General features: G+C 48.9%; 4 protein-coding genes across 9 annotated transcripts in view; 1 reads left to right on the top strand and 3 right to left on the bottom strand.

The window, feature by feature from the left end:
- The window catches only part of PARS2 (prolyl-tRNA synthetase 2, mitochondrial), an 8,949-nt gene extending 7,218 nt beyond the window's left edge, over window positions 1–1,731 (bottom strand). For 2 of the 3 annotated variants that reach the window (XR_001884971.1, XM_017869394.1), the window contains exon 1: window positions 1,305–1,731. The gene's annotated coding sequence lies outside the window, so the exon portion shown is untranslated. The other variant, XM_017869395.1, reaches the window with a different exon arrangement.
- Window positions 1,732–17,317: 15,586 nt separating this feature from the next.
- On the bottom strand, window positions 17,318–40,224 carry TTC22 (tetratricopeptide repeat domain 22). Of its 3 annotated transcripts, XM_017869390.1 has the most exons (8): window positions 39,058–40,224; window positions 24,948–25,003; window positions 24,617–24,732; window positions 23,860–23,978; window positions 22,889–23,050; window positions 21,167–21,211; window positions 19,164–19,316; window positions 17,318–18,647 (listed from the first exon to the last, which is right to left on the bottom strand). In XM_017869390.1, exons 1-8 carry the CDS (start codon window positions 39,622–39,624, stop codon window positions 18,111–18,113), a joined length of 1,755 nt encoding a protein of 584 aa, XP_017724879.1. In that variant the 5' UTR covers window positions 39,625–40,224; the 3' UTR covers window positions 17,318–18,110. The 3 variants fall into 3 exon arrangements, with proteins under 3 accessions (XP_017724879.1, XP_017724881.1, XP_017724880.1); XM_017869391.1 differs by lacking the exon at window positions 21,167–21,211 and having other exon boundaries at window positions 17,947–18,647; window positions 39,058–39,723; XM_017869392.1 differs by lacking the exons at window positions 21,167–21,211; window positions 22,889–23,050.
- A 4,673-nt stretch (window positions 40,225–44,897) lies between these two features.
- Window positions 44,898–78,142, top strand: CIMAP2 (ciliary microtubule associated protein 2). Of its 2 annotated transcripts, XR_001884972.1 has the most exons (11): window positions 44,898–45,049; window positions 45,819–45,906; window positions 46,350–46,514; window positions 46,713–46,835; window positions 50,673–50,810; window positions 50,925–51,068; window positions 52,725–52,886; window positions 53,854–53,979; window positions 55,933–56,066; window positions 76,916–77,052; window positions 77,206–78,142. XR_001884972.1 is itself a non-coding variant. In XM_017869397.1 (10 exons), the coding sequence occupies exons 1-10, from the start codon at window positions 44,946–44,948 to the stop codon at window positions 76,986–76,988; spliced, it is 1,257 nt and encodes a 418-aa protein (XP_017724886.1). In that variant the 5' UTR covers window positions 44,898–44,945; the 3' UTR covers window positions 76,989–77,377. The 2 variants fall into 2 exon arrangements, 1 of the variants encoding a protein (XP_017724886.1); XM_017869397.1 differs by having other exon boundaries at window positions 76,916–77,377.
- Window positions 78,143–84,252: 6,110 nt separating this feature from the next.
- Window positions 84,253–102,599, bottom strand: part of DHCR24 (24-dehydrocholesterol reductase) — a 38,369-nt gene continuing 20,022 nt past the window's right edge. Inside the window, exons 6-9 of the mRNA XM_017869398.1 lie at window positions 99,260–99,403; window positions 88,670–88,867; window positions 88,067–88,245; window positions 84,253–87,031 (exon numbers count right to left, since the gene is read on the bottom strand). Coding sequence (XP_017724887.1) covers window positions 86,878–87,031; window positions 88,067–88,245; window positions 88,670–88,867; window positions 99,260–99,403 — 675 coding nt within the window. The 3' untranslated portion in view covers window positions 84,253–86,877. The remainder of the gene's footprint in view (window positions 87,032–88,066; window positions 88,246–88,669; window positions 88,868–99,259; window positions 99,404–102,599) is intronic.

Raw genomic sequence — 102,599 nt, forward strand, 5'->3', positions numbered from 1 at the left:
TTGTATTTTTTTTTAGTAGAGACGGGGTTTCACCGTGTTAACCAGGATGGTCTCGATCGCCTGACCTCGTGATCCGCCCGTCTCGGCCTCCCAAAGTGCTGGGATTACAGGCTTGAGCCACCAAGCCCGGCCACATTTTTTTTTTTCTTTCTAGGGGTGTGTACAGGGGCCAGGAGGGGAGGTCAGTGTCGATGTTTAACATTCTATTCCTTGATGAAATTACAAGTTCATAAAGTTTTATACATCTTTAGATTTCAGAGTCTAGCATAACACCTACTATTTAGACTATTACTATTTGTTGATCAATATGTTGATAAATTAAGAGCAAAGTAAAGGGGTGCAATGATATAATTCTCTGGATAATTCAAACGAGAGCTTTGAGCCCTCCTCCTCCACGTTCACCATGTCTGTCCTCAGACCCCTCAGCTTATACAAACAGAAGAATAAGTAGAATTATCTCAATTTTTCAGTTACCTACAGGGAATATCTAGAAAGCAATATAGTAACTAACGTACGCAACACTTTAGGCTCCGGCAAACAGCCTCTGAGTCATTCAGTCGATTTTTCTGAGTACCTGCTCTGTGCGGGACACTGTCAGCCCTTCCAGGCCAGGCCTTTTCAAAGATTCTTTGACTCACTATTGCCCCCTAATCCGAAAAGTTGTACATAAAGCGTTTACAACGGTACCTGATACATAATATTAAGTGCCACAAAGTGCTATTATTATGATGATGATGCCCAACTCAGAAAAGGGAGGCTCTGAGATATAAAGTCGTTTGTGTCAAGCCACACAGCAAATAAGCGCAGGGTCAAGACCTGGAAGGCAAGGTCCCCGCCTCCAAATCCTACAGTTTCCATCACGAACTGTTCTACATTAAACAGTAATGGAACCTTAGGCCTAGTTCTAAGAACCGGCTCGGCCTTCACTCGCTCGGGGTCCCTGGTCCAATCACTTCCCTCCGGACCTCCGTTTTCTCCAACATATAACGGGAAGGCTGGCTCAGGCAGCAGATGGTCCCAGGGCCTTTCCAGAGCTGGCACTTCGAGAACACCGTGTGACTCTCACGACGACCGAGGGACAGACCAGGAAGTGCTGCCCTCATTTTACAACGGAGGACACGGAGACCAGGAGACGAGAAGTATTAAAAGTTTACGTGATTCTCAGCCCGCCCCAACTCAAGGACGGGATGCAAGTGGGAAAATGGACAGCAGGGTCCTAGGTCTCCGCGCCCAGACCGCGTGCCCGCTTCACTTCGCTGCCCGCGCCCGTCCCTCAGGTCTGGCAGTCACCCACGTTCACCTACCGCAATCGCCAGCCCACGCCGCCCGTAAGACTACCGCCGCAACCGGGCCAGCGCGCTTGCGCCTCGAGCAAGCCCGCCCTTAAGTCCTGCCTCCTGCCCTTCTCCCCAATCCCAAAGCCGCGCTCACGGGGGCGGGGCCGAGTGCAGGGGCGCTCTAGCCCCGCCCCACGCTAGGCGCGCGTGAGAGATTTTCCGGAAGTGTAGTCAAAGAGAGAGAACCCGGCTTTCCTCAAGATCGTTGATTGGCCAGGGCAGCCAAGAGTAAATCACCGTTCCGGAAGTACTTTCTAGGAACTTGGGAAGTGTAACTCTATGATGATTTGAGAGTGATGTTCCCGCCCACTGCCAGGCCCCGCCCACTCCCCCAATAGGAGAACTGCTGGCGACCGTGCAACCATGACGACACACTGGGCAACGTAGTTTCTAATCTATCCTATGATTTTTATGGGCTTTCCATTTAAATAATATAAAATTGTGAAACAGTTGGAGAAAGACTCCTTTATTACAGTGCCCGAGACAGTCTTTAAGACACGAAATCAAACTTCCATTCACCAAATATTTTTTGAGCAGCTACCACGTAGATGCCACTGTGGTAGACACTGGGGACAGTGAAGTGAACCAGACAGACAAAATTGGCTGCATTCAGTGTAGCTTGTGTTCTGGAGAGGACACAGGCGATAAACCAATACAGTGAAATTTAAGCAGGGCAGGGAATGGGAGCGAAGAACTCAGCAACCAAGATAAACAGTATTTTAATACAAGTGTTTTGTTTTGTTTTGTTTTGTTTTTTTTGAGACGGAGTCTCGCTCAGTCGCCCAGGCTGGAGTGCACTGGTGCGATCTCGGCTCACTGCAAGCTCCGCCTCCCGGGTTCACGCCATTCTCCTGCCTCAGCCTCCCAAGTAGCTGGGACTACAGGCGCCCGCCACACCACGCCCAGCTAATTTTTTGCATTTTTAGTAGAGACAGGGTTTCACCGTGTTTGCCAGGATGGTCTCGATCTCCTGACCTCGTGATCCACCCGCCTCGGCCTCCCAAAATGCTGGGATTACAGATGTGAGCCACCGTGCCTGGCTACAAGTGTTTTTTTTAAAAACAAAATTAATGCAAAAAATCCATGGCAAACAAAATATCAAAATTTAAAAGACAGAATCTGTCAGTCAGATGGTGCTAAAGGCTATAAAGAAAAAATTAACTAGGGAAGGAGAATGGAGTAGGGGGGTTCAGTGTTTGCAATTTTTTCGTTGTTCTTTTGAGACAGAGTTTTGCTCTTGTCGCCAGGCTGGAGTGCAATGGCATGATCTCGGCTCACTGCAATCTCATTCTCCCGGGTTCAAGCAATTCTCCTGCCTCAACCTCCCGAGTAGCTGGGATTACAGGCTCCCACCACCGTGCCCGACTAATTTTTGTATTTTTAATAGAGGCGAGGTTTCACCATGTTGGCCAGGCTGGTCTCGAACTCCTGACCTTGGGTGATCCACCCACCTCGGCCTCCCAAAGTGTTGGGATTACAGGTGTGAGCCACCACGCCTAGCCAAGTGTTTGCAATTTAAAATAGGAGGATCAGGAAAAGCCTCATCAAGTAGGTGGCATTTTAGCAAAGACCGGAAGGGGGTGAGAGACAGAGCCTTGCAGGGGAAGAATTTTCCAGACACAGGAAAAAGAAATGCAAATGTCCTGAAGTGGGAACTGCATGTTATATGACTCTACCTAATAACAACTACAGTTATTGAACGCCTAAAACGTACCAGACCCAATACAAGACACTGGTGATTCTGATACTGGCGCCAAGAAGATCTCAGCTCACCAGGATCTTCCAGGAACAACTCCCTGTGATCACTGGTGTGATAGGGGCTGAGCAAACCCCTGTGGGAGCGTGGGGAAGGAAGGCTTCACTGAAGAGGTGACCTTTGAGCTGGACCTGAAGGATGAATGGGGTCTACCCAGACAAGAATGGCAGTGGGAGTGGAGTGCAATGTTCAGGCAGAGGGACCAGGACATTCAAAGGCACAGCTCAGGAAATGATGAGCTCAGGAAATGATGAGAGAAGCACAGGGTGTGATGTGGTTTACATCTTTATTTCTCCCAGCTCCTCACACAGAGTTTGGCACACAGGCCAGAGCAGTGATTCTCAACCTTGACTGCATTAGAGTCAGTATATGCACCCACTCTCAACCCCTGTCCCGAGATGCAGGTTGTAGATATGGGGTGGGCCCAGACATTATTATTTTATAGTTCCCTGGGAAATTCTAACGTGCAGCCGGGGTTAGATCTGAAGGCCTAGAGAAAAGGCATTGGATGACCTGGTGATGGAGGGGGCAGGGGGTAGATGCCATGTTATTATCCTGGTCTTACAGTTGAAGAAAACACAGCTCGGGTGGAGCACACGACTACATCTGCCCAGCAGCTAGGAGGCCAGGCAGGGCTGGGGTGGACCTGAGCTCTTTTGTCTCTAAGAGCCTTGCTCAGCCTCTACAGCCCAGTGCTGTGGTAGGGGCTTTCCCCAAGGAGTGCAGTCCCAGAGGTTTCACTGGACTGATATTCCTCATTCCTCCTCTTTGGGAGTAGGGGGCAAATAAACTTCAGAATATCTTGGATCTACATATCCAAAGTACCCTTTAATTTCTCCCTGCTCCTGTGCACGTTATTACATTCCTTCCAATCCTGGAAAAGCCAGGCAGCTGTCCTCAGCACCCTGAGGTGTTAATTATTTCTCAATTAAGAGTCCCCAGGCTGTAGAGCATAGTGGTGTGGAGAGGCCTAATGACTTGCCGTGTTTATACACCCCCACATCTTCAGAGCACTTTACCAGTGGTAACTAATTAATGCTCACAACCCCCTTGGGAGGCAGGCCAAGAATGCTGTATTTTACTGTGAGATTGCAGGAGGCTCTGCAGCTCCAGGCTGCAGAGTCCTGTCAAGATGGCCATGGAGTAGATTTGCTCCCCATTGAGAAAGTCTAGGGTGGTGGAGATCCCAAGGTCATGGAAACCCAGAATCTAGCCCTGTTGCTGCTAGAGACTTCCTGTGTGACATTTCAATCAATCAATTGATCAGAGTTTATTGAATGACTTGATTTACAGGGCTTATTCATGGTTAAAGCCCCATGATGCACCACCCCACCCCTGCAAAAAAAAAAAAAAAAAAAAAAAAAAAAAAACCCACACAGAAAAAATTTATTCATTCTCTCATTTATTAATTGGTTATCAAAAAGAAATAAAGCAAGAAAAGGACTCCACACCTGCCTTGGTGCCCCACAGCTCTGGGGACACACCACACACTTAGCGATCTCCCCTGGCCAGACTAGGATCTCCTGGAGGGCAAGAACAGGTTTTGCTTTTTTCTCTATTCTCATCCCTGAGCAGAGGGCCTGGCCCAGTGTTGAGGCTCAGTGCAGGGTTTTGCTTTTCAGTTTATTTGTTGTTTTAATATAGCAATCAATAAATGAATGGATGACTTGTCTTCCCTCAGATCATGGGCTCCTCTGAGGACACACTGAATCATCCTTGTGTCCAGAGCCCCTTGCCTGGAATCGGGGGGAGCTCCAAATGTATGTTGAATAAGCAAATGTAGGCAGAGTTAATGATGAGCTCCCCAGCCTCATGAGTTCACAGCCTCCTGGAGAGGCTGCCTCTGAAAGCGGTGACACAGTGCCCTATGGTAAGAAGCTGTGAGGAGGGAAGTGCTAGGTGCTGAGGGAACACACTGCAGATTGGGGGGTTGGGAAAGGATGTGACATTCAGCCATGAGGTGGGATCAGGGAGGACTTCTCAGAGGAGGACTACTTGGAATTGACCTTAAGGAATACATAGGAGATTCCCAAGCCAAAAATGGGATGGAAAGACAATTCTGGTCAGAGAGGCAATAAATTGCTTCTGATAAGGAAGATGGCTAGAGATAGTTCTAGCTGGAGCACAGAGCACCCCCAGGTGTCATGGACACACAGCTGGAGAGCCATCAGAAGCCAGGGGCAGCAGGGCCTGCTGGACCAAGCTCTGAGTTTATCTTCATCTTTGTGGCCATGGAAACCTTTCTGATGAGGAACGATACTCCTCCCTGCCCCTCTCTTCCCCTCAACGCACACAAACTCCTGCTCTGAGCACAATCCCTGGACACTTTGAGTCCTACTCTGTAGCACGGACTTGTCATAACTTGAAAGTATAATTGGCACCACAGGAAGGCAGCCTCCTTCTCTGCTGCATGCCCCTAGGCAGACACTGCTCATGTGAGAAGCAGGCCTGTGGGCAAAAGAGTGTTGTACACCAGGAGAGGACTGGTCCACTGTGTTTCTTTGTCTGAAGTGAGAGCTCATATTGGAGGAGGAGGATGGCAAGAGAGGCCGAAAAGGAGACTCCTATAATAGTCCAGACTAGGGCAGTGGGTGGAAGGGGAGGAGACAGATTCCAGAGACAACTGTCCAGAGACAGTCCACCTGATGGACTCCTGAGCCCACCCCTGCACCCTTAGTCCAGCTCAGCCCAGACAGGCTGGACTGTGAGGGTGGCTTTGCAGTCAGGAAGGCCTTGACTAGGAATCTGCCCAGGCTCTTCTCAGTTGCGTGACCTTGGTGAGTTACTTACTCATTTCTTTATCCATAAGACAGAAATCATAATAGCATCCCATGGGGGTGTTATGAAGGGACACTGAGCAATGTCATTGGAAGCATCCAGCCCATCCCTCAACGCTTGTTTACTCACTTTCTCTCCCATGTTGACTCTGGGGACCTTATTGCTCCCTCGTCCACTGTAAGGAAAGAATCCTTATCCTACTGCTGCTGCCTCTGGTTCTGAAGGACTCCCCACTCTCGCCACTGTGGAGGAGGCAAATCTTTGGTCTTTGAGGGCCCTTTCTCCTTGGGTCCAGAGCATACCACTTGTTCATTTGTTCAGTGCCTAAGCCTAGAGGAGTGGAGGCCAGCAGGGATCAGGAAGGTGGGACTCTTGTTTTTATGAAGATTCCTCAGAATTAGAATGTGGCTACTACTATCATCACCATCCTCATCATCAGTAACATTTATGGAGCTCTTGCTATGTGCCAGGGACAATACTGACTACTTTATGTCTTTTTCTTTTTCTTTCTTTCTTTCTTTTTTTTTTTTTAAGACAGAGTCTTGCTCTGTCGACCAGGCTGGAGTGCAGTGGAGTGATCTCGGCTCAGTGCAACCTCTGCCTCCCAGGTTCAAGCAATTCTCATGCCTCAGCCTCCTGAGTAGCTGGAACTACAGGTGTACACCACCATGCCAGCTAATTTTTGTTTGTTTGTTTGTTTTTTTGTTTGTTTGCTTGTTTGTTTGTATTTTAGTAGAGAGAGGGTTTCACATGTTGTCTAGGCTGGTCTGGAACTCTGAGCTCAAGTAATCTGCCACCTCAGCCTCCCAAAGTGTTGGGATTACAGGTATGAGCCACCACCCCTGGCCCACTTTACACCTATGTCTGATTAAATCCTTACAACATCTCCATGAGGCATTAATATCACAATTACATCCATTTTACAGATGAGGCAACCAAGGCTCAGAAAAGTTGGTTGGCTTCTCCATGGTCAACACAATTAGTAAAAGCAGAAGAAGGGAGTCATACCCGGGTTTGTTGGATGCATAGCCTGATGTCTGCACTCACAGCTTCCAATAGCAACTTATTTGTATCAAGCATGTCTTGACCCAGCACCAAAATTGCAGAAGCAATCACCCAAACAGACCCTGTCTGACTTGGTCCCTCTGTCTGGAGGCCTGCTCTTCAGCTCAGTGGCACCCCCATCAGGAGCCCTTCCTTGAAGCCCCCATGGGCAGAGACTCTCCCTCTCCTGGCACCCCTTGTAATTTTGTCTTTGTATCCCATGTGACCGGCTCACTCTCTGAGATGGGTCACAATTGTGTGTGTAAGTGTGACAGGGCAAACAGACCTGAGTGCAAATCCTCATTTTGTTACTTACTTACCATATGGTCATTGGTGAGATATTCAACCTCCTCAAGCCTCAGATACCTTATCCTTAAAATAGTAGTGACGTCTCCCTCATGAAGCTGTAATGAAGATAAAATGAGTTTGCCCATGTAAAGGGCTTAGTACAGTGCCTGGTGCATAACCAGGGTTCAATAATGTTTGCTATTATTATTATTGTTGATGTTGATGACATTGCCCATGGCGGGCATGATGCCTGGCACACAGCAGGTTATATAGCACACACAAGAAGTTCGTCTCTCTATCCCACTAGACTGCAAGCTCCCAGACGGGAAGGCCCATGTTTATCTCTGGCCCTACTAGGTGTCATAATGAATCTCAATACATATGTGACAAATTAATGTATTTCTAAATAATTCCATCAATTCATAATAATGCCTGCTAAAAATACAACAGAGCAAAACCAGTAATAGTTAATCTGCCAACCAACAACTTCTTTTGCTTTCTTTTTTTTTTTTTTTCCAGAGTCTCTCTCTGTCACCCAGGCTGGAGTGCAATAGCACGATCTCGGCTCACTGCAACCTCCGCCTCCTGGGTTCAAGAGATTCTCCTGCCTTAGCTTCCTGAGTAGCTGGGATTACAGGCACCTGCCACCATGCCCAGCTAATTTTTTGTATTTTTAGTAGAGATGGGATTTCACCATGTTGGTCAGGCTGGCCTTGAACTCCTGACCTCAGGTGATCCACCTGCCTCAGCCTCCCAAAGTGCTGGGATTACAGGCATGAGCCACCGCACCTGGCCACCAACAACTTATTCTGGATCACCTCTTTAGGTTAGCTCTGCAGAGCACTGGGCACAGACAGAAGTCTGGGGCACAGTGTGAGTACTCCAGGACAAAGGCAAAAATCAAATGTCTGTGTGTCTGGGTGTGATTCCAGCAGTTTATCTGGTGTCCCTCATCTGGAACAATGATGGGAATTCAGTTCCTTTTGACAAAACCCGCTTTTCACTTTGGTCCAGGCTTTTGGTTTAGGTGTGTGGGGTTGACGAACACAATGTTAAACACGGTAGAGTCCATGCCCTCCAAAGCTGGTGGCTTAGAGAGGGGAGTGCAACATCTGGATCTAGACATACCTGGTTTTCTTCCTGGCTTCAGTACTCACTGGCTGTGTGACCCAGGGCAAGTGATTAGACCTATCTGGCCTTCAGTTACTCTATGATGGGGTTGGTAACCATCTTGAAATGTTTTGGGGATCAAGCAAACAACAGCACAAAACTTTGTAAACTGAAAGTACTGTATTAGTGATACAAATATATTAGTGATAGACATATATTCAGATCATCTGTTTGTAAGATTAAGGGTATAATAAGATAATGACTCTTAAGTAATTAAATGTGATTATGTACATAAAGCACTCAAAGGGCCCCTGCCACACAGTGCTCAATACAGCATTAACCATTGTTAATACTCCCTTGCATCTGCTGCTCCTCTACCTGGTGGCTGTCCCCACAACCCCTATTTCCACAGAGCTCACTCCTTCACCTCCTTTGGGTCTTTGCTGGAATGTCATCTTTGAAGCCAGAACTTCCTGACACCCTGTTTTTCGCTACGATCTACTCTTACTCCCAGCACCTCCAGCACTCCTGATACTCTCTCTCTTGCTTTATTTTTCTTCATAGCATTTATTGCCATTTAATATAGTAAATATCTTTCCCATCTTCTGGTTTACTTGTATTCTGTTCCCCACCCCACTCCTAGCCCCAGTAGAATGTAAGCTCCATGAGGGTAGGGATTTTTGTTTTTCTTCACTGCAGCATCCCAGTGCCTAGATTGAGGACACCAAAAATTTTCTGTAAATGGCCAGAGCATATTTTAGGCTTTGCAGGCCATATGGTTTCTGTCCTAACTACCCAACTCTGTCACTGTAGCACGAAAGCAGCCATAGAACATGGAAACAGATAAGCATGGCTGTGTTCCAGTGAAACTTGGCTTAATTAGCCAGGCACTGTGGTGCCTGCCTGTAGACCCAGCTACTCCGGAGAGTGAGGCAGAAGGATTGCTTGAGCCCAGGAGTTCAAGGTTGTAGTGAGCTAGATCTCACCACTGCATTCCAGCCTGGGCGACAGAGCAAGACCATGTCTCAAACAAACAAACAAAACAACAACAAAAAAGAAACTTTTTTTTTTTTTTTTTTTTTTAAGCAGCAGGCAGCAGTGAGAATTTGGCCTGTGGGTCGCAGTTTGCCAATTCCTGGCCTAGATCAACGCATGGCACATTGTATTAGCTTGGTGGAAAGTAATGGCAAAAACCGTGATTACTTTTGCACCAACCTAATAGCTGCTCAATAAATATTTATTGACTGAATTAATTGTGAACAAATGAGCACAGGACTCCCAGAGACACCTGGTACAGTCTCTGGTACACAGCTGCACTCAATAAATACATATTCCTTCCTATTTTGTGCTTAATAAATATGACAAATAGGCTATGATAAATTGTACTAGAGGTATGAAGAAAGTGCTGTGGGAGAATTGAGGGGGTGGCTCTGCCCCTTGGGATGAGGGAGGCCTTCAATAGTGTCTGTATAAGAGTTCTCCAGAGAAACAGAACCAAAAGACCAATAGGATATGTGTGCGTGTGTGAGAGAGAGAGAGAGAAGGAGCAAGAGACATATTTTTAAGCAATTGGCTCACATGATTATGGAGGCTCGCAAGCACAAAATTTGCAGAGTGGGCCAGCAGGCTGGAGACCCAGGGAAGGGTCAATGTTGCAGTTCAAGTCCAAATTCCCTCTTGCTTGAGGGAGGTCAGTCTGTTCTAGTTGGGCCTTCAACTGATTGGATGAGGCCCACCCACATGAGGGAGGCCAATCTGCTTTACTTGAAGTTCACAGATTAAAATGTTAGTCTCATCCAAAATATGCTCTCCAGGACCAACCTGGCTAACATAGTGAAACCCCGACTGCACTAAAAATACAAAAATCAGCCAGGCATGGTGGCGCACGCCTATAATTCCGCTATTCGGGAGGCTGAGGCAGGAGAATCACTTGAACCTGGGAGGCAGAGGTTGCCATGAGCAGAGATCATGCCCCTGCACTCCAGCCTGGGTGACAGAGCGAGACTCTGTCTCAAAAAAAAAAAAAAAAAAAAAATCAAAAACTAAAACACCCCAAAATATACTCTCACAGAAACATCCAGAATAATATATAATATTTAACCAAATATCTGGGCACTGGTTGCCTTAGTGTATATGTGCTGACAAAATATCTGAGACTGGGTAGTTTATAAAGAACAAAAATGTCTTTTTTTTTTTTTGAGACGTGGTCTCACTTTGTCACCCAGACTGCAGAGCAGTGGCACAATCTTGACTCACCAGCAATCTCCGCCTTCCAGGCTCAAGCAATTCTCCTGCCTCAGCCTCTTGAGTAGCTGGGATTACATGTGCACACCACTACCGCCCAGCTAATTTTTGTATTTTTAGCATAGATGGGGTTTCACTATGTTGGCCAGGCTGGTCTCGAACGCCTGACCTCAGTTGATCCTCCTGTCTTGGCCTCCCAAAGTGCTGGGATTACAGGCATAAACCACCACATCATTCAGCCCAGAAATTTGTTTCTTACAGTTCTGGATACTGGAAAGTCCAAGACCAAGTCACTTGCTTTCAGTTACTGGTGAGGGCTGCTTTCTGCTTCCAAGATGGCACTTTTCTGCTGCATGCAAACATGGTGGAAGGGGACAAAAAGGGATAAATGTTGTGTCCTCATATGGCAGCAGAAATGGAAGGCTAATAAGGGTCAGGCAGCTCTCTGAAGACTCTTTTATTGATTGATTGATTGATTGATTGAGATGGAGTCTCACTCTGTTGCCCAGGCTGGAGTGCAGTGGCTTGATCTTGGCTCACTGCAACCTCCACCTCCTGGCTTCCAGTGATTCTCCTGCCTCAGCCTCCCAGGTAGCTGGGACTACAGGTGCACGCCACCTTGCCCAGCTGATTTTGTATTTTTAGTAGAGACAGGGTTTCACAATGTAGGCCAGTGGTCTCAAACTCCTGACCTCAGGAGATTCACCCGCCTCTGCCTCCCAAAGTGCTGGGATTACAGGCATGAGGCACTGCTCCCAGCCCTGAAGCCTCTTTTATAAGGGCACGAATCCATTCCTGAGGTCAGAACCCTCATGACTTAATCACTTCCTCCAAAGCCCCATCTCTCAATACCATCACATTGGGGTTTAAGTTCCAACCTATGAATTTCAGAGGGACTGATGCATTCAAACCATAGCAGCAGTCCAACTATGTTGACCCATAAAATTATCACAGTGTGCAAAACTGCTTCCCCTAGAAGCAGACCCTAAGTCAAGGATTCAAGGGCAAGTAGTTTATTTCATAGTGATCCCAGGAAGCACTGTTGGGGAGTGGAGAAATAAGAGACGAGGGAAATGAACACAAAGTGTGATTATGAGCAGGTTTTGCTGCAGACAACTGAGCCTCAATCCCTCTGGGGACCTCAGTCCCTCTAGGAGACAATGCCAGACTGCTTCAGAATTATCCTACTCTCAGGGCTTAAGAGGCTGGGGTATTTATCCTCCAATGTCCATTCACCATTATTAGTGGAAGACTGCTCCTGGGGCCACCGACCACCCGCTGCTTCCCATCTGCTTGGGCTAAGAGAGAGCCCTCGGTTGAGAGTGACAGATGCTTGCGGTAGGATGAAGGGCACGCACCTGGTGCATGAGGGCAGAGGGAATGCGGGCAGGGCACTTTAGTGATACTTGGGCTGACCTTGTAGGATAAGCCCCCATCTTGTTTAAGATACTGTTTTTCAAGTCTTTGACGCTCAGCGCTAAGACTACTCCTAAGTGGGGCGGTCACTAACGGCTGTGCCAGCAGAAAGGCAGAGAGTATTTTCTTTCTCTTGAGCCCAGTTGGAAAAACTCTCTGGGAAGGACTCTGATTGGCCCAGCTTGGGTCACGTGCTGCTCTTGAGGTCAGGGGGCGGGGTATTATTATTGGCAACCTCCACCGCCACTCATAGTGAGGGGAGGAATAGTAGCCCACGAAGATGAGGTATGCCACTCCCAGCAGGGAGGGGGCTGGGCAGGTGAAACCATGGATCTCCTGTACAAGAAGAGTTTTTTCGTTTGTTTATTTTGTTTTGTGGGTGACAAATAAAACTCACAGAGGAGCTGCAAGTTTAATGAAACAATTTACATGCCAAAATAGAACAAGTCTCACCACAGAGCTATTGACTGGTTTGGAAACACAAACACAAAACATCCATCCTAATTTTATGTATTCAGTGTATAGCGCAACATATGTGATAGAAGAGAAAATAATCTAAACCCCAAGTAATTAAAAAACCATTCATTAGTACTCTTTAGCCTGCCAGCCATTCAATGCTGTATAAAGGGACCTCAGGAGAGTTACTTAACCTCTTTGAGCCTCAGTTTTCTTGCCTGTAAAATGGGAATGATGCTAATCCCAGCACTTTGGGAGGCCGAGGTGGGTGAATCACAAGGTCAGGAGATCGAGACCAGCCTCGCCAACATGATGAAACTCTGTCTCTCCTAAAAATACAAAAATTAGCCAGGCATGGTGGCATGCACCTGTAGTCCCAGCTGCTTGGGAGGCTGAGGCAGGAGAATCACTTGAATCCAGGAGGTGGAGGTTGCAGTGAGCCGAGATTGTGCTACTGCACTCCAGCCTGGGCAACAGAGTGAGACTCAACCAAACAAAACAAAAAACAAAACACTACAGAGGTTGTATTCCAATGAGACCTGGGAGGCAGGAAAGATGCCTTAGGTAGTGGAGCAGGGGGAGCAGAGGCAAGGAAGTGGGAAGTGAGAGCAGGTGTACAGCTGGCTGTGCAGCCTGGGGTGCTGTGCGGGAGGAGGAACTGGGGAGAAGTAGGGAAGCCGCTGTGTCTCTAACCCCATCAGCAAGCCCCCACCAGAGACTCCGGCCCCAGGAGCCGGGGAGGGTTTCTCACTGGAAGCATGCCCGCAATGCTGGGGATCTGTTTCCATCTGCTCGTTTTACTGCTGAGTTGTAACGTGCTAAATGTCATTATCCTCCCCTTCCTTAAACAAGAAAAAAAGTTAACAGCCTGAGAAAAGGAGATATTTCACTTCATTTGGCATCCAGCCACCATCATCCACACAGGGTGCTCCCTTGGGGTCTGGCTAGGGATGGAGAGGAGCTCTATTCTGTTCTGCTTTCAGCTTCTAGCACCCACTCTGTGCAGGCTCCAGGCTGGGTGGCCAGGTCAGAGCTCAGCCTAGCTGCGGGCAGAGTAGCCAGCCACCCTCTGAACAGCTCAAACACTGCAATAGGTGCCAAAACAGAGGGAAAGTAACTTGTTCAAGGTCACTCTGTTATTAGGGACTGTTCTATATGGCTTGAGAAGGTGAACTTGAATCAAGGAAAATTACGGATTTCAAGTCAATAGAAGGACAAACTCAGAAGACTTAGACCTGTTGAAAAATCATTCCTTCATGAGGTAGTGAGCGGTTTGTCTGCCAGAGGCATGCAAGTGTTGACTAGACCCTCCTTTCAGAAGACTCACTATAGAGAGGAGTCTGCTCCAGATGGGGGGTGGGGAGTGCAAAAAAGCTTATGATTAAGGTTCTTTCCAACTCTGAGACTCTAGAAACCTGTAACTGAGAAATCTCATCCATTTTCACAATCTTTAACATGCCTTGCCCCTGCTGTCTGAACAGGAGTTTCTGGCTGCCTGATGATGGCATGACATAGAGGGAGTGAGCAGGCAGAACAAGGTGTGATTCATCTTCATTATTCTGATTATGGGGTCACTAAGGCTTTCACTCTGTAGGGCTCCCTCGAGGACTTCCTGCTGCTTCCGCTGTTTGACAGTTGATCCTCCCAGCGGCCCAGTGGGCAGGGGTGTCCCACAGGGCTCAAAGCTGTACTTAAACATCACTCATCCATTGAAGCTGCAGTCCTGGGGACTGCAAAGCCTGGCCTTAGCGGTGATTGTTGAAGGCAGCAGCCATAGGCCAAATCCCAAGGTCTGGGAACAGCCATGCCCTCTTCTCCATTGGGCTGTGGGAAGGCCACTAACCCAGGATGAGTATGGCTAGTGTGGAGGGACTGGGATTGCCAGCTAAAACCCTCAGTAGCTTCTCTTAGGTTTCCCACTGGTCCCTAGAGCCCAGTATAACTTGCTCACCATGGTCTAGACTGTGAGCTCCTGAAGGCAAGGACAGGGTCTGTTTTGTTCCCCAGTGTGGCTCCAGAGCTTGGCAGTATGCTTGGCACTTGATCAGCGCTTGGTAAATATCTGTTGAGTAAGCGAACGGAAAACCTGTAGTCTTTCTGAATGTGACAGAAGTGAACTTGGGAAGCAGGCACCCCTAAAAGGGCAGACAGCGCTGTACCATGAGTGATATGGTTTGGCTCTGTGTCCTCACCCAAATCTCATGTGGAATTGTAACCCCCAATGTTGGAGGTGGGGCCTGGTGGGAGGTGATTGAATCGTGGGGGAGGTTTCTCATGAATGGTTTAGCACCATCCCCCTTGTGCTGTTGATATGATAGAGTTCTCACCAGATTTTGTTGTTTAAAAGTATGTAGCATCCCCGCCCCTCTCTCTTGCTCCTGCTCTGGCCATGTAAGACGTGCCTGCTTCCCTTTCACCTTCTGCCATGATTTGAAAGTTTCCTAAGGCCCCCCATGAAACTGAGCAGATGCCAGCATCATGCTTCCTGTACAGCCTGAGGAAAATGAGTCAATTAAGCCTCTTTTCTTTATAAATCACCCAGTCTCAAATGTTTGTAGCCATGCGAGAAGGGACTAAGGCAATGAGTCTGGCGGTTTGGACAAGTCCCTGCTCTTTGGGCCTCAGTTTCCCAATCACAGAATTGGGGAACTGGTGTGAGGCTGGATAGGAGGTAGGAAGTAAGGTCATGTTCCTTGGCTGAGCTCCAGACTGCAAGGGTCCTTGGGCTGCAGAGCTGGCCCCAGCCTCGGTCATGTGGACCTGGTAATGGAACCACATCTTTGGGACTGACGTGCCACATCACTGCTGGGCGTTTACTCAGTTCAACATCCAAAACTAAACCTGTTTTATATGCCAAGTGCACTGCGGGCCATGGGGCCAAATGGGTTGTGGTTCCTGCTATGAAGAACCCAGAGTTGAATGGGGGCAATGGACATGCAAAGAGAAGGAAAGAAATGCAACACGGTGGGACAAAATGCCCAAGAGGTCTCCATGCGTGAAAGGGAGTGATTAATGAGAGCTGGAAGGATGTGCGAGACTTCCTGGAGGAGGTGCCTTTGAGCTGACCATTTGGGGTAGAAATGACAGGAAAAAAGCCAGTTGAGGAAGAGGGTGGACAAAGGCACCAAGGTAAGGCAGTGTGGGAGCAGTAATCAGGGGTAAAGTAACAGGTAGGGTTGGTGCTCACAGGGCACGGAAGAGGCCCAACTCCAGACCAAAGATGACACAGCTCTTGCACAGGGCCGTGTTCCAGGAGGGAGCACTGAACGAGGCTGGTCTGGTTCACATCTTGGTCCTTCACATACTTACCCGTGACCTTGTTCTGTGTCTCAGTTTTCTCATCTGTAAAACAAGGATTCTAACACCTAACCTTCAGAGCTGTTGAGAGCATTAAGTGAGATTACAACATGAGATTACATTGAGATTACATGAGATTAGCACAGAGTAGGCAGTCTGGGAAATGGGGTTTCCTATCTCTCTTTGCCTTTTTGTTAATATGCAGATACTCCTGAGATAAGCTATAGTGGGCGTGTGTTAACCATTTATATAATTAGGATGAATGAGATGATCAGAAAGTTTACTGAAAAAGTTATGAAAGGACAGGGAGGCAATAGAGGGAGAAATGCATACCTTTGGGGACAGGAAAGACAAGAAAGGAAATAAACAAACTGGGGACCCTGGGGGAAAATACAAACTCCATCAGCCTCTAAGTTCTGCCAGTAGACTGCCTTAAATTCAGTTTGTTTGTTTAAGGAAGGAGAAGAAAGAAATGGGTTCCCATCCTAGGGACAGTCATGGGTCACAGTCTTGGGCAGAAGAGGGATGGGGGTGGTTGGGGGGTAGAAGTGGACAGGGGTGTGTGTGGTCTGCTGTGGAGTCACCTTCTGGCCTCTGCTGCAATGGTGGTGAGAGGAGAAAGAGGGTGAGAGAGAATGTCACCATTCAAAGTGGTGAGCCATGGTGAGACATGAGGTAGAATTCAGGAGCCTTAGGGTGGCCTCACTGCCAGATTTCACAGGTACCTGGAATGCCACCATTAGTGTTGAAACACTGTCCCAGTGGATATCAGAGTGACCCATGTAACAAGTGACACACAAACCTTTAACATATAAACACTGAATACTTTAGAGTTGATTAGTTTATTAGTATTTTTCCAAACCTGAAGAATGGTGAAAGTAAGTTTGTGGTAAAAAGTGTGAAAGTAAGTGTGGGGAAAACAGTAAGTATGGCTTTGGGCAAGCCATTTCCCTTCTATGGCTCTCAGTTTTCCCATCTGCACAATGAGGGGGTTGCACTGTGCGATCTCTAAGACACTGAATTTCAGTCTGTTCTCTACCCATCAGTGGATATGTGAGATGCAATGCAGGGGTGCTGGCCTGTCCCTGGTAATGAGTGAGGATATGAGCAAAGCAGTGAGTAGAGCCTGGCATTTCAGCTACTCGGGGGGCCGAGGTATGAGAATCGCTTGAACTTAGGAGGCTGAGGTTTCAGTGAGCTGAGATCTGGCCACTGCACTCCAGCCTGGGCGACGACAGAGTGAGACTCTGTCTCAAAAAAAGAAAAAAAAAAAAAAAAAAAATTCTATGACTATGATTCTAAGAGTGTAAAATTCCAAGATTTTCTTTAGAATTAGTAGAATAGTCAAGACTGGGGGCAGGGCCAGGCATGGTGGCTCACACTGTAATCCCACCACTTTAGGAGGCTGAGGCAGGTGGATCCCTTGAGGTCAGGAGTTCGAGACTAGCCTGACCAACATGGTGAAACCCCGTCTCTACTAAAAATACAAAATTAGCCAGGCGTGGTGGTGCACGCCTGTCATCCCAGTTACTTGGGAGGCTGAGGCAGAAGAATCACTTGAACCCGGGAGGCGGAGGTTGCAGTGAGCAGAGATCGTGCCATTGCACTCCAGCCTGGGCAACAAGAGCGAAACTCTGTCTCAACAACAACAACAACAAAAAGATTGGGGACAGGTTGCACCTCCTAAAGGTGTGGCCCCTAGTTCCCCCAAGAGCAGGGAAGTCAAGTGAATGTTCTGTTGATGGACTCTATTCAGAGCGTCTGGGAGGCCTTTCAGGCCAAACTGACCAAGGAGGAGGCCTGCTGGAAAAGTGGCAGAGAGGTAGGAATGAGCCCGGAGCACCAGGCTTAGTAGGGTGCTGTTCCGTAACTCACTAGCGGTGCAGTCTTGCCCTCTGCTTTAGCCAGGGCTTTTCTGGCTGCAGGAGCTGAGACCCCACTCCAGTCAACTAAAGTAAAGGGGACTTTCACATAAGGATAGAGTGAAGCCCATGGGAGTCCAAAGACAGGCACTCAGGCCTGAGGGACTGGGCCCCTGGACTAGAAAACTGCCACACTGAGGTAACTGTCTTCCGTTTCTCTCAGGAGCCTCACAACCATCTTATTTACCTGTATGTCTAGAAAATTCTGTCCCTCGATTGGCAGCTTCCCAGTGTTTTCTCACCTCTGCTCCCAGACTCTTCTGCTCTCAGGCCCTCCAGTCTGGGTGGGCATTTCAAACCGCCAGGGTGTCGCAACATTCCCATTCACAATTCCTGACAGAGAATCGAACTGGCTCCGCTCCCAGGCCAGCCTAAGGCAGGGGGTCAGCCCAGACCTGGTCCCACCAGCTGGGCGGGGCCTGGGCGGGGTCCCCAGCAGCCTCCGGCCTGGGCACCCGCATCCTAGAAGGAGACCGCCCGACGGTCCCGCAGCGCACTGGCGCCCTCGCCCTCGCGCTCCATAGTCTCGAAGAGCAGCCGCACCAGCGCCAGCCGTCCCTGGGCCACCAGGGCCCGGGCCAGACCCAGCACCTCGTCCGTGTGCCCGCGCCACACGCGCTGCAGCTCCTGGCACAGGCGCGCCGCAGGGTACTTGTCCTGGGCGCGGCGTAGCCAGGCGTCCACCTCGCGGCCCAGCTCGCCATCGCTCAGCTGTGCCTGGCTCCACTGCGCCAGCAGCGCCTCGAGCAGGCAGCCGAAGCCCTCGGTGTGGCTGGAGCCCGCGTCGTCCAGCTCCACCGCGCGCTTGAAGCAGGCCGCCGCGTTGGCGTCCTCGCCCTTGATGCGCAGGCACTTGCCGCGCAGCAGCTGCAGCTCGGGCAGCGTGGCACCCAGCTCCGACTCGCCCGCCTTGGCCAGGAACACCAGCGCCTGGTTCAGCGCCGCCTCATCCACCGCCAGCAGCTCCTGCACTGCGTCCACACCCATGTAGTAGTAGACCTGGGGTGGGGGACGCGCCCTTCACTGCAGGTGCGGCTCCATGCTCATTCCCGCCCCACGCTTGCTTAAAAATAAATTCCATTCCTTCACTCATTCCCACCCTCTCTCCATCGACCATTATTAATCACACGTTTTATTACTGCTCCTCTAGGAAAAGAGTACCCCAATTCCAGTTCCAGCCCCTTCACACCTAGCCATGTAACCTTGAGTGAGTCAATCTCTGGATCTCGGTTTTCTTGTATCTAAAATTATGATATTGTCACTTCTTGGTAAACACTCCCTGAACACAGAGAATAGATATCTTCTAGATAAAGAATAATGCCCACACTTCCTGAGTGCTTAGGAAGAGCCAGGCCTTGTTCTAAATGCTGTACACACATTCAATCCTCACCATGGCTGGAGGAGATAGGTACTGTTATGAGGGAGTGAAACTTTTTCCTCTGCATCTTGGCCTAGCCTGGCAAGGAGTAAACAGATTCTTGCTCAGCTATTGGCTAAGCCAAGAGACTGCCTTACCTGGCCGATGTCCAGGTACGCCTTGAAGCCTGGGCACACCCTGACCACTTCCTCTAGGTCAGCCTTGGCACAGGCCAGGTGGTTCCTGTCAGGCATGCCCCCGAGACCCATCTTGGCCCGCTCCAGGTCGTGCAGATAGGCTCTGATGTGGATCTGCCAACAGAGAGCCAGCTTAGGAAAGATGATCCAGGCAAGGGCCTCTGCCCTCCTCTCTGTTCTAAATGAACCCAGTCTCTTTTTTTAACAGCAGCCAGGGAGGTTCTGTGTTGCAGTAGAAAGACCCTGAGGCTGGGACCCAGGAGTCCTAGGTCCTAGTGTTGGACCAACTTGGGCTAGCCACACCCTCTTTCTGGTCCTTAGTTTCCCTGTCTGTGCAATGAGTGAGTGGGATGAAGTAAGAGTCCCTTACTCATTCAACAGATATGTATTGAGAGCCCACCATGTGCCAGTTCCTATGTTGGGTACAGGAGGTACCGTGGTAAAAAGATAGATGAGGTCCCTGCTCTGGCGGAACTTAACATTCCAGTAGGGGAGGCGGTCAATTGTAAACAGTACTATTTCAAGCAGTAAGTGCTATGACAAAATAAACATGACAATAGGATAGAGATGATTGGGGAGGATTATTTTAGGTAGGATGGCAGCACCAATTTGGGGAGAGTCTATGTCAACAAGCAGTGTGGGAAGAATGGCAGGTAGCCCCAACTGACAAGCATCACATTACAAATGATCTCAGACCCTTGCTTTCCTTAATTCCTCCATTTTCCTCACACTTAGAGCATTTACAAAGTTTGGAGGTTTAGGAGGGGTGGGTTTGGGTTGGGTAGGAGGAAGCGAGGGAAAGGGGGCTATTGTTGTTGAAGGTATTAATGCTTTATAGTCATCAGAAGGGCTTTGGTTATAAGACAGCATCATGGAGGCAGGGGGAGATGAATCTCTGGCTTTCGGGTCAGTTGGACTAGGGTTTGAATTTCAGTCCTTCCCTCAACCCCTAGCTATTAGCCATGTCATCTGGAGGGAATTCTACAACTCTATGAACCTGAATCTCATTTCTATATCTGAAAAATTAGTACATGAATATCTTCCTGGGGGAATTACCATGATGTCTGAAAGAACATATTCTAGTCAGGAGATAGCATATGGAAGGTGCTCAGTTCATTCATTCGTTCAGCAAATATTCATTAAGAGCCTCCTCTGTGCCAGACACTGTTCCAGGCATTGAGAATGCAGTAGACAACAAAACCACAAAAATCCCTGCCCTCAAGTAGCTTATATGTTTTGGGGGGGAGAGAAAATAAACATGATAAAGATGTAAATAGTGTGTAGGGGAGTGATTAATGCTAAGGAAACTAAACCAGGAAAGGAAAACATAGAACGTTGGTGGTGGCGAGGTGTGGTGGCTCACACCTATAATCCCAGCACTTTGGGAGGCTGTGGCTGGAGGATTGCTTGAGCCCAGGAATTTGAAACCACCTTGGGCAACATAGGCAGAACCCTGTGTCTACAACAAATAATTTTTTAAAAATTAGCTGGGCGGGTGTGGTGGTGCACATCTGTGGTCCCAGCTACTTGGGAGGCTGAGGTGGGAGGATCACTTGATCCCAGGAGTTCAAGGCTGTAGTGAGCCGTGATCATGCCACTCCACTCCAGCCTGGGTGACAGAGTGAGATCCTATCTCTAAAAGAATTTTTAAAATAAATAAATTAATTTATTTATATACATATATAAATAATATAAATATATATAAAAAATTAAATGTTGGCATGGCTTTGATATTTTCAATTAGATGGCCACTAGAAGACCTGTAGGAAGTGAGGGAGGAAGCCAATCAGATATCTGGGAGAAGAGCATTCCAGGCAGAGGCCCCGGCCAGTAGGGTTGGAAGACTGAGAGAGGCATGAGCAGAGGGAGGTGGGGTAGAGAGCTCATGGGGCCAGGGCCATGCTTGTGGGCCGCAGCATGGACTGAGGCTTTTACACAGATAATGTGAGTTCCCTCCTTCTCACCATCTCTTCTCCACCATCCTGTGCTCCTCTGGTCATCTGAGTGATCTTCGGCACCACAGAGAGGCCAGGATCATAAGACACCAGATGGTGATGGAGGGAGGAGAGTAAAATTGGAGTTTCTGATTATTGAATGCAGTTCTTTGGGGAAGTTCCCTGCCTCCCTGGTTCTATGTGGCCTCATATGTAGGATGGCACATGTCTGGCCTCTCTCACAGGATTCTTATGAGCATTAAATCAGATCACGAATATGAAAGTGCTTGATGAAATGCAGAATTTTATAGAAATATTTTATTATTTACTATTATGGTTAATATTATTATCTATAATAATAACCACATCCATGACAGTGAAGGAATTTCACTCCTGCCTCGTACCTGCTGGCAAAGTAATTAAGCCACTGAGACCAAGACTGGGAGAGGATTTGCCACTAGGTCATGTGGATGGTAGTGGAGAAGATGAGGGGACGGGGGACTCTTCGGCTTGCAGTGAAGTAAACTTGGAGCTCCGAGTCTGCTTCCTCAAGCACACGGGGTTTGTGTGGGCTCTAGGGGGCGGGTCTGGGACCAGTGCGGGAAGCTAGCGGGAGAGAGCGCTCACCTAAGTGTGTAACTTGCAGAGCTAAATGATTATGCAGTGGACTGCCTCAAGAGACAGTGAGATAATTCAAAAATATGCCTAATATTAAATTAGTAGCAGTCAGTCTCTTATGAAATCTTACTGTGTGCTTGATGCTGAGTTTTACATACAAAATCTAATGTAATTCTCATAACAACTCTATGAGACGTATTATCATCTACAGATAAAGAAACTAATAAAGAAAGTCTACAGATACAGAAACTGAGGCTCAGAATCTGGGCAAGAGTATTTTGCCAAAGGTCCTACAGCACGTGGTGTTGTGGGATTTGAACCAAGACTGTCTGTGTTCAGAGCCAGAGCTCTGATCCACTATATTAAATGACCTCTACTGGCTTTCAGAAAAGCACCTCCTACGTCCAAGGCACTGTGCTTTGGATGCTACCTCACTGCGTCTGTTGACAACATTTTAAGGAGTGTTCTTATTTATATCTTACAGATTTGGGAACTGAGGTTTGGCGGGGTAAGTGGCTTGCCACAAGTTCCACAAGGTGAAGAAGTCAGATTTCAACTCTGGTCAGTCGGATTCCACCTGTGCCAACCCAGAAGAGGCTGGGGGCTCACTGACAAGGCATTGTAGAAGGGATTCCTGCAGTGAGTGGAGGCTTCTACATTCTTTCACTCAAAAACCTTATAGGGCTGGGTGTAGTGGCTCACACCTGGAATCCCAGCACTTTGGGAGGTCAAGGAGGGAGGACTGCTTGAGCCCAGGAGTTTGAGACCAGCCTGGGCAACATATGAGGCCTCATCTCTACGAAACAAAACAAAAATTAGCTGGGTGCAGTGGTGTGCACCTGTAGTCCCAGCTACTTGGGAGGCTGAGGTGGGAGGATTGCTTGAGCTTAGGAGGTCTAGGCTGCAGTGAGCCATGGTGGCACCACCATACTCCAATTGGGTGACAGAGTGAGACCCTGTCTCAAAACAAACAAAAGGCTGTATAGAACCCAACTGTGTTTTTTGATGGCTCCTAAGCTCCCTTCCACCATGAGGACTCCCTGACCCTTGGGCCCTGGCAACAGGGTCTTGGCCCATGGCCCTTGTTCTCTGATTCCCAGTGGCAGGGTGAGGTGGTGCAGGAAGTTGACCCACCTTAGCCCTTGTGCAGTATGCCTGCCAGTTGAGCTCTGGATCTTGTAGGACATCCAGGGCCATGTTACAGGTTCCAGTGGCCATATCCTGCTTTCCTAGGAAGTAGAAGATTTTGGCCAGGCGATTTAGGATGGGGGGCTGGTTCTTGGCGATCTCGATGGCCTAGGTAAGGGAGGAGTGCAAAAGCAAACCACTTGCTTGGTCGTTAGCCAGAGCTGGCTAAACAGTGCTAAACCACAGGAACCCCATCTCTGGATACATCCATATCAACATGGTGCCCTTTACCCATATCCACCCTTATCCACCTGCCAGTAAGTTGTCATATCATAGAACCCAACACCTTGGGACACAACCCATTGGCACCCAACTCCTGAGAGCCCAGCCCATGACCACATCACCTGTCACATCCAATAAAGCCTTCTAGACCCCAGTCAGACCCGTCCTTCCCAGTGTATGCTCCCCCATCTTCCCGGGGCAGGTGAGAGGAAGGGCCAGGGGCAACCCTCGTCCCCAACCTGACAAAGTACAGGGTTTTTACCTGGGTGATAGCACTTACCCCCACTATTGTCATGACTGCTTCCTATTGTAAGTGACTTGCCTTAGGGTCACACAGCCTATGGGCAGGTCTGGCAGGGAGACCCCAGCTAAACTCGTCATTCTACTATGCCACTGGGGGTGGGGAGGTAGAGAACTCCTGGCAGAGGGAGTACTGTGAATGGAGGCCTCAAGGGAAAAAGTCTAAGGGTCTGTTTCAAGGCTGGAGAAACGGGATGGGGCCAGATTCAGTATGGGGAGGGTCTCTTTTGTTGTGAATGAAGAGAGGATGGAGAGCAAGGTCTGGAGTAAATGTACTTCCTGGGTGGGCCACGCAGTGGGGATTGATACCCAGAGAAGCCCGGGTTCTGGGTGGAGAGGCTGGGGTGCCAGGCTCCTTCTCAGTTTAGAGGGTGGGTGTGGCTGGGGGCATGTACCTTGCCGAAGCAGTCCAGAGGGTCGGTCCCCGAGTACCCGCAGTCATGGACGCCCATGGGGGTGGTGGAGAAGGTGTCCTTCCGCTCCAGCAGCATCCCGAGGTAGCACCAGGCCAGGGCTGGGGGTGAAGGGTGGGAGAGGGTCTCTAGGAAGCAGCAGGGTGGAAAGAGGGAAAGGGCCATCTCCATCCTAGGTGTTGTCCATGAAGACAAAGCAACGGACAGTAGCGTGAGATCACTGAGGGCAACTTGCCAGGGACAGAGAGAAGCAAAGGTGGAGAGAAGGGCCGTGTGAGGGGTTAGTGAACCCGTTTTAGTGCTTGTTCTGTGTTCAGTGTGTCATTGGGGGGGAACTCATTTCAGGTACGTAGGTCTCTTCTGACTTCAGCTCTCACCAGCTCTGGTGGTTCTAGTCCCTGTTCTTACTCTCTAGCCCTGCAAAAAAATGACTCGACTCCTCTTCAACGGAGGCTTCAATCTTCTGACAATAAATAAGTGGAAACAGGGGAAACTACCTCTCACCCTCCAGGTCACTAGCTGCAGACGGGGAAGCCTGCAGTCACAGTGACTTGTGTTGGCACGTTCACTTGGGCAAGGTATGTGGGCTCCTTGAGGTGCACAGATGAGTGTAGGGGACAGAGCAAAGGAGGAAGAAATAGGAGCCAAGAGGTGGAGGTAGTGCCAGAGGTGGGTGCAATGCCAGTGGGCTGGTGGCGGGGGACAGAGGCTGCTGTCCCACCCATCCCTGGGCCCCTACCTTGGTGGCGGAGGTCCTCGGACTTGAGCACTTGCCGGAGCAGAGCCAACGTGCGGTTGAAGGCGGGCAGCCTCTTCTGCTCCTCACTGCCCAGCTCCAGGAAGATACCATCTAGCCTGTGGCCGAGAAGGAGATGTGGTTGGGTGGCACCCCCTCCCAGCTGTCCTGTGTGCTGCCAGCCCTGCCCAGGCCCATGGTGGTGGTGGTGGGGTTTGGGAAGCCCTTTCCAGCAGGATGGACCCAAGCCACCTTTGCCCTTACCCTGTTGGCTGGGTACCAGGCCACACCTCTCCCTCCACCATCCCGTACCCCTGCCACCTTCTTGCCTGACCTGATGTAGAGTGTTGCCATGGTGAAATACCAGCCCCTTTTCTCCTCCATCGGGATCTAGGAAAAGAGAGAACAGCCCATGCTGCCATTACTGAGGTACTCTCGCCGTTGTTCATAAACTCCCACACTTGCTGAACCCCAAGAAGCAGCAGGCACAGTGAGAAGGGCTTTGACCTTAAACACCCTTGATTACAGTCCTGGCTCTGCCCGTGACTGGCTGGGTGGCCTTGGGCAAGTCACTTCACTTCTCTGACTACAGAGGCTTTGTGAGGGCCCCCAGTGAGGTGCTTATCCTAGAGCAGGTATGGCGAGCATTTCCTCCCGCACCCTCCACAGGCTCCCCAACCCCAGGGCGCACACCCCACTGCCCACCCTCTCCTCCACGCCCACCTGCCTCCCCCTTTGGTGCCATCCCTGCAGTCTTCACCTTCCTGAGAAAGCCCCTTTGGGCATGTTAAGTGAGCCCAGCTCAGCTGAAGCCCAAGACCCCCCTGAACTGTTTTGCCATTATTATTCCTGCCAACCTTGCTGTGCGACTTGGGCACCAGATAAAATATTTATGCTGTTATTTATGGGAGTAGCTGCTCCGACTTCAGGAAGGAATTTTAATGAAAACCAATAAAACCCCCAGTGCATATCAGCAGCTCTCCCTCAGGCTCCAGCCCCTCCCTCCACATTCATCTCCCGTCCCTGATCTGGAGGCTTCACTCTGCACTCCCCACCCCCACTGTGGCCTCCTCAGCTGTGGGGGAGGGGGGCCCATCATCTCTCTACCCCCATCCCCAGCAGCTGGGGTGAATGCATTTGTCAGCACCTATGGCATAAGGCCCTGCGTTGGGTGCTCTGGGAACGTGGCACTGAATGGGACCTGCACCCTGACCCGAACGCACTCACAACCTGGCAGGGGAAGCAGACCCAGGCTTCAGTAATAGGATGCAGCTCAGTGCCTGAATGTGCCAGGATCCTGACACCCATCTTCTCCATCTCACAACAAACCTATCAAGTAGCTGTTATCCCCATTTTATAGAGGAGCATATTGAAGCTCAGAGAGATAAAGTGATTTGCCTGAGGTCACACAGCTTTTGAGTGCCAGAGCTGGGATCCGGTCCCCGTTTGTCAGCTTCCAAAGCCCATGCTTGCTTCCCCACACCGGGTTGCCAATAGCTGTGGTATGAAGCCAGGTCTGATCGAGGCCATGAGAGTGGTACAGAGGGAGTGTGGGGGATGGGCGGGCCACTCCCAGTCGGGGGATGAGGGCTTAAGGAGGGTCTTGGGTCACATTGGCACTTCAGAGGGTGGGTTCCAGATGGAGAGCTCCCATGAACAGAGGCCTGGAGATGTTAAGGATGGGGAGCTGATGGGTGTGCAGCACAGAGTATGTGAATGGGGACCTGGGGGAGCCAATGCTAGCAGGTTAGGCTGTGGCTGCTCCCGGGACACCTTGGATGAATTTGGAGGAAGAAAGGGAGGGGTCCTTACGAGTCAGATCCCACTAACTGGTATGACTGCCCTTCAGGACAGGGTCTGGAACCCAGGTCCCAGTCAGACCACCCAGAAGGGGTCCCACTAATTGCATTTCTCAGTCAGTATTCCCTGAGTAGCTTCTCTGTGTGACTCTCGGCTGGGCAATCAAGACAGGAGAGAGAAGGCAGGTCCCACATTTAGGGACTCTGGGTCCTGCAGGAAAACCAGACCCAAAGACACAATTAGAGTAGAAGGAACACGAGGGCTATGGGAGTCCGGGGAGGTATCCTATACAATCCAGGGACTTCCCCATGGTTTTCCAGAGGAAGAGGTACCAGGGCAGGGTCCTCAAGGACAAGTAGGACTCACTCAGGTGGATACGGTGAGAAAAGGCAATCTAGGAGGATGGGACATCAAGTGCAAAAGCACAGAGAAGAGCGAGCAAGGTGCGCTGGGGTCTGCCTGCAGCCCAAGGACTGGAACTCTGATAGTAAGGGGTGAAGAGAAGAGCCGGCAGGGGCATAATCAGGAGGGGCTTCTGAGTGCCAGGGTCAGGACTTGGAGCTCATCTGCAGGTTAGTGGGGAGCTATAGAAGGAGAGAGAGCTGGGGGGTTGGGCACAGTAGCTCGTGCCTATAATCGCAGCACTTTGGGAAGCTGAGGCAGGAGGATCTCTGGAGCCCAGCAGCAGTTCAAGACCAGCCTGGGCAACATAGTGAGACCCTGTCTCCTCAAAAATCAAAATCAAAATAGCCAGGCACAGTGGTGCACATTTATAGTCACAGCTGCTCTAAAGCCTGAGATGGGAGGATTGCTTGAGCCCAGTAGTTTAAGGCTGCAGTGAGCTATGATAGCATTCCAGCCTGGGCAACAAAGTGAGACCTTGCCTCAAAAAAAAAAAAAAAAAAAAGAGGCTAGAGCTCAGGAATGCCAAAACCTGATTGATGTGTGCTTTTACATTTGCATCACCTTGAAAGGTAATCCTGTTACTTAGGTGGGAATAAAGCAAAAAGGCAGGGACAAGACTCTGGATACCCTTATCTGCTTTACTTACACTGGACCTGGGAAGGAAGGAGGAGACTGGGATTTATGGAGCACCTAGCGTGGGCCAAACTGGCATGATGTGTCAAAACCTGACCATGCAAAGGATCAGGGGCACGTGGTGCCTCAGGCTTCCCGGCTCCGGCTCCTTCTCCTTCTTTTGAGATGGAGTCTTGCTCTGTCACCCAGGCTGGAGTGCAGTGACGTGATCTCGGCTCACTGCAACATCCGCCTCCTGGGTTCAAGCTATTCTGCCTCAGCCTCCCGAGTAGCTGGGATTACAGGTGTCTGCCACCACACCCGACTAGTTTTTGTATTTTTAGTAGAGATGGGGTTTCGCTATGTTGGCCAGGCTGGTCTCGAATTCCTGACCTCAAGTGATCTGCCTGCCTTGGCCTCCCAAAGTGTTGGGATTACAGGCGTGAACCACCGTGCCCGGCCCCCGGCTGCTTCTATGTGAGTGATCCCATGACCTCTGGTCCCTCACCTGCTTTGTGGTTGGCTAACTGAGTCATGGTGGGGAGAAAGAGAACCCACTCTCCCTTCCTTGCTCCTGGCGAGGGAGCCTAGCATTCAGCAAGAACAGGTGTAGTAGACTTCGGGGGTGGGAATACGAAGAGCTGAGGCTCGTGTGCCTGGCAGGCCTGGTCATATGAGATGGGGGACCTTAGGGGATGAGTTACCCCTGGCAGGTTATGTCTTTATCTGCAAAGGAGGATAATCATATGGACTTCTCAGGAGTTGTGAGGGCAGTGCCTGGCCCAGAATAGATGTCTGTTCCCTTCCTCCTGGTCTGGGTAGAGCTGAGAGCTGAGTGGGGTTAGGGTTCTCTAGGAGGTTGCTTTGTCTGCTGTGGCGTGTTTCAGTGCCTGATGAGGCAGCGTGGTCTTTGGCCCTGGAATTTGGACCCATCCTGGGGCACCCTGCTGTCCTCTCCCCACTATGCTCCCAGGACCTCAGGATCTCCAGTCCCCTGTTGGGTCCCAGGCACCTTTCTTGCCTCCACAGGTCCCCAGTGTTGGAGACTAATGTGTTGTCCTCAGGGCTTTCCCAGCCACTCTCTTGTTTGGTATTCAAATGGCAAGAAATTAAATTATGTGTCCAAACCCCACTTAGTACATGATAGAGTGGGGGCTTAGACTCATGCCCCCATGATCCTATTCCTAAGCCTTGTCCACAGCACTCAGTTATCCTGATCAATCTCCTTACTAGATATCCGAGGACACCGAGAAGAGAGGCGAGGTGGCTTACCTAAGGTTCCACACTAGTTAGCATCAGAGCTTACAATCCAGTGGTTTCACCACCACTCTGCGCGCTGTTGAGTATTACTGATTAATTCAAGAGACTGGTTATGGTTTTCACTAAGCAAGCAATACCACCACCTGGTGGCAGTATGCCTGAATTGCAGGGGCAACTCCTAAGGGTCAACTCTCCTCCCCTTCAACTTGATGACTAAAATTGATTTTTAAAAAAGTAGCTAGTTGGGTGACATCTGTGTGACAAATCCCTAAGGTAGTCCCTCATCAGATCCCTCTTAAGAGCCGCATTTGCAGGAGGGCTTGTGGGGTTGCAGATGGGGTCAGTGGATATGGAACAGAGTTAATGCAATACACAGATCTAGTCAGAAGCCTCACTGTGCCTGGGCTTTACTCCTCTATCCCTGTGGTGAAGCTGGTGTTGGATGTTCACTCTGTGCTGCAATTCTGGCTCTAAAATAGGCTGTCTGTCTCTCTCTTTTTTTTTTTAGATGGAGTTTCGCTCTTGTTGCCCAGGCTAGAGGCCAATGGCGCAATCTTGGCTCACCACAACCTCTACCTCCAGGTTTAAGCAGTTCTCCTGCCTCAGCCTCCCAAGTAGCTGGGATTACAGGCATGTGCCACCATGCCCAGCTAATTTTGTATTTTTAGTAGAGATGGGGTTTCTCCATGTTGGTAAGGCCAGTCTTGAACTCCCAACCTCAGGTGATCTGCCCGCCTCGGCTTCCCAAACTGCTGGGATTACAGGCTTGAGCCACTGCATTCGGCCTTGGACTATCTCTTTAAAAATCCTTCTGGCTGTAACTTAAGCAGTAACTGAAGCAGCCGCTGAAGCTGTTACCAGGGGCAACTTGGCAAGCCATAGTGCGTTAAATTAAATTAAGCAGGCTTGTGACTGCCCCCTCCCCTCTTGCAGAAGGGAGGGGGCATTCCACCTCTATCCTGGAGAATAAAGTTGCTGTGAAACCTCTTATGGCTGCAAGGAATTCAGTTACAGAGTTTACGACTCCCAGAGGCAAGATGTTTGGAGGCAGCCTGGGAGGAGGCTCACAGGACTTCAGCCAGAAGAGGAGTATTTACGGTGAACCTACCTGGGGTAGGTGGCCTCCAGTCAGGATACCCCCCCTTTCTTTCATTTGATCCTTATCACAACCCCATGGGCTGGGGATTCCGTGGTCTATGAGAGAGGCTGGCCAGCGTGTGAGTCCAGGCTTTGTGCTGGAGGAGCTTACATTAGGCTGCTGTTCTGTGGCAGATTCGTGGGAGGGAACTAGGCGAGGCCCATGCTGACCCTAAAATGAAATTTGTAGACCCTGGTACAAGCTGAAGGTGAGAGAGACAGATCTCAGGTGAGGTGTTCTCAGCACACTTCCTAGCTCTTCTGAGGCCCTCGCTATTACTTTCCTTATATTAGGGATGGGGAAACCGAGGCAGAGACCTGCCTATTTAACCTGGTACTTCAGGCCAGGTCTCTCTGACTTCAATGCTCTTCCCACAAGATCCAGCTGCAAGGAGCTACTGTTTGTACAGTGTTTACCATTTACAAAGGGCTTTCACAGAGATTCCATGTGCTCCTCAGAACAGCCTCAGGGAATGTAAAGGGAGTATCATTACCCTCTTCATACAGCTGGGAAGACTGAGGCAAGATGCTATGTTCAGAGTCACATGTCCAGTGTGACAGCCTTGACTGAAACCTGGAGATGATGCTCTTTTGCTATACTAATAATAGCAACTTTTGAACACTTACTATGCACCAGGCACTTCATTTACATGTGTTGCCCCATTAGGCTTTCTCAAGGGTTACCTATGGGGTAGGGATTGTTATTCTCCCAAGTTTACAAATGAGGCAACTGTGGAAGAGAGTGGTTAAGGCATGCACCCAGAGTGACACAGCTAGCAGGTAGTAGGGCTGAGAACTCTGCGACTTAGCTCCAGAGTTTTTGCCTCCAAATACCTTAGACAAGTGGTTCTCAAAGTGTGGCCCTCGGTCCAGCAACATCAGCAGCATCACCTGGGAATTTGATAGAAATGCAAATTCTTGACCCACTGAATCTAAAACTCTGGGGGTGGGAGCCCAGCAACCTGTGTTTTAACAGGCCCCCTACTGCATGCTGAAGTTTGAGAACCACTGCACGAGGCTCTCACTGAACTACCCTAAGGTGGAACAAAAATGGGCTAGAAAATTTCTCTCTTTTTTAGTGAGTAAAAGGTCAGAAATTGTCATCCTCAGAGAAGCCTGAAGATCGAAGCTCTGTGGGCTGGGTGAGTAAGCAACAAAGGTTAGTGACCTGGCAGAAACTGCAGGAAATGGTAGGATTAGGATAAGCCATTACCAGAGCAGGCATGTCTTAACTCGGGTCGGGTACAAGGTTGGACCTCAGCATCCCATTTACTTCAAAAGACAGCCCCCAAAGAAGGAAATGTTGGGGAACTTGGCTATTTTAAGTTATTCTAATAGAAGATCTTTCACTACACCAACGACGTACAATATATATGCATTTGAATATGCTATACAGAGACCTTGCCGGCTCTTAAGGAAAATATTTGCCTTGTATTTTGAACTTTGCCCCTGATGACGGGCTGTTCTCTGGATTCAGAGTCAGTTCCTGAAAGCTGACTAATTTTCTCTCTGGGGAGGAGGAATGACAAACAGTAAAGAGAATGGACATTTCTCTAGTGTCACTGGGCTCCTCAGTGCATCATGGCACTGGGTTCTCACAGCAGCCTTAGAAGGTATAATGCATCTTCCTCCTTTTACAGATCAGGAAACAGAGACTACAGAAAAAGCCACCAGCCCAGCCCCATAGCCCAGGGCAGAAGTGCCAGGATTCAAGTTCAGATCTGCCTTCCTCCAACGCCCCTGTTGTTTCCAGCTCATCCTGCTGACTCCGTGAAGGCTGACACTGCAGAAATAAAAGTCACAAGGTGGCAGGCCTGTGGATATGTCCTTCCTGCACAACTGGAATGTCCTCTGTGATGACACAGAATAGCCTTTCTGCTCCTGCACACCGAGCCCCGCCCCACCTGGCCCCAGCCTGCCGCCTGTGGGCCATGTACAAGACAGGCAGGGAAGAGGGTTGCTGTTCCCCACACCCAGCTGCAGGTGGTGATGCTCTTGTGCTCCTGCCTTGTCAGGTGTGGGGAGGAAACAGGATGAGATTGGGGTCCCACCCCTGCCTCTCACTCCTCTAAGGGTCCTGGAGAGCCCACTGGCGTGGCTCAGCTTCTACATCTGCAAACAGGGGTGACCCCACGTGGCCTGCCTGCATCAACAGGCATGTTGGCTGGGGTGATATGTGCACAGGTGGAGGGAATTTGGGATTTGAGTATTATGCCATGGAAGCAAATATTCGGCCCTGTCTTGGGCTCCCTGGACAGTTCCCTGTGGATTTTAAGCTTTGAGCAGCTCCCTGTTGGTCAAAGCTCCTTTCTGGTCCTAGGTCTGTCATGCAAACACAAGCCCTGTCAGTTTTGCTCTGTGCTGGATCCCAGACTTGCTGGACTGTGTTGAGCCACTTCTCTGTTTCATTACCCCTAGTGAGACGGCCTTTCCCTGTCTGGTCCAGTGTCCAAATCCAGCTCTAGCACTGGTAGTACCTGAGTGGGTCTGCAGGAGTCTCTTACCCTCTGCAGTAACAACAGTGATGCCTGAATTTTCTCAGCTCCTCCCGTGGGTCTGTACGGTGCTGCACTCTAACTACATCATCTTTTCTCTTGTAAAAGAGGTGGTTGGGCCGGATGATGCTTAAAGCAGCTTTGGCTCTGGGCTTCTGTATCTGTGAGGAGGAGGACACCCAGTTCTCAAACTTCCCAGCCAAGTGGGGAGAGAAACCAGTAGCAAACTTAGAGGGCACTGACTTGCAAAGGTGAGCGCCCCAAGGCCACAGAAGGCTGAAGCCAGACCCTTAGGAAAGCTGTCCATCCTCCTGGGCTTTGATGTCCCATAGTCCTGAGTTTACTTCCTGCCAGCCACATGTGCCCCTGGGCAAGTCACAACACCTCTCTGAGCCTTAGTTTGCTGTCTATAGAATGGGGTTAATAACAATGTGGATTTGCCAGCATTTCTGTGAGGATCAAATGAGATAATCGATGAAAAGCACTTGTGTGCACAGTGCCTGGGATATCATCCAGCTTCATCTACCTCCTCTTGTAGCTGAACGAAATCAAACCACTCAGAATCTTGGAGTCGTGTGTGTGTGTATGTGTGTGTGTGTGTGTGCGCGTGGGTGCGCGTGTGTGAACATGCATGCGTGCCAGGGATCCTAGGCTTGCTGACCTTTGACACTTTCTTGGGCCTTCCTGCCAGGTCCCCACCCCGCTGGACGCAGTGATGGATTGGAATGCCCACACCTTTGTTTGTGAGGCTGGCCACCTCCCTCCCCAGCCGCCTCAGCTGGCTGGTGAAGTGTGGACAGCCTCGCGTGCACTGGGTCAACCTGGGCAAGTCCCTTGCCCTCCCTGAGCCTGTTATGCCCGGGGTGTGAGGGGGAATCACAGCACCTGGCAGTGTGTCTGTGAGGTTTGAATAAAACTAAAATGCGCGAAGGCAGGTAAGACCCTGAGCTCAGTGCCCAGTGCACAGACACCATTGCGGGTGTGGTTCCTGTCATCACTCAGGGCCTGCCCTGGTGTGTGTGACTGCATGTGTGTGTTAAGGCACCAGTGTTTTGGGAAAAGGAGAAGAAAATAACATAACTGAGTTGGCTTGGGACAGGGATTTTTTTTTTCTCTTAGACAGTAAGTTCAAGTTTCCTTATTTTAAAAAATAGGGATTTTAAAGACAAAATCCAGTTATTTGACTAAATTAAACAATGGCTGCAAACTCCCCTTGGGTGTTCAGCTCTACGTCAGACATTGAGGAGGGTGGAAGGGGAAGAGAGAGAAAAGCCCAAGACAGAGTGCCCACACTCTAGGGGCAAGACAGAAACCACATGGGGGTAAACCAGAGGTTGGAAGGCTCTGTTGAAGAGCAGGGGCGAAGTGTTGTGGGCCAGAGCAGGCAGGGAGAAGCCCCAGGCAGGACCTCACGTGCCCCTGCCTGGGGCTCTTCATGTTCTCTCAATCCTCACAGCAACCACGTGAGGTTCATGTTAGAACGCCATTTTATGGAGAAGGAAACTGAGGCTCAGAGGAATAAAGAATTGCCTGTAGCCAGCTAGTGATGGAGGCAGAATTCTCACCTGGTCTAACTCCAAAGCTTGTGCTCTTAATAGCTACTCAATCTAGAGATTTGCCACTGACGGTCCATCTGTGAATGTATATGTGTGTGAGAGATGGCGTGTGTATACACATGTGTGTATATTTACAGGGGTGATGGGAGGAGGAGGGGAGTGATCAAAGCCATCTGTTTTCTCATATTTTTTTGTAATTTAAGAAAGAGAAATGTGGCTGGGTGCAGTGGCTCACGCTTATAATCCCAGCACTTTGGGAGGTGGAGGCAGGCGGATCACCTGAGATCAGGAGTTCAAGACCAGCCTGGCCAACATGGTGAAAACCAGTCTCTACAAAAATACAAAAATTAGCTGGGCATGATGACAGGTGCCTGCAATCCCAGCTACTTGGGAGGCTGAGGCGGGAGAATTGCTTGAATCTGGGAGGTGGACGTTGCAGTGAGCTGAGATCATGCCATTGCACTCCAGACTCAAGAAAGAAAGAAAGAAAGAAAGAAAGAAAGAAAGAAAGAAAGAAAGAAAGAAAGAGAGAGAGAGAGAGAGAGGGAGGGAGGGAGGGAGGGAAGGAAGGAAGGAAGGAAGGAAGGAAGGAAGGAAGGAAGGAAGGAAGGAAGGAAGGACGGATAGGGAATGAAGAGCAAAGAAAGGAAGTCACAGAAACAAAGCCCCTCCTATACAAACACTGATTATTTTTGGATTACGGGCTGGATGATTAACTTTTATAACGTTTTCTTTTATAATCTGTCATTATTATTTTGTAGTTTAGGTTAGCAGATGAGCAGCTGTTCACAGTTCTTCAGCAGCTCTTTGTCCTTTGAGCTCCAGAGGCTCTTCCCCACCTGGGAGAGTCCCAGTCCCACAAAGATGGAAAATCTCTCACTGCAGGGGTCCCTCCTCCTCCTCCTCTTCTGGTCTGACTCTGACTTCACCTTCTACCTCATCCTTCCCAGTCTCTGGACACATGGCAACCCACCCACCTCCTCTCTCTCCACACTCCTCTGCCTTAGATTTCCAGGATTACACCTGTGAGGGTCTCCCCTCACCATCCTGCTAGCCATCTGCATTATACCCCACTCATCTGAACTCTCCAGAAAGAGCAAAGGCTTTGCAGGCAACCAGGGTGGCATAGATTTAACTGCCATTTACTAGCTCTGTGACCCTGGGCAAGCCTCATTCTTTGCCCCAGTTCAGCCAGCACTCAAGCCCCCGTGCTTTGCAGGCCCCACCACGGGGCCTGTGCACGCACCATGCCCCTGCTGGGTGTGTCCCCACTCATTCCTGCCTGGGAACTCCTGCTGAAGGGGAGTGCTCCCTCGCTGAGTCAGTCACTCCCACTCTATCCACAGGGCCCAGACTTTCCAGGTCCCTGTTGATACCAACCTTCGGTCCCCATATCCCCAGAGTGTACTTTCATTGTCAGCCCCTGGGGCTCTGTTTTGGGTTCAGAAAGTGTGACCTCTGGGTGTACAGCACTTAGAGATGATTGCCAATGACACAGGCCTGTGATGAATGCCTGTGTTCTCAGCCAACAGTAGATATGTCTCTGATTTGTCCCTTTGGCTCCCACTCCCAGAAGAGGGGCTCAGGTAAGCATAATGAAGAAGCAAATGTTTGCTTCTCCTTTTGTTCAAGGGCTTCTTAAAGGCAGGGACTTCTTAAAAACAGTGTCTGGCACATAGTAGGTGTTCAATAAATGTTAAAATGCTCAATAAATGCCTCTCAGACATGCCCAGAATTTTCCAGTTTATGGGCATTTTTACTCCCATCGTTTGTTGCATAATACCAATAAAACTGGAGCTGATCAATGTTTATGAAGCAGAAACTCAGGCAAGTGACAAGAGATGACAAGGGACTTGTCCACAGCCACGCAGCAAAATAATAACAGAACTAGGTGCTCAGAACCAAACCTCTGGACTCTAAAAATGATGCAACCATCATTATTGTCATCCTGCCTGCAACTATTTCTTGAGCACCTACTCTGTGCCAGGTGCTTCAGAAGCATGTCATCTAATCCTCAGATGATAAATGGAGTCTCCAAATCCCAAACTCTCTCTGGAGGTTTGTGTAAGGGGCTGACCACAGCTGCTCTATGCAGAACTGTGGGGCAGCTGCTGGGCCACGCCCCAGGACACAGCACAGAGCTGGCAGCCACACCCCCGTGAAGCAATAGGCTCCCTCCCTGGAGCGCTGGGCATCCTGCTTAGCACTCTCTCATCTGGATGTTCACTCACTGGGGAATCCCCACTGTGGCCGTGTTCCCAGAGAGGGAAGAGCCAGGCTCTGTTTGATAGCTACCCCCGAATCACTGCTTTCCTGCTCACCTCCTCCAGGAAGACTTCCCCCAGTGAATGGCCTCCTAAGAGCAGGAAAGTGCCTCAGAGACCAAGTAGCCCCTGCTTCCTGCACCCATTTTACAGATGAAGAAACCAAAGCCCGGGGAGGAGAAGGCCCCACTGTGGGTAGTGTTGCAGCTGAGACAAGAACCTAGGCCTCATGGCTCCTAGCCCAGGGCTCTTCAGGCCCTTCTCTGCTGCCATGACCTGCTGCCATGACCACACTCAACACATCAATGTTGGCTGTGCCTTCCACTGAGGGTAGCCTGGCATTCAGGGCCACAGGCTCAGGATTGAAACAAGAGACCTGGGTTCTTGTTGACCTCATGCAATCAGTGGTCATGTCTACACTCAGCTTAAGAGCAGAGGAAGCTCTCCCAGCCGGGGAGAGGGAGGGGTCATCTGTGACCCTGCTCATCCCTGTGCAGGCTCTTTCTAGGTGCTTTACAAATATTAACTGCTAATTATGACATCAACCAAGTGAAGGATGTCCCTATTTTACAGATGACAAAGCCTATGACATATGTAACATTACTATCTCCATCTTACAGATGAAGGAAAAGGAGCTTGGTGGTGCTAAGCACTGATTTGAAGTGAGTGAACATGGAGGAGCTGGAATTTGGACCCAGACCATCTGACTCAGAGTCAACTCTCTTAACCCCTACCCTGCATGCTGTACTTAAGTCAGGTCCATGCCCTCCAACCTGTACTTTCTGAGGTCTTCACTCTCACATCTTCTCTCTTTTGTTTTTTCTTTTTAATTTTATTTTTAATTTTTTTCTTTTTTGAGATGGAGTCTTGCTCTGTCGCCCAGGCTGGAGTGTGGTGGCACCATCTCAGCTCACTGCAAGCTCCGCCTCCTGGGTTCACCCCATTCTCCTGCCTTAGCCTCCCAAGCAGCTGGGACTACAGGTGCCCGCCACCACGCCCGGCTAATTTTTTTGCATTTTTAGTAGAGACCGGGGTTTCACCGTGTTAGCCAGGATGGTCTCGATCTCCTGACCTCGTGATCCACCCGCCTCGGCCTCCCAAAGTGCTGGGATTACAGGTGTGAGCCACCGCGCCCGGCCCACATCTTCTCTTATAGAAGCCATGAACATTCATGGAAAAGGCGCTGAGGGGAGTGTGCAGAGCCTTTGTGAAGGGAGCTGTGCTACCCATATGTGAAGGCTTGTTATTTACATATCACAAATCTAAAACATTATAAAACATCATTGTTATCAGCTCAACCCTGTCTGTGCTGTGCCTTCATGGAACCCCTCTGAACTGTGGTTTCCTCTTCTGTAAGAGAGAATAATGCTCTACCACATCATTTGTCTGTCATTCAGTACAGGCTGCCTCCGAGATAGCCCCAGTGATCCCCACTTCCAGGTATTCATGTCTTTGTGTAATCCTCCCCTTTGAGTGTGGGCTGAACCTGTAACTTGCTTCTAATGAGCAGAAAATAGCAAAAGTGGTGAAATGTCCATGTGGCAAGGAAAAGAGGGAAGCCATTGGCAGGAGCCAGTGAGGAACTGAATCCTGCCAACAGCATGTGAGTGAGCTTGGAAGTAGATCCCCCTAGTCAGGCAAGCCTTCAGATGAGACCACAGCCAGAGGCACTGAGTGAAGCCATGCCTGGATTCCTGACTCACAAAAACTGGGCCATAATATATACTTAATATTTTAAGTTGCTAAATTTTGGGGGTATTTGTTATGCAGCAGTAGATAATATACCTAGTATTTGCCTATTGAGTGCTAGGCCCTATGCTGCACATACATCCATTCATTTATTAGATACATTTATTGAGTGCCACTGTGTGCCAGGTGCTGTGCCAGTGTGTATTGGGTTTACAGTGGTAAACCAGACAGATATTGTCTCCACTCTCAGAGACCTCACGGTTGAGCTGGAGGCTGGGAAACAGACAGTGTGAGCCGTGCTACGGGAGCCCAGCCTGAGGAGTTAGTGGAGGCTTCCTAGAGGAGGGGATGTCTGAGACCAACCCAAGACTAAAGAGAACCTTCCAGGCAAAGGTGGAGCCAAAGGGCACCCCAGGAAGAGGCTGAGAAAAGGACAAGGTGAGCTGTAAGGAGATCTGGCCCATGGAGGAACAAGGGGAAGCAGAGTGTGGCAAAGTGAGACACAGTGGTTTGGAAGGGGGAACGTGGCAGAGGAAGAACAGAGAGATAGATCATGGAGGATGTCAAATACCCATCAAAGAGCCTAGGATTTATCTGCCAGGCAGTGGGGACATGGCCAGCAAGATGGAGCACCACCACACTGGCAGCAGACGGGAAGATGAGGCAGAAGGGTCAAGCTGGAGGGCAGGACCCCAAGGATGGGTGACAGCTGCTACACTGGTGCAGGCAGGAAGGTACTGGGCTGGCAAAGGAAGGCTGGAGAAGTGTGGAGAGAACTCACAGATAACAGGAGGTTGAAGGGACAAGATTTGGGGACCGAATGGATGGGGATGGAGGTGAGGGGGACAGAAGAGGTGGGAATGTGCCCAAGTTTCTGGCAGGATGCCTGATTCTGCCTTTTACTTAGGTGGGTGTGCACAGGAGCAGGAACAGGCACTTGCTGGGAGGAGCAAGGTAAGAAGGATGAATTGCGCAGGTTGGGCTTGTGCGGTTTCCAAAAGAGAGGCTTGGGCAGGCAGTCCCACTAGGAAGCGGTTCCACTCCCTAGACCAGGAGAGAGCTACAGGCGTGGCTGGGGCAGGCGGGAGATGCACATTGGAAAGGTATTTGGGAGACCAAAGGACCTGGGTTGAGGGAGAGTCAGGGATACCGGGGCATCTCTGCAGGCAGAAGGGACCATGGTCACAGTTCTCCCAGCGGGAGGTAGGGAGACAGGGGTCACCCACCTGCTGCCCGTAGCCCAGCGCCTTGTCGTAGAGCGCGATGCCTGCCGCCAGTCCCCGCGCACGCTCCTCCGGGCTGGCGCAGCCCACGTCGAAGCCGTGCGCGTAACCCTGCTCGGCCAGGCAGCGAGCAGCGCGGAGCTGGGGGTCCCCGGCGGCCTCGGGCTCCTCCGCCAGGCCCATGAGGCCGGCCAGCCGCGCGGCGCACGCCTCCTCCTCTTCCTCCTGGCCCAGACGCCCGTACACGTGTGCCAGATTGGCCCAGGCGTTGAGGTTGCCCGGGTGCTCACGGGTCACCTCGAGGAAGCACTCGCGGGCCTCGTCCAGCTCCTCCAGGTAGAATGCGAAAGCGCCCAGGAGGTGACGCACGGCGGGGCGCTGCGGGGCGGCCGCCAGCTCGAGCTCCTGCCGCAGACCCTCCCGCTGCAGTTTCATGTCCCGGGCGCGCTGCGGGGCCGGCGAGCGCGGCTCGAAGTTCAACTGCATCTCCAGGTGAAAGTGGCCCGGCAGGTAGTCCAGGTCGTCGATGAGGGCGTCTAGGTCATCGGCCACAGCCTCCGGCTCCGCCATGGCTGCCCCCTCTGCTTCCCTGGCCTTGCCCTTGTCCCTGAGGCTGCGGAGGGCAGTGGATGGGGGCGTCCCCCGAGCGAGCGCCGTGCGGGAGGCGAAGGGCAGCCGGCAGAAGCCCCGGGCCCGGCGGCCTCTCGGTCTCAGGGCGCCTCCCGCAGGTGGGTGGGCCCGAGGAGTGCCCAGTGGGTGTTTCCGCTTTCGCTGCTCAGCTGCTTCTAGACGCTGACATTGCACAACCAGGTGTGCCAGAAAAACAAGCGCATTGTCAAATACGAGGCGCGCAAACTTCGGTGCAAGGCAAAAGGCGTGTTTTTACTCTGCTAAGCAGGGAGGAAACTGAGGCTCAGAGGAGAAAACTGAGACTCAGAGGAGGAACAGAACTTGCCCAGGTCACAGAACTGGGCGTACCCAAGTAGGTAGGCCTGGAACCCCAGGTTGCTGAGGGCCGGGCCCTTCCTCCAGGGGCGCTCCTCCGCCCTGTCTGCTTGAGCTGCGTCAGGACTGGCCGTTCTAGCTGCGGCAGCCACCCTCCTGTCGCTGTCGCATCCTGTCCGCAGGTCCTCAGTGCTCTTCCTCTGAATGGAGCCTGCCATCTCCCTCCTCTCTTTTTTGACCATTATTTATGAGGCTTCCTACCTGGAATTTCTCTGCGCCCTCTCTGCTCCGCAGTGAACTCCTGTGCAAAGACTATGGGCTGCATGTGCTGGTTCTAATCCTGCTTCTCCAACCCTAATAAAGTATGACCTGCCACACTTTCATCACCTGTGACATGAGGATGACAATCCTTCCCCATTTATCAGGTAAGCCTGATAAATGGCCACTCTGGATAAATGTTAGCCCCCACTCCTCCAGCTTGGTTCCCATCCCATCCTGCACCCCACCTGTGGTCCCAGTTTTCTTGCTTTGGCCAGTGTTCCTCCCAGGTCTAAAGTGGTCCCCTAACCTCTAGCCTGGAGGCTGGCTGGCAGCGCTCCCTGCTGCAGGGGCCAGTTCCTCCCGCTCTTCCTTCCACCTGGGCCTGGCTCCTGCCTTCCCTGTTGTTTCATCTTGATAGACAGATGAAATATATATATAGGTGAAATATAGTCGGAGTATCTCTAAAGATATAGATGTAAATATTTATACTTCATATAGATGAAATATCTATATATTTCAAGATGAAGCAACAGAGACCAGCATTTCAAAAGAGGAAATAGAGCCAATCAGGAAACTTGAAAAAATATTTGATATTAGCCAAAAAAAAAAAAAAAAAAAAAAAGAGTTAAATTAAAACAACATCCTGGTGCCACGGTTCACCTGTTGATTTTAAATATAAAATTAATTTTAATAATTTTTAATTGAAAATTTTGCTATAAATTGCTGGTGATCCTGTGATGAAACTTGTTCTCTTACCTGCTTGAGAGTATCAGGGATGGATTCACAGAGGGTTTGGCTTTGAAAAAAAAAATTGCAGGCCGGGCGCGGTGGCTCATGCCTGTAATCCCAGGACTTTGGGAGGTCGAGGCAGGTGGATCACCTGAGGTCGGGAGTCTGAGACCAGCCTGGCTAACATGGAGAAACCCCGTCTCTACTAAAAATACAAAATTTGCCAGGTGTGGTGGCGCGTGCCTGTAATCCCAGCTACTCGGGAGGCTGAAGCAGGAGAATCGCTTGAAGCCAGGAAGTGGAGGTTGCAGTGAGTCAAGATTGTGCCACTGCACTCCAGCCTGGGCAAGAAGAGCAAAAAGCACTGTCTCAAAGGAAAAAAAAAAAATTGCGACAACGTATACTTCACAAAAAATTTATGGTGTTAACCATTTTCAAGTGTACAGTTCAGTGGCATTAAGAGTATGAATGCTCCCCTGGCCTTGTCCTTGTCCCTGAGGGTACTGTTGTACCACTGTTTCCACTTTCCATCTCCAGAATTTCTTCATCTTCCCAAATGGAAACTCCGTACCCATTAAACAATAACTCTTCATTCTGTCTCCACCCAGCACCTGCTACCCACCATTCTATTTCTGTTTCAGTGAATTCAACTACTCTAGTTACCTTACATAAGTGGAATCATATAATATTTGTTCTTTTGGGACTGGCTTATTTCCCTTAGCATAATGTCTTCAAGATTCATCCATGTGGTAGCACGTGTTAGAATTTCCTTCCTTTTAAAGGCTGAAAATATTCCATTGTATGAATAAATCACATTTTGTTTATCCATGTATCTGTCGATGCACACGTGTGTTGCTTCTACTTTTTGATTGTTGTGAACAATGCTGCTATGAATGTGGGCATACAAATACACATTTGAGTTCCTGCCTTTAATTCTTCTGAGTATATGCCGAGGAAAGAAATTGCTGGATCATATGGTAATTCTATGTTTAATTCTTTGAGAAACTGCCATACTGTTTTCCAAAGCAGCTGGACTATTTTACTTTCCCACCAGCAATGACCAAAGCTTCCAATTTCTCTATAGCCTCTCCAACATATGTTATTTTCTATTTTTTAAAGATAATAGCCATCATAATGGGTGGGTTTGGCTTTTGATTGGACTCTGAAGAAGATAAGTAAGAGTTGGGTGGGAAGGGTAGGTTGGTGGGGGGCGCATATCAACAGCAGCAAAGATATGAAAAGGCCAGAGGCTCTCCAGGAAAGGGTGTGTCCTAGGGATAGAGTAGCCTCGTGGCTGGAGGTTTCAGAGCATGGGGCAAAGATGGCAGGAGATGAGGACTGAAGGCAGGGGCCACGGCCCCATCACAGAGGCCCAAGTCCTAGCTGAGAAGCTTGACTTGATTCCACTGACATAAGAGGTGGCTCTGGAGTCTGGACGGGTTAGACAGTCTTGCAGCTAGGGAGCTCTCAAATGTCCTTATGAGTCCCGTATTCATGGTGTGACCCTATGCCTGATGAGATGTGACCAGGGCAAGTTATTCTCCCCATCTGAGCCTTAGTTTCCTCTTGTGTACAATGAGGGTGCAATGGTGCCTATAAAAGAAAATGGGTGAGGTGCTAGACAAGGAAGCTGCTGTGATGGGAAACTTTGGGCTGACCAGAGCAGGCGGCTTTGCTGCAGAGCTGACTCACTTGGCCCGTTCTGGCCTTCCTGGCAGCCAAGACTCCCAGCCCAGTGGACCTTGGCTTATAGCCTTTCGTCATTCCTCCATGGGTCCTGGAGCCATGGGGCTCAGGCCAGAAGAGAAGCAGCAATGTAGCTGTAGGCATGTCTGGACCACCCTGAGAATACCCGAGCAGACCCAGGGTTGGCTGAAGTGCACAGGACTGGAGAGTGTGTACATCCACACCTCACTGACACCTCAAAACAGCCTTTCCAGGAAGCTACAGTCATAGGTCCGTGTCACAGAAGAGGAAATTGAAGTTGGCAAGGGTAACTTGCCCAAGGTCAGCACCCAGGAAGTGGCAGAGCCAGATTTAAATGTGTCTTTGAAGATTTATGTGTTATTGGGTAGCTGGACTAGATGCATGTATTCATTCCCTTGTCATTCAACAAATATTTCCTGAACATTTACTATGTGCTAGATGCTGCACCAGGAGGAAATGAGACAAGTTTCTGTCCTCAGGCATCTGTAAAGGTCCCTAACCAAGGGCTGGGAATGACCTCCAATTGAGCTCCTGCTGTGTGCCAAGAGTATTACCTAAATCGGGTCATTCATCCTCACAGCAGCCTGGGAGATAGAGATGATAACTTTCATTTTATAGAATGAAACCGATAATGCTGTGACTCAGAGAAAGAAGTGACTTGCTCAAGTTCCCACTGGGAACTTGGGAAGGGAAGTTGGGAAGGGCAGAGTCTGCTTAGACGACCCAGGCTCTCCGTTCTGTGCATGTTCCTGAGGCCTGCCACCTCTGACCCTCAGCTCAGTGGTGCAGTGCAGACGCTCTGCCAGCGGTGGCCATGTGCCCACCAGGCCTGGAGCCCAAGAGTCCAGCTCTCAGCTGTGCTGGGGAGCCACACTTCTTATTTAAATACTAGCTTGGGATGTCAGAAGGGCATTGGGTGGGGCCTGGCAGAAGACCCACTGTGCCTCTGGTCCAGCTTCACCATGGGCTGGAAGCAGGACCTCTGGTACAACCTACACCTCTCTGGCTTCAATCCTGTCATCATGGAATGGGATATGAATCTCTGCCCCACCTTTGGGCCTAAGACCCTTGGGAAGATCACAGGCCATCGTGGGAGAAATTAGACAATCTCAGAGCATGGCTGTGGAGCACTGGTTGGGGGGTAAGGAAGGAGGGAAGAGAGAACTGACTATGCCCTATGTGGGGTCCATACCCTCAATTCCTTTCTTTACTTAGAAAGTCATCCATATGGGCCGGGCGCAGTGGCTCACGCCTGTAATCCCAGCACTTTGGGAGCCCGAGGCGGGCAGATCACGAGGTCAGGAGATTGAGACCATCCTGACTAACACTGTGAAACCCCGTCTCTACTAAAATACAAAATATTAGCCGGGCGTGGTGGCGGACGCCTGTAGTCCCAGCTACTCGGGAGGCTGAGGCAGGAGAATGGTGTGAACCTGGGAGGTGGAGCTTGCAGTGAGCCGAGATTGCACCACTGCACTCCAGCCTGGGAGGCAGAGCCAGACTCCGTCTCAAAAAAAAACAAACAAATAAAAGAAAGTCATCCATATGCTTCAATGTTAAGTTGGGAATTCTCCTTCAGGAAGTCTTCCCTGACCTACCTACCCACAGGCTGGGTCAGAGGCGTCCCTCTCTCATGGACCTGACCATAGTATGTGGTCATTGCTTCCCCATTATTTTCAGGGCAAGGACCACATCTGAGTCCCAGGCATTCTGCACGGTGTCTGCCCAGAGTGGGTGCCAGGGACGTCTAGGGGCCGATTGAATCCTGACTGCCCCTGCAGCCTTGCCCAGCCCTCCACCCTCTGGCTTTCCTTGCCCTTTCCCCCTTACTTCGGCTCCCCTGACTCCCGAAGGGGAGAAGGAGCTGGGATGTCATTTGCCCAAGTCTGCCCTCTCTGTGGGCCTGTTTCCCATCAGCACAAGGTGAACATTAAAAGGTTCTTTCTGAGCCTAGGCAGGCTCCATGCAGGGCTCTGGGATAAAGCCAAAAATCAGAAACACTTCCTCAACAAATGACTGTAAGACCCCACCCACTGGCATCCATATTAAATACAAGAAAAGGCCATTATATCTGCAGGGGCCAGGGAAGGACCCTGAAAATGTGCATGGACAAGGGAAAAATCAGCCTGCTACGTGCGCACGCCGGTGGGGGCGCCACGTGGGTGAGGGCGCGGCCCACAGCTCCGGGGCGCATCACAAGGCCCGGGTTGCCGTGGCAGCAGCGGAGGCGGTCGGCGCGCAGGCCTGCCATGAGAGAAAGCCAGAATGCCGCCGGAGCTCGTGGCTGGAACCGTGCCGGCTCCATGGCCACTAAATGGTTCACCGGGGCGCCCTTCGGGGTGCAGAGCCACAGGTGGGGCCCATTTGTGTCCTGGGCTCACGCCCATGGTCCAAGGCAGCTGCTGTCCACCCCGAAGCCACCCTTGGCCTCCGGAGAGAGGGTGTCCACCTACACACCGGACTGAGCCTGGCAGGGAGGGGACCAGGGGAGGGGGGGCCGGCAGTGAGGAGGGGCTGGGCTTTCTCTCCCCCTCATACTTACTGCTCTTTCCTGCCCAGGGTTCTTTTACCTTCTAAGTGAATTCTTTAAAACCATTTCAAGAGCACCTACTATGTGCCAGGTTTAGAGAGATCACATGGCCTGGTCCATAGTAGGCCACTCAGCTCACAAGTGGTAGGTGGGATTTCAGCCCAGGTGTCTGTCTTCCATTCATTCATATTCCACTCTGTCTCTTTCTCTCTCTAACCTACTATGTTCCAGGCACAGTTCTAGGATCTGGGGCTACAGCAGTGAACACAACAGCAAACCCCTGTACTCATGGAGTTTGCTCTTTTCTGTGAGGGGTGGGGGTGAATAAGAAACAAAAGTATGTATATCTGTAAAACGTTGGGTATTGATAAGGACTGTGGAGAAAAATGAAGCTGGGAGGAGGAGTTGACGGGTGGGGTGGGGTGGGAGCGGCCTGGAACATTCGAAGCCACTGCAACTCCACTACTTTTCTTTCATGAGCTTGCTCCAAAGTCACCTTCCGGGGCAGCCAACTCCCCCATGCTCCAGAACTGCCCATGCCAGGGCCGGGTGCCAGGCACGGGGCTCTCAGTGGGCCGCCATCCCTCCCTAGGTTTGACATCTCTGCTGTTTATCCCAACCGGAAGAAGTTCAGCACCTTCACTGAGGCCCCATACTCCATGCGTTATTCTACCCAAGTGGTGAGTTTGCACAGCTTCCCTGACTCCTCCCACAGGGCCTGAGCATGGCCCCTTAGAACTGCCTACTGTGGTGGATGAGCTGAGCTGTAGAAGGGGCGTACCTTCTACCGTCTTCTGGCACAGAGCTGGGCCCACCGTGGGGGCTTCCAGTGTGTTTGATAAACGAGGGACTGCACCACTCCCAGCTTGTGCACTGACTACCTCTGGGCTCTTGAAGGCGTTATTATACCTCCCTGCAGTGTGAGGGGGCAGTGATAGAGGATGTCATGATTGCACCTTGAGTGCCAAGCCTGTTGATGCCAGCCTTGGTGCTGAGGGTGGGAACCACAGGGGGGATTGCCTACTCCCTTCCTCCAGGTCAGGGTGGTGACTTGGTGAGGGCCTGCTATGTGGGTGGACTGGGCGGGCGTGGCTGTCACAGCTCTGACCACACTCTGACTCAGTCCCACATAGGCCCGGGGACTTACAGCTCAAAGGAGACCTGCTTCAGCAAGAGGAAGCTGATGAAGGAGGTGGACACAGGCTGGGCCAAGGCCCAGGAAGCCACGCGGCTGACCCAGCTACCCCACTTCCAGTACCAGGCCATCATGAAAGAGAAGCGGCTGCAGGTGAGGCCTCTGGGGCCATGCCTCTCCCTCTCTGGTGCCAGGTCTTCCTGTCCACTGCGGCTGCTCCGTGTGGCCTTCAGTGTCCTTCCAAGGCCAGATGGAGATTACCCTTTAAGGAACATCATCATGCCTTGGGCTTCTTCCTGCGTGGACTTTCCCAAGTTTAAGGCTTTCATTTTCTCTCTTCTCTTGGCATAGGAGCAAAAGCTGGGGCCCGGCTCCTACAATCTCAAAGACTTCTTAGAACAGCTGCGGGAGAAACCGTGTAGCACCCGGGGGCTGCTCAGCTCTGGGGAGGTTCGCTTCCGAGGACTCATTGGGGTAGGTGTTCTCATCTCTGGAGTCCCGAGCCTGGCATACATTGGGTGCTCAACAAATTCATTCACTTGTATGTCCATCCGACCAGCCAGGAATAAGGATTAAGCACCTCCTAAGTGGCATACACTGTCCTAGGCCTTGGGGATTTAGCAGTGATGAAGACAAGGTCCCTGTTCTCATTAAGTAGATGTCCTAGCAGTAGAAACAGTAGTACAAAAAAGGAAGTGTAATACATACATAAGCAGGGCTATGAGCACAAATTAGGGAAGGGACAGGCAGTGATGGGGGTGCAATTGATAGAACGTAGTCAGTGCTCTGGGAGGAGTGATATTTGAGCAAACCTACAGGTCAGAGCAATGGAGACTTGCAATGTCTGGTAGAGCATTCCAGGCATTGGGTCCAGGCCTTCGGGAGCAGACGAGAAGCTAAGGCCTAGAGGTGGGAACATGCTTGTCGAATCGGACCGGCAGGCTGGAGGCCAGTGTGGCCACAGGGCACTGGTTGAGGGAGAGAGGAGGCAAGCAAGAGGGCAGAGGAGTGAAGGGCTGGGTCATGAGGACCCTGCAGCCAAGGTGGGGCCTTGGTGTTATTCTAGGTGCTGCCAGAGGGCAGTGGAGGGCTTTGACAGGAGGAGGACCTGACTTACCTTTTTAGAGGAATACCCTTGTGAGGGCCAGGATTTGGAGGAGGCAATGGTGCTGAGAGGTGGGGGTGGCAGCGCCAGGGGATGATGATCCCATCAGGAGGACACTGAGTGAGGCTGACACTCAGTAAGGACATGAGGGAGAAGGCAGGAGTCACCCCCTACTAAGGGAGTCAGCACTGCAGTTTGTTGGCCTCGACCTCTCTGTGCTGGACACTCTGTTATCCCAGCCCCTCACATAGGCCATGCTCACATGCTTTGCCCCTGCTGTTCCCTCTGCCAGGAATGCCCTTCCTCCCTTGGCAGCCTCTTCTCCTTGGGCACACCTACTCATCCCGCAGCTCTCAGCTTCCAGAAGCTTCCCTCAGCCCCGCTAGGTGGTGTCTCCCTTCCTAGGAGTCTCCACTGTGGTTGTGTGTTTAGCATCCCTTCCCCACTGGACAGCAGCCCCTGAGGGCAGACCATGTCGGCCTGGTTCCTTCACTGCAGCATTCTGAGGTTCTAGCAGTGCCTGGCACACATAGGCACGCAATAAGTATTTGTGGACTGAATAAGTGCATGCATGCTGAGCATCAGGTGCTCCAAAACATTCTGTCTAATTCTTTGCAACCACTCCAGATGAGGCCCTGGAGGCTCAGAGAAGATAAGCAAATTGCCCCAGGATGCACAGCTGCCAAGTGGGCAAGCTGGGATGCAGGCATGGGAATGTCCAACCCAGAGCCAGGGTCTTTCTCCTACACCTTGCCACTGGGAATGCTTCTATGAAGGCTGGAAATTACTCCTGACATGGTCTGGGGATGAGCAGATGCATCTTCAGGTGCAGAAGCTATAACTGTAACTTAGGGAGAGGGGATACCTGGAGCATTTGAAAATGTCATTACCATCCAATCTAAAGTAATGATAGTGGACGTGTAGCATAGCACTTACCACGTACTAATTAATTTCATATTTATGACAACCCTATGATGATGTCCATTCTACAGATGAGAAAAATGGAGTACAGATTGATTAAGTAACCTACCGCCCAAGGTCATGAAGCTATCAACTGACAGAAGCAGGCTTTTGAATCCCAGGTGTCCAACATCTACCTTGCATTTCATCCACAGGCTTGGCCCCCATAGTTCTTGGACTTTGCTCCCTGCGTCTCTTTGGAGGCCAGGGCCTGGGTGTGGGAACTCAGCCGAACGGATGGCAGGGGAGCTAGGGGGGGATAAGCATGACTCTGTTTCCTTCCTGCCTTTGCTCTTTTTGAGTGGGAGACCTTCCCATCTTCCCTCATACCTGTCTTTTGGGGATCCTTCTCATTTTTCAAAGTCCAGCCTGAAAAACAAAACAAAACTTAAAAGTGATGATTCATTCATTTCCACACTCCCCGTCTTCAATTAATCATTCCTGTTTGAATCCCCAAAGCTCAGACAACATAACATTCTAGTTAAAACTATAGACTTTGCCATCAGCCCAAGTGTGGTGCTGAACCTCTGAACCTGAAGGTTTTAAGGAAGAAATGGGATTATCTTGACAAAGTGCCCAGCACTGGGCTTGCTTCTGGGCTCCAGGAATAGGGCCATTCTCACCCTTGGTATAACCCTCATCTTCAAAGTCTCCCAGGTCCTGTGGTGCTCACTGCCCACCCACCCCGGTGCTTTCCACAGAGCCTGGCAAACAGTAGAGGCTCAGAAAGGTTATGGATTTTGGAGCTGAAACTCGCATGCTGTCTCTTTCTGGAGGTGGGACCTGAGACATACAGTTTGCCCCTCTGAGACTCAGTTTCCCCATCTGTTAATTGTGGATGGTGCTGACTTGGTCTCCCCGAGTCACTGCCAGCACCAAGATGTTAAGGCTTGTGAAGCACCTAACACACCATGCAGGGATCCAGCTATCCTCGGGGGCTTTCTCCAGAACATACATGGGAACCCCAGAAGGAGACATGTAGTCCCATTCCTCTGGGAGCAAACAAATCTGATGCCCTTAGTGACCTGACTCCCCATGCAGAGGTCCCTGCCCTCCCTGCCCCATCCTGCTTCCCCAGGGCCAGGTTCCAGGCTCAGAGGTAGGGCACAGCCAAGCCATCTATGGAGCAGCAGTGACGCCCCGTGGCTAAAAGGTGCAGAGCAGCAGAAAGCGTTCTGCCAGGTGGACTGCCGTCTTCACTCGGCCTACAAAATCACCTTTCTGACCCTGGCAGCCCAGGTCCCAGACGGTCATTCCAAGCAGTTCCTAACTTCTCCTCCTGCCCCTCAAGACATTCAGCCACCCCACCCTATCGTGTGCCAGTGTCCACTCTGTGCCAGACACTGTTGCCTGTGAGCCTCCACTACTGCTCATACCTTCACTTCCAAGTTCAGCCTCTTCTCCAGGGCCCTACTGGCCCGTCCATGCTATGTCTCACTGCCTCTTCCCTGCATCCCACACTCTGACATGGTGGGCTCCTCGCTGCTCTCCAAGCACATGCCATTCCGCCCAACCTCTTTCCCTTGCTTGCAGACAGTATTTAACTTCATCGTCATTACCTGGAAGAAAGTATTCCTATCCCATGGTACCAGTATGGACCATGAGACTCAGAAGGCCCAAGGTCACTCAGCTAGGAGGAAGCAGACCCAGGATCTGAACCCAGAATGGGAGTCCTTCCCTGTCACAGCGCTGTTCACAGCACATTGAGAAAGCCCTCATGTCACGCAGGGCTGTGGTGCAGGGGAGTGAAGGTTGGAATTGCCGAATCCACTGAAGCAGGCAACTATCTCAGGTGGTAGTGGGAGGAAGACTTCATTCCCAGGAGAGATGACATCTGAGCTGGTTTTGCAGGAGCAGTAGAACTGTCCAAGGCAAAGAGGGCAGGAAGGGCATTCCGGGTGGTGGTTACAGCATGAGCCAATGAGGGAAGAAGGTTGGGCAGAATGGCATGTGCTTGAGAAGCAGCAAGAAGCTCACTATGTTGGCCAAAGTGTGCAATGTAAGGAGGAAGCAGTGAGATATAACTTGGTCAGGCCAGTGGAGCCCTGGGGAAGAGGCTGAACTTGGAGGTGAAGGTGTGAGCAGTGGTGGATGCTCACGGGAAACTGCTGTGTGTCAGAGGGTGGGTAGCAAGTGGGCACCCTGAAAATCCCATTCCCTTCTTGGGGATGGCAATCTCAGGTGTTTGTTCCTCAGGCACAAGGAGTGGTTCTGACAGCCTCTATGCCCCCACCCCTGCCCCACAGAACTACTATCCAGGCCCTGGAAATTATGGGGAGAAGGGCAACCCATACACCAAGCTGGAGGAGAATGCCTGGAACCGGTCCCATTCCGAGGGCCTCATGTGCAGGATGAGCAACAAGCCAGACCCCCGGCCTCATCAGGTACCCCCTTGGCTGGCCAGGCCTTCCCTGCCTTCCCGTCCTGCAGGGGCACTCCCAGGGCAGAGGGGGAAGCTGAGCTCTCCTGCAGGCCTCATCACCTCTGCTCTGCTCTAGGGGAGTGGTCTGGGACCTGGCACCTACTCCTTCAAAAGTGGCCTTGAGACATACGTGGCACGATCCGTCGGCACCCGCGGCCCCTATGACACTTTCTCTGGTGATCGGAGCAAGCCATTGCCTTATGGGCACTACTCCATGCAGGTGTGTACATGGGGTGGTGGAGGGTGTTAGTCCATGCCCCTGCAGGATGACAGGCCTCATTAGTCAGCACCAGGAACACCAGCTTGTGCACCAGGCTCTACATAGGGCCGTTCCCGTACCCCCTCACTTCAGCCTCTTGGCCAGGACCAGATCTGGCTTCCCATGTTAGGCAGGGAAAACAGGCTGGCCACCCAGCTGGAAGGAGCAGAGCTGGGATTTGAACCCAAGGACATCTGTCTGACTTCACGGCCAGCTCTCTCCTCTGCACTGGCATGAAGTGCCCAGGAGGTGAAGATGGCCCACAGTGCCAGGGGAGCTTGGTCATGAGGAACCTTGATGGCGCAAGATGGGGGCGTCCTCCTATTTTGGAAACAGCAGGCATTATAGACCAAGCTGGCTGGGTTAGTGCCAGTGCTGTTAACAAAGCAGAGAACAGGAGGCCCAGGAGGGGAAATTGAGGTAGAATTTTATCTTGATGGCCTCCTTTCCCATCCCCGTCAAGTCCCTGTGATGTGATCTCACAGTGCGCTTGCTTTGTGCTCGTGGCCACTGGAATTAAGTTTTGTCTAATTGCCTGTTTATCTTGTCTCCATTACATATTCTCGCAGTGGGTATGATTAAGTCAGGTAGTAGGCGAGGTGCAGGGGAAAGCAGCCCTTGTGGAACTTACATTCTAGTGGAGAAAGAAACTCAGTCATCAATGAATAAGAAAAAAATTCTCGAGTGTGAGCAGGCAATGAGTGCTATGGCAGAGCTCAGGAGTGCTTAGGAGGGTGGAGGTTAACGCAGAAGGACCTCAGGACCAGCTGGCAGGTAGCCACTGAGCTCTCAACCTTTGACCTGGCGGCTCCCTGGAGCCCTCCAGACCTCCCCATGACCAGCTATGGTAGGGGTCAAGGGACTCTCCTCAGGCACTGTGGCCAGTGCCCATTCTGACTGGCCAGTGCCCAGGCCACACTGTTTGCTTTTGTTTGTTAGAATTTTTTTTTTTTTTTTTTTTTTTTAAAGATCAGCTTCAGGTTCACAGTAAAATTGAGTGGAAAGTATAAGGAGTTCCCATGTACCCACTGCCCTCCCCATACCACACACAGCCTCCCCCACCATCAACATCCCACGGCAGCCTGGTCTGTTTGCTGCAGTTGAAGAACCTACACTGATACATCATTATCGCTGCAAGTCCGTGGCATACCTTAGGATTCACTCACGTGGTGGACATCCTGTGGGTTTCGCCAAATGCGTGACATGCAGCTACCGTTTTAGTATCATACAGAATAGTTTCACTGCCCCCCAAATCCTCTGTGCTCCTCCAGTCACTCTGGTTTTAAATATTTAAGACATCGTTCCTGCTTAGAACGGTGCCAGACTCAATACATGTCCAACAAATGAAAGAAAGAAATGGATGAAAAGGAGCTGGGCAGTAGGGTGTGGCAGGTGCATGGTGCAAGAGACTAACACCGCCCCAACCCGCTGGTTGGGGGAAGACTATTTCCACCAGCCCAGGTCAGGGGGGCCTCGAGGCTGGCCTGACCTCCGGGATGTCTGCACAGCAGGATAGTAAGTGATGCCCCAATGCTTTTCTCTGGTTGCGGGGGAGGGTTGAGAAAGGAGCTCTGATTTTCCTGGCATAACAGATTCCTTTTCCTCTCCTTTTCTCAGAAAAAAAAGCCCAGGGAACTGATGAATTTCACGAGCTTCATAGAGGAACTTAACTCACGTCACAATAAGAAGCATGGGGTTTTTTCTAAACTTCCCCGCAACCCGAAAATCCCTACAGAGAGGATTTACTGGGCCAGCCTCAGCCAGTGCCCCCGCACACTGGTGAGTTCACTCCTGTGGCTGGCCTTCCTCTCTCGGAGGGCAGCTCTCCTTCCGGGGCTGGGCATAGGGTAGTGTGCCTTACTTCATGGGGAATAACTCAGTCTTGGGATCAGACTGACTTGGTTTCCAATCCTGGTCCTGCACGTTGGGACACTTTAGGTGGGACCTTGTTTGGGCCTCGGTTTACACCCCTGTCCTCTGAAGATAGTGAAGTGGTTGTGAGAATTAGCTGGGGCCCTGTACTCGGAGCCTACAGCATGGTGCCTCGTACCCAGGAAGCACCCAGCCAGTGCCAACTTTCCCCCTGCGCCTCCCTCTTCTGACCTCAGAGCGTTGGAGGATGGGCAGGGGAAACTGGAGCAGGGCAGAGTACAGTCTACCCACTGGAGGGCCTGCCCACCTGCTCCACCCAAGGGAGTGGTGTGCTGGGCCCTGGTGTCAAAGCAGTCCTCTGGGGGTCTGAGCAGGCCCCCAAAGCAGGGTCTGCCCCTGCTAGGCATTTTACAGCCCCTCTGAGGTAGGAATTATCATTTGCATTTCACTAAAGGAAACTGAAGCCCAGATCTGGAAAGGGATTTGCCAAGTTCCCCCAGCAAGGGTGAGAAGGGGCTGGGATTGGAACCCAGCTCATCTGGCTTCAAGTCTGCTTGGAACTTGGAGTGGTGTGGTGTGGTGTGGTCTCCTTCCTCAGAAATGGGGTCTTCAGCTCTCTGGGCCTCACCAGACAATGAAGACCCTTGGGCACCTAAAAAGAGGTATCAGGCTGTGATGGGTATTTGTTAGAGTGGGTGGCATGGGTCATGAGAGCCCTTTTGCTCAGAGGTAGCTGGGTACCTCCACCATCCTTGGCTCAAGACCCAGGCTGCTGGATGGATGGAGTCAGCTGGCCAGAGTCCTCACCTGCCCTGGGCCCAGGCGGACACTGCCAGAGCCTCTTCAGATTTCAGCCTTCCTTCCTTCCTTGTAGGCCACATCTGGCCCCAGTTTCTGGCTTCCACAAGAGAAGAAATGCAAACCCATCAACCAGCCCCCGTTCCTGTTGACCTCCAAGGGGTCAGGCGCAAAGGCCTCTCAGATGATTATGGGAAGCTGGGTGAGTGGGTCTGGGGTGAGGGATACATGGGAACTGTCTCCTGCCTCTACAGCCAACACAAAAGCCTCTTTGTCCCCAGGTAACCGATGCTTTGAGTGAGCCATATGCCTCCCCTTTCTTTTCCCCAAGGGACCTGAGGTCCACTCCCACTGTCTTATTTTCCTAAGGCATTTGTTCTCAAACTTGAACTGATAGTAGCCTCACCTGCAGAACTTGTTACAACACAGATGGCTGGGCCCATGCCAGAGCTTCTGGTACAGTAGGCCTGGGTTGGGACATGGGAATTTGCATTTCCAACAAGTTCAGGTGATGGGGATGATGCTAGTCCAAGGACCACACTTTGAGAACGAATGAGCTAAGAAACATCCCACTGCAGCCATGCCATTCTCTTATTTTCCCAGAGAAACGCTCCTTCCATTCTCTGTGTTTTTCTTGGGCCTCAGGGGCAGCTGGTGAAGCTGGTGCATTTCCTGTCCCTCGCTGAGCAAGGCCCCCTTCTGTCCCCTTCCCTTTCCCACTCTCTTCCTCATCTCCAGAGGCAGCCATCCCCAAGTGTGCAATGTAATCTTTAGTTAGTGTTCTTGTAAACCAGCTAAATTCTTGGCCTTGGGCTTTGACCTCATTCTGTTTCTTACTCCACCCCTCTTCAGTTTGTAAATGCACCTTTTATTGGAGTCTAATAATCATAGAGAAAGGCGCTGAGTCCTAAGTGCACAGCTCCATGAATTGTCACATCATGGCCGTAACTACCTCCCGGAACATTTAACAGCTCTCATTTCCAGCACCCCAAGAATCCCTGCTGTTCCCACCCCTACCCCTAATTAGATAGCCTGTTGTCCTGACTGACTTCCAGTAGCACAGGTCAGCCACCTCACCTCCTTACCTTCCCCACACGGTAGCAAGGTCCTCAGCGTACCCAGACCCCAGTGACTAATTCTTGTGAGGACCGGCTGGTTGTCCCTGAATCCTTCCTTTTTTCACCTCTAGCCTGCACCCCCTGCAGGGGAGAAAGTCTTTACCTGAGATCCCCCAAGTGAAATGTTTAGACCAGAGCCAGATGACCCTGCTGCTACCACAGAGCCAGCCACTGTGAAGTGGGAAGGGCTGATGTGAGGTCTGGGTTCTGGTGGCTCAGTTGGCCACACCCCACAGGGTGGGAGAGCCCCTCTACTTGTACCCCCGAAACCTGGGTGCCTCATGAAACAGGCTTCTCCCTTGTAGGAGGCAACTTCTGTTTAGCACAGGACTAGCTCCTGGGTTCTAACATCTCCCCAGCCCACCCCTCAGGACTGCTCCGCAGATGGCTGGGTTCTTGTCCTGCCTTTATTCTGCCCTTGCCGTGTTACCTTGGGCAAGTTGCATCTCCTTTCCCAACCTCTCTGTTGATGCCTCTAAGATCTGTGACCCCGATATCTGGGTGGGATTCTGTATTCGCTTCCTAGAGCTGCCACAAACTAGGTGGCTTAAAGCAACAGAAATATTCTCTGACAGTTCTGGAGGCGAGAAGTCTGAAATCAAGGCGTCTGCAGGTCTGTGTTCCCTCTGAAACCTATTGAGAAGAATCCTTCTTTGCTTCTTTGTAGCTTCTGGTGGTGGCCAGCAATCCTTGATGTTCCTTGGCTTGTAGTCATCACTCCAATCTGTATCCTGGCATGGCTGTCTTCCTGTGTGTCTCTTCTTAAAAGGACACCAGTCACATTGGATGAAGGGCCTACCTTACTGCAGTACGACTTAATCTTAACTAATTATGTCTGTAGCAACCTTATTTCCAAATAAGGTCACATTCTGAGGTTCTATGGTTGCTCGGGGTTGGGACCTCAACATATCTTTTTGGGGGACACAATTCAGTTCATAACAGATGGAGTAGGGAAGCGTCCAAGGGGAGGAGAGGAAGCCGAGACACAGTCTCCAAGCCAGGCTTGCTAATGTCCTGCCATCCTCTCCCTGTTGTAGAACCCAGTAGGTGTGGGCCGCTACCTCAACACCTGGCTGATGGAGACAAAGGACAGGCAGCAGCGATACCGGTCCCTATTCCTGGGTGGATCCAAACGCTACCTCTCAGACCTGGCCCGGGACATGCTTATGCAGTGAGTGCAGCTGGAGCTGCAGTTGAAGGGGTGAGGGTGGTGGTGGGTTCTTACTCTTTGGTGTGTTGGTAGCTCCCCATGTTTGGTTCCCATGGGAACACAGCTTCTGCCCCTAATGCCAGCCAAATAGCAGAGGCAGTGGAGGGATGTTCACGTTCAGATCCTGGCTCTGCCACTTACTGGACGTATGAGGTTGGGCATGCTGCATAAGTTCGCTAAGCCTCATTTCCTTCAGCTGTCAAAAGAGCAGATATTTGAGGAGACCCAAATGAAATGATCTGCTGAAAACCCTTGGTAAGGAAAACGTACTCAATCAACCCTAAATCCGCCACTTGGAGCCCACACAGTCCGGTCTTGGCTCTCAATGGCTTCACCACGTGGAATCTGTTTCTTGGTGTTCATAATGGGGTTGCTAAAATCATTTCAGGAGGTTGCAAAGCCTAAGAAGGGAACAGTACATTAAATACTGTGGCAAACTATACAACAACTTGTAAATGTTAGCTGCTGCCATATTTTATTGACCTAAGAGGCCATCAATTGCAATATAATAACAATTTCAGAAATGTTACAATGTTGACAAACATGCCCTTTAGAATCCAGTATTTTTTTTTTTTTTTTGAAATTATGGTGAGGACATGAGGACATGAGGACCAGATTCTGAGGACCAGATTTCTCAGGAGAAATCAGCTTTTAAATGTAATTTCAAAAAATATTTTATTTTTTATCAAAGTAGTGCTGTGTCTTCCTCCTTCTCAACTTACCCCCTTGTTTTGGTGGGTTCCTGAGAAAGGGCTGAGGAAGGTAAGATTTTGATACAATGTATGCCTGAAAAGTTTATTTTCCTTCTGCATATCTGATCAATAGTTTGGTTGGAAATAAAATTCTAGGTTGGATATAATTTTCCCTCTGAATTTTGCAGGCCTTTCGTAGCCTCCTAGCTTCAAATATGGCTGTTGAGAAGTCTTAAGTCATTCCGGTTTTCCGTGCTGTGTATGTGACCTGCATTTTCCTTCCTGGAAGCTTTCAGGATCTTCTCTTTGTACTTCCTGTTCTGATGCATCTTGGCATGGGTCTGTTTCATCCTTTGTGCTGGGTGCTTAGTGGGTTCCCTCCGTCTGGAGACTCAGCACCTTCTATTCTGAGAGAATCTTTTGAGTTTTGTCTCTGACGATTTCCTTTCCTCTGTGTTCTCTCTCCTGCTTTTCAGATATCTCTTTTAGATGAATGTTAGATGCCCTGGTTTGGCACCCTAGTTTTCTTACCTTTTTTTTCCCTCTCCTTTCTTATTTTCCATCTTACCTTTCTGTTCTACTTTCTGGTAAAATTTTCTTGTCCTTATCTACCCTACTATTACTTTTAAAATTTTGGCTATCATATTTTTTAGTTTCCAAGAGTTCTTTTGTTGTGGATTGCTCTTTTCTTTCTTCTTTTAATAGCACCCAGTTCTGTGTCATGTATGCAGTGTGCAGTATGTTCTTTTTTTTTTCTTTTAAGATGAGGTCTCACTCTGACTCCCAGCCTGGGGCACAGTGATGCAATCTTGGCTCACTGCAACCTCTGCCTCTCAGGCTCAAGCGATTCTCCTGCCTCAGCCTCCCAAGTAGCTGGGATTACAGGCATGCACCATCATGTCCGGCTAATTTTTGTATTTTTTGTAGAGGCCAGGCTTCGTCATGTTGCCCAGGCTGGTCTGGAACTCCTGAGCTCAAGTAATCTGCCCGTCTCAGCCTCCCAAAGTGCTGGGATTACAGGTGTGAGCCACTGTGCCTGGCTGCAGTATGTTCTTTTATCTAAGGATGTTAATTAAGTTTTCCTGAAGTTCTTTTGTCCCCTGTGTTGTCTCCAGTTCTTCCAAGTTTCTTTTTTCTTTTGCTTGTTTGTTCATATTGAAGAGGAAAGCACTAAATAATACTGTGAGTCTGGGCGGGGCCTGTCAGTTGCTGTGAGCGATTGGCAGTGGATCTGGTCTTTCTGCTGAGACCCTCAAATGCCAGTGTCTCTAGGTGTTTTCTGTGGGACTATTCAGCTTCTCTAGAAAATAATCCTCTGTCCTGGGTGGGGGTAACTGTGGTTGCTGGTGATTAGAGGAAGGAGACAGGGCTGTCTCATTCAGCGTATGGACTGCCTCCTACCCCCTCTCTTCTCATTGTGGGACCTGTCTGCCTACATTCCACTGTGCGCCTCCTCCTAGCCCCCTGGAATCTATCCACAAACCAAACCTCCAGTCTACTGCTGGCTGGGTGAGGAGTCAGCAGGAGGTCATGTCTAGATGGGATCTTACTCTGTTACCCAGGCGGGAGTGTAGTAGCACAATCATAGCTCACAGCAGCCTAGAACTCCTGAGCCAAAGCAATCCTCACCTTGGTCTCCCATGTAGCTGCAACTATAGGTGTGTGCCACCATGCCTGGCTACTTTTTTATTTTTATTTTTGTAGAGACAGAGTCTCACTATGTTGCCCAGGCTTGTCTTGGGCTCAGGCTATCCTACCACTGTGACCTCCCAAAGTACTGAGATTCTTGACATGATCCTCTATGTCTGGCCTCACCTGTTTTTTAAGATACCTGTGCGTCCCATTCCTAGATCTTTCTGAGGTTTTTGTGGCAGGAGTTGGCAAGTGTCTCCCCAGTTTTCCTATCCTTCCTTCCTTCCTTCCCTTTTCTCCTTTCTTTTTCTCTCTTCTTTTCCTTTTTTACAGTGCAGTGGTATGAACACAGTTCACTGCAGCCTTGACTTCTCAGGCTCAAGCGATTCCCCAGCCTCACTCTCCCTAGTAGCTGGAACCACAGGTGTGCACCAGTGTGCCTGGCTAATTTTAAAAGTTTTTTTTTTTTTTTTTTGGTAGAGACAGGGTCTCACTATGTTGCTAAGGCTGGTCTCAAACTCCTGGCTTCAAGTGGTCCCCGCACCTTGGCCTCCCAAAGTGCTGGGATTACAGATGTGAGCCACCATGCCTGGCCTATTTTTAGTTTTTAAAAGAAACTTCCATACTGTTTTCCATAATGGGTGTTATAATTTACATTCCCACCAAAAGCATGTAAGAGCTCCCTTTTCTCCACATCCTTGCCAGCACTTGTTACTTTTTGTCTTTTGATAGTAGCTATCTTAACTGGGGTGAGATGATATCCCTCAATTGGGGTTTTGATTTGCATTTCCCTGATGATTTGTGATGTCAAGCATTTTTTCATATACCTGTTGAGCATTTGTATGTTTTCTTTTGAGAAACGCCTACTCATGTCCTTTGCCTACTTTTTTTGTTTGTTTGTTTGAGATGGAGTCTCGCTCTGTCACCCAGGCTGAAGTGCAGCGGTGTGATCTTGGCTCACTGCAACCTCCACCTCCTGGGTTCAAGTGATTCTCTTGCCTCTGCCTCCTGAGTAGCTGGGATTACAGGTGTACACCATCACCCCTGGCTAATTTTTGTATTTTTAGTAGAGACGGGGTTTCACCATGTTGGCCAGGCTGGTCTCGAACTCCTGATCTCAGGTGATCCGCCCGCCTTGGCCTCCCAAAGTGCTCGGATTATAGGCATGAGCCACCACACCCACCCTGCCCACTTTTTAAACGGGATTATTATTATTATTGCTGTTGAGTTCCTTGAATATTCTGGATATAAGTTTCTTGTCTGATGAGTAGTTTGCAAACATTTTCTCCTCTTCTACACGTTGTCTCTTCACGCTATTGTTCCTTTTGCTGTGCAGAAGCTTTTTAGTTTAATATAGTCCCATTTGTGTATTTTTGCTTTTGTTGCTTGTGCTTTTGAAGTCTTAGTCATAAAGTTGTTGCCTAGAACAATGTCCTAAAGTTTTTCCCTTATGTTTTATTCTAGTGGTTTTACAATTTTGGGTCTGGCATTTAAGTCTTTAATCAATTTTGAGTTGGTTTTTGTATATAGTAAGGGGTCTAGTTTCATTCCTATGGATATTCAGTTTTTCTAACATCATTTATTGAATGGTGTCAGAATAATACCATTCTATGTAAGGTCATTTTAACAATATTAATTCTTCCAGTTCATGAACATTGGATATCTTTCCATTTGTTTGTGTTCTCTTCAATTTCTTTCATCAGTGTTTTGCAGATTCCATTACAGAGGTCTTTCACTTCCTTGGTACATTTATTTCTAGGTGTATTTTTTGGCAGCTGTTGTAAATGGGATTGTTTTCTTGATTTCTTTTTCAGCTAGTTACTGGTATATAGAAATGCCACTAATTATTGTATGTTGATTTTGTATTCTGACAACTTTACAGAATTCATTTCTCAGTTCTTAGAGTTTTTTGGCGGAGTCTTTAGGTTTTTCTCTATATAAGATCATGTTGCCTGCAAGGAGGGACAATTTATAATAACTTCCTCATTTCTAATTTAGATGCCTCTTATTTCTTTCTTTTGTCTGAGCTCTGGCTAGGACTTCCAGTACTGTGTTAAATAGGAATGGTGATAGTGGGCATCCTTGTCTTGTTCCACTCTTATTTAATATAGTACTAGAAGTCCTAGATGTTTATTGATTTTATGTTTTCAAAACATCAACTTTTCGTTTTGTTGATCCTTTGTATTTTTTTTTAAGTCTCTATTTTGTTTAGTTCTGCTCTAATCTTTCTTTCTTTCCTTCAACTAATTTTGGGTTTGATTTGTTCTTGATGTTCTAGTTCCCTGAGGTTCCTTGTTGTTTATTTGAAATCTTTCTACTTTTTTTGACGTAGGCATTTATTGCTATAATCTTCTTCCCTCTTAGCACTGCTTTTGCTGTATGTTATGTTTCCATGGCTCACTACAGCCTTAACTTCCTGGTCTCAGGTGATTCTCCCACCTCAGTCTCCCGAGTAGCTGGAACTATAGGTGCGCATCACCATGCCCAAGTAATTTTTTGTATTTTTAGTAGAGACAGGATTTCATCATGTTTCCCAGGCTGATCTTGAACTCCTGGGCTCAAGTGATCCACCCACTTCAGTCTTCCAAAGTGCTGGGATTCCAGGTATGAGACACTATGCCTGGCCTCTTTCTTAATTTATTCCTTGACCAAGTGGTCTTTCAGGAACACGTTGTTTAATTCCCATTTATTTGTACAATTTCCAAAGTTCCTCTTGTTATTGATTTCTAGTTTTATTTTATTGTGGTCTGAGGAGATACTTGGTATGATTTTGATTTTTAAAAATTTGTTGTGACTTGTTTCATGGCCTAACATATGGTCTATCCTAGAGAATGTTCCATGTGTTGATGAGAAGACTGTGTATTCTGTAGCTGTTAGATGAAATGTTCTGCAAATGTCTGTTAGGTCCATTTGGTCTATAGTGTAGATTAAGTCTCATATTTTTTGATTGACTCTCTGTTGGATAATCTTTCCAGTGCTGAAAGTGGGGTCTTGTCTACAGCTATTATTGTATTGAAGTCTATCTCTCTCTTTAGTTCTAATATTATTTGCCTTATATATCTAAGTGCTCTGGTGTTGGTACATATATATTTACTATTGTTATATTCTTTTGATAAATTGATCACTTCATCATTATGTAATGACTTTCTTTGTCTCTTTTTATTTATTTATTTTTTTACTTAAGGTCTATTTTGCCTGATACAAGTACAGCTACTCCTGCACTATTTTGCTTTCCATTTTTGTGGAATATTTTTTCCATCCCTCCACTCCAATCTATGTGTGTCTTATCAGGTGAAGTGAATTTCTTGTAGGCAGCAGATAGTTGTCTTCTAGACAGCAGTCAGTCTATATCTTTTAATTGGGAAATCTAAACCACTTACATTCAAAGTTGTTATTGATAAGCAAGAACTTACACCTGTCATTTTGTTGTTTTCTGATTGTTTTACATATCTTTTGTTCCTTTCTTCCTCTTTTATTGTTTACTTTTACAATTTGGTGGGTTTTTGTAATGATAACGTTAGACTACTTTCTCTTTCTCATTTGTGTATTTGCTCTACCAGAGAGTTTAATACTTTTGTATGTTTTCATGATTGTAGATGTTGTTCTTTCCCTTCCAGATGTGGGACTCTCTTAAATTTTTCTTGTAGGACCGGTCTAGTGGTGAATAATTCCCTGTTTTTGCTTGTGCTGCAAATAATTTATTTTGCCTTCATTTTTGAATGATAGCTTTGCTGGGTATAGTGTTTGTGGTTGGTAGTTTTTTTGTTTGTTTCTTTTGTTTTTTTCCTTTCAGTACTTTGAATAATCATTCTATGCTCTCCTGGCTTGTAAGATTTCTGCTGTTTTGGATTTTTTTTTTTTTTTTTTTTTTTTAAGACAAGGTCTCACTCTGTCACTCAGGCTGGAGTGTAGTCATGCAATCATGGCTTAGTGCAGCCTCGACCTCCCAGGCTCAAGCAATCCTCCCACCTCAGCCTCCCAAGTAGCTGGGAGCATAGGCATGTGCCACTATGCCTAGATATATATTTTTTTACTTTTTAGTTTTTGTAGAGATGGGGTCTGACTGTGTTGCCTAGGCAGGTCTTGAACTCCCGAGCTCGAACAATCCTCCTGCCTTGGCCTCCCAAAGTGCTGGGATTACAGGTGTGAGCCACCATGCCTGACCAGTCTTTGATTTTGACAGTTGGACTGTAATGTATCTTGGAGAAGTCCCTTTTGATTGTATCTATTTGGGGTTCTGTGGGCTTCCTGTGTCTGGATGTCTATATCTTTTGCAAGACTTGGGATATTTTCAGCTATTATTTCATTAAATAGGTTTTCTATGTCTTTTCCAATCTCTTTTCCTTCTGGAACTCTCAAAATTAGAATATTTTATTCCATTGTGGTGTTCTGTTAATATACTTTCTTTATCTTGTAAATTTTTTCTTCTTTTTTCTGTCTGACTAGATTATTTCAAGATGCCTGTCTTCAAGTTCAAAAATTCTTTCTTCTGCTTGATGTAGTGTATTGTTGAAGTTCTTGATTGTATTTTTAATTTCCTGTATTGAATTGTTCAGTTCTAGGATTTCTGTTTGGTTCCTTTTAGTGATATCTTTTGTTGAATCTCATTCAGATCATCAATTATTTTCCTGACTTCTTTGTATTTTTTATCTGTTTTCTCTTATATCTCATTGATTTTTAAAATATCATTATTTTGAATTATTTTTTAGGCATTTCATAGATTTCCTTTTGTTTGGGATCTGTTACTGGAGAAATATTGTATTCCTTGGAGGTATGATGTTTCCTTGCTTGTTCATGTTTCTTGTGTCCCTGTGTTCATATGTGTGCATCTAGTATAACAGTCACTTTTTCCAATTTTATGACTGTCTTTCATAGGGAATTACTTTTACCTGTAGATGTATATATAGTGTTGGTTGGGTACAGTACTTTGGCTTTGATTCTGTGTGGATGCAGTAATGTAGTTTCTGTATGATTTCTTCAGCTATAATCAGCATCAGTGGTGTCTTTGGGTTTCTTAGTGGCTTAGGCTGTGGTTGTTAGGAGAGGCTATGGCAAGGCTTTGCTGGGGGTGGGGGTGCCAGGTGGGCTAGTCCTCAGGGACCAGTGGTGGCACAGTGGGCTGGGTATGTCAGTCCTTGGGCCCCTAGTTAACATATGTGAGTGCTGACAGAGGCAGGTCTGGGTGGGCTGGTCCTCAGGCCTCCAGGTGGTGTGTTTGGGTGCTGGTGTTGGCAGTGGTGGCCTGAGCCAGTGGGTCCTTGGGCCCCTGGGTGATATGCATGGCATCGGTGGTGACAGTAGTGTCAATGGGCCACACACTTCTACCTCTAGCCCTGAGTGTTCATGTGGTGCCAGCAGTGGCAGGGTGGGCAAGAGCCAGTCCCAGGCTCCCGGTGGTGTGTGTGTGCCCAGCAGTGGTGAGGCAGGCTGAGTAGGCAGATCCCTGGGCCCCTGGGAGATGCATGCCATAGGCAGTGGGTAGGTGCATTAGGTCTACCTCAAGGCGTCCCCTGGACAACCATGCACAAGCCTGGTTGCATGGCTACAGGTAGAGTTGGGCCCTGTCTATAGGGCTCCCTGACAGTGTATCATGGGCCTGGCAGTGGCAAGTGTGGGTGGGTGGATCCATTTTTTCCTTAGGCCCAAGATGGCACATTTGGCACAGAGTTTCAGGTAGGGGGCAATGTCCTCAGGCCCTGGAACAGGTGGCATGGTGTGGCAGCGCTCTGCCACTGAAGAGGTAGGGTTGCTGTTAGTGGCAATGGTTCCAGGCAGCTAGCTCTCAGGCTCTGGGGAGCACAAACTTCAGGTTTCTTTGCCCCAGGTCAGCTTATTTAGTGCACTGCCCTGCCCATTCCCCAGGGTGTAGGACACTGCATGGGCTAGAATGCTGGGGACCTGTCCGCACTGCTGGGTCCAGCTGGCATTGGAACACTGCAGCTCTCTGAGTGGACGTGAGGGGATGTCTGCAGGTCCCCAGGGATTTGGAGATATAGGATCTGTAGGGCTCCAGAGCAGGATGTAGACTGGTGGGAACTGGGCTCTCAAAATGGTGCTGTGCTGCAACTGCTTGGGTATCAGGGGATAGGTGGGACCAGTGCAAACTCCCTCTTGGGAACAATGCTGTCACATGGACCCCCAGAAGTCCCCTGTATTAGTCTCAGGGCCTGCAAGGCCTGAGCGCTCTCCTGTGGGTAGGATTGCAGGAGCCTGTGGGGGGAATGTGGACCACGGGAGATCTCTTGCTCACCCTTTCTCCACACTGGGGACTTTTTCCTGGCTCTGAGCTGATCCCGGCCAGGCCAGCTGCTCTGCTTCCTTCTCCTTCCATGCCTCAGATATTCTATGCTGAATTCCATGTTCTCTCATTTGCTATATTCAACGTGTGGTTATCTACTTGCTGTTTTGGTCCTTCTTTGTGGAGGAGGCAAGTGCTCGGCACCTCTAGTCAGCCATCTTGAAGGCCCCCTCCTGTTTGTCTATGTCTAAAAAATTCGTTTATACTTTTAGTGGGTTGCAGAAGGAAGTAGAGATAAATGCATATATTCATCTGCCTTGTTCAATGGTAAATCATATGAAATGAAACACTTTTGGGGTGCAAAAGCATTTTCTTCCCCTTTCTAGTCAAGGTAGTTAGCCTTATTTTAGGGGTATTAAAACCAGGACCAGAGAGAGGAAAAGAGGAGGACAACTTGCCTAAAGTCACACAGCTGGAGAGTGACAGAGCTGGCACTAGAATCTGGTCCTTCCCCTTCATGGGCAATGTCCTTTTATCAACACCCATGTGAGGATTTGGGGGTGCTAGGGCAAGTACCATGCCCAGACTCCTGCAGGGCCACTCCTCCCACCTGCTCTTTTGCAAAGTCCAGTCTATATGCCGTTTGCTTAGCAAAAGACTCTAAGGAAGGGAAGGGTGCCCCATCCCCACAGGACCTCCCCCTGGACATCTGTGTTCTCCCTCTGGACATCTGTCTTTCTCCTGTGTTCAGCATTCTCCTTCACCACTGTTAACACATCCAACACTCAGGCCAGTGAGAATTACAGGATTTCTAACCCTGGCTTAGAATTCCATGTCTGCCACTTAGCTGTGTGACTTGGGGCAAGTTGCTCGGAGAAGACCTCCCTCATCTGAAAAATGAGGGTAAACTAATAATCACCTTCAGAATCCATTATGAGGACTGAATGAATGACACAGGTGAATGTACACTGCCCCTATCGATGCTGTTTTGGAGGCATGTTGCACATGCTAGCTTCCTTTTCCCTTAGCAGCTGCTCCTGCCTTGGCAGAATTCCGTTGTGCTTATTTATATAAGGAAAAAGTTCTTTGCAGAGGCTTAAAATGCACGACATCCAGAAAGAGAAACTACAATTACTTAAATCACCCTCTGTTGCCAAAGACCCAAGCAAAAACCTCTAATAAGATAGAGATTTTATATAGAGACTGGGGAGAAATAGCAGGTCCTTTGAGGCTTGAGGAGGATGAGGGCTTTGAAAGAGAAGGCCAAAAACATTGAGTAACTAGAGGTTTCTCAATGAAGTCAAGAACAAGATAAGGATGCTTGTGTCACTGGCATTTTTTAACATTGTTTTGGAGGTTGTAGCAAAAGCAATAAGACAGGAAAAATAAATAAGAAATAGAAAACATTGGTAAGGAAGAGCAACGTTATTACAATTGATAATGATATGTGTGTTTACTAAAAATTTCCAAGACAGTTAATTTTAAAACTGTAAAGCTAAGGCAAAGACAGGCAACAAGTGTATAGATGAATATTTTCCTTTTATACTGCAGCCATAACAAATGGAAAATTAATTGAGGCAAAAAAAGGATCCCATTCTTTCTTTTAGACAGGGTCTTGCTCTGCCACCCAGGGCTGCAGTGGCACGATCATGGCTTATTGTAACCTCCACCTCCCAGGCTCAATAGACCATCCTGCCTCAGCCTCCTAAGTAGCTGGGACTACAGGCATGTGCCACCACACCTGGCTAATTTTTCTATTTTTTGTAGAGAGACGGGATGTCACTGTGTTGCCCAGGCTGGTCTCAAACTCCTGAGCTCAAGTGATCCTCCTGCCTTGGCCTCCCAGAGTGTTGGGATTACAGGTGAGCCACTGCACCTGGCCAATATCCCGTTCTTTTATTTCTTTCTTTTCTTCTTTTTTTTTTTGATTTTATTTTTTGAGGGTTCTTTTTACTAAGATCCCATTCTTATTAGCAACACAAATGATAAAATACATTTGGGATAAACTTAATTTGGTATATTTAAGGCATAAATGAAGAAAAATAGAAATCTTCATTAACAGATGTTAAAGAATGCCTGAATAACTGGATGAAAAGACATGATGTTGGAAAAATATTAAATCTTCCCAGTGATGTCCACATCTTAAGTCAAATCCTAAAGAGGTTGATGGGGCCGGAGGGGGAAACTGGATAAATTGATTATAAGCTTCATCTGAAAGAGTAAGATACATATAAATATATTTTTAGATAGAGGAATAATGATCCCACTTTAAAATCCATTGACATATGTGTAGATAGCATAATATGGAGGACTAAGCACCACACTGTTGGCCATGATTATGTGTGGAGGGCAGGGTTACCAGATTCTTTCATATTCTATCTTGTTGAAATGTTTGAGTTTTTCAAAATAAGCATATATTGTTTTATAAACAGAAAAAATGGTACAAATACAGGACAAGAGTGCATGAGATAAACTACACAGAATATGAGTTCCCCTTTTAGATCCATCTCCAACCAAGAGTTACCCTTTGTCTTCCAGACCTCAGTTTTCCCATCTGTAAAAACAGAAGAATTTATACCCTGGGGGACCTGGTGAGGCCTAAGTCTTATGAATGCTGCCAAACTGAAGCCAACCAGCAGGTCCCCATGGGTGTCAGACTGTTAGGCTGGGGCATGATTCTCTCTGAGGCTCAAGTTCAGCATCGTCCATGAAGCCCTTGCTCTACTTGGGCTCCTGGCTCAGGAGAATTATGCCAGGAGGCCCAGAAGATCGATCACAGGTGTGAAGGATTTCTTTCTGCACTTTTTCACTGACTGATTCATTTGAAAAACCTGCCCTGTGCTTGGTTCTGTCCTGAGTGCTTCTCAGCTACTGATTGTTTTCAGGTGACCAGAAATAGTCTGCCATTCCCTCACTGAAAATTTCATTTTTGCATTCATATTTTTAAGTTTTAAGAGTTATTTTTTTGTTTTCTGAATGTTCCTTTGATAACAATATGCTCTGGTTTCATGAAGGCAGTGCTTTCTCACCTTTCGAAGATATTAAGACAAATATCTTCAAAAGATTAAAGATTAATATCTTCTTTTTGAAGATATTAAGACTATTTGCTTGACATTGTCCCCATTTTTTTCCAAATCTCATTTTTCTGTGTGTTCATTTTGGCCTCAGTCTTCCATATCAGAAGTTTTTCCTCGAATGTCTGGTGATCCTTGGCTCTGCATCCCTGTCCAGCTGTAAATCCTTCTGAAGGCTCTGGGGTACTTGTTGATTATGGACTCCACTACAGAATGATCAAGCTGGGTGTTTTCACTGGGTGAACTCCCAATGTCACTAATGTTAGAGCTTTCCTCTTGGCCTTGGCCAGAGCAAGCTTCTCGGGGGGGTGTAAGCTTGGCTATCCAAGCTCTAGAATCTAAGTCGAAGGGAAGAGGCTACAGTTCTCAGTATTTAGTGATTAAACTTCTATTTAATTCCTTGTTTGTTTGTTTGTTTGTCTTGTTGCCCAGGATGGAGTGCAATGGCGTGATCTCAGTTCACCACAACCTTCGCCTCCTGGGTTCAAGTGATTCTCCTGCCTCAGCCTCCTGAGTAGCTGGGGTTACAGGCATGTGCCACCATGCCCGGCTAATTTGGTATTTTTAGTGGAGACAGGGTTTCTCCGTGTTGGTCAGGCTAGTCTCAAACTCCTGACCTCAGGTGATCTGCCTGCCTTGGCCTCCCAAAGTGCTGGGATTACAGGCGTGAACCACCGTGCCCAGCCCAATTCCCTGTTTTAAATATGGTACTCATGATTTCAACTATGCCTGGTGCCATCCTGAACAAAGAATCTGTCTCCAGAGAATAAATCTCCAGTCTTCTGCCAGGCTAAATGAAGGGCACTCATCTGGCTGCAGACAGTGGGGGAGAGAAACTGATATTATACAGATTATCAAACTGATATTATACAGACCGATCCCTGTTTTCGGTTTCATCTTCATTCCCACTTCCAGAGGTACCTGGTGCTGCCAATTCCTTAGTCTTTTGGAGTGGGAGGATTCTTAGCTTTACCCTCTACTGATTTGGGGTTTAGCTTTCTTAGGTCTACTAGGTTAGTCACCATTCTTCCATCTGCTTTTCAACTTCCAAAATATTTTTTCTTCCTGCTGCTTCTTCTATTCTTTTTGCCCTTGTGGCTATGTGCCTTAACATTTTTATTCCTTTACTTTGTTTTAGTGAGGTTTCAGGAGGGAGAGAGGTTAATATACCCATCCAAGCCATGAAAAGTGTGGTGAAATTTCTGGGTTTCAAAGGTAAAATAAAAATCTTGCTAGTATCATATCTAAAATGACACTGAACCTGCAATCTAAATAAAAGACAATCAGGCATATTTCATACTTCTCTTCTGAAACACAAATGATAGAAAACACTGTTTATATAATTCTCAAGGAAAAGAATTGGGACTATGTAGAGTCCTCTATGTAGCCAACCAGTCATTCACGTGCAAAGCAAATGAGAGATGCATAAATATTGGAATGTATATGAAATGCATGTTTTCTGAAAATATTACTGAAGGATATACTCCAGTCAAATGAAAAATGAATTAACATGGAGAGCTTAAGAAAGGGGAAGACATGGCCGGGTGTGGTGGCTCATGCCTATAATCCCAGCACTTTGAGAGGCTGAGGCGGGTGAATCACCTGAGGTCAGGAGTTTGAGACCAGCCTGGCCAACGTGGTGAAACCCTGTCTCTACTAAAAATGCAAAAATTAGCCAGGCGTGGTGATGCACGCCTGTAATCCCAGCTACTCAGGAGGCTGAGGCAGAAGAATCACTTGAATCTGGGAGACAGAGGGTACAGTGAGCCAAGATTGTGCCATTGCACTCCAGCCTGGGTGACAAGAGCGAAACTCCATCTCAAAAAAAAAAAAAAAAAAAAAGAAGAAAGAAAGGGGAAGACTTGCATGTAAAGATACATCTGGCTATGATATATCAGATAAATGTAACCAACAACGAGAGAGGAGTAGTAATACAAACACTAAGCAAAATAGAATTCAAGGCCAAAATGGTAAGTGGAACAAAGATGAGTATTTAATCATGGTAAACAATAAAATTCATGACATGAAGAAATTATAATAACCATGAATTTTTTTTTTTTTTGTTTTTTTGATACAGGGTTAGGCTAGAGGCTGGAGTGCAGTGGCATAATCATGGCTCACTGCAGCCTTGACCTCCCAGGCTCAAGCAATCCTCCCACCTCAGCCTTCCAAGTAGCTGGGACTATAGCATGTGCCACCACGCCCAGCTAATTTTGTATTTGTTGTAGATGGGGTTTCACCATGTGGCATCATGTCGGTGCTCAAAAAGTTTCAGATTTCGGAGCATTTGGATTTTGGATTTTCAGATAAGGGAAGCTCAACCTGTACCACTAATGTTTTACTCTTTTTGCTTTATGACCTATCTTTCTACCTGTCTATCTATCTGTTAATTATCTTTCATTTTTAATAAAGTTCAAAGGAAATGGCAGCCATGAGTACACCTTCTCCTAAATGCTCCAACATGCATACTGCATTTTTGGTATTTGAAGCTAAAAGGCATATTCTTTGTCCAGAAATCTGAAATGGAAATCATAAATGTCTATTCTCTGTAATGATAGTAATACATTTTTGTATTCTTGGACTATCTTTAAAATGGACAAAGTAATGGGGTTTTCTGTTGTTGTTGTTTTTGTTTTGCTTTGTTTTTTCTTTTTTTAGACAGAGGCTTGCCCTGTCACCCAGGCTGGAGTGCACTGGCGCGATCTTGGCTCACTGCATCCTTGACCTCCTGGGCTCAAGCAGTCCTCCCACCTCAGGCTTCCAAGCAGCTGGAACTACAGGTGCGTGCCACCACGCCCAGCTAATTTTTGTAATTTTTGTACAGGAGGTTTCACCATGTTGCCAGGCTGTTCTCAAACTCCTGGCCTCAAGTGATCTGCCCGTCTCGGCCTCCCAAAGTCCTGGGATTACAGGCATGAGCCACTGTGCCTGGTCGGACAAAGTGATTTTGTATGTACTTATTGCATACAATAGCTTTAAAGGGTAGGGATTACTTTCAATGCTTTTCAGTTGAGAGTATCGAAGTTTGAAGAGAAAAAGTGATTTTCCAAAGTCACTGTTAGTAAACGGCATTGATGCATATATTTCTCAAAACTTGATTGTGCACCTACTGTGTGCCAGGCACCTTGCTGGTTCCTAGGACATTGCAGAAGAGAACCAGACAGCAGTCTGGTCCAGAGTGGCTCCAGCTTCATGGGGAGGGCACTCACCCACCTCCCCAGAGATGAGGGCAGGTGGAGCCCAGGACTTCTCTCTCTCTGTCCAGAACACTTTGCCCACTCTTTCCCCCGAAGCTTTCTGGAAGATGAGAGCAGAAGGGAAGGCTCTTTGAACCCAGGGAAGCTGAGGCATAGTTGGCCTTCACCATGACCCATCTTCCTGCCCTTACTCCACTTGACCTTATTTGATCACTTTCCTTTTACCCTTTGTGCATGCTGTTTTGGTGAGAGATTTGGAAGTTTGGGTAGGAAAGAGGGACTCAGGAAGTTCAGCATATGGAGTCCCCTCCTTCTCCCCTCAACCCCCTCTGCACGTTTACTCTGGGACACGGAAGTCAGTTGTTTGCCATTGAGACTGTGTGGCACCAGGGGAAACTGGGCTTCGCTTCAAGAGAAGGCAGTTGGGAGAGAAGGCCCTACTTTTTCGTTTCTCCTTCCTTCGCTCTCTCCCTTCCCCCTCCCTCCCCCACTTTACTTCCTTCCTGCCTGCCTGCCTGCCTTCCCTCTGTCCCCCTCTCTCTCCTTATTCCTCTCTGTATTTCTGGTGGAGGTGGATGGGGTAGAAACTTGAGCATATTTCTGGGCTGATGGGCAGGGAAGGAGCGGGAGATTCCTTGTGAGGTGGTGGAACATGCTCTTTGCTTGGGCTGGAGGGGTGATCACCCTGAGCACAGGGAGAAACGTTGGCCTTGGATGGGGGTAGGAGGTGGGGAGAAAAAGGGTTGATGATTTAATTGACTTTAGTGGATATTTGCTAGGGGTCAGAACACAGAAGGTCTCAGGCAAACGGGGCAGAGGGGAAGGATTGATTTAGCATCAGGTACATGAAGGAGGGCTCAGCCAGGTGCCATGAGCATGTGGGCATGTCCACCCTGAAAGGTGGCCTGGAGAGATGGAGGATATTCCAGGCAGCCAGTCTGGGTGTGAGGGGTAAACAAGCCTGGCCTGATCAGGGATGGCTGAGCAGTGGGAGGGTGGGCTCTGGAGGGGATATGGAAGAACAAAGCCAGGTGGATCAGGTGGGGTGGGATCAGCCGAGTCTTGATGGAGGAGTCTGGTGTCTTTGCTGACGAATACCTGCAAATCAAGCAGCCAGTAAGTGTTCTTCAAAGTGCAGTTGACGTGGGAGGAAATCTTTGGAAAACGCCACTTGGAAGATGTAATGTTGGGACGGGACTCACCTTTGCCTTCTCATATCTGAATTAACAGTTGCTTAGGTAGGAAACCTTTAGGGGGTTATAAAATATTACAATAGACTCCCCAAAAATGTGTCCTATATTGAGGTAGGGGACTGCGGTTCTGTTGTTTACAAGCCATGTGCTATCGACAAGTCATGTGACCTTCCTGTTGTGTATTTTGTTCCCTAAATGATGTCAGCATTCATAGCCCATGTCCCCATAGGTAGCCTGGACTCCGCTCTGTGTCATCTGCTTGATGGCCTTCAGATCAGCATGGACTTTTCACCCTGACATGGCCCGTTTGAGGCTCCAACAAGTTGGTGAACATCGGGAGAAGATGCAGGTTAAAGTCTCCACTTTAGCATCTCTTAGCTGTGTGACCCTGGGCTACTAAGCACAACTCTCTTTTCTTAGCTGTAGAATGGGCACAATGAAGCCTGTCTCACAGGCCAGGGTCTGTGTGGAAGACTTGCCATCCAACTCTTTCCCCATAGCCCAGCACCACACAGCAGGGCACTGCTGGCATGTGGGAGGAGTGAGGTGCCTCTTCTTCATGGTGCCAGATTCTCCTGCCTAGTGGCGGGACGGTTAGCATTTCAGGTGCCTGCCCACTGGTTGGGAAGTAGTGGTCCCCAGTCTTTGGGAAGACCCCAAAACCCTCCTGCATGTTTTCATTGCCCCCAAGGGGAAAATGCCACCCCAATTTGGCTGATTCAATTCAGGATACATTTACTGAGCACGAAGAACATGCAAGGAAGTCTGCTGGGATCACCCTTGAAGGGGTCTGTGTGTAATGGTTGGAAGGAGCAGAGGCCTGGGAGGCAGAACAGACTTTCTGTCCCTAATCTATGCAGATCATTTCATCTTTTTCTGGCATTGAGTATACATTTGTACTGGATACCTATGTTTAAGGCTATGGCTGTTTTTCCAAATTGCTTATAGTTGAAGATAGACTATATTAGAGTGGGAAAGAAGAAATACTATGGGAGTTCAGAGGAGGCAAATACTACATTGAATTTGGAGCTGTCCAAGCAGGGAGGGCTGCTTGGAAGAAGTGGCATTTGATCTGGTTCTGAAAAGCTGGATAAGGGTTGGGCTTGGAAAGGGGTAACATCCGTTAATCAAAGGTTGACTGTGTGCCAGGCACTGTAATCAGCTCTATATAAACATCTCTCATCCGGGAGTAGTGGTTCATGCATGTAATCCCAGCACTTTGGGAGGCTGAGGCAGGCAGATCACCTGAGGAGTTTGAGACCAGCCTGGCCAACATGGTGAAAGCACGTCTTTACTAAAAATACAAAAATTAGCCGGGTGCGGTGGCGGGTGCCTGTAGTCTCAACTACTCAGGAGGCTGAGGCAGGAGAATCGCTTGAATCCAGCAGTGGAAGTTGCAGTGAGCTGAGATCTCGCCACTGTACTCCAGCCTAGGCAACAGAATGAGACTCCATCTCAATTAAAAAAAAAAAATCATCTCTCATGGGCATCACAAAGCCCTGTGAGGTATGTAATAACTGCCTTTATTATATAGATGAGGAAACTGAGTAACTTTCCCAGGGCCACAGCGAGTTACTGATTGTAGCAGTTAGCTATTGCTACATAACAAACCACCCAGAAACTCAGTGGCTTAAAACAATAGCCATTTGTTATTGTTCATGAGTCTATGGGTTGGCTGGGGGCTGGCTGGTCTGGGATGGTCTTGGATGGAACAACTAGACTGTCTTCCACACAGACTCGAGCCTTCAGCAGTGTAGCTCAGGCTTGCCTCTATGAAGGAGGCTGGGGTTTGAGAGAGGAAGTGTGCAAGGCCTTTTGCAGCCCAGCCACACCATTATTCCTACCACATTCTGTTGGCCAAAGCAAGTTCATGGCCAGCCCAGATTCAAGCAGGGTGGGGGTGCATGGGGAGTAGACTCCACCTCTTGATGGGAGAGGCTGCAATTGCATTGGAAAGACCACCAATAGAAGGAGCTGTGGAGGCCTGGGCCATTTTTGCTCTCTGTCTAGGACAGTCACAAAATAGGATTGGGTCTCTGGTCCATCTGGCTCCAAGCTGTGTTGTTTCTTCAAGCGTTTTCTTCTTCCAGGGAGAAGAAAAATATTTAGGACAGAGAGAAGAGCATGAGGGAAGGAAAGGAAGCAAAAAGTTCAGGACATATCTGGGCAATACTAAATGGCCCATTTTGAATGATGTGTGGGGTGTGTAGAGGGGAATAGTGGATAATAAGGCAGGAGAGGTGGTTCGGTCAGTCCTTAGAGGGCTGGAATGCATAGCTAAGCTGCTTGGACTTTATCTTGTATGTGAGAAGCCACATAATTTTTTTAAAGTTGAATTTATTTTATTTATTTATTTATTTATTTTGACACAGATTTTTATTTTGCTCTGTTGCTCAGGCTGGATCTCGTGATCTCGGCTCACTCCAACCTCTTCCTCCTGGGTTCAAGCGATTCTTTTGCCTCAGCCTCCCGAGTAGCTGGGATTACAGGCACCTCCCACCATGCTCGGCTAACTTTTGTGTTTGTAATAGAGACGGGTTTCACCATGTTGGCCAGGCTGGTCTCAAACTCTTGACCTCAGGTGATCCACTTGCCTTGGCCTCCCAAAGTGCTAGGATTACAGGCGTGAGCCACCACGCCCAGCCTAAAGTTGAACTTATTATAGTATAACTCACATGCAGTAAAATTCATTCTCTTTAGGTATACAATTCTATGAGGTTTTTTTTGTTGTTTTTTGAGATAGTGTCAACACTCTGTCACCTAAGCTAGAGCGCAGTGGCATGAACGTGACTTATGGCAGCCTCGACCTTCTGGGCTCAAGCAATCCTCCCACCTCAGCCTCCCAAGTACTGGGACTACAGGTGTGCACCACTGCACCCAGGTAATTTTTAAATTTTTTGTAGAGATGTGCTTTTGCCATTCTGCCCAGGCTGTTCTCGAACACCTGAGCTCAAGCAATCCACCCACCTCAGCCTCCTAGAGTGCTGGGACTACAGGCATGAGCCACTACACCCAGCCCAATTCTATGAGTTTTGACAAATGCATGTAGTTGTCATACATATCACCTCAGGCAAGATATAGAATATTCCTATCCCCCTTATACTATCTGTAGTCAGTCTACTCCTCCTACTGCCATCCCTGGCAACTCTACCATCCCTGGAGTTTTGCCTTTTCCAGAATGTCATATAAATGGAATCATCTGTATGTAGAATTTTGTATCTTTTTCTTTCATGTTACACAGTGCTCTTGAGATTCAGCCATGCTGTTGTTGTGTGTATCCATAGTTCGTTCCTTTTTAATGCTGAGTTGGATTGCACTGTATGGTTGTGACACAGTTTGTTTATCCATTCCTAAGTTGAGGGACATTTGGATTGTTTACAGTTGGGAAATTTTTAATAAAGCTGCTACAGTTACATACAGGTCTTCACGTAGACATACGTTTTTATTTCTCTCTGGTAAATAGGAGTAGGATTTCTAGGTCATTTGGTGGGTGTGTGTATGACTTTGTAAGAAGCTGCTAAACTATCTTGAAATGGCTGGTCCATTTTGCACTCCCACCAGCAATGTATGAGGGGTCTAAGGGTTCTGCATCCTTGTCAGCACTTGGTATTGTCAGGGTTTTTTCTTTTCTAATTTAAGCCATTCTAATAGTATATTTCATTATGGTTTGAATTTGCATTTCTTCAGTGACAAGATGTTGAGGCTCTTTTCATATGTGTCCTCTGATGTCTTCTTTTGGTGAAGTGTTTTCAAATCTTTTGCACATTTTAAACAAATGGGCTGCTTGGTTTCTTATATTCAGCTTTGAGTTCCTTAGATATTCTAAGCATAAGGCCTTTATCAGATATGTGTTTTGCAAATTTTTTTCCCCCAGATATCCAGAAGGATTTTAATGGGAAGTAATTCTTGTGTTTAATAAACATACTTATGGCATTATGGACTGTTGCGGGGATAGAGACAAGGAGGCTGCCTCAATGGTAGAGATGAGAAATGATGCATGGGGCCGGGCCAGGGGCCGTGAACATGGGGAGGAATGGAGAGACAGGAGGCGTGGAGACCCACTGGATGGTGGGAAAGACCTTTCTTACCCTGGTGAGTCCTCCCTCCTTTGACAAATATTTGTTAAGCATGGGTAATGATCTAGGCATAGGGGAAATACCAATGAAGAAGTCAAAGTCCTGCATTCATGGAGTTCAAATCTTGTTGGGGAGGACAGACAACAAACAGATACATCAAGTGTGTAATGTAAGGGCTGGCGGATGCTGTTTGACACACACAGCAAGGGGTTCTTATGGAAGTGTCATCTTCCAAAGGGCTCATGGGATGGGAGGTTGAGTCCTCTGGGTTTCCACTCATGGGAAAGAATTGGAGCAGTGGAGGGAAAGTGGGACTGAGGTCAGGGCTTACATTCTGGCCCTGATGCTAGCCTTCAGGTGACTTCAGGTAAGTTCCCTCCTCTCTCTGGTCCTTGTTCTTCCTCTCAGGGTTGGGTCAGATAATCTTCCAGGCACTATGATTTTGTACCTGAAGTTCTTACAAGCCAACTTGGGTGCTTTAATGAGCTGAACTGGGTATGAATCGCTGGAATCCTATCCTTAGAATCAGGCTGTTTTGTTGGAAAGGTCTAGAGGTCATCAATTTTGGCCTCTCACCAATGTAGGACCTCCTGTGAAGCAGAACCAACAGGTACCTGTTCATCCCCTATGGGTGTCCCTCCAGGGATGAGAAGCCCACTCCCTTCCAAGGGATCACTTCCATTTTTAATTTTTTCTGTCTTTTTAAAGGGAAAGGATCACACCATTTACTAAGGGGAAGTGCCCTCCAACTGTGGATTACAATTCAGATCCTACTTCTTAAAGCCACATGTGAAGGACAGCCCGCAGTGACCGGAGAGCCCAAAGGCCTGAAGACAAATCTGGGGGTGAGAGCATGGGTGTGGGAGTGGGGTGTCAGAGAAAGGACACATGGACCTGGGAGAAGGGAGAGATGTATGGGGATCACCTTTGCCGGAGCTGCATACCTGAAGGTCACAGTGTCTTCCAGGACAGCTGGGGACAGGTATCTTTTGTTGCAGGAGATCAATTATCCTGAGAACTCGACTCAGTCAGTGACATGAACATGGGGGCCAGAGAGCAGATGGACTGAAGGGATAGGACGTGGTGGACACTCGTGTGACCCTTTCTATTCTAAAGCCAGAGTGCTTGACTCCTTGTTTCTTAAAGTTCAGAAAGCGGTGGGAGAGTGTAGCATGTATTACACGGCAATTCTAGGACTCTCCAGGAGCACCCCATTGCCATCCCAGGATGCTTCTGGAAGCTTCGCAGGGCCTCACTGATGAGGAAACTGCTGACCTCAGGCAATGTCCAGCCATGGGGAACATCGGCTTCACCCCTGAGTCAGCCCTTGTGGGTACCCTTCCCTCACTGTTTTATGTCATGGAGAATGGGGGAGCAGGTTGTCCCTAGAGGAGACTGGCATACCACAGCTTCGTCCACAAAGCTCACATGATAAAAAACACTTGAAACACTTTCTTCAGTGTGCGAGCGTCTTACAAAAAGCAGTTATTCACCGGTGTCAAAACAAATGTTTTTGAAGAAGTAAAGCTGTCTTTATTCACCTTGCCAAGGTATTGCAGGTGACCAGCTGCCCACACCCAGTACCTGATCCTCAGAACCTGGCTGCCACACGACTGCCTACGTTTGATGCCCACTTATTGTTGTGTTACTTGTGGTCCATGTTGCAAGAGGGTGCTGAAGGCATACAGCCTGGAGGTTAAGGGTGGGAAAAACTGCTGCCCTCGTAAGCAACCAGAGAGGTGCTAGAACCTGATGTTGCTTTTTTAAGATGTATGTGCTGGAGTGTTCAACCCAATCACCCACAGGACCACGTCTAGAAACTGAACTGGAATTTGGTGGTTATGAAACATTTATTCATTTATTTTTGGGGGCTGAGGAGCTCTTTTTTCTTTTTTTCCCAAACAAAAGCTTTTAGGGGAAGTCCAATATATAACAAACACGTAGCCACTTTGAATCAAGATGGGTGAGGCCGGGAGTCCAGCCCTCCAGGCCAGCCCCTGTGCTCTCTTTCCCCGGGATTGTTAGGAACCAGGCCACACAGTAGGAGGTGAGCAGTGGGTGAGCTCCGCCTCCCGTCAGATCAGTGGCGGCATTAGATTCTCACAGGAGCCGAACCCTATTGTGAACTGCACATGTGAGGGATCTAGGTTGCACGCTCCTTATGAGAATATAACTAACGCCTGATGATCTGAGGTGGAACAGGTTCATCCTGAAACCATCCTCCCCTGCCACCCCGCCCTACCCTGGTCTGTGGAAAAACTGTCTTCCATGAAACCAGTTCCTGGTGCTAAAAAGGCTGGGGACCGCTGTAATAAAGGACTTATATCCAGAATATATGTGAGTTCATATATATATCAATAATAAGAAACAGCAAAATAAAAAATGTATAAAAGATGTAACAGACACTTTGCCAAGAAGATATATGGATGGCAAATAAGTACATGAAAATAAACTCAATGTCATTAGGCATTAAGGAAATGCAAATTAAAACCATAATGAGATACTACTACCCACCTATTAAGACGGCTAAAATTGAAAAGACTGACCATACCAAGTGTTGGTGAGGATGTGGAACTCTTGTATACTGCTGGTGGAAATGTAAAATGGTACAACTATCTTAGTTCATGTAGAAGATGTTAACATCAGGCCGGGTGCGGTGGCTCACGCCGGTAATCCCAGCACTTTGGGAGGCCATGGTGGGCAAATCACCTGAGGTCAGGAGTTTGAGGTCAGCCTGGCCAACATGCAAAACCCTGCCTCTACTAAAAATACAAAAATGTTAGCAGAGCGTGGTGGTGGGTGCCTATAGTTCCAGCTACCCAGGAGGCTGAGACAGGAGAATTGCTTGAACCCGGGAGGCAGAGGTTACAGTGAGCTGAGATCGTGGCATTGCACTCCAGCCTGGGCAACAGAGCGAGACTCCATCTCAAAAAAAAAAGATGTTAACGTCAGGGGAAGGTGCGTGAGAGGGACTGCTGTACTACCATTGCAACGTTTCTGTAGAATAAATTGCAAATAAAAATAAAAAGCAATTAAACAAGTTAAAATATATGCAATAAAACTTTTAAAGAGACTGTTTACCTTACAAAACAAGTACATTTGTTCAAATATCTCTATCAGCTATTATATTACAGACAGTCACTGTCACTGTAGAGAAGGTCAGCAAGGCCGGGTACGGCGGCTCATGCCTGTAATCCCAGCACTTTGGGCGGCCAAGGCGGGCAGATTACCTGAGGTCAGACCAGCCTGGCCAATATGGTGAAATCCCGTCTCTACTAAAAATACAAAAAAAAAATTAGCCAGGCGTAGTGGCAGACACTTGTAATCCCAGCTACTCGGGAGGCTGAAGTAGGAGAATTGCTTAAACCTGGGAAGTCGAGGTTGCAGTGAGCAGAGATCAAGCCACTACACTCCAGCCTGGGCAACATAGCAAGACTGTGTCAAAAAAACAAACAAAACAAACAAACAAACAAAAAACAACAAAAAAGGTCAGTAAATTTGTGACACTTGCCTTTTTATAAGAGAAACCTGTGTAACAACTTTATTTATTTATTTATTGAGACAGGTCTTGCTGTGTCCAGCCCAGGCTGGGGTACAGTGGCGTCATCATGGCTAACTATAGCCTCGACCTCCTGGTCAAGGAGCTCAAGCGATGCTCACACCTCTAAGCCTCTCAAGTAGCTGGGACTATAGGCTGCACCACCGCACCTGGCTAATGTTTTTGTTGTTTTAGAGATAACATCTTGCTATGTTGCCTAGCTTGGTCTGGAATTCCTGGGCTCAAGCTGTTTTCCCACCTTGGCCTCCTAAAGTGCTGGGATTATAGGCGTGAATCAACAAGCCTGGCCACAAGGTTTGTTTTTTTGAGACAAAGTCTTGCTCTGTAGCTCAGGCTTGAGTGCAGTCGTGGGATCTCAGCTCACTGCAACCTCTGCCTCCCGGGTTCTAGCGATTCTCATGCCTCAACCCCGCAAGCAGCTGGGACTACAGGCATGAGCCACCATGACCGATTATGTTTGTATTTTTAGTAGAGATGGGGTTTTGACTGGTCTCGAACTCCTGGCCTCAAGTGATCTACCAGCTTCGGCCTCCCAAAGTGCTGGGATTACAGGTGTGAGCCACTGCATCTGGCCCCTGGCCACAACTTTAAATTAGGCAATTCTTTTAAATATTTTGCCATGAGATAAGAATGAGTTCATGTGTGTTACAAAAATAATGTGTGCCAGGGAGGGACATTCATCTATAATGGAGCGAAAGGCTCTCTGGCTGCCAGAGCCAGCTGTGCTGCCTATGGAGGGCTGGAAGTGCCAGGGACTCCAAACCCCTCTGGAGCTACCCTCACTAAGGGAAGTTGGTTATAAATACCAGCTCCCTCACCCCTTGTGGGATGTACCTTTGAAACACATGTTTTACATTGGTTTCCAGTTTTCCGAGTGCAGTTACACTGTAGTGGCCACCACTGGTAACCTGCTTGAGAATGAACCCATTATTGGCTGTCATCCCTTCCCTACTCCCCTGCTGGTGTTTATTTCACCTCCCAAATAAACTGCTTGCACTCAAATCTTTGTCTTAGGGTTGGCTTCTAGGGAAACCCAAACCAAGACAAACACTAACATTTTTTCAGGCATCCCAATAGATCATCCTGTTACACCCTGGGCTTGGGAACCTCATTTGGTGACCACTGCTCTGTTCTGCGATAGTAACTCCCTCTGTCTGTCCAGGCTCTCCTTGCACACCCCCAACACAGCCCTTCCCGGTGCAGGGCAGCTATGATTGGAAAAGGGTCCTTTGGATGTTGAGCTGAAATCTGGCTTGTTGTGACCCTTGCCCTCCTGCCTGGGCAGGGCCATAAGAGGACATGGAGTTCTGCAGGTTGTTAACTGGGCTCTGCTGGGGCCTCCAGCAATCCCTGGGGAAGGAGGGCATGAGGGTGTGGCCACAAGGGCTGGACTCCTGGCCCCACCCAGCTTGACTCAAAGTAGCTCCATGTTTGTTATATATTGGACTTTCCCTAAAAGGTTTTGTTTGGGGAAAAAAGCTCCACAGCCAAAAATGAAATGAATAAATATTTAATAACCACCAGATTCTAGTTCCATCTCTTGAAATGGTCCTGCAGGTGACTGGGTTGAACCCTCTAGCACATACAACTTAAAAAAGTAACAGCAGGTTCTAGCACCTCCCTGGTTGCTCAGGAGGATAGTGATCTCTCCCACTCCAGTGTGAGATGCTGCCAGGCTGTGGGAAGCCCTGAGCAGACCAAAAATAGCCTTTTACAAGTCATGCCACCAGACTTAACATCCAGGTTCTTACTATGCCTTCAGCACCACCTTGCAACATGGACCACAGGTAACGTAACAATGAGTGGGTGTCACACATAGGCAGTCCTGCTGCAACCAGGTTCTGAAGAACAGCTGGTAGGAATGGGCATCTAGTCATCTGCAATGTCCTGGCAAGGTGAAGCATGGCTGGCATAGCTGCTCACTTTACAAGGAGAAACTAAGGCCCACAGGAGGAACAAGTTTACATAGGTTGCATGGCATGGTTGCTTTAGTAAACACTAATAGAATGGGACTTCATTTGCTGTGTTAGGTTCTTATCAATACCTAAGAGTGATGGTTCTGACCATTGTGAACGCTGTACCGTGCTGTCTTTGGCTTTTTACCTTGATTTCACAACACCCCTCAGCACACCAGCCAGGCCAGCTCTGGGAAGCTCCCTTTGTTCAAAGTTCAGGTCCTGCCATCCTCATCGCTGTCGGCTGCTCAGTGCCTGCCCTGGGCCTGAGCAAACCCAGGTCCCACTCGGGCCCTGCCATAGTCTTTTGGCCCTGAAGGCAGTTTCACCTTCTCCAACTTGACCCTTGGAGCTCCTCCTTCTCAGAAGCAGTTTACACCTGTTCCCAGGTTCAGCTGATCCACTCCCTCTTCCTGGACCTGCTGCAGCATTAGCCAGGGAATGGGGGTTCACCAATAATGAGAATGATTAACAAGGGAGCGGGGGATGATCACAGAGATGCCTAAGGTTCAGAAGCCTGAGAGGCGAATGTACTGAGGCCAGAGCCAGGGCGCAGGAGCCACCTTTCCTGCTAAGCTTGGATTTGGAGGGCTCAATAGGGGAGGTCTCTGTTAAGTGGTGTGTTGGTAAATGTCTGTCTCTCCAAACAAAAGAAAGCCCTCCTATGATAGTTAATTCTATGTGCCAATTTCACAGGGCTATGGGGTGCCCAGACATGTGACCAAGTATTACTTCGGGTGTGTCTGTGAGGGTGTTTCTGGATGAGATTAACATTGAATCAGACTGAGCAAAGCAGGCTGCCCTTCCTAATGGACCCATAAGATTATAATGCCATATTTTTACTGTACCTTTTCTATGTTTAGATATACAAGTACTTACCATTATGTTATAATTACTTATAGTATTCAGTACTGTACCATGTTGTACAGGTCTGTAGCCTAGGAGCAATAAGCTATCCCATATAGCCAGGTGTGTAGTAGGCTGTACCATTTAGGTTTGTGTAACTACACTGATATTCACACAATAGTGAAATCACCTAATGATGGATTTCTTAGAACTTATCCTCGTTGTTAAGGGATGTGTGCCTGTGTGTGTGTATCTCCTATTGGTTCTGTTTCTCTGGAGAACACTGATTGATAGAACAAGTCCTGATTTGTAGTGCTGCTAATTTCTGTGGTGTAAATGCTCCCCCTGTGGGTGATTTCAGGTTGCCAATGTCCATGGAAGTGGAAGGAGATATGCATCATGGCCCTTGTAAGCTGGTACAAGCCATATCCAGCACACCACTGACCCCCTCCCACAAACACCTTTCTCACCCCTCCCCCAGGGGGATCAGACTTCAGGTCTGCCAGTGGGGTAACTAGAAGTGCCAAGGATACGCATGTGAGTTCTCTTCTACTTTCGGCTTCCATGAGGTCAGGTAGTGAACAGATTGTTGACACCCTCCTGTAAGGAGGTTGGTAAACCAAGCCAAGGCCCCTCAGGTGGCCCTCTTGCTTCTCATAGGTCTTGATGCCAGGTTCATGGCTTGAGACTTGTAAGGCAGCTGCTGCTAAGATTCAGATTTGGAACTGGGAACAGCAACATACAGATTGTCCAGTCTAGAGCCTAAGCTCAGCAAACCAAGGAGCTCTGGGTTGGGCTCTCAGGCACCAGCCCAGATAATGCCTGATTGATTGATTGATTGACTGATTGAGACAGGGTCTTGCCCTGTGTCACCCCAGCTGGAGTGCAGTAGCATGATCATGGCTCACTTCAGCCTCAAGTTTCTGGGCTGAAGCAATCCTCCTGCCTTAGCCTCCAGAGTAGCTGGGCCTACAGATACTTGCCACCATACTTAGCTAATTTTTAGACAGGATCTCACTATGTTGCTCAGCTTGGTCTTGAATTTCTGGCCACAAGCGCTTCTCCTGCAGTGACTCAGGAATCCGGGTTCCTTCTGACATAAGACTCTCCAACCACCTATGGCCTGGTTGTCATTTGCACTGAGTGAAGGGAAGGGGAGAGCCAGGAGACCTCATACAGGTTTTTATGACTTCTGTTTACATTCCACTGGAAAACTCTTAACACAAGGACACAACTGGCTGTAAGGAAGGCTGGGAAAGGTAGTCTAGCTATGTGTCCAAAGAATGGACGAATGCATTTTAGTGGACAGCTAGTGGGTCCATCATCAGTTTGTAGATGAGGACAATAGTCTCAACAGGATTAACTTGCTAAAATTAATTGGTCACAACCAAGTGACAAAGCCAGGCCTCCACCCTAACAGAGCCACCATCATCTCTCACTTGGACTGCAGTGGGGGCCTTCTCACTGGTCTGCTTGCCACCCTGCAGAGAGGGACCCTTTCAACACTTACTCCAATCACACTGACAGTGATAGAAATAAACCTGTCAGTTTCTGCATGTTCTTCCAGCCCCTGACGATGGGCTCATGGATTCAGTGAGGGCAGCTGAGTTGGGGAATGGCACAGCCTGCACCCGAGCCCAGCTTTGACTCCACATTTTGGTCCCCCAAGCAAGAAACGACAAACACCAGCTTCCAGGCCACTTTTATTTTAACAGAAGCAGCAGCCCCACAGCCACGGGGACATGTCTTCCAGACAGTAGACACAGTGCCTGTGGCTGTAAGAGCTTGACAGGGGAGACTCATGCCTTTCTCTTTGGCCCCCATGACCAAAGAAGAAAATGAAAATCACACACCATACACTGCCACACCCATCTCCACCCCTCCCTTTCAGTAACATCCAATTCATCCTTCTGGCCAAAGAAACTGGCTACAATTCTGATTCTACAGAAAACCTTCATGCAGCCAAGAAACTCGGAGCTCTGGAGGGGAGAGGCTTACTCTGATACTTTCCACATGCACTGCCCACTGGCATCAGGTTTAACTCCACCCAAAACCATCACATGGATGGTCAGGGACAGGACTGGCTACAAAAAAAAAGCCATGAACTCAGCTCACCATGCTAAGAAGACTGCCTCTTTCCAGGCAAGATTTTACTGGAGCAACATAACCTGAGGGTGTGATTCCAAAATATCTACCCTTCCAAGCCCCGGGTTGTGGATAAGGTCTGGATTTTGGTTATATGATTAAGGGCGACAGAGGCTGCTGGCATCTCTGGCTATAGTCCCAGGCGCTTAGGGTTGGAGGCTTCACTGGCGAAACAATGGCACTGTTTGATTAACTAGCTCGTGTTAACCACTCATCTACAGCAAGTAGAATCATCAGTTTTGCACTGAGCGAGGAAGCACATGGGTCTCCTATGAGAGCTAATGCCAGAATTCACATGCTTTGTAAAATAGAGGATGAGGTTTGTTTTGTTTCTTTCTTCTGCCCCCTCCAGAGGCCAAATGGGTAGGGTGGTTCCTTTGCCTTCTGAGTGCCTGGATGCCCCCAGCCCTCACAGGACCCTGCTAAGACACTGGCAGTATGCCAAGCCTTGGGTGGGATGGGTGAACACCCTTCAGTCAAAGCGTGACTCTAAGAGGATTCTGGCACCTGGAATGACAAGACGGATGCTTCCCTGCAAGCCAGGTATGAGCCTTTCTGAAAATGAGATGAGAGCTGGTCTTGGGGTTGAAGGAAGGATCTTGAATGACAAATAATCCCCAAGTGTCCACTGGATCATTTATTTTTCCTCTGACTTTCCACACAAATGAGGCTTTCCGTGGGTTTTGCAACCACAGTGTCTAAGACAATCAGAAGGGTTCCAGGGAGGTCTTGTCTGTAGCGATGTGACAGATGAGGAAACTGCAGCTCAGAGGACAATGACTTGCCCACCTTGTACAGCTCGCTGACAGTAGAGAGGGGCTGAAACCTAGGTCTCCTGACTCACAAGCCACAACCATGACTGGCTCAGCTCCCTTAATTCCAGTTTCCCTTACGTGACGCAATTCCTTCTCAGATTCGGGTTTTGAGCTGAGGCTGGGCAGTTCTTAAGATAGAGTTGCATAAACAACCAAGCTTTGTGTTATAACAAGCCAGGGAAGGACCTAGGCAGGTTCCCTTCCCTCTGGAACGGAAATGGAACTTTTCTCTGAGCTTAGGATTTGTAAGGCACTGAAATTAACTATAGCTGGGGTGGGGAGTGGTGGGAGAAAGAAAAAAAGAGGGATGAGTGGTTGGAGAAATCAAGTCGATGCTCTTTTCTTCCAGCCCCACAGTGAGAATCCTACAGAAACATGAGAGTGGACTCCATATTCCCACCTGATGCTGTCCACTCCCCAGCCCCCATGCTGCAGAGCAGCATGGACCCACTCCCACCATGACAAAGTGGGTTTTGGGACAAGATGAGGCCTGCAGGGTTGGTGAGCCAAGAAGAATGAGCCCAGGTCCCCTGGATCCAATTCGGAGCAGAGAGCCCTCTCTCCACCTAGGTGTCCCAGGCTGAGGCTGGGGCAGGATCCAACCCGGGAATGCCTTCTCCAGGAACACAGGGCTCTCCAAGTGGACTCAGTGGTAGCTGGGGTGCGTCTGCAGGCCCAGGCATTAAGGAGGAAGGGGCAGGATGGCACCAAGGATGGCAGGGAGAACTTTGGCCTCGGACCTGGCTTTGGCACGGCACATCTTGGGCCTCCCCGCCCCGTGGCTGCCCTCCTGAGATCCCAGGGTGGGGAAGAGCTGTCCGTCTCCTGTGAGGACCTTGTCTGCCTGATAGAGGCAATGGCAGGGCAACTCCAGGGCATCCCCTTCATCATTCCAGCCATGGCTGTGCACAGGTGACCTAATGTGGAGCCTTTTCAGACTCCACTGCAGGTGTGATGCTGAACGGGAAGCAACAAGAGCTATCACCCAGCACCTTCAATGTGACCGGTGCTCAACTCAGATGACAACAACCTGCAGGTAGCTGTTACTATCCCCTTCAACTGATGAAGAGACCCGGGCTCAGAGGGGTTAAGGGACTCACCCAGAGTCACACAGCTAATGAGTTCTAAACGGGGAACTGGACTCAGGCTTGTCTGACTCCAAATCCCACATTCTTTCCATTCCACTGGGCTGCTCCTAGAAGCCAGGAGGAAGGTGGTGTTGTGCTGTCAGGGTGGGATTTCTGGAGGGGGTTCTCTCTGAAAGTGTGGATCTGGGAAAGCAGCCAAGCTTGAGTGAAGGGAAGATGCCTGACCACTCACACGTGTCTGTCTCTCCAGGCGGGCTCCAGTTCAGTGCCTGGCGGCCTTGCAGATCTTGTCGTACACCTCGGGGAAGGCATCCTGGCAACCGAGCTTCTCTCGCAGCTTGTGGTACAAGGAGCCATCAAACATCTCCCAGAACTCCTCCCGGTTCATGTAGCAGTCAGCATACAGCATCTGGAAGCTGCAGAGGCAGAGAAGTGGGTGAGGACGACAGGAGGCGCATGGAGCGCAAGGTGTGAGAGAAACCCAACTGCTCACTCTGCAGCCCAGAAAGAGCTTTTGGAGGATTTCTTTTGTTTAACCGCCTTAACCTGATGAAGAAGATGGTGCAGGTATTCTTATCCCCCTTTTGCAGGTAGGGAATTGGGGCTTGGGGGTTAGGTAGCTTAGCAGTCGAGGCAGTCAGCAGTAGAGCTCAGACTGCTGGGCTTCTGCCCCTCTGCTTGGCCACAGGCACACCCTAATGGAGCAGTGGGGCTGTTTTCCTTTCATCTGTTATTGACTTTCAATAAACTGGACATAAAGTATACAACTGGATGAGCTCGACACATGCATGCAACCAAGGACTCCAGTCACTGCGGTCCAGATCGTGGCTACAACCAGCAGCCCAAACTTTCCCCGGGCCCCTCAGTTATCCGTCCCCCTCTGCCATCCCCAGGCAACTACTGATGCGCTTTCTATCAGTATGGATTCGTGTGTGTTTTTGGGAATGTTATACGAAAGGAATCATATGGTATTCTTTTTTCCTGGCTTTGTCCATGTTCTACTCAATAGTTTATCCAGGCTGTTTTCTGGGCAATCCTCTGTCCTGGGCCTCTCCGTGGTTTTCATAGTCAGGAATCCATCTCTCCTTAGCTTTGGCCTTTCCATCTGGAGCAGTCGCCCCTGGACACAGCTAAGCCCACGCCCATCATCTGTCCCATGGGGAGAACTGGGGTGACTCCCAGGTTTCTGGCTGGAGCAGCTGGGAGGGTGTGACGTGTTCACTGGAGGCGGGGGTGCAGGGAGAAGAGGGCAAGTAGTCCTGCAAGCCCACCCGCTGCCCATCTTTCACAGCTTACCTCCTGACCCAGAGGGTGCCACAGCTCCAGGGGCCCTAAGGAACCAGTTGATAGGCCTGGGGCTCCTGGTTCTCCACAGAGCTGGCCTCATTCCCCTGGAGCAGTACCCTGGGGCTGTCAGCTAGAGGGACCATACTATACTCTGGGCCACTCACCCATGCACACTGCGGACAAACTTCTCCAACTGCCTCATGCAGGACCTGGCTTCAAAGTGTTTCACACGCGGCTCCCCATATGCTCCAATGTCGATGTAGAGCTCTGCCTCATTTCCCTTGGGGTGCACCAGGCCTGGCTGGCTGGGCAGGATGAACGGACACAGCCAGATGGGGTAGACCTGGGTAGACCAGGGAGGTGGGTATTGGTGCTTTTTCTCCAACAGGTGACAGGTTCATGGCTGGCCCACTCATACCCACCCAAATGAAGGCTTTGCAGCATTCTCAGCACCCCCTCAGGTGCTCTCAGATTCGCTCCCCACCCCCCAGCCCTGGCTGAGAACACCCTGACTCCACCACCCTGGTAGACACAATCAGAGCAGGTCATGGGGGTACTCGATGCCAGACCCTATGACTCCTCTCCCAGGGGGGCCATCACTAAGTGGGCCGAGGCCTCAGCAGGCATAGGGACAAGAACCGCATCTTAAAGTTGGGAAAACACCCAGAGGACAGGTGTGCCCAAGGTCGGTCACACGGTTCAGGGGAGGAGACCATGGATTCCAAGGGAACACACCTGGTGCGCCCTCCCTGCCCTCCCCTACTCACGTGGATGTCGTTTTGGAAGGTGTGCAGGGCCTGCTGCAGGCACTTCATTGGCACCAGCATGTCCTGCACCACGTGGTGCTGCTCGTACAGCTTGCGCAGGGTCTCACCCTGGGTCAGCTTCAGGAGGGAGATCTTGGGAGGCACCATCCAGCCAAAGAGGTAGCGGAAGATGGGGTTGTTGCCAAAGGGGATGATGTCCTGGAAAACAAAGATTAAGGATGGAGAGAAAAAAACCAACAAGGGTTGAATGTCTCCAAGTGCAAGGGGCCAAGGGCCAGGTCCCATTCTGTGCTTGACAGAAGCATGCCTGGGTCCAATTCCCCTCTTTGGAGGGGGTGTGATGGGACCTACGGCTTTACCAGTCCGATCTAGGTTTGCTTCTCAGCTCTAGCATTCCCCAGCAGTGATGACCCCGGGCTAGTTACTTAACTTCTTTGAGCTCAGTTTCCTTATCTGTAAAATGGGCCTTATGAGGATAATGAGACCGTGCCTGGAGTGCAATGATGAGGTAGCTATCATTCCTGGTCTAGCTGTTGAGATCTGGCCGGCATAGAGCTGGCATTCCATAAATGTTTGAAAAACGAATGCTGTTGAATGAGCAGAGTGATACTCAGAGAACTTAAGCAGTCTCCCTAAGGGCACACAGCCAGAGACAGCTCTCACGGGGTCGGTGCAGTCTGGCTCAGGTTCGACAAGGAGCCTATTGATTTGCAGCATCCCTTGCTCACAGCCTGACCACCTGCCTGGCTGCCCCAATTCAGTCTCCCTGGAAACCCTCCTGCGCAGAGGCTGTTCTCTTCCATGCCTCAAACTGCCATGAGGCGGGAGCTTCCTCGCTTAGCACTGCAGCCTCCTGATGATGCCCCCCATTCCCCTCCAGCTCTGCCCATCTCCAACAGAGAAGACTTTGGCCCCTGGCTCACAGTCTTCCTCCCAGCTTGAGTCCTGCCATCTTCCTGAGGGTCCCCAGTGTCCACTGTTACCCGATTCTCACAGCTCCGTGAGCCCTTGAAGCCAAGGCCGCTCCTCCATTCATTAGACAGTTCCGAGGGGCCTCTGAGGTCAGGAACCAGGTTCTATGCTGGGTACTGGGGAACCAAGATAACTGAGACACGGTCTCTGTCCTTAAGATGCCCACTACCCCAGGTGTGGAAGACACAGGCCACTGGATGACAGTGTGGGAAGAATGGGGACAAACAGAGGCTGGGGCAGCACATGAAAGGGTCCATATCAGACTAGGAGACACGGCGACTCCCCAAAGCAGCCACGTGTGTAAGCACTGAAGGCTGAGTGACCCTTTCCCTCACTCCCCTGGCATCGCCAGACCACTCCCATGAAGTCAGGGACCTGCCTGCTTTCTTCTGTTAGATCCTGCCGCATTTGCTAATGTCTGGCATGTAACGGGAGCTCAATAAATAGCATGGCTTTTATTGTTTCCTTGGTTACCTTTGGAAGACCTACACATGCCCACAGCAGAAATCCCTGTAGTACAAAGGTTAAGCCTCCCTGCGCATTCCTGACCCTGTTTCCCTCCTAGAAATGACCTGATCTCACTCCCCACCCACTCTCAACTCCCCTCCCCCTCCCTAATGGCAAGCATTGGTATGAATGATTTGCCTACCCTTCGGGAGACATCTGATACACAGAGAAGCAGAAGAGTTTTAAAAACACAGAAAGCAAAAAAAAAGAAAAAAAAAAACAACTCACAAATGGTGGCATCTTGGCACACCTACTCATCACTGTATCCTGTGTAACAATACAGAGAGCACTACTGCCTTTGGTTGTGGGTGCCTAATGTGTGCTGCAGGGGTCCACAAATTCGGCCCACCCTCTGGTTGTGTGTTCCTTTACAAATTGTCCATGGCTGCCTCCAGGCTACAAGGCAGAGGAGCAGTTACTAGACAGGCCTTATGGTTACTAGACAGGCCTAGACTGTATACTATCTGGCCCATTGTATAAAATGCTTATTGGATCGGGTACGGTGGCTCACGCCTGTAATCCCAGCACTTTGGGAGGCCGAGGCGGGCAGATCACTTGAGGTCAGTAGTTCGAGACTACCCTGGCCAAGATGGCGAAACCCCATCTCTACTAAAAATACCCCCAAAATTAGCCAGGCATGGTGGCGGGTGCCTGTAATCCCAGCTACTCAGGAGGCTGAGGCAAGGAGAATCGTTTGAACTGGAGAGGCGGAGGTTGCAATGAGCCAAGATCGCGCCACTGCACTCCAGCCTGGGTGACCCTGCGAGACTCCGTCTCAAAAAAAAAAAAAAAAGAAAGGGTATTGATCCCTGCTCGATTACAGTGGATGTGTCATAATTTATTTAATCACTTCTATACTGGCAGACATTTAGATTATTTCCAGATTATGCCAACTAATATCCTTCATATATGTATCTTTGCCCATTTATATGTGTCAGAAAGATAAATTCCCAGAAGTGGAAGATTTTGGCTTAAACGGTGTGTGCAATTTTCATGGATACCATTTCAGAGCTTGTACCATTTTATACTCTCCCAGACAATGTAGAACACTGTTTCCCTTCTCCCTTGCCAGCACCATGTGACATCAAACTTCTAGATCACTGTCATTCATTCTGATAGGTAAAAAATGAGACTCCTGGCATTCTGTTTTGCCTTTCTCTATTTCTGAGTTAGACTGTATCACTTTGACGTTTAAAAGTCATTTGTGATTTTTTCCTAAAAATAGTCAGCTGTTAGCCAAATATATCAGCTGAAACCATTCCTTTCCAGTCTTAGCCTCAGAAAGTTCAAGTTTTAAACATGCGCCCTGCCCTTCTCCTTTCCCGCTTCTGTCCACCCATTACTTATCCTATGTTGCTTAGTGACCTGTGATCCCAGGGTCCTAAGCTGCCCTCTTGCTGAGGCCAGTCATTCTGGAGCATCTCACTGCAGCCCTTGCTCTCTGGCCATCCTTGCTCACTGGCTATAGGGCCCCACGGCAAATCCAAGGGCCCAGCCTGAGCCAGGAACCCCAGCCCCAGAGGGAGGTCCTGGGACAATGGCCTTCTATGAACACAAGGACACTATCTTATCCTTTCTCACTGGTGTTAACTCCCTGTGTTAGCCAACCGCTTATACTGAAATGATGACGAGGGAATGACAAGACAGAGCTGCCCAGCTTGGTTCCTTTCAGTCCTTCCTTACTCACCGTAAGTCAAAGGTAGTGTTAGTAGAATGTAACAAAGAGAAATAAAAAGAGTTTATGCAGCATTCTTAATGGAACCAAGAAATACATATATATGAGTTAAATGTTCTTATATTTATAAATATATTTAAACAATGAACAGTAAAATTCATACTAATACTTTAAATTTTTATTTACTTAGAATGGCATTAAGTTGCAAATATTTATGATGAGAGAGACCATGGAGAAAGAAAAAAGCTTTATATTTTAGTACTTTTAATGGCACTTTTGGCCTGCTTTTTGCACTGAGCCCTGCAAATTATGCAGCTAGCCCTGACCCCACGTGTTGCTGATTGACCAAGCTGGGGGAAGGGAAGTGACTGCACCAGCCAGGCCTGGCACAGGTGTGACCAGAATGGACTAATCACCCAGAATGCAGCTTGTTAAGGGACTTAGCACCCAGGCCAGGTCACACTGGTTCATTCCAGGGCCTTACTCATCAGGGAGGAACCCGGGGGAAAGGCTGCCAATGGAAGGAGGAAGAGTTATCCCAGCAGAGGCAGGGAAAAGGCATGCATTTGAAATTGTTCATTTCTCTCCTCTAGAAATGTCTTGCCTTCTGCATTTCTACTGTAGAGGATGCTGCGGTGCTCTGTGCAGATGCCCGCTCCAGGGAGGCACCCATTCCCCCAGTTGCGCGGGGTGCTGACTGCTGACACTCAGGGAGAACTGCCTTTGGCATAAGGGAGCTGCCTCATCCAAGGTCAGCCTGCACAATGACTGGTTGATGGGGCAGCATTTGGTGTAAAGTCCTAGCCCATGGGTCTCAAGGTGACACAACTCTGGAAGGCCATCTTACCCCAGGGCTGCCTGTCAGCTGAGGCCTTCCTTGTGACTGCACCACAGCTTCCTTGTGACTTCCCAGTCCAGCTTCCCTACTACCGCTGCGGTGACAGATCACAAGAGGTCTGAATGTTCACTTCCTGCATGCAAATGCAGGTTGAACATACCCATTCTTCCAGATTCTTCCTTTACCTGATGTCAGTGTGGATCAGTGTTTATTTAACAGCACAAATGCGTAAGACAAACCTCATTTTGAATCCTAGCTCTGTGTAGCAGTTTTATTTTTATATCTTATTTTATTTTTTTTTTTGCGGGGGAATGGAATTTCACTCTTGTTGCCCAGACCGGAGTGCAATGGCGTGATCTTTGCTCACCACCACCTCCGCTTCCCAGGTTCAAGTGATTCTCCTGCCTCAGCCTCCTGAGTAGCTGAGATTACAGGCATGTACCACCACATCTGGCTAATTTTATATTTTTAGTAGAGATGGGTTTCTCCATGTTGGTCAGGCTGGTCTCAAACTCCCCACCTCAGGTGATCCGCCCACCTCCACCTTCCAAAGTGCTGGGATTGCAAGTATTAGCCACTGCGCCTGGCCTTCTGTAGTGGTTTTAAAATATGCTCCTAGATTCTTTGCTAGTCCTTTCTTCAAGAAGTGGAGCTCAGTGCCCCTCCCCTGAGTATGGGCTGGATTAGTGACTCTGATCTAATAGGAGAATATGGTGGAAGTGAGAGGTGTGGCCTATGACGGGGTCATAAAAGGCACTGCAGACTCCTCCTTGGTCTCTCTCCGATCACTTGCTCTGGGGGAAGCCAGCTGCTTTGTCATGAGGTCGCTGGAGGAACCCATGTGGCAAGGAGCTAAGGTCTCTGGTCAATATCCATGTGAGTTGGAAGCAGATCTTCCAGCCCCAGTCAAGCCTCCAGATGACTGCTGCCCTAGCCCACAGCATGAGAGTCCCTGAGCCAGGACCACCCAGATCAGCCACTCCCAAATCCTTGACCTTCAGAAACTGATATAATAAATGTTTACTGCTTTAATCTCTAACTTTTGGTTTTGTTCATTATGCATCAATAGATCACTAATACACTCATTCTCTGAGTTGTGTTATTTACTTTGTCTCAAACGGTTTCTTTTTTTTTTTTTTTTTTTGAGACAGAGTCTCACTCTGTCGCCCAGGATGGAGTACACTGGCGTGATCTCGACTCACTGCAACCTCCACTTCCTGGGTTCAAGTGGTTTTCCTGCCTCAGTCTCCCTAGTAGCTGGGATTACAGGCATGCCCCAACCCACCTGTCTCATTTTGGTATTTTTAGTAGAGACAGGGTTTTGCCATGTTGCTCAGGCTGGCAGTTACTTTGGATAACCTAATCCTCAGTATTCTCATCTGTGGAATGGAAATAACACTAGTATCTACTCTCAGAGGGTTGTTGGGAAGATGAAGATAATGTGTGGAAAGTGTTCAGCATTAACGTCCACCACAATGAGAGTGGCTAATGTTAACCACTGCTGTTATCTTTCTGATCCTCTTTTGCTGGTTCCTCTCCTTTCTCTTAACAAAACCACACTCCACAACCTTAACACTGTTCTTGGCAGGGATCAAGAAGGACTCATAGTGGCTTCTGCTTTTGGCAAAATTGCCTACCACCTGCTGTGGGCCTTGACATTGCCCAAGATTAAGACTAATGGGTGTGGGGGAGACCCCATAGCCCCCCAGGCCATGATGAGACCCTCACCCCTACACTCCTCCACCCCTACCACTACCCAATCACATTCTGCTTAAGATACCTACCCAACATCAGAACTGACCAATCACCCTCTTCTAGGAACCCACCAGGTGTAATTCCATCATGCCTTAAGTTCTGTTGTCCTTAGTCACCATGGCCTGCCAGGTACCTTGTTACTGTGATCTTAACCTACTACAGCAATGCAGCATCTCTTAATCTGACTTCACTTGCCACTGCCCCACCGCCTTTCCTCTCAAGCCCTGTTCTCATGGTCTGACCTCAGCAAAACCCTCTCCATTCTCAGTCTCTTCTCTGAACATTCCTTTTCCCTCCTTGTTCTTAACTAGAACCCTGAAGCCCTCTTTAAATGATATCATTTTCTCCCCTACAACCCTCCTGCCACTGGGATAGATGGTGGTGAGGTAGGGTCCCTGTGGCCCCTCATTACTGCTTCCAGATCTCTGTTCCTCCCCCGTGCCCAGAAACCAACCTCAGAAACTTGGAAACATGTGCCCAATACCTCCCCTGATAACTGTGAGGCAGGAATCTAGACCCAACATGGCGGTATCACCCGGCATGGCAGGCCCTTTGTTAGGACTCCCCGCCCTTCACTTCCTGCTAAGACTTTCAGGGCGCGAAAAAAGCCCGCGCCGGCCAAAAAACCCCCGCTCTGCGCAAGCTCCTGGACACGTCATTCCTCAGAAACCGAAACCTACAAACCCCGCCTACCTCGCCCTATAAAAGGGCCCCCATACCTACCCCGAGCGCGACTTCCTTGGCCCTCCTCCTAGGGGACCGGTGAACCTCGCCAGCGAGCCCAATAAAGGCTACCTCTGTTCTCATCTGCCTCCTGTCTTCTTGCTCGGCTCCCCATTACATTACAATAACCACAGCTCCCCTCACTAGAGTATGGATCACTGAATTCCCTGAATCCCAACATCCTTGGTTCCTTTCACCGGATCCTGGAAAACTGCCACTTTCCTCAACATTGACTTTTGGTGACTGAAAACCCACAGAGAAGGTCCTCACCACGCCTGGCCTCTCTGCCCTTGGCCTTCTTTCTTTACATTCCAGTGATCTTACCTTCCACATGTCCTTGGCCACAGGCTCTCACAAAATACCCTGGAGGAGGGGACAGAAATTACTACCCGTGGGGATCCAGTGTGGGAGGAAGTGAGCCCACTGGCCACACGTGGCCTAGTGCCTGTTTTTGTAAGTTTGGTTTTACTGGGGCCAGTCATCCCTATTCATTTATGTACTGTCCTTGGCTGTTTCCATGTGGCAGATCTGAGGAGCTATGATAGATTCTGTGGCTTGCAATGCCTAAAATATTTGTTATTTGGCCCTTTAGGAACGTTTGCTGACCCCTAGGCCTTGTCACCCTGCCCTGCATTCACTGTCTCCATAGCTTCCACTACAAGTGTTTGTTCTCAGCCATCACCGCCTCTCTTCCTAGCTTATGCCCTCTAGTCCCCTGACTTTAATGTTCCACTCCACCCAGGGCATCCTGTCCACCAGATCACTCCCTTGTCAGTCCCTGGGGGCCTCTCACATCCTGCCTCCCCTCCATGGCTGGCTTAGATTTGATCATAACCACACCCTTGGGTCCTCACTCTTCCTTACACATCACACTCCCTGCAAAACCTTGGCCATACTCTCTGCCTACTCTGTACCCCACCCACACAGATTCCTGAGTGAAAACCCACAACCACAGGGCTGGTCTCACCGTAAATTCATGAGCGTGAATCCCTGGTAGGCCCACTGCTACCTGGCAATGCCACAATGTTTTCCTAGTTAATTCATTGCCCACTCTCTGAGGGACAGCTTCACATCTCTTCTCTCCTCAAACCATCAAAATCCTCTCCCCTTTCATCTCAGCCAAAATCCTTATTTCACTGAGAAAACAGAAGCAATCAGAAGAGAACTCTCACACCCTCCCACCACCCTATGGTCCTCCTTCCCTCCTGACAATTGGATGAACTTTCCATGTGCCCATCAAAAGGCAACCTCTCCAGCTGAGCTCAGGAGCCACTCCACCCCCCTGCTCAAGGCTTCGCCCTTTCAATATACCCTCTTCTGCACTGTCATTTTCCCCTCCACTGGATCACTGTCATGACTGCCACCTCTCCCATCTTAAAGCAATCACACAAAGTACCTTCACCTGGCCCCACACCGGCCTCCTGCCATCACCCTGTTTCTCTGCCTCCCTTAACAGTGAGCCTCTCAGGTTTGTTTTCACTGTCTCCACTGCCTTGTTTCCAGTTCTCTCTCGAACCCACTGGTCAAGGTTTCACCCCTATTGCTTAAAGTCAATGATGACATTCCCATGGCCAAATCCAGTCTCTCCTTCAGCAGCATGTGGCATAGTTGCTGATCTTACTTCTGAAACAGTCTCCCCTTGGCTTCTGGGATGCCACATCCTTCTGGCTTTGTTCCCCTGCCCTGGTTGACAGCACTTTCTCTTGCCCTTGGCTCGTTCCTCCTCCCCTAACCTGCTAGGTGTCCCAGGGTCTTCTCTATACACCCTTACTCATCTCCCTCCATGGCTTTAGAAAACATTTCTCTGTGGCTAAGAAATGTGCAAATGGGGCTCCAACCTCCACTGAACTCCTGAAGTCCCAACACACGTCACTGGCTCCTGCTGTCATCCCACCTGGACATCTGAATGACTTCTGATTCCCCTTTCCAGTCCCCTCCCCCATGTTTCAAATGGCAGTCAACCTTGGCCCTGAACCTTGGAATCACATCCATGGTCAAGCTCTCTGGAAATCCTGTTGGTTGGTTCAACTTGCACTGCATCTCCCAGATTTGACACTTCTCCTCTGCTGCTGCCCAGACAACAGTATCTTCTTTCTTCTACTCTTCCACTCTTGTCCACTCCTGCCCCCATCCACTCTATCCAGCTGTCACAGTTATTCTTTTAAAACAAAAACCAGGCCATGTCACTTTCCTGTTCAGAGCCCTCATTGGCTTCCTATTATACTTAGAATAAAATATAGAGTCCTTCCTAACCTACAAGGAGCCATATGATCTAGCCTCCGGTGGCTGTTTGACCTCATTCCTCACCATAGCTCAGCGTGGGCATGCTGGCTCCTCAGCCTTCTTGCTGTTTTTCAAACACAAGCAGCCTTGCTGGGACACCTGGATAGCTATATGCAAAAGAATGGAGCTGGACTCCTACCCCACTCAACAACCTAAATATTAGAGCTGCAACTATAAAGGTCTTTGAAGAAAACACAGGGGCTTCGACTTGGCAATAAATTCTTATGTATGGCACTAAAAACACAAAAGGGAAAATAGATAAATTGGAATTCATCTAAATTAAAAACTTCTGTACATCAAAGGACATTATCAAGACAACGAAAAGAAACCTACAGAATTGGAGAAAATGTTTGCAGATCATATATCTGATGAGGGTCTACTATCCCGAATATATGAAGAACTCTTACATCTCAACAACAAAGACAAATGACCAAATTTTAAAAGGCGGCAAAGGATTCAAATAGACTTTTCACCAAAGAAGATATACAAAACAGCTAACATGCATATAAAAAGATGCTCAACATCATTGGTTTAGAAAATGCAAGTCAATACCACAAACCCACCAGAATGGTTATAATAATAATACTAATAATTTAAAAACCAGAAAATAACAAGTGTGGATAAGACTGTTAAAAACATAAGAGCACTCATACATTGCTGGTGGGAATGAAAAATGGCACAGCCTCAGTGGAAAAGAGTTTGGTTGTTGCTCAGAAAGTTAGACACAGAATTAGCATATGATCCAGCAATTCCACTCCTAGTTCTAAATCCCAAAGAACTGAAAACAGGTATTCAAACAAAGACATGCACATGAAGGTTTGTAGCAGCACTGTTCACAGTAGCCAAAAGGTTGAAACAACCCAAATGTCCATCAACAGATGAGTGACAAAAGAAAATGTGGTCTCTCATAATGAGCTACTATCCCACCATAAAAAGAAATGAAATATTGATACATGAAAACATTATGTTATGTAAAAGAAGCCAGTCACAAAAGGCACATACTGTATCGTTCCATACATGTGAAATATCCAGAATAAGTAATTCTATAGAGACAGAAGATGAATTGGTGGTTGCCACAGGCTGGGGAAAGGGGAGAGAATAGGGAGTGGCTGCTTAATAGGTATAGGGTTTCCTTTTCGGAGATGAAAATGTTTGGAACGACACAGATGTAGTGGTTGCACAACACTGAATGTACTAAATTACCCTGAACTGTCCATTTTCTAATGGTTAATTTTCTGTTAGCCCAGCTCAAGCCCTGGGCTCTGGCTGTCCCTCTGCCTGTGAACAGAGTTCCAGAGTCCTCCCCGGAGTTGTTCCTGGCCTGCCCTCCCTATGTTCAGGTCCCTGCTCACAAAGTCGTCTCCTGAGGGGCTCTTCCTGACCTTCCGCCACTTAAAGTGTCATTACTCCTCATCCACCCACCCATCTACACATGCAATAGCAAATTCTCACTCACCTTTCACAGCCAGGCTTGGCTGTTACCTCAAGCCCCAGGCAGAACTAGCCACTTCCTACTCATGTTCCTGCGGCCCTTTACAGTGCAGGGATCTGTCTGCTCACTGTGGCTAGGGGCTCAAAGGCGGAACAGGTTTGTGTTCCCCAAAGTACCGGCCCAGGGACCTACTCCCCAGGACCAAGCAGACGCTTAAGAGCCTGCGGCTTGAACTGAAGGTAGTCGGTTCCTTCAGAAGGAAACGACTCTGAGAAGGTGTTGCAGTTCCTTAGGACAAAGCCACTCTTTACCCTGAAGGGAGAGAGCATGGCTACAGTGTTAACTGTCCGGGCTCCCTGCCCAGCTGGCCCGGAGGAGCCAGGGCTACAGAAATCCAAGCCTCACCTGGAGCTCCCAGAAGATGCTGCGTGTGTGGCGGTGGTAGTAGTGCCTCAAGGGAATGTACTCCAGGCCCTCTCGGTTTGTCTTCAGATAGTTCTCCACGTGCTTGAAGAACCACGGCTTGTAGTAATTGCCAATGCTATTCAGCTGAAATGACAGAGGGCACTGTGATCAGGCTGCAGACAAGCGCCCAGCGCCATCAGGGCGTAACAGCAACACCCGGCTTCTGTTCAGCACTCCTGGCCTTTTCAAAGCTCTTTCATGTCTATTACCGCCTTTGAGACTCTTGAAAGCTGGTGAGGTTAGGCACAGCGGGTATCCTCTAGCAGAGAGAGCAGAAGCTCAAAGAGGTTAAGTGGTGTGTGCCCAGGGCAAACAGTGAGTCCCCGACAGTCTAGAGAACTCAGCGACCCCAGCCTAGCCTGGTGCAAGTGTTTAACAGCGTTCAACATTTAACTGCCCTGATGCAGTGCTCCATGCAGGGGAATTCCCTCCCTCCCTCCCTTCCCACCCTCCCCGAGGCCAGGGAAGCACCAACTCTAGGCATGGGTCAGCCCCTCAGTGCAACCCAGGGCTCAGGGCACTAACTGGTCATGGCACTTTCCCTGCTGTCCCTGGACCAAGCTCCACAGTCCTCTGGGCACAGCAGCCATCATCCTCTGGAGGATGCTCACATGAATAAGGCTCACACCTCTCTGGCCCTGGGGGCTCCCACACCCAAATCTTCTACGGAGCTGGTGTCTCCTTCAGCCCTAAATGGTCATGACTCAATGTGCCTTGGGATGGCTGAGCTTCTCCTGGCCTCAGCTTTCTCATCCATAAATGAATTCTGGCAGATGCTCTCAGGCGGAGGCAGGGGGGATCCTGGAAAAGCACAAGCTTCAGGGTGGGCAGCTGGGGACACATCCAGTTCCCCAGCAGCTGTGTGGCCTCAGGCAGGTCACTTCTGAGCCTGTTTCTTCACATGTAACATGACAATAAAAACACATACTTTGTGGGAGTTCTTTGCCTATTAGACATTACATACACATGACTACTATCTTTATAAAAATGGAACCATCTTATATGTATTATTTGCCAATTTGCTTTTTCCACTTACAACACACTTGGCAGAGCCTGGGCAGGTTACTTAGCATCTCTGCAAGACTAAAAGAGATGATGTAGAAAGTGTGAAGCACGATGCCTCGCCCACAGGTGGCTGGAGTAATCAGTCCCCAGCCATCCCCTTGCTGACCTGCTCTACCCTAGAGCCAGGAAACACTTCGCCCTGGATCTCTGGCCTCCAGCACTTGTAGCTTATCTGTGTGCCACCCGCTTGTGCAGGCCCATCCTGCTGGTAAGGCCACCCTGCTGGTGAGGTCACTCTGCAGGGAGGAAACTGGGGCTAAAAAGCCTCTTTGCCCAAATTAGTTTTGATGTGGACAGTATGCGGCAGGGCAAAAAACACTCACGCTGGCCTCTGCATGCTAATGTGAACAGGGGAACCCAGCAGGAAACAGAGCAATCTGATCTAACCCCAGGTGAGGCGTGGCACATACCTGGCAGTGGCACCAGCTGCATAACGAAAGTGAGACTTAGGGCCACCTGGATACAGGTGCTCCTGGTGCTCACTGATACATCAGGAGCCATGCAGAGAAGCCCAGGATATGGGAAAGAACCCAGAAAGTCCGTCTCTTCCAGGCACACACCAGCTGAGGAGGCCAAGTGGCTGCACAAGCTCCAGTCCACCCCAGCCCTTGACTGCAAGCCACTTCCTATCTCTGGGCCTCCCCTGTGAAATGGGAGCAGGCTGCTTCTCACAGGATTGCAGCAAGCTTTACACTGGGCAGTGTCTGCAGAGGTCCCATCACAGGGCCTGGCACACAGGGACAAATTCCTGAATGCTTAGAAACAGAAATGTTTGGAAGCAATGCTCCTAAAATGAAATGCCCAGACGGCTAATGGCATCCACCGCTCTTCCCCAGCCCTGTTCCCATCGGGTATCAGGGTCTTGCTCACTGGGGCACCTGGCAAATATCCTTCTGCTGCTGATTCTGGGAGGGCCTTTGGGTAAGGCTCTTTGTGCCTCACAGTCTTCTTCTTGGGAAACAAAGGAATCGGATCAGGTCTCCAAATATTTTAAAAGCTGTGCAAACCCCTCTGCCAAATCATAATCTTAGGTGGCATCTAATACATCAGATGGATGACAGCAGAGCCACTTTGGGTACAGTGGGGGTGGTGACTCCCCTTGGTCCCATCCCTCAGCTTTCCTACCCCTGAGAGCCTCAAGGGAACACCTCAGAGCAGTCGGAAAGCTCTGGTCTAGATGTCCTTGCTAGGTGACTTGGTGCTAGGTGACACACACTGTCTGGGCTTTGGCTTTGGTCAGGCAGATCCAGGGGCCCGGGAGGGCCAGAGCACTTCAGCTCAATGTCCGGTATTGCCACCGCTGTTCCAGGACCTCCAGCACTTACCGCAGTATCCCACAGGAAGCAATGTTTGCATGGTGCTGAAGTCTGCAGGCTGATATGTCAGGGAACCGACATGGAACCAGGAGTCAGAAGCTGGAATTTAAATCTGTTCTGTGCTAGCTGTGTGTCCTCAGAGAAGTCTCTTTCCCTTTCTGGGCCTCATTTCCTTATTTGTAGAGAGGATTGTACCAGATGATTTTATAGCCCTTCACAATTTTAAACTGTTTTAAGTACGTATATAGGTATAGATTAAGAGTCTTAAGGGATGCCTATTCTTTGATCTGTGATTTTACTTTAAGATATTACTCAAATTACAGACAAAAGATGTTCATTGCTCCATTAATTAAAATAACAAAAAAATTGGAAGCAACTTAAATTTCCAAATATGGGCAGCAATAGGGCATTCGTTTCCTCAATGCAATGTTCTGTAGATGGACATTAACAATGACAGTTATGAAGGCAATGTAACAACATGGGGAAATGCTTACCACAACAAACAAGAAAAAGGCTGGGTGCAGTGGCTCACGCCTGTCATCCCAGCACTTTTGGAGGCCAAGGCAGGTGGATCACCTGAGTTCAGAAGTTTAAGACCAGCTGGGCGCGGTGGCTCAAGCCTGTAATCCCAGCAGTTTGGGAGGCCGAGGCTGGCGGATCACGAGGTCAGGAGATCGAGACCATCCTGGCTAACACGGTGAAACCCCGTCTCTACTAAAAAATACAAAAAACTAGCCTGGCGAGGTGGCGGGCGCCTGTAGTCCCAGCTACTCAGGGGGCTGAGGCAGGAGACTGACGTAAACCCAGGAGGCGGACCTTGTAATTTGAGCTGAGATTCGGCCACTGCACTGCAGCCTGGGTGACAGAGCGAGACTCTGTCTCAAAAAAAAAAAAAAAAA

The sequence above is a fragment of the Rhinopithecus bieti genome, unplaced genomic scaffold (assembly GCF_001698545.2).
Source record: "Rhinopithecus bieti isolate Rb0 unplaced genomic scaffold, ASM169854v2 scaffold_4916, whole genome shotgun sequence".
NCBI lineage: Eukaryota > Metazoa > Chordata > Mammalia > Primates > Cercopithecidae > Rhinopithecus > Rhinopithecus bieti.

Coding starts and splice junctions, on each gene's coding strand:
- TTC22 (XM_017869390.1), bottom strand. CDS start 39,624: ATGGCGGAGCCGGAGGCTGTGGCCGATGACCTAGACGCCCTCATCGAC. Junction 23,051..23,859: donor CTCTGGACTGCTTCGGCAAG/GTACATGCCCCC, acceptor TCCCTTACCTAG/GCCATCGAGATCGCCAAGAA. Junction 19,317..21,166: donor AGGATGGTGGAGAAGAGATG/GTGAGAAGGAGG, acceptor CTCTGTTGGCAG/ATCCACATCAGAGCCTATCT.
- CIMAP2 (XM_017869397.1), top strand. CDS start 44,946: ATGAGAGAAAGCCAGAATGCCGCCGGAGCTCGTGGCTGGAACCGTGCC. Junction 51,069..52,724: donor ATGGGCACTACTCCATGCAG/GTGTGTACATGG, acceptor TCCTTTTCTCAG/AAAAAAAAGCCCAGGGAACT. Junction 56,067..76,915: donor GCCCGGGACATGCTTATGCA/GTGAGTGCAGCT, acceptor GTCTTTTTAAAG/GGAAAGGATCACACCATTTA.